Genomic DNA, 121,896 nt, shown 5'->3' on the forward strand with positions numbered 1-121,896 from the left:
TCAGACAGAAATGTGTTATTATTTTCTTGATTAAAGCATTTGAAATCTAGGGGAGGGGTGCTGGAGAGATGGCTCAGATGGCTCAGAAGTTAAGAGCGCTGACTGCTCTTTCAGAGGTCTCAAGTTCAATTCCCAGCAACCACATGGTGGCCCACAACCATCTGTAAAGGGATCTGATTCCCTTTTCTGACTTGCAGGTATATATGCAGATAAAGCACTCATGTACATAAAATTAAAAAACTAAGAAAAAAAAGCATTTGGTAGTTTGGTTTTTATTACGTTTTTTAAAATTTTGTTTGTTTTATGTGAGTCCACTGTAGCTGTCTTCAGACATACCAGAAGAGAACATCAGATCCCGTTATAGATGGTTGTAAGCCACCATGTGGTTGCTGGGAATTGAACTCAGGACCTCTGGAAGAGCAGTCAGTGCTCTTAACCGCTGTTTTGTTTTGTCTTGTTTATTTGTTTGTGTTTTGTTTTTTTCCAAGACAGGGTTTCTTTGTGTAACAGAGCCCTTACTATCCTAGACTTGCCTTGTAGACCAGGCTGGCCTCAAACTCACAGAGATCTGCCTGTATGTCATAAAGGTTTTTTTGATTATTTTGTGTGTGTGTATGTGTGTGTATGTATGTATGTACACATGTGTGGGTACTCTTGAGGGGCCAGAACCGGGCATCAAATACTTTGGAACTGTAGTTAGAGGCATTTCCTGCTGGTACCTGCTGGGATCCTAACTGAGCAGCACGCACTCTCCCTGTGGTTTTGGTTTTACTCTGTAGCTTAGGCTGACCTGAATTTCCTGGGGGTCCTTCAGCTTCTCCCTCTAGAGTGTTAGGATTACAGGCGTGAACCACCATGCCTGACAGAACAACACCCTTTTAATTTGCATCTCTCTGATGGCTAAGGATGACTTTGTTTTATTTCTCCTATTTTGGCCGGGTGTAGCTCGTTTTTGATTTATTTAGTTCATTTGCCGACTTATTGCCTGGGATTTTGTTGTTTAGTTTTTGGAGGGTTTTGTTTTGCTTTGCTTTGCTTTTTAAACAAGGTCTTTCTTGTATAGCCCTGGCTGGCTTGGTATTCACTAAATAGACCAGGCTCAAACTCAAGAGATCTACCTGCCTCTACCTCTTGTGTTTGAAGCTGTATAGATTAATCTTTCTGTTGATCTATCAGATGTGCAGTTGGCAAAGGTTTTCTCTATTTCCATAGTCTCTCTTCACTCTTTGTTCTTTCCAATTTACACAGAAACTTCAACTTCCTGAAATCCCATTTGTCCATTCTGGGAATTATTTTCTGAGCTCACCTCCTTTTCCGAAAGTTCTTGCGCCTGCCTACATCCTGAAGTGTCTTCTTCTAACAGCTTCAGAGTTTCAGGTCTAATAGTAAGGTGCTTGGTCTATCCTGAGTTAATTTCTTTTAGTAGAATTTGTTTGTTTTGAAACAGGACCTTCCTCTGTAGCTCTGGCTGTCTTGGAAGCCACAGTGTAGACAAGGCTGGCCTCAAACTCACTGAGATTTTCTTGTCTCTGCCTTCCGAGTACTGGGATTAAAGGTGTAAGCCACCATGCTCTGCACACAAAATTCATTTTTTGTTTTTTTTTGTTTTTTTTTTTTGTATTTTGGATTTGGTTTTTTCGAGACAGGGTTTCTCTGTGTAGCCCTGGCTGTCCTGGAACTCACTCTGTAGACCAAGCTGGCCTCGAACTCAGAAATCCGCCTGCCTCTGCCTCCCAGAGTGCTGGGATTACAGGCGTGCACCACCACTGCCCGGCTTCCTTCATGGTTTTTATTATGACAGGATACTTCAGATGATCATACAGTTTTCTTTTTCTTTTTTCTTTTTTTTTTTAGGTTTGTTTATTATGTATACAGCATTCTGCCTGCATGTATGCCTGCAGGCCAGAAGAAGGAAGGCACCAGATCTCATTACAGATGGTTGTGAGCCACCATTTGGTTGCTAGGAATTGAACTCGGGACCTCTGGAAGAATAGTCAGTGCTCTTAATCTCTGAGCCCTCTTTCCAGCCCTGGGTCATACAATTTTCATTGTGTTTTTCAAGAGGAGATTTATTGTGAGTTCTGAGTTGCTATGACAGCCAAAGAGGCATCTTAAGGGAGACAAGACTTATTCTGGCTCATGGTTTGGAGAGTGTTTTCCATCCAGGTAGGGAAGGCCAGGTGGAATGCTCGCTCAGTAGCAGGAGCAGGTGGCAGACTCCTTGCATCGTGGTTGGGACAGCAAGAGGAAGATGTAGTCACCAGAACCGGCCAGCGATGCTCCGCTCCTATCCGCGAAGGCCAATCTTCTCCGCTCCTATCCGCGAAGGCCAATCTTCTAAGGGCTCCACTGGTTTCAGCTGCACCACAAGCTAAGTATTCGATCTGATCCTGGGGAGGATATTTCAGATTCCAACCAGAACATGAGATAAAGGGGAATAGGGTATGGTTTGGTGCTTAAGAGAGGGAGAATTTAAAAAAAATAAACAACAGGGAACTGGAGCTGGAGAGATGCCTCAGCAGTGAAGAGCACTTGCTGCTCTCACAGAGGACAGACCCAGGTTTGATTCCCAGCACCCAAGGTGGGCAGTTCACAGCCATAAGTAACTCTAGCTCCGAGGGAACCGAGTCCCTCATCTGGCCTCTGTGGGCACCTGCATGTATGTATATATGGCACACATAAACTCATACAGGCACCTACACACACACACACACACACACACACACACACACACACACACACGCTAAATGGATCTTTTAAATGTTGAGGAAAACAAGACAACTAAACATATAAAATCCAAGGAAAATGCATAGAAGGGCCAAGCCACACCAGCGATGCGCTAAACAGACCCTTTCAACACCTGGCCTTTATAGAACTCGGATACAACAGTTCCTGTTAGTGATGAGGAAAAGGAGGTACGGGGTCACACGGCGAGCAGGCAGGCAGGAACGGACGAGACGTGGGAATTCCACACGGAAAGCACACGTTAGCAGTACGCAGTGTGAAGGAAGGCGGCCGGAAGCCATTGAGCTGGGGATGAGGCTCACTCTGCACTGCAGCCTCTGTCTTCACAGTGAGCGTTGTCTGAACCTCACAGAGTTGGTAGCGGGTAATGGGGGAGCGCTCGGGGGCCACTCATATTCCCCAGAGGTGCTCTCAGTTCACCTGCAACAATGCTCTGGTGAGAACCTGAGAGAGACCGACCGTGCTAGAGTCTTCCTCACATGGAAGCTCATCCTCAAGGGCTCTGGCGCTTCCGTGGCCCGCCTCCAAACACTCATTTCCGGGTGCCTTCCTCTAGGTGCGGGGGCACCACCCTCTTTGACCACCCAAGGTGGGGCCTTCTGGAGCTAGCACAGTGCCCACAGGAATCCAATGTTATAGAATGCAGGACAGTTTTGCATCTGTGAATCATCTGTGCTGTTCGGCATACAAAAAGAAGGCGGTCTCCAATTCCAGTGCTTTCTCTCACAGGCAGAGCAGGAGGAACTCAGAAGAAGGCACACATGCCTTCTAACTGTGTATAGCTAAGAAGTGGGGTGTCATGCCCACATCATATGCCGAAGTGTGGATGGAACCAAAATGATCCCTGCTGGTTTCTCCCCTCAGATGCATCTTCTAAAAGATTTATGTTTATTTTTACTAGTAAGTATGCCACATGTGTGCAGGTGCACAGAGGCTAGAAGAAGACACCAGATCCTCTGAGCTGGAATTACAGGTGGTTATGGGCCACTCAACATGGGTGCTAAGAACTCTCCAGCCCCCTCAGATAGATTTCAATAAAATAACGTCCCGTTCTCCAGCCCTTGGGACTGACTGGCTCCCTTATCCTTCTCCAGCTCTGTTAGAAAATCCCAAACAGCCCCTTTCACTGGTCAGAAATCCAACGAGTAAAAACCATTTTTTTTTTCTTCACCACAAAAGAGATCAATATGCCTTGTCCTGACTTTTTTCAGGTGGTAAAAGAAACATGAATGACACATGAGAAACAGTAATTCTTTCCTCTCTAAAACTGATGCACCTGTGTGTGTGTGTGTGTGTGTGTGTGTGTGTGGTAGGTGCACTCACACATACATGCACCCATGGAGGCTGTGGAGGCTGGTATCTTTAGACCGGTATCTTTCTCTATCACGCCTCACCTTATTTGTTGAGACAGGATCTCTAACGGGACCTGGAGCTAGCTAGCTGTTTGGACTACACCAGTGGTTCTCAACCTGTGAGCCTCAACTCTTTTGGGATGGGGGGTGAATGACCCTTTCATAGGGTCACCTAAGACCATCTGAAAACACAGATATACATATTACAATTCATAACAGTAGCAAAATTACAGTTATGCAGTAGCAATGAAAACTCATTGTATGGTTGGGGGTCACTACAACATGAGGAACTGTGTGAAGGGGTCACAGCATCAGGACGGTTGGGAACCACTGAACTATATAACAGGCCAGTGAAACCCCAGGATCCTCTTGTCTCTGCCTCCCAGGCCAGCACTTACATGGGTGCCAGGGATCTGAACTCAGGTCCTCAAGCTCACAAGGAGGTGTTTATCCACTGAGTCACCTCCTCAGACCCCAAACACATATAGCTTACAGGTTCTGCTACCAGAGAACAAAGTTATGACAGCCAAACATTCAAAAGGTCAGAGTCTGTCCACAGGATAACGTCCCAGTATGCCCAGCATAGCAACTAGAAAGAGCCCAGTGCTTGCATATGCCAAGGAAAGGCAGGACTCTCGAAACAAATGATACCTTTGGATTTTCTACTTGAATCTTAAAATTACTTACTTCAGTGGCTTTCAACCTTCCTAATGCTGTGACCCTTTAATACAGTTCCTCATGTTGTAGTGACTCCTGACTACAAAATGATTTAATTACTACTTCGTAATTAAGTGTGCTACTCTTCAGAATCCAAGCGTAAATATCCGATGCGGGAGGACATCTGAAGTGGGACTCCCCCAAGGGGTCACGATGCACAGGTCCAGAAGCGCGTGCTGGGTTACTGTTATGGAAGAAGAGCTAGCCACATTTGAATCAGAACTATTTAATGGATCTACATTGCAGTCCAGGTTTCTTTCTCCTCTCCCCTCTCTGCCTCAGCTCTCCCTCTCCCTCCTGCCCCCTCTCTTGTCTCCCTCCCCCCTTCTCTCTCTCATGAGTATGAGAGGGGTCACTTGTGTAGGCTTGTATGTAGAGACCAGAAGATGGTGTTAGTCTCTCGGGACACCCCCTTGTCTCTAGGACAGGGTCTCTCACTGCCCAGATCTCACTGAGGAGGCTGGTTGTTGTGTAGCCAGTGAACCTCAGGTGCCTCTCTCTTTACCTCCCCAGCACAGGGATTACAAGTTTGTGTCACCATAACTGGATTGTTTAAAAAACATGAGTTCTGGGATCTAACTTAGGTTCTTTACACACTGAGCTGTCTCCTAAGCACATGTACACACACACACACACACACACACACACACCCCTTTCCTTCCTTCCTTCCTTCCTTCCTTCCTTCCTTCCTTCCTTCCTTCCTTCCTCTCTTCTCTCTCCTCTTCTTCTGTTTCTTTAGCACGTGAGAAGAAATCAAAGCCTAGGCTTCTTTTGGGGAATTTTCACTTCGAATTCACTTTATGTCTCCTAGACAGTCTTTGGGTAGCACCAGGACACGGGCCTGCTGGTCTAACTAACATCTATTTTCTCCTGCCCTGATCCCTCTCCACAGTGTTGACCTGGCTCACAGTAACCTGAGACAACTAGAGAACCACTTTTTCTGGGCCTCTGTAGCTTAGCTGCTGCTGCCAGAGATCTAAGGTTGCAAAATTGTATCTGCCCCTTACCCACACACACACCTCCCCACCCCCCACCCCTACCCCAAGCAGCAATTAGGCAGTTGACAAGCTCGGTGGCCATTTGTACCTTCTGAACAGCCCGCAAATGGCTGAGGGTGGGTGCAATTCCACAACAGCACATGCTCATCCCCGGCCTCAGCACTTTCCAGAAGCCAGACGACCATCCAAAGACCATGCTGATGCCCTTGCGGTAAGCAAAGGGAGAGGCCGTGCATGGTGCAGCCGCCCCTGGGAGTATGAGCAGCATTATTTCTAAGATTAATCTGTTGGCAGCTGGTAACTAGGTGAGTTCCCTGCAGCCTTTGAAAGCACGGGGCGGGGGGGGGGGGGAATCATTCTTAAACGACCCCCCCCTTCCTGTCGGCTGCAAACATGAGTCCGTGGCGCCACCTTCTGGCAGAAATGACCTCAAGGCGTAGCTGAGAAAAAGAAAATTAGACATTTTATTGGAGGTGGCAGAAGATTCTGAGCTGGGAGAAATCACGGGACTGGTTTTGATCTGATCCAGTCTTCGCATTTCATAGGAAAGCGAGCGGAAGCCTGGACAGGAGTCAGGGGTAGAACTGAGATAGAAACTCAGCGGAACAACTAAGGAATACCTGTTGTCTCATTCGGCTGAGCCCAGCCAAATGCAAGTATATCCTCACGCCCTCCATGTGAAAAGTGAGGTCAGACAGGCTCAAGAGATGGCTAATTACAAGTCCCGGTGGCTTTTCATACACGCAAATGACACTTGTAACAGAAACTCAACCTAGGCTCCGCAGTGTCAGGTAAAATGCCCCGACTCTACCCACTGATGTCTCCAGAGCTCCTGAGTGGACACAGGCCCAGCAGTTCTTTGGAGAGAGGACTGTGGAGAGGGCCCAGAGAGCAAAGACACAGCACCCTAGGAAGGCAAGGGGCTCACAAGAAGTCAGTCAGTAAAGAACATTCACCAGACACTTTGTTCTTTTCGAGATTTTTTACAAATGCCAGACCAGTGTCTTATTTGGAAAAAATAATTCCTATGTTCTGGAACACAGTGGGGAGACACTTATTACATATAATAGATCGGGCCGGTGAGGCAGATCAGGGAGCAAGGACTGCATGGCTCCAAACATGGACCTGAGTTTCATCCGAATGAACCGCAGACTGCTGAAAGTTGTCCTCTGCCTGACGCACATGCCGTGCACACACAGAAATGAGAATACACGTATGTTAGATTACCACGAAAGGGAATATATGTATCATTTCCCATGCATCTCTCTCTTGCATACATGTAACATGCCTACCACTATATACATAATTCCTCTAATTCCATTTATTTATTTATTTATTTATTTATTTATTTATTTAGTTTTTTCAAGACAGGGTTTCTCTGTACAGTCCTGGCTGTCCTGGAATTCACTCTGTAGACCAGGCTGGCCTTGAACTCAGAAATCTGCCTGCCTCTGCCTCCTGAGTGCTGGGATTAAAGGGGTGTGCCACCACTGCCCAGCTCCTCTCTAATTTCTAATCTAGTTTGAATAGCTCCAGAAATCTCATTCAGAGACTGCTTATATTTTTTGGTTTTGTTTTGTCGGTTTGTTTTTGAGACAGGGTTTCTCTGTATAGCCCCTGGCTGTCCTAGAAATCACTCTGTAGACCAGGCTGCCCTCCAACTCACAGAGGGGCACCTGCTTCTGCCTCCCGAGTGCTGGGATTGAAGGCATGCTTCATCCCTTCCCAGATAGGTTATCTATCTTTAGTATGTTCCTATAATTAAAGTTATTCTTTTGGTGCCTCAGTTTATCATACAGCTGAAGCCCATGGTCCTAATGGGTCACTTCTTGGGCCTGTTTATCTTCTGGGGGGGGGGTGGCCATGTTCCTCCTGCTTTCTTCCCCTTAACTTGTCTTGATTTTCTCCATGTCTCCTTCCTGGGGGAATCTGTCACTGCCATGCAGCCCCAGCCCTGGTCACAAGTACAACCTCTTGAGAGGTCGGCTGGGAAGGATGTTCTCTCTCCTATACCACACAGGCACTGCCAGGCTCAGACCTGCCCTCTACCGAACAAGTCTTGCAAAGAGAACCTCTGTGGCGTGTACCGGACTGCCCCAGTGGGCACGTGGGCCTGGTTTGTACCTGGCTCTTCAGAGCAGACTGTAAAATCTGCAGTTAGTGGATAACTGCATTGGTCACTGCAGATCTGCCCTGTCTTCCATCTCATCCATAAAACAAGGGATGTGGGCCCATCTGCCTCAGGGGTTCTTTGAGGCTCTAATGCAGGCCCTCTCAGTTCTGAGCGCCTACACCGCCAGTGTCTCTGAGGAGAGCAGAGAGGCCTTTCCACTCACATCTGTGCCTCATTTGCATGCTAATCTTTTCCTCCTTGGAAATTTCATAACGGCTACAGATTACCATTTGGCAGATTCTTTCTGGCTGAGTTGAAGAAGCCTTTATATGGCTTTTCTTTCCCGTGCGGGCCCCCCCCCCCCCCGCAACCCTCCCTCCCCCTTTCCTCAGTCCTCTCATCAAATCCCAGGCCACCTCCTCGCCTCAGGACTTCTCTAGGCTCTGTGTGGTCGTCTGTGGTGGTAATGCTCGCCCTGCACTGTGACAGCCCTGAGAAGAAACCACGAGGATTTTTCTTTTACTGTTCATGTCTGTTCGGGTGCGGTTGTGCATAGGGAGGCAGCATGTGGAGCTCAAAAGTCAGCCTCGGCTGCTGTTCCTCAGGTGACAGCCATCTTTTGAGATAAGGCTTCTGGGACTTGCAACATAAGCTAGACTGCGTGGTCTGTGCGATCCCAGGATCTGGTCGTCTCTTCCTGCCCCAGCACCGGTTTACAAGCAAGTGTTAACATAATTGTTTTTGCTTTTGTATGTATGTGTGTATGTATGTTTTTATTTATTTTATACAGCCAAATCGTTTTTTATCGGGAGTATGGGTCTCTAGGGTGTAGACCTGGGGCCCTCACTGCACACCTTGTGCACTGCCTCCAGTGCCAGTGAATCCTGTGGCTTCATCACATCTGGAAGCTCTGGAGGGCTGCAGAAGGGCTCAATGCGCAGAGATACAAAGGCATCAACTGCTGTGGCCACGCCCACTGTGGCTGGGGCCTGCGCCCTGCTGTCTGACCAGTGAAGCCACACTTGCCCAGAGTTGTTCCATCATCAAGGAGCAGGTCGCCCTTGTACTGCCGCTGCTCCTCTGGCAGCCGCTTGAGGATGCCCTCGACGGTGCGTTCGAACACGGTGCGTTCGAACACGGTGCGTTCGAACACGGTGCGTTCGAACACGGTGCGGTCGAACACGGTGCGGTCGAACACGGTGCGGTCGAACACGGGTTTCTCTGTGTAGCCCTGGCTGTCCTGGAACTCACTGTAGACCAGGCTGGCCTCGAACTCAGAAATCCGCCTGCCTCTGCCTCCCGGAGTGCTGAGATTACAGGTGTGCGCCACCAACGCCCGGCGATTGTTTTTTTAATGTGGGTTCTGGGGGTTGAACTTGGGTCCTAGCACTTGCTGTCGTCTCAGACCCCAGTCAAGGGGGAGTTTTGAACACTTCGGAGGATGCTGTACCCATCTAGATCAACTAGATCAATGTGGAGTCAAGGACAGCCCTTCTTTCCATATACTGATCGTTTTTATGGTCAATCCAACATATTATTCACTAAGATCTAGATGTGAGACATTGTTTTTCCTCTAATCATTTTCATGAGGCTAACATATACACTTATTTATGCAAACATTATTTTTTTTAAAAGAGTCATTTACTTATTATATGTAAGTACACTGTTGCTGTCTTCAGACACCAGAAGATGGCCGGCAGATCTCATTACGGATGGTTGTGAGCCACCATGTGGGTGCCAGGATTTGAACTCAGGACCTTCGGAAGAACGTTAGGTGCTCTTACCCACTGAGCCATCTCTCCAGTTCCTGCAAACATTTAATTTATCACAAGAGGGAATGCATAAACATTTTGAGCATATCTATTTTTTTCACAAGAAGCCATTTGTCTTCCTGAATGGAAGATACTCACTCCTCAGTGAAACAACAGTTGCCTACCAAGTAACTAACAGTTGCCTACCTGTGTGTTCAAACCAAACAGTTCCTGACTTTTCTTCTCGGCCTGTGAAGAGCAAGAGACAAGTTGTGGCTCAAACTCTGAGTCTAGGCTAGTGTGCTCCGGTGCTGTGTCCCCAGAGGCCTAGGCGCCCGGTGTCTGGTAGGTAGGCCAAACAGCGAAGCAAGCAAGCGCTTTGCTGGAGCCGCCACAGGGGAATAATCATGAGAGAGAAAAGACAAACATGTTTTAATTGCCTTGTAACTCTCCTTAGCTGTGAAACTGAAGTGGCCTTTACAGCTGCACCCCAGAGAGACTAAACACCAGGTCAGGCCTATTCTGAATGGAGTCCTATAAAGTGCCATCGGTTAACAAGAGGAAAATCTGTAGTCAGGGCTATTTATAGCACTGGCCCCACGGGCACAAGGCCCAGAGCTCCTAACTGCCCGGCTGTCAGCAGCAGGCTTTGCCTGCAGTTGAGGGCCCAGCATCCAGCAGAAGCCGGGTTGGAGGAAGCCTAGGTCTGTGGGGCTATGGTCAAACACACAGGTGTGTTTAGGGGGTAGGAGTTGGGGAGTGGGCAGAGCCAGAGGCCAGAGCCTTCCCAAGCTAGGCTATGAAGAAGGTTGCTGACTGACAGTGGATCCACCATTACTTTTATCTCTCTTACCCACAAGTGCTTGGAAGCTAGGATCTATACCACTGGAAAAATTTAAACATTAAAATTTTTTGTAGCTTTCTTCTGCCCAAATTAAGCATCTGTAGAACTAGTACCACCCGGGATGGCTGTGGCTGGCAGATCTCCACCTCGCTCTCCTCCATACCTCCCTGTTTTTCTACCCAAATCCCTTCCTTCTCTCCTGCTGTCTGGAGACACGTAGCCCTGGCTGGTCTGTCACTGTGTAGATCCTCCTGGCTCTGAATGCTGGGGCCTTGCCTGGCTCTTCCTATAAGGGCAGACTGAACTCAAGCAGCACCCACAGGCCAGCTAGAAGGAATGAACGAGCGAGGGAGCGAGTGAAACAGAGAAACTCATTCCAGGAGGAAGCAAAACAAAATCAGGGGACAGAAGACTTAGCACCAGAGTCTGCTAATAGTGTCTTCAGAGGGCATCGTGTCCATAAGACAAGACATGATGCTATAACATAGAGTTGGCAAGATGGCTCGGTGGGTAGAGGGAGTTTGTTTGAAGAAAACTTCAATCAAAGAGAAAGGAAATCTTCCAAATGGTTAAAAAACAAAAAAACAAACAAACAAACAAAACACAAAAAACCCACAAAAATCAATGAAGATTAAATTCAATAAAAAAAGAAAAACAAACAAACAAACAAAAACAAAAATCACATAAGCATGGCTTGGTGGCCAATGCCTTTAACATGCCCAACATTCAAAGGACGAGGCAGAGGCAGGCAGATCTTCTTAAGTTTGAGGTCAGCCTACTCTATAACAAGTTCCTGGATAGCCAGGACTAGAGACCCTGTCTAAAAAACTAAAGTTAAATAAAGAAATAAATACCACACAAAAATGGAGAGATATAGAAAACTAATTGAGAAGGTCAGAATATTCAGGCAGTGGTGGTGCATGCCTTTAATCCCAGATCTTGGCAGGAAAAGGCAAGCCAAGGCTACACAAGACAGAGAAACCTTGTCTTGAAAAAACAAAACAAAACACAAACAGGCAAGAGAAAAAACTATGAAAGGAAAAAAATTTTTTTTCTTTTTTGGTTTTTTGGATTTGGTTTTTCTGAGACAGGGTTTCTCTGTATAGCCCTGGCTGTCCTGGAACTCACTCTGTAGACCAGGCTGGCCTCGAACTTAGAAATCCACCTGCCTCTGCCTCCCAAGTGCTGGGATCACAGGCGTGTGCCACCACTGCCCAGAGAAAGGAAAAAATTCTAATGTTGAACAGCATATGTCAATGAGCAACTTCACAGGTTACAAAATCTACTTGGCCTAGCTCATGAGAAGCTCCCGGTTCAGTCCCTAGAAATTCACACTTAAACACAGACTGCCTTGAACAATACATCTAGAAAACGGACCAGGTATAGTGGCACATGCCTTTAATTCCAGAGCTTGGGAGGCAGAGGCAGGCTGATCTCCATCTGGTCTACAGAGCGAGTTCTAGGACAGCCAGAGCTACACAGTGATACCCTGCGTCTAAATAGTAGATGCATAGATACATAGATCAGGACCCCTCACAATATTGAAAATGGAGGTCCCAAGTGAGTGAAGGAGAATAGACTGCACATCTGCATATCTGAACAGATGTGCTTCAGAATGACGGGGCAGCCATTACCAATAGAGCACAGCCCAAGACAAATGCCACAGACTTCTAAGGGTTAATGGTTGTCATAGAAATCTGTACCCATCACAGCTGTCACCTAAACATGAGGACAAAACCCAGTTAAACTATAAGCAGTTTGGGTTGTAGGAGTTTACGCTAAGATGTATTCCAGAAAAACAAGGAAGTGGGCTAAAGAGATGGCTCAGTGGTTAAGAGTGGGAAGTTGATCTTCCTGAGGTCTTGAGTGCAGTTCCCAGCAACCACATGGTGGCTCACAACCATCTGTAATGGGATCTGATGCCCTCTTCTGGTGTGTCTGAAGACAACTATAGTATACTCATATGCATAAGTAAATAAATAAATAAATAAATAAAAATAAGTAAATCTAAAAAAAAAAAAAAAGAAAACCCAATAGCTAACTAACTTTTTTTTTTTTTGGATTTGGTTTTTCTGAGACAGGGTTTCTCTGTGTAGCCCTGGCTGTCCTGGAACTCACTCTGTAGACCAGGCTGGCCTTGAACTCAGAAATCCGCCTGCCTCTGCCTCCCAAGTGCTGGGATTACAGGCGTGCGCCACCACCGCCCGGTGCTAACTAACTTTTAACACTTGTGTGCCTAGGTACACAAATGAGCGCAGGTTCTCACAGAGGCCTTTGGGGTGCACCTGGTTGTGCTGGAGCTGCAGCTCTGGTGAGTCTACAACAGGGACTCGTGCCCTGCAAGAAGAGGGTTGCCTTTTATTTATTCAGGAGTGCTACTGAGTTTTTCAGGAGTGTCAAGTTACACTTTAAAATATACTTGTTTTTAACTAATTTCAAGGCTGTGTTGAGTTTTTAGGATGTGATATCTAATGACAACATGGAGACAATATATGTCACACTCTCTGTGGGGAAAAAAAAAACCCCGATCTGCATCTTAAATGGGACTCTGCCTCATGCACTAAGTGATGTTTTCAAAGCCCACAGAGAACAGGGCGGATTCCTTTGATGAGCTTTTTATCAGTGTCAGCTGCAGAAGGCGGCTGTGGACAGCCAGGAAATGCCAGGGACCTAGGGTCGCTTGCTTTTTTGGATTTGCCTTTCAGTGCTCTGCGGGAAGCCAGATCTTACCACCTAACCGAGAACATTTCTTGAGAAATGTAAACAGCTTTTCAGTTCTTGAGAAGAGAAGGCTGATGTAACCCATGGTCAATAATCTGAGACAGACTCAGTGAGAACAGCATTCAGGAGCAAGAGCACACGTGTAGGCAGGCCGGTACTTGTAATAATGAGACAGAACATGTGCTGCAGAGAGCGGTGTACATATGTCTACACACAGATATGAACACACAGAGCATGTGCACACATGTGAAAACACACATGTAAATGGACAAATGCATGCACACAGTGCACACACCTAGACACATGCATATACAAACATACACATATGTTTGTATGCAAGTGCATGGATATATGTACTCACTCATTTGAGTACACATGCATACACACACACACACACACACACACACACACTAGAAATGGCAGAAAAAATTGCGTGCACAGATAATGAAGAACCAAGAGACTCAGAGCAAAGTTGTCCTTCCCTCCCCCTCAGCAACCTGAATAAGAGAACCATCACCAAACTAAGTTACATCTGGAAATCCAAAGCCACACAGCAACCTGACACACTAGATTTCTGAGGAGTTGTATTTGAGTTTAACTCTGTTATAATTTTATGATTCATTAAGGCTATATAAAAAATGCAAATCCCATGAGGTCTAGCTGTCCTGAGTTTATTTGTTCTCTTGCCATGAGGAGGAGAGAAGGGGACCTGGCTAAAACTTCAGATAGAAGGGTGGTCTCCAGCCTCACCTACAGGTCAGGCATGGGGGATTACGATGCACGAATCAGGCCTCTCCGGAGCTGGGAAGCTGTAGAAAGCCTGAGTCTGGAGACCACCCAAAGAGACTGACCTCACTCCCGGAGCTGCTTCTCATTTACTCCGTGGGTGAGCACTGGCGAGCCCTCCTTGATGGCTCCTGGCTTACCTTTTTAACTCTCAGATGGGAATGAGGATGTGCGCTTACCAGCTTCCCTGGCATTCAACAAATTGAGACAGTAAAAGGAAAAACATGTTAAGCAGAATTAGAAGCTCGTCCAAATGTCAGAGTGATTGTCAAGCCTGTGTCCTAGCACTCTCGGCAGCACACACCGCCAGGAAGAACAGCCTACAGTCAGACGGCTCACAGATGAGCGCCATGGGTTTGAAACTCAGCTAGGGGGCTGAGTCACCCTCCCGTACTTGGGAGAATGCAGGAGGTCTCTGTGTGCATGTTCTCGGCCAACCTAAAGGGCTAGGGGACCGGATTCCACCAGCCAAAAACATTACCAAGCAGTCCCCACATAACTGGCAGGGGCGCTGAGCCTGAGTCAAGGGAAAATAGTTATTGTTACCCTGGCAGAGAGTCTATAGCCTCTGAGCAGTGACATTCCTCACCAGCATCATTCCAAACCTCACAGTTATAGCTGCCCCTTATGGTGTCAACCCCTTTGCTCTCCGCACCCCTGCCCACCAAGACTAAGCATCTTTTGAGTAATTCAATACTCAGGAGCATTTTGTGGTGTCGAATTGTGAAATACTTCTCCTCCTCAGAAGCCCCAAGGGAGGAGATCTCAAGCAGATGACGCAGTCTAGTGGCTTGTGTTGTGTGGAGAACACTCTGGAGACCTCAACCTCTGTCCTGGCTGTCTCTCTCCTGGCCCAAGACTGGCTTCTAGAGCCAAGATAGAGTGGGCAGGCTACAATATGGCTCCCACAGGCCGTGGGGCCTCTTTTCCAACTCATAGCAGAAGTCACTTTTCTAAGTAATCCTCTCTGGAACAGTAGTTGACTATGGGTACATTTGGGGCCAGGAATCTTTTTTTTTCCCCCTTTGGCTTGTAATTTCTTTTCTTTCCCTTTTGGTCATCTCATATAGTCCAAGCTGATATGAATTCAACATGTACCTGAAGGTGACCGTGCACTCCTGATCTTCCTTTCCCTACCACCAGAGTGCTAGAATTACAGATTTCTATCACCACACCCAGGTGAGGTGGAAGCCAGGGTCTGGTGCGTGCAAGGTGAGCTCTCTACCAACTGAGTTTCATCGTCATTCCTGGGGCATGATTTCAGCATGAAAATAAAAGGCCTTCTTTTCTATTTAGGTCAGCCATCAGCCATCAGCAAACAGGTGGTAGTATATATACTGTAACGCTCATATCTTCCCCATCTTACGTTTGTACAGTTACCCTGATTCATGCCTGGGTTCTACTTCCTCAAGGTTCTCAGAGCACCTCACTGTGCTCCCTGCCTGGGCCTCTTGGCTTGGTTGATTTCTCTAGCTACCTAGTCGCCTCATGAAAGTCCTAGGGCCGTGTCTGAGTTCCCCTCCCCAGGGTCTCAGGCAGGGCTTCTTATAGCAGCAGCCTTCTAGCCCTACATGTTAACAACTTGAGGAAGGAAAAGATTGCCTTTACCTGGGAGGCTCAGGCCCAGGGGATGGGGGTGCCAAGGTGAGGTTCAGGCCTCTGCCAGGAGGCTCAGGCCTTGAGTAGGAAGCTCAAACGCCCTAAGAGGGAGTGCTGGAGCACAGGTGAGTCTGTGAGCCCCAGCTGTCAGTAGACCCAAGTGTATGCATGTGTGCACAGAGGAGGTCTTCTGTTACAGATCCTAGGACACCTAACAAAGGGATCTGGTCAAGTGCTTTAATTCTGGTCAGGTGTGAATTTAATTCTCCCTGTCCCTTCCAACTTCTGAGGCAAGGTCTTATTATTGTAGCTCTAGCTGATCTAGAACTCACAGAGTTCTACCAGTCTCTGCCTTTCTAAGTGCTGGGATTAAAGGCTTACACCACTATACCTGGCCCATTGACCTTATTTTTTTTTCTTTTTCTTTTTTTTTTTTTTAAAACAGGGTTTCCTTGTGTAGCCCTGGCTGTCCTGGAACTCACTTTGTAGACCAGGCTGGCCTCGATCACAGAGATCTGCCTGCCTCTGCCTCTCGAGTGCTGGGATTAAAACACGCCGCTGCCGCTGGCTTGTTTTTTCCTAAAGAAATGGTCACATGTATCTGTTGAGTTAGAGGCCAGTCTTACAGAGCAAGTTCCAGGAGAGAAGAGAAAACATGTCTTTAAAAAAAAGAAAAAAAGAAAGAAAAGAAAAAATAAGAAAAGAGAGATGGTTTCATTCAGTCCAGGCTTGCCTCAAATTTATTGTATACCACAGGATAGCTCAACCTGTGATTATCCTGTATCTAAATCTCAAGTACTGAGAGTTTGGGTGTGAGTCACTATGCCTGGTTTATGGGGTCCTGGGATTAAACTCGGGGTCTCATGAATGCTACAGTTTAGAGAATTATTTTTTTTTAAATACAAAACCAGCTCCATTTAGAATCTTCCCCAATCAACACTTACATTATCCTACTGAATATAAGATATCTGCAGAAGTTGCCCCAATCAGAAATTCAGGGATCAGGACTGGAGACATCCCAGCAACCACATGGTGGCTCACAACCATCTGTGATGGGGTCCGATGCCCTCTTCTGGTGTGTCTGAAGATAGTTACAGTGTACTCACATATAATAAATAAATAAATCTTAAAAGCAAGCAAGCAAGCAAGCAAGCGGGGCAGTGGCAGCACACACCTTTAATCACAGCATGCAGGAGGCAGAGGCCTCTGTGAGTTTGAGGCCAGCCTGGTCTACTGAGTGAGTTCCAGGACAGCCAGGACTACACAGAGAAACCCTTTCTCGAAAAAGGAAACAAAACAGAATATAAAATTATTTAGAGCAAAGGAAAAAAAATGGCAAGAAGAGAATGGGGAGAAGGAATGCAGACAAGCCAAGGCTCAGCTTGGCCCCTGTCTCCTGGTAGTTGCTTCTGTCTGATGTGAGATCTCTGCCCATCTCACTTGTCTAACAGGAAGTTCTGACTTCATACCTGCTGCCCTTATGTACTGAGAGTCTCCTAAGGTGACTGGCGGCTCAGGCGCCAGCTCTCGCCTCGGCTGTGGGGGCGCAAATGATGTTGTTTCCACAGTTGTCTGCTTCTATTTTTCTACACTAAGATAATCCCTGCTCCTCCCCCCGCCAGGAGTAACTCATAATTATCTGTGAGGAGCCCCATGTTTTACTTCACAGGCCACACGCACAGCTGAAAATGAGCGAGTGGGTTCCAGTTCAAAGCCTCCAGCTGGACCCACTTCCCAGGCAGTGCCCATCTGCAGTCCATTAGCCATCCTGGTCTGGTCGCATCTTGTTATTATCCTCATAGCCAAAAAAACAAATAGATGTCTCTGCCACAGCCTGTGTCTTCCCCTGTATGTCAGAAGTTTGTTCCCAGTGACCCCTGCTACCCCAGTTCCCAGGAGCTCCTGCCTCAAACAGTGGCTTTCTCCAGTCTTTCTATTTTGTCTCTGCCCTCTAGTTCTTGCTCTTTCAGATACACAATCGAATTCCCGTTCACCCCCCAATGGTGTGGAGTATGCCATCAGCACGGCTACTGGGGACAGCCTCAGAATCTGCATGCTTCCCCTGGTAGACTTACTACAGAGCCAAGGAAAAAAGCTTCAACTTTTGAAGCTCCCGCCCCTGCCTCTGTATCACCATACCCAGCTGATGTGGTACTGATGTGGAACCCAGGATTCCCTCCATGACAAGCTAGCACCTCACCAACGGAGGCACATCCTCAGCCCTAGAGCGGTAACTCAAGCACGCACTCTGGCAGATGCTGGCGTGAGTTGAGCGTTCAAACTCCTCACTACTGTGGTGTTTTCCATATGAATGGCCCCTATAGCCAGGCAGCGGTGCTCGCCTGCAATCCCAGCACTCTGGGAGATAGAGGCAGGTGGATTTCTGAGTTCGAGGCCAGCCTGGTCTACAGAGTGAGTTCCAGGACAGCCAGGGCTATACAGAAAAACCCTGTCTCGAAAAAGCCAAATCCAAAAAACAAAACATCAAACAAAACAAACAAAAAAAGAATGGCCCCTATAGACTTATATAATTGAATGCCTTGTTATCAGGGAGTGTAACCATTTGAAAAGATTAAAAAGATTAGGAGGAGGTATGGCCTTGCTAGAGGAAGTATGTCATGGGGTGGACTTTGAGGTCTCAAAAGCCCATGTCAGGTCTAGTCTCTGCCTGCCTGCCCGTCTGTCTGTCTGTCTGTCTCTCTCTCTGCTTGCAGATCAGGCTGTAGTTCTTAACAACTTCTCCAGCATGTCTCCTGCCTGCTGTCTTGTTCTCGGACATGATGATAATAAGCTAAGCCCCTGAAACTGTAAGCAGCCCTTAATTAACTGCTTCATTTTAAAGAGGAGCTGTGGTCATGGTGTCTCTTCACAGCAATAGAACAGTGACCAAGACACCTTCATAAGCCGCATCAGCCTGTCACCCAAGTTGTTGATAGTAAAAATAGTATCCGTGAAGTGAAACTGCTTCTAGGGAAACACAACTTCCTCTTTAACCAGATAGTCGTTCTGAACCTTCTCAGTGTAAACCTGGAGAACATGGCAGTCGATACAATGTAACTTAGCTCTCAGCATCTGGCTTTCCTGGAGTTCTAGGGCGAAAGTGGATCCAGTGTATCAGAGCCCCTGGCTGCCTCTTCTGTATACTGCTCCAGCCTGGCTGAGCAATGCCACGGCTGTTGAATACACAGGTGCCAACTACACATGGCTATTTGGGATGTGGCCAGTCTGAACTGAGACATGGTAGTTAGTGTATAAAGACAATACTGGATTTTGATGACTTAATATTCCCAGGTGAAAAGTCTGCACTGTTAATTGTATAAGGATTACAAATGGAAATGGTATATTGCATATACTATACTAGGTTCTATAAACATTACAAGTGACTTCACACATTCTATTTTTCACTTGCCTGGACATAGCTATTAGGAAGACATCACATACATGTCTGTTGGTTAGGGCTGCGGGTTGGTGTTAAACCCTCACACAGGTCTTGGTACTGCTTCCAAGCCTGAATATTCTCCATTCTCCCTAAGGCCACTGTGATGGTTTGTATAAGCTAGACCCAGGGAGTGGCCCTATTAGGAGGTGTCGCCTTGGAGGAGTAGGTGTGTCACTGTGGCAGTAGGCTTAAGACCCTGGTCCTAGCTGCCTAGAAATCAGTCTTCTACTAGCAGCCTTCAGATGAAGCTAGAATTCTCAGCTCTGCCTGCAAGACACCTGCCTGGACTCTGCCATGCTCCCACCTTGATGATACTGAACTGAACCTCTGACCTGTAAGCCAGCCCCAATTAAATGTTGTTCTTTATAAGATTTGCCTTGGTTATGGTGTCTGTTCACAGCAGTAAAACCCTAAGACAGCCACCTACCTCGGCAATGCCTAAACAAGTATTAGGAGTCTTTTCCTATTGGTTTTGAGACAGGGTCTTATGTAGCTCAGGCTGCCCTAGAACTCCCTCTGTAGTTGAAGGAAAGCTTGAGCTCCTGATCTTCCAGCATCTGCCTCCCCAGTGCTGGGGTTAGAGATGTGCACAGTCACATACCAGCTTTCTGATGAGAGGTCTTTTGTTTGTTTGTTTTTTGGATTTTTTTTTTTTTGAGACAGGGTTTCTCTGTGTAGCCCTGACTGTCCTGGAACTCACTCTGTAGAGCAGGCTGGCCTCGAACTCAGAAATCCGCCTGCCTCTGCCTCCCAGAGTGCTGGGATTACAGGCTTGTGCTACCACCGCCCGGCTCTGACGAGCGGTCTTAACACTAAATCCCCAAGTTCCTTTCCACACTGTCCCCGGCTTGCAATGGAACAAGCAAACAAACCAAGCTCCTGGATAAACACAGATTATTCCAGAGTCTTGGAAGTGACCGTCTCCCTAGAGCTTTCTTTTTTCTCTTCTCACAATTCTTTTGAAGAGGTAGATGACCTCTTCAAATATCACCGAATCCTCCTGGCCGGAAAAACCAAATAGTGCCAACACAGACTCACAACCATGTCCTCATTACAAGCAGCAGCCGTACCAAGAAAGCAAATGCAGATGTCGGCCAGCCACTCACCGAGGGTGCCATCAGAGGCTGAATATAAGATAGCTCGCTGTCATTGGCCCAGAAGACTAATTGTGCTGCTCTTGGACCAGTGCCCAGGGACAGAATATTAACAAAGTCGTTTGTCTGGACTGTGCTTTCAAGTCTAGCATCAGTGAAAACCCTGTTTAAATGAAGACTAGCTGTAGTTTGGGGTGCTCGTTGCCTCTTAATAGCCTGAGTGACTATTCTTGACTTTCTCCTGCATGTAATGTTCTTGTTTGGTGACTGGAGAGATGGCTTAGCAGTTAGGAGTGTTTATTGCTTTTGTAGAGGACCCAAGTTTGGCTCCCAGAACCCACATAAAACAACTCATAGCCACCTGTAATTTCAATCCCAGGAGATCTGATGCCCCCTCCTGACCTCTGTGTGCACTGCACATAGGTGGTGCGCATAAATAGACTCATACACATATATTTTAAAAATATTTTTGTTAAAGGGAAACTGTTTTCGGGAACATCTATCATTTGCCCAGATAATTATTTTTCGACAGAAGTTAAATTATGGTCCAAACGAGGGGCCGAGGAGGGCTGCTGTGCCTACTACGGTCCATTTAGTCTCTGGTTAACTGGACTAGGAAGAGAATGTCTACCCCAGAGCCACTTGATTGTAGAGAACGGTCCAGCCATGCTGGATACAGGAGTGAACAAGTGCGAGGTAAATGGCCAGCACTTCCTGGGCTGGGTGTGACTCTCCTCCATTCTTTTTTATTTTAATTTTTAATTTTTTGTTTTTTTGAGACAGGATTTCTCTGTAAAGCCCTGGCTGTCCTGGAACTCACTCTGTAGACCAGGCTGGCCCCGAACTCAGAAATCCGCCTGCCTCTGCCTCCCAAGTGGTGGGATTAAAGGCGTACGGGCCCCGCCCCCCCCCACCGGCCCCCCACCCCCGGCTTCTCCATTCTTGACTGATTCAGACCCACTCTCATTCTGCAAAGAAAGCCAACCTCCATTGAGTAAAAGTAACAACTCTGGCCTTTGGTCTCTCTGCACAACAAGGAAACTCGTAATGATTAGTGAGGTTTTGCTTCAGGCCAATTTACCCTCCATGCTATTGAGATTAAATATCAGAGGGCTTTCCTGAGAGGAGCAAGTCGTGCTGAGACCCACTGGCTGGTGTTCCTGTTCGGTTACGCAGCCTTGGGTTGACAAAGAATGGAAAACCAGACTGCACGGTCCTCCTTAAGAGTTTCTTTTGCTGTGATGAAACACCATGACCAAAAGCAACGTGGGACTGTTTATTTGGCTTACTATTCTCTCCCCTGAAGGAAGTCAGGCCAGGAACTCACACAGGGCAGGAACCCAGAGCCAGGGGCTGATGCAGAGGCCACGGAGGATAGCTACTGTACTGCTGGTTTTGTGTCAACCTCATATAAGCTGGAGTTATCACAGAGAAAGGAGCTTCAGGTGAGGAAATGCCTTCATGAGATCCAGCTGTGGGGCATTGTCTCAATTAGTGATCATGGAGGGAGGGCCTATTTTAGGTGGTGCCATCCCTGGGCTGGTAGTCTTGGGTTCTATTTATGTTCTTTTTTTTATTCTGGGTTTTTGAGACAGGGTTTCTGTGTAGCCCTGGCTGTCCTGGAACTCTGCAGACCAGGCTGGACTCGAACTCAGAAATCAACATGCCTCTGCCTTCCAAGTGCTGGGATTAAACGTGTGTGCCAGCACAGCCAGGCTATTTATTTATGTATATGAGTACACTGTAGCTGTACTGATGGTTGTGAGCTACCATGTGATTGCTAGGATTTGAACTCAGGACCTTTGGAAGAACAGTCAGTGTTCTTAACCGCTGAGCCATCTCTCCAACCAGGTCTTGGGTTCTATAAGAGAGCAGGCTGAGTAATCCAGGGGAAGCAAGCCAGTAAGAAACATTCCTCCATGGCCTCTGCATCAGCTCCTGCTTCCTGACCTGCTTGAGTTCCAGTCCTGACTTCCTTTAGTGATGAACAGCAATGTGGAAGTGTAAGCTCAACAAACCCTTTCCTCCCCAACTTGCTTCTTGGTCATGATTGTGCAGGAGTAGAAACCCTGACTAAGAGCCAGGTATTGGTGGTTCCAGTACAGTCAGCAGCCAGGGCTACACAGAGAAACCCTGTCTCAAAAAACAAAACAAACAAACAAACCGACTAAAGATAGATACTTACTGGCTTGTTCCCCATGGCTTGCCCAGCCTTTCTTATAAAACCCAGGACCACCAGGCCAGGGATGGCAGTACCCACAATGGGGTGGGCCCTTGGGTTCTCCCCCATCAATCACTAATTAAGAAAATGCCCTGCAGGCTTGCCTACACCTGATCTTATGGAGGCATGTTTTCAACTGGCTCTCCTTCCACTAGGATGATTCCAGCTAGTGCCAAGTGGAGATAAAACTAGGCAGTACCCTGCCTATCAGGGAATTAGACTCCTTGGTGTTTCCAATAGAATCTCCAGTCCTTCCCTTCACAGTCTTTAAATTGTGGGGAGGTGGATTTTCCTACGAGCAATTTAGAGAAGAGTCCCGGCCAGGCACGCCTGTGGTTGGAGATGAAGGAGCTTGTTCCTAGGACTATGCTCTGCAGACGGCTCAGCTGATCTGCAGAGAAACGGTACCCACGTGGGCCACATCTTTTCAAGTAAGCCCTGACCAAGGGGAACTTTTCCACTGGTGGCAGAGAGCAAACCAGACACTAGAAACTTGAGATGCATCCTCTGCCTGAACAGAGTTGGATCAGTGAGAAGGGATGCAGGTCATATCCTACCCCAGCCAACTCCAGCCACAAGAGAGGAATTCAGACCTGAAGCTGCGAAGGGCTGGGCTCTGGCAGCCCCCAGAGGGCTCCTGGAGAAGATGAAAAGCTAGCCTGGTTGGCACCTAAAGTTTTGACACCAGCAGAATCCACAGAGACCTCTGACCTACAGAGCCGTGAGGTTGGAAATTGGACTTGTTTTTAGATGCTGCGTTTGTAGCGACTTCTGCAACAAGAGCAGCACACCCGGGTAATATGCTCAGCTTCGCTTTTCTATTTTCCTTTCTGGTTGTTTATTCATTTATTTATTTATTGACAAGGTCTTTCTGTGCCCTGGCTGTCCTGATGTCCTGGAACCCACTTTGCAGATCAGGCTGACCTGGAACTCACAGAAATCTGCCTGCCTCTGCCTCTCCAGTGCTGGGATCAGAGTCAAGTACCATCACCTTCCAACTGGTTTTCTTTAAAGAGTATTTGTGTGAAGGTGTATCTTCATAAGTACAAGTTATTTAATTATTAATGATACGGATGGTAGAGTTATTTAATCAGTGCCAATAGCATCAGGCACATCGAAACCCTGTCTCGAAAAAAACAAATCTAAAAAAAAAAAAAAAAAAAAAGAATTAAGGAAAAATGGTTCAGTGGCTAATAGCACTGGCTGGTTTACCAGAGGGCCTCGGTTTCATTTGTCCAGTGGCTCACAAGCAACATTAATTCCAGCTCCAGGTGACCCCCCACCCTCCTCTAGCCTCCAAAGACACACACACACACACACACAAACTTTTTTCTTTTTTGAGACAGGTTTCTCTGTATAGCCCTGGCTGTCCTGGAACTCACTCTGTAGACCAGGCTAGCCTCGAACTCAGAAATCCGCCTGCCTCTGCCTCCCACATGCTAGGAGTAAAGGCGTGTGCCACCACTGCCTGGCAACACTTCTTTTAAAAATCTTTTTTAAAAAGGTTTTTTAAAAAAGGTTTTATTTATTTCATGTATGTGAGTACACTGTTGCTGTCTTCAGACACACCAGAAGAGGGCATCAGATATTACAGATGGCTGTGAGCCACCATGTGGTTGCTGGGAATTGAACTCAGGACCTCTGGAAGAGAGCAGGCAGTGCTCTTAACCGCTGAGCCATCTCTCTAGCCCTTAAAAATCTTTCAAGAAATTATTAAATGCAACATAGTACATCTTTTTGAAGATGGGAGGTTATTTATTGGAGCATGGTCAGCATATAAGAGGTTACACCACTTAAGAAAACAACACCTCCTCCCCAGCAGTGAACAACTACCAATAGCCTCTCAGAGTCAGTTTTCTCGGCAATTAGGAATACTCTTTTGCAGATAACCCACATTCAGATCTCAGCACCCACATCTACTGTCTATAATGATGGCTCTGGGGAATTTAATACAAAGTTACTGGTCATAGTGGATACCGATGCTGAGGTCACTGCACCCAAAGGGATGGAAAAAGTGGGAGTGTTCCCATTTTGATTTTAACAATGTTTTATTGATATGTTGTGAATTTCACATCATGTTCCCCATTCTTACTCATCTTCTTTCTTATCCACCCCTGCAAGCCCTGCCCCACCTCATCGTGGAAGGTGCAGTGGGTCATGTCCCACAGTAGATCTCTGCTTTCACTTGTAAATACCAATTGCAATGAATCATTGGTCTGGTTTAAGGCCTCTGGCTTCTCTACCAATACTGGAGCCTCACCAGGACTTCGGATGGATATCCTGTTGTTGCCTTGTGTCCTGGAGATCCTATAGCTTTGGATTTTCAGGACAGGCTCCTTCATGGACCACAGCAGTTTGCAGATGGGGTAGGCCAACACAAAGCCTTTGATTTGGGACTGGGCAGTGGCTGAGGTGTTCAGCTTGTCAGCGCACTTGCATCAGGACCACCAGTGTGAGTGCTCCAGCACTTGTCCAGCTGGGCTGGATCAAGCTCTCCAGCCCGAGGGGCTGTGGCTTTTTAAAGGTTTTTTTCCCCTTTCTTAATGAGCGAAAGAACACCAACAGGAGGCTACAAGAGTGAGAACATTCAAGAACCCAGGCTACAGGTCTTCTTATCAGGTCTAAGGAAGGGGGCGCTGTAGCTTGGGTGACCCCCTATTTTGATTGACAGATTTCCCATCTCATAATGCAGTGGTTCTCAATCTTCCTAATGCTGTGACCCTCATGTGGTAATTCCCAACCACAACATTTTCATTACTTCTTCATAACTGTAATTGCTGCTCTGAACCATAATGAAGTATCTGATATGACTCCTGTGAAAGGACTGGGGGTTGGGACTGTCATAATGCATCTGACTTTAGTCATATACACACTCAATTATGCATAGGCATAGAAGGTAAATAGGGGATTCTCCCCAGAGTTCACTCGAAGACAGCTCTGCCTTACTGCATATGCACCCTAAAGTCAGTTCAAATCAGATCTGCCCTTCTATTCACACTGTAGTATATGCTTGAGTCCTGTCTAAATCTGACTGCTACCAGGAGTGGGGAAGCTCACACTTTTGTGTAGCCCAGTGCATGGGAGGATTCCAGGGGTCTGAAGTTCCCAGTGCACTGTCTGGAGAGGGTGTGCACATAGCACATACAGGAATGAGGTTACTGAATTCATTATTACAGGAAGAACTGTGTAACCCAAAACCAAATAGGGAGTCCTAAACTAAAGTGCCTTCTATGCTTGCTAGCATAAAGGCCAGAGGACAGCTGTCTGTCAGATATAATTATCATGGAGGGCATTCACACATGTCAAGTCTGTCTTGAGAATCTGAAAACATTTATAGGTAAACGGAGTCACAGCTTTGTTTTTAAAATTAGAATAGAACTTTATTTGTGGAATTGAGATTTTGAAAATGATTATAGTTTATGCAATAAATTTCGATACATTAATCTGGATATACATTTACCATATAAGAAAAAATTTAAAAACAATGTCAAATAGCTTATCATTAAAACCAATTGTGTTTAACTTGATACTCATAAGGAAGAACTTGAGCGGTATAAATAAAATCGAAAACAAATACCATTTGGGTTTGCTTTTGTAATGAAATTTTGTGTTTCATTTGTTGGGGTTGGGGATTAGAGAAAAAGAAGGCTAACACACTTTTCTAGAGAAGTACAGAGCCTTTGTGTTTCATTGAGAGTGATTCTACAAAGCCCCAGTGGGAGAATGCCAAAGAGTTGTTCTCATGCACTGGCATGGGGGCTGTGGTGTTCCACCCAGGGTCCCTCCAGACTGATACTACACACCTGGGGGTAGGGGTGGGGACACACCTGGTCTCCTTAACACCAGGGTGTAGTGAAGTCACAGAATTATCAAAGGGAAATAAATGGGTGTGGAGGAGAGGAGGCTCGTGTTTGCTAAGCTCTGCTGTGGATGAGTTCTCAGAGGCGACAGCGAACAACCATGTACAATTCTGTTCTCACCCTTAGTTCAATACATGGAGACAATCCAGGTAACGCACCAGCCCATATTAGTGTTCCTTTGCCACTATGGAGAAAGTGAACTTTGACGCTGAGATCCATACATGAACGCACACATAAGCCAGCACATGTTAGGGATTATCCTCGCCTACTCTAAATCTCTTTTAGGTGAACATGCTTACTGGGAGGGCAGACAGCCGACTCACTCTGGTGGCTCGTAGGAAAGTACCTCTTTAAGAACTTACCATAGCCTTGAGAGAGAATGGGTGGGCACAGCTATTCACATCTTCCAGATGGGGAAACTGGAGGCCCGTGCTGCAGGCTCAGCTGGCCAATGTTAAAATCAAGAATGGATGGTGGCCATGCCAGGCTGACTGATCAAGACAGTCTGGAAGCATGCACTGACCTTGGGTGTCTTTCCCTGACCAACCTGATGGTGTGGTCTGTGGAAGGCGTTTTTTCTACTGCCACTGAAATCTCTACCATGCATGGGCTGACGGGCTTAAGTCAATGGCCCCAAGTATTTCTTAAAGCGCCCATAGACTACTTAGAAGCATTCCAGAAAGTTTACATCAGAAGCTTACACTAATTCAGTACATGCAACACTGCTTTTCTCATATCTAATAACGTTTTCTGTATAATCATTAGAGTCAGGTGAATAGAAGGAGCCTTGGCAGATGACTTCACAGTTGGACCAGGACCTCGCTTTCCTGTCCTTCTGCCTCATTCTGCCTACGCCTACTTTCCATTGTTAGTAAAGTCACCTACACATTTCTAAGCTTGAGGATGAAGACAGAGCTGGATTTCACTGCTGACAATTGTATCGAGGACCTGGCCAGCCGGCCAGCTCTCTTATGTGTGCAGATTCACGCATGGGATCCCTTCCTATCCTTCAATGTGGTTACAGCGGCACTTCCACCTGTAGCAGTTTGCCCCAAGGGTTTTTGACTTTTAATAAAACATAATTTTCATAGGAAACAGTATTTTTTAGAAAGCATAAGAAACCTGGTAACAAATTCATACAAATTATGCACTGAACTACTCTTTGGTTATTTTAAACAAATTTTATACTAATGTGATACTAAAAATATAAAAATGCAACTACAGAAATTCGCTTAATCTGTAAACATAATGAACTCCGTAAACACGTATGTACTACGTGACTGCAAGCGTGAAGAGTGGCTGGTAAGGGCAAGTCATACATGTAACTCGGTTCTTCACGGCATGCTTAGCAACACTGCGTTGTGGAGCTTGTTTCGTGTTTGAAGGAATTCTAACGCACTAACACATAATGACTCTAGCCTGGAGGATGCACAGGCAAAAAGGAGGCTTAATACTAACTACACATTGCAAAGAAAAGCTTGCCCCACCTGTCTCCAGGATCGCCTGTGGGCGCAAGCTGCATGCTAACAAACGTGAAATACTTCAAGTGAAGAGTAACTTTTTTTTTTTTTAAACAAGTGACTTAAGTGACTAAAAACACGTGTGATACATCTTCCAAAGCGGCTTCAAGGTTCTAGGCAATAAGGTACACTAGCAGGTCTACAGAATAAGTAGCGACATGGGGTACTAAGTATGTCGCAGTACACTAATCATTAAAGACGTTCTTTGTCCAAATTTCATCTTAAAAAAGCATCAAATTTTTCCCACCAGCTACTTATGACAGATATTTCACAGTTGGAATCTCAGTAGTTTCAGAAGGATGTGCCTAGCAAGATGTGAAACGGTCAGAACTCAGGTATACAGGACTCACATCCTAGTGTACACGTGAACCCCAACAACTGGACAAAGTGAACGGGTTAGCATGGTGGTGGCTAAAATGGATAAACATGTTCTGGTCTCGGTGGGAAGAGCCAGTGACCATCTTTTAGAAATTATCTGGAAAATGTTAAAATGTGATTTTGTTTTTGCTTTTGCTTAGAAACTATGGTGTACAGGACACCACAGCTTGTTTCTTATAATCTAATCAACCCCATCAAAGCCCTGTGTGTTCTCAATCGCTATCTGAAGTTTTTCCCAGAGTTCTTCAAAGGATTCATAGGGTGGCAGGTCCAGGCGATTGAAGCTGAAAAGATTTAGAGGATCTGGTTAGAGTTGACAGAGATGGGGGAAATGTCACCACAGTAACCATAGTCCCACTGCTACCCAGTCAAGAGTGTGTTTCATCATGCTATCAGGTCACAACAGCGAGGAAGGTCTCCTGACTCTTGTGCAGTCTCACACCCCTCTCCAGATAACTGGGTTCCTTGACTATGTTAACCTTGGAGATAGAATGCTCTGGCACTTTGGGGAAAATAAAGATTTATTTATTTTATGTATATGAGTACACTGTTGCTGGTTTTTTTGGATTTGTTTTTTTTGAGACAGGGTTTCTCTGTGTAGCCCTGGCTGTCCTGGAACTCACTCTGTAGACCAGGCTGGCCTTGAACTCAGAAATCCGCCTGCCTCTGCCTCCCAGAGTGCTGGGATTACAGGCGTGCGCCACCAACGCCCGGCCACTGTTGCTGTTTTTAGACACACCAGAAGATCCCAACACAAACGTAGGAACAGTCAGTACTCTTTGTTCCCGTCCCTTCCCGTCTTCTAAGGCTGCCTATTACAATAGGGCACAGCTGGGGCTGCTCCTAGGCCAGCAGGGAGGGACTATGCCGCGTCTAGAGTAAAACAGCTACTCACCAGGTGTGAGCTCTTGGCAGCTTATCAGGGGTGCCCCACTGTTCCACTGTGAAGGACTGTGGTCCATTCGAGCCTGTGGGGAAGATGAGTTTCTGTGGTTTACTTTACCCACAAGTCCCTAGTTGTTTTGAAACACACGTTTCCACGTATAGAACGTGCACACACAGAAATGAACCTCCCCATGCTTCACTGTACAGTCATCACAGTCTGTCACTTCACCTGGGGGCTGTGCCCTTCTGCCTCACTGCGGCACACCTGGTGACACTTTTTGCTAGATCTGACCCAGCTGCATCTTGAATTAGGAGTTTCTTCACTGGTACAGGGAGGAAGGACGGACTTCCTTTCTGCTTTAGATTCCCATTAGACCAGTTTTAATTTTCCCCTGATTATGTAATTTCACTGTAAAACCTGACAATAGCAGGATAAAACACAGCTGGAGGATGTACAAGCCACGACAGTCTCCAGCTCGGAGTGGCCGTGGGAGGCCGTGTGGTTTCTGTGTGGTGTTCTTTGGTCTGTTTTTCAACGCTGAATTTAGGGCCTCCCACATGCCATGAAAGCACTGACTGCTGAACTGAAGTCTTAGCTTTTAAAAATTAAATTGTAATTATTCATTATTATTTCCTCTGTATCTTAGTGTACATGTGTGAGGTACAACCTATGGGAGTTCGCTCCACCTGTGGGTTCTGGGGACTTACTATGGTCGTAAAGCTTGACGGTCGTAAAGCTTGGTGGCAAGGGTTAGTTTGGTGTTCAAGACTGGGTTTTACTCTTAGTCCAGGCTGTGCTGGAACTCACAATATAGCTGAGGCTGGCCTCAAACTTCTGAATATCTTTGTACTTTAGACACCCAAGCATTGGGATCCCTGAGTCTTTCTGGGCGGTTTTCGCCCTTACTTCCCTCCTAACACCACGGTCCTTTCAGACAGCCTTCCATGCTGTGCTGACCCCCAACCATACAATTACCTCATTGATACTTCATAACTGTAATTTTGCTAGCGGTTTAGACTGTAATGCAAATATCCAATATGTGAGCCCCCAAAAGGGTCTCGATCTACAGGCTGGGAACCTCGGGCCTAGAGCATCTTATGTGCAAGAGACCCCATTTACCGTCTACAATTTTTCTCATTATGTACATTTTGGAAACTGACTTTTTCTTTCAGAGTTTCCACTTCTTTCTGTCCAATCCTCAACATCTGAAGTGCCAGATAACCAAGCTCACATCCTGATCTGAGACTTTCCACTTATCTCCTTAAGTCACATAATCACTCCCAAATGTGCATGCAGCGCCTGCAGAAGGTTTACAGAGGCATAACTTTCTGTATTTGTCTGTCCTCCAGGACTGGATCACAGCTACTTAAAGTACCAGGGCTGGAGAGCTCAGCTGGGAAGAGCCCACACTGTTCCTGTAGAAGACCAAGTTAGGCTCCCAGCAACCACACTGGGTGGCTCACAACCTTGCCTAATTGTAGCACTTGTGGATCTGACCTACCCTTCTGGTCTCCACAGGCAAGCACACGGTGTGCAGAAATATATGAAGGGAAAAGACCATTACACATGAAATAAAATGAAAAAAATAAAAGTAGAGGGGGAGCTAGAGCTATGTGTAATGTTATCTGAATAAAGCCCCTTCTAAGAGTCTCTACCCCACAGCTCACACTAAACCATAAAAAGATTCTCTGATTAAGAAAGCTTGGAAAAACTTACTTTTAATTTATGTTTATTTTTTACAAGTTCTTAAGAAATCATTGTGTTCTTCCTAATCCGTGGAGAATATATTTTAAGTTCCCCATGGATGCCTAAAAAAGTGATTAGTGTTGACCCCTGTGTTTGCACGCACCAGCTCACAAGTAGGCCTGTGACATTTATTGAAATGCCTGTAATACTTCCGGACTGAACGTCTGGCAGGGAAGGCAGCGGAGGGCGAGCCCTTGGGTGAGAGGGGCCATTTAACTTTCCTTAGAGTAGTCTGCGTATTCACTGCGCAGATGTCAGACCGCACTATTTCACTGTTGTCTCCACCTAGTACATGAAACCAGCGGTTCTCCACCTGTGGGTTGCCACCCTGTTGGGGGCTGAACTACCCCATTATAGGAGTCGCCTAAGACAACCAGAAAACATAGGCATTTATGATTCATAATAGTAGCAAAATTACAGTTATGAAGGAGCAATGGAAGCGCGAGCATGAAGCAAGGAAAGAGGAAGTAAGCCAGAGGTGCTGCGGGTTCTGGGACCACAGTGGGAGCGAACACAGCCTAAAGGTCAAGGTGGACAGCCAGTCACCCACTGCCAGTTTCTCCGTCACTGTCCAATCAGGCAGAGGCACAATCCCTTGCCTTTTGGGGGCAGAGTCTCTTACCCACCTGCTGCTTGCTAATAGAAGCCTGAAGACTTCTCAGCTATGAAAATGACAGTCAGTTCCTGTGCACTTCTGAGAGATCTACACAGGACCCTTACCATAGAGTTCAGCAAATCCATTCATAGGCACACGAGATGTGCCGGTAACAAACTGAAGTAAGCGTATTCTTTTTTCTGAATCCATCTTCAAAACAGCCTAAAAAACAGAACGACTCTTGCTAGAGGAGAGTACTAAAAATAACAGACAAATTATCCCCGAAAAGCCACTAAATAAAGCCCCTGGAGGAAATGGTGGCGGCAGGTGGATCTCTCTGAGTTCAAAGCCAGCCTGGTCTACAGAGTGAGTCCCTGTGGGTGCCAGGGCTACACAGAGAACTCTTATCTCGAAAAAATAAAGGCAAACAAACAAATAAATAAAAAGTCATTAGGATTTAGAGACTAATCACTAAAGTTTTGTTCTTGTTCTCAAACAAAACAAAACTTTCTCTCAGAAATGGAGAGATGGCTCAGTCTCCAGCATTCCCATGCTGGTTCACAACTGTCTATAACTGTAACTACAGGGGAACCTTGCTCCCTCTTTTGGCTTCTACAACTACTGCACACATGTGACACAAACTCATGCAAGTACACACACACACACACACACACACACACACACACTCTCTCTCTCTCTCTCTCAAAACAAAAAACCTTTGAAAATTACATGTACTGATATTACTGAAAGGTATCTCTCTTAAGAATCTAGAGGAGATTATTATAAGTTCTAAAAAATGCCTATTGCCTATTTCATATTGGTGAAAGCTAATGTGCCGATATCAGTTCATTCTGATTGCTTTCCCTACTTACCTCTGGATATTAGAGTGTGGACTCACACTCAAAGGCATATCACGCAAAATTAAAGGTCTGTTTGCTTTGCTGGTGGCATAGTATGACTGAATCTATACGCTTCAGATTACCTTCCAGAACCAGTGGATGACCTGGTGGTTCAAGCTGTAGCCATTTTTGTATTTTGTATGTTCCCTCCAGTCAGACACGTCCACATCTCCCAGACCACACATGAGCAGCTGCAGACAGAGATGTAGACAGGTGGTCAGAACAGTGAGCAGGGAAAACCGGGCCAAAGTCCTGTTGTCTCATTATATAGCTCTGGATGTCCTGGAACTTGTTATATACATCAGGCTGGCCTCAGATCCAGAGGCCCACCTGCCTGTCTCCCAGTGCTGAGAGAGGCATGCACTACTACACCCAGCCAAAGCTGTTCTAACACAAATGTTTCTCTATCTTGATCTACTTTATTGCATGGATATGTGTGGCAGCACATGTATGTCATGTTCTGAGTGAGAAAGTTAGGGGACAGCTTGTGGGAGTTCATTTCTACTCCAGGGGACAAACTCAGACTGTCAGGATTGGTAGTTAAGTCCTTTTCTCACCAAGCCATCTTGTTGGCCCTCCAGTTCTCTTTGTAAAAACAGGGTCCCTGTAGCCCAGGTTAGCGTCAAACAATGTAGCTGTGGTGACATGAAGTATTGGTCTTTCTGCTCCCACTCCCAGGTGCTGCATGACAGGTGTGCACCACCACACCCGTTCCACAGTGTGCCCAGGGCTTCACACACGGAGGAAGCACCCTCCCTCCTCCCTCTCTACAAATGGCCATCCTCTCCCTCCCTCCCCACTCCTCCATCCCCTCTACTCTCCACACCAGTGATGCTGAGGCCTGAAATCAGGGCCTGAAGTGCTCAACACTGAACTACAGTCCCAAGCACACACAGAGACAGTTCTTACCTCTAGCTCATTTTCATCGAATATCTTGATGAGATCCTGTGGTATCAGTTCAAAAAATCCCTAAGGGAAAGGCAGTGTGTCAGAAGCCGCTAAGCTAGAAGTCCGGAGGCATGGGGCACTCTCACGCCTCTACAGGTTCTGCTGCTACCCACTCATGAGCTCCTCACTGTAATCTCAATATGACTGCTCTGTCTTTATTTCTCAAAGTGGCTGTTAAAAGCCTACCCCCCTCGGCCACGCCCACTGCAGGAGTTTTTGCTGCCTCCTCTGTGCCTTGCCCTGTTCATTTCCTTCACTGACTGAAGGCGGCCCAAACATCACCTGCCTACAGTCATCTCTCACTTACTTGTTCCTTTCTCAGAACACACAGAGTACACAAAGCTAAATCCAGCTATTTGGACTCTGACTGCCCCTCCTCCGCACTGTCACCTGCCCTGCTACAGACAGAGCCAAAGTCAGCACTGTAGCTGTCTGGTAATCACGTTGTATTTCTGTCCTATTTGATTTTTGTCTAAAATATTACATCTGTGCCCTATGTCTGTGTAAAAACATATGAGTGTGAATGTCCCACAGCACATGTGTAGGTCAGAGGACAACTTACAGGAGTCAGCTCTATCCTTCTACCATGTGTATATGTGTCCAGAGTTCAAAATCACGTCCTCCGGTTTGGCACCACACACCTTAACCCACCGAGCCACCCAGACTGCTCTTCCCTCCCCACTTGTCACTAAGATTCTAAGAATTCTGGAAGACAGCCAGAGCAGAAAGACTTGCCCAGGAAGATATAGTGAGATGATATGTATAGCACCTGAACAGAGATATATGCGGCAGAGTAAAGATCGAAATAAATGGGTTATCTTAAGTTATGATCCTAGTCAGAGAAGAACATAGCTATATGGACAGGATACTTGTACATATATTGTGTCTGAGTCTTATTTTTGGGAGCACAGGGCTGGTAGGAAGAACAGGGACCCAACTTGTATACTCCATGGGATCCTTTACTGCTCTCCATGGGCTGCATATGCATATTATTTTAAAACCACAAAAACATAAAATCAAATTAAAAACATACTGAGAAAGGCTTTACAGTGCTTGCACATCTTACCCCTCTCAGACAGGTGAATCTTTGAAGTTTTTGCATGACGAGCAAAAGAATGCTGTGTGCTTACCTCTTTAAAAGCAGCCATTTGCTTCTGGATTCGGTTCACAAATCGCCATTGTATTACAAGGCTAAAAGGAAGGAAAAAAAGTAAAAGAAAGCATTTCTTTCTGTTTTCCCCCATACAGGTCAAGAAACAACTTCAGGATGACTTTATTCTACTTAGAAACAGACCGATTAGAGCTAGGCCCAAGGCAAAGCTGAGCAGAAATGGGGAGGACTAGGGCGTGGTTGTCCTAAGAAAATGGAGATTCTAGCACAGGGTAAGAGAGAGCAAGGAAAGGAAAAATCTTCTCGTAAGAGAGAGCAAGGAAAGGAAAAATCTTCTCGAAGAAGAAAAGAAGTAGAGGAGGAAGAAAAAGAGGAAGAGAAGAAGAAACAGAAAAAAAGCAATAGGGAATTTTTTCTACGAAATATTTAAAAATAAAGTACTCACTAGATATACTCCTTTTTGTTCTTATTGGTGACAACAACCTCTGACCCACCAGTTTTCAGTTCATGTTGATGTGTCTAAATTAAACAAGAATATTGTTTTTGTGAGGAAAAACACGCTTTTGTTGCCAGAGAATGAATGTACAAGCAGAGCCCAGAAGGATCTCAAGAGCGTACTGATGCCTACACTTGGGTGACACCCAACACTGGTTTTGCTAAAGATGTCTAGTATCTGAAAGTACACAGACCTGTCCAAAAAGCTCTTCATCTATGATAAATCTCAGGTCCAGTTCTGTTGGGTCATTTTCAAGAATCCATCGCAGAGAACTGTAATATTCACTATCCTAGAAGGAAAATTACATTCTAATTAATCAATCAATTAACTCAGCATAGAACTGTATATTCCAGGCATATGCTCTACCACTGAGCTATACCCCTAAAGAAAAGCTGCACTTAAAAAAAAATCTGTATACAGAAAGACACCTGAACGGCCATGACAACGCTGATGGACTGCGGAGATGCTCAGTCAACATAGCGTCTACCACACACAAGTATGAGGATCTGAGTTTGGATCCCCCCCATAACATGAAAAGCTGGGCACAGGGCACACACCTGTGAGATTGTATGTGGAATCTCTGAGTTCATTGATGACTGGTACTAAAGATTTCAAATTAAATATGGTGTCTTAACCAATCCACACAATAACTATGTGCTCTTACAGTTTCCAAAGATTCCTGCTGGAGCTGGGAATGTGGCTCACTCAACTGGTGCATGTGTAAAGCCCTGGCTTTGATTCCTAGAAAAGCATGAACCAGGTGTGGTGGAACACAACTGTAATCACAGCACCCAGACAGAGAGGCAGGAGGCTCAGAAGTCATGACTGGCTACATAGTGCATTTGAGGCCAGTTTGCGCTCCATAAGATAATGTCTCAAACAACAAGAAAAAGCACAACAGAGAATCAATTGGGGCCTGGAGAGATAGCTCAGTGGTAAGCTCTAGCTGCTACTGCAGAACAAGGTTTAATTTCCAGCAGCTACATCACATCTCACAAGCATCTGTTACTGCAGCTTCAGGGGACACAGCATCCCTTTCTGGCCTCTGAGAACACAAGGCATGTTTATGGTGCATATACATATGTACATGCTGGCAAAACTCTCATACACATAAAGATCATACTGTTTGTAACTGACATGGAAGCCATGTGTACCCACACAGCACAGGGCCACACAAGACATGATCCTTGGGCTACTGTTTCCTTGCATAAGCCCCCCCCCCCCAAACAATGCCCTACCTTTGGAATGGCAGCTTTAAATATTTGCCAATCATTATAGACAACTACAACTCAAAAAAAGATAGCTAACAATTGTGCGGTGTAAAGAACCCAGCAGAGGTCTGGCAAGACTCCTCAGTGGGTAAAGGTCGCGAGAATGATGGTCTGAGTGCAATCACTGCGACCCATATGACAGGAGGAGAGAGGAGAGTACGGCCAACTGTCCTGTGACCTCCACAGGGAGCCACGTACAAGCAACACTTCCCTTCCCAAATAAACAATGTAATAAAAATAGTTAAGTGTATATTTAATAAAGGAAAAGCCACTATACTTAGTGAGCAGACTCAATCCCTGGAATTCACATGATGGAAGGAGGGAATTGACTCCCTCTATGTGTGGGTGCTTACAGCCATATACAAACAAAATAGTCAATGTAAAAGGATTCAGCAGAAGATGTAATTAATAGTTGCGGTGCAATAAAGTCAGTAGGTGGACACAGGCATGAGATAGGAAAAAGGCCCACCACAGAAAAGGGGGCAGAGGATATATTAGTATTCATGGCAAAGTTTCTTCCAGTATATCGTATGATGAAAAATGTTCATTTGCATATTTTTGTGTGTAGATGACTGTGTACTCGAGTGTGTGAGTGTGTGTGTGTGTGTGTGTGTGTAGGGGGTGATGGCGCATGTACCCTCTGAGCACAAGGGCCCTGCTCAGTTACTCTCTGAGTGTCTCACTGAGACAGGCTTCTCGCTGACCCAGGAACTGAGTTCATAGGTAGCAAAGGCCAGAAATCCTGCAGGATGCCTCCAATAGTGCTGAGATTCAGATATTCACAAAGACACAACCAACGTTTTATGTGGTGCAAGAATGTAAACTTGGGGTCCATTTGGCTTTTTTTTTTTTTGGTGCCCTGCAAATACTCTTACCCACTCACCCATCTCCTTAGCCCCTATCTATATTTTAACACATTAAAACTTATTAATGTCTGTTTTTAATATAAATTATCTGTACTGTGTACGCAACTCAGTGGTAGAGCACTCACTCAGCCTGGGCAACCCGTAGCCAATTCTATAAGGAATCACCTGACCATTAAATACTCCATATTCTAATGCATTAGAGAGACCTACCACAGACTCCATGTCATGCAGTGTTATCAGTTTCTGAAGCATCATCTTGTAAAACGGGCGGATGAAAAACCCTAATAAGAAATAAAATATTTTATAGGTGATTATCAAACAACAACAACAACAACAACAACAACAACAACAACAACAACATAAAAGTTTGCCACTTGATGCTAACCATCCAACAGCTTGCCATGGTAAACTGCCATCCCAGCCACACGACCAATGAACTTGAAGTATGAGAGGTGATCTTCATTACACAAGCCCGAGTTAGGATTTATCTGTAGGGTGTAATTATCCCTGTAAAGACAAACCATGCTCATGTGATCCTCTCAATATTTCATAGAACAAAAAAAGTTATATAGACAAAGATAATGGAAATTTCCCCTTTTGTTATTTTTCTGTCCTAAAATCACTGGATCTGTATTAAATAGCAACTTCTATCAAAAGGTCAAAACAGCCCCAAAGGACACACAAACAGAAAAAAAACTATCTCATTTGCAAGTACAAAGGACAAAGAAAAAAGAACCTTGTTGCTTGGTATAACATGGTTAGACTTTGAAGACAGATTGCTGGACAATTTCCTCTGAACTAAATTCAAATACTTCCCCTTGGAAAGACAGAGAGGCTCCAAGACTCAGGAAGAGCACCTGCTCCTTTTGTACAGTACCAGCAGTTGAATTTCCAGCACCTACATGGCAACTAACAACCATCCGGAACATCAGTTCGGGTGCCCTCTTCTGGCCTATGTGGATACTGCATGCATGTGGTGCATAGGCATACATGCAGGTGAAAACCTATTCACATTAAATGAAATTAAAAACAAAGATCCAGGAAGTTATCAAAACCTCCAAGATATACATAGTCCCTGCCCTGGGTTAGGTAAAGCTACAGCAGGGGAGAAGAGACTCTGACCAACAGAGCTCCTGAAGTCACACGGGGCACCCCAGGAGGGCTTACCCATGCTAGGAGGGCTTCTTTGTTACCCTATGAGTCATGCCTGATGCCAGAAGAATGCCTCACCCACAGTGCTGAAAATACTTCAAGTAAGCCCATGAGTTTGCCATGTTGGGCCTTGGTAAGAATACAAAGTTGGTCTGTTCTTGGTATCCTATCTGGGGTGAAGAGAGGTTTGTTCATGTTTTCCAAGGAAATGTCACTTGAAATATGCTAAGTGAAATAATCCATATACTTCAGCCAAGTGCTGTATGGTCCCATGTATCTAATGTAAGTATGCAGTCAGAATCACAGAGAACAGTAGACTGGTGGCTGCCTGTATATGGAATGTAGAATTATTTCAGGAGGACGCGAAAGGTATAGAGATCAGTAATACAGAATGCATGTGAAATGCCAGCCAAGTGTGTGCGTATAGAAGGCTGGGCTGGGCAGTCTGTGGAGGAGGGCCTGTCTACCACATGCGATCCACAGCACACAGAACACACACACAGGATTAAAATGGTAATTTTTATGTTCTATACATTACATACAATTTTTATGTTCTATAACACAACTTTTTAAAAAGCCATTTCTGAAATATCTTCTTGTAGCCCCAGTCATGTAGCCCATGCTTTCTAACATGCAACCTAATTTTGGAGACTGTAAATTGAAAATATTTAAAAAGCCATTTAAAGTATTTATGAAAGGTGTGTGGATGAGGGGCTGAAGTGTTAGCTAATCAGGACTGAGGCAGCAGGACTGCTTACATCCATCCAACTAGGAAGAGGAACTTACGTAGCAGAATATTCGAACAGGCCGTAATAAGGATTAAACATCTCCTTTGAGATGAGAAAGAACCACTCTCTGGCAACTCCTCCATAATCAAGGCCCTTTTCACCATCAAACTCAATCCAGAGTCGTCCCTTGAGGAAGTCAGCTCTCTTCACACCCATAATTCTCCGGTAAGAATCCTCCAGAATGTTTGCACGGCGAAGCTTCATTTCAAATTTGTTTGGAATGTCAGTCTGCAGAGCCAGGGAGACAGACATGTTTTAAATCAGCCCAGTTTCTCAGATTTCACTAGGTGCCCCTAGCGCTTTTCCTTTTAGTAAAGCCACCAGGAAAACCCCACTTAGATGTGCTGACCTTTCTTTCCCCACCCTGCTTTAAGAAACACAATCCATTTTTGTCATTCAGGTTGGCCATTCATTTGCTATATAGGTCAGGCTAGTCTGGAACTCAAGATCTTCTACCCTCAAAGCCCCCACCACCCCACCCAGTACGGACTTACTGGGATGCATCCCCACATCCAGTTTGGAAGTGGCATCATTTCTTATTTTTGTGTCTAAAGAAGCTAAAGGTAATGAGAATAAACCCTGGAAGGCATTTAATGAGCACTGTGTTCCAAATTTAAGATACAGGTTTGGCCCTTCTGCCTTCAATGCTCCCTCTGCCTACAGCTGGCTCCTCGCTACCAGCCTGCTCCTACTATTCCTGTTCCAGGGGCTGTCCTTTGAGTTACAACATTTGACACACTACTGTCTCTGTTTTAACACAAGGAAACTAGAGACAACGGAAGCCAAGGTCTGACTTCCCAGGCTCTGCTCTTTTCATAAGACATTTGGCTCCTTCATCTGTGCTTTGGAGACAAATACAAATATCTATGGCTTAGATCATACCGCAAATACCATAATATGTATGTGAGTGCTTGGTGTACAATTGTCAAGTGGGTACTGTTACAAGTTCTCAGTCTTCTGCCAACTCAAAGAAAGAGCAGCTCTTAGAAGAACAAATCAATGTGTTAGTATATTTAGAGAAAACAGAAAGTCCCAGGGGAACTTAATATTAACAGCCCACAGAAACAATATAGGCAACATACTGGTTTTCCCCGCTGCTCGTGAAGGTTAAATACTAGTAGGAGTGGAGAGAAGTGGGCTTTAAAGAATAATTACCAGGCACCTGGGTGTGACAGAGTCTTGCTATGGGCCAGATCCTGTGTACAGGAGGGGTGGGGAATGGGAACTAAACTCTAGGTGTGGACGGACTATAGTGTCGATGTGGCTGTGTCCTCCAGGACTGTGCACTAAGTGTGGGGGTGGGAGTTAAGTTCAGTCCTGTCAAATCTGAACGAACAGGAGCCAGGGGAATGGAAGATGAAGATCTTGGCAGACCAAAGGCAGGAAGACTGCTGTGAGATGGGGGGCCATTCCAGGCTGGACTATTTCAAAACACCAGTGATTTATTTATTTATATTTAAAAACTGAGTAGCGTGTGTGCACACGCACATGTGCAGTCAATATTCATCATCTCTCCCCACCTTTGGGATATGTTTTTACTATGTAGCCCTAGGTGGCCTGGAGTTCTCAATGTAGACAAAGGTGGGTTCAAACTCAAAGCCATCTGCCTGCCTCAGCCTCCCACGTCCTGGGATAAAAGGTCTGCACCCCCAGGCCCAAGCTCCCATCTTTTAAAACACTTGTTTTGTTTTCAAGATAGAGTTTCTCTATGAAACCCTTTTGGTCCTGGAACTCTACATGAAGACCAGGCTAGCCTTGAACTTGAGAGGTCAATCTATCCATATCCCTCATCAAATGCTTTAAAATCAGAATGCCTAAAAGTTCAAATTTATACACAAAGCCATTGTTTAAGGATATAACTAAAGATAGGAAGGATTTAAAAGGCCTTTTCTACATATAAATTTCATTGGGGAATATAATATGTATGCTAAAAATAAAGTAGTATTTCATTTTGTTAAATCTGTGAATGAAAAACTCTGGTTTCGAACCCACCATTTTGAATCCCTGGAAGTCACCAGCTTGAAATCCAAACAAAGCATAACCTAGCACTGCCACCTAGAGGCCTTGCCCCTAAACTGCGGGGAAAGGAGGAGGGGACCAGTCCATGAGGGATTTCAATCTAAACAGAATGAAGACTGGTCATGTGAAAGAGCAACAAACCTATCTGCCAAGCACAAAGAAATAAATCAGTAACAATTCCATCCATCTGCACTGTTTTGTTAACTTTTACTCTTAAAGGATTTACTTATTTATTTATCTATTTATTTATTTAATTCAGAGAAGAGGGTACCAGATCTCATTACAGATGGTTGCTGGAAGGGCAGACAGTGCTCTTAACCTCTGAGCCATCTCTCCAGCCCCACTGTTAACTTTTAAATTGTGTAGAAATGTGTTTAAAGCTGAGAATGGATGGCTATTAACACTTAAGGTAGTAAAGGGTCCAGGTGTCTGGAACACAATCAAACATAAATCTCCTAAGCACCAAGTTACAAAGACCAAACACCAGGAGGGCAGAGACAAAAGCAACTGTCTCATGATCTTTTTTACAGAGACTACTGAAAAATACAGAGAAATGTAACCATGCTATTTAGTAAGTTATCAAAAATATACACATCCCAAGACTGGAGAGATGGCTCAGCAATTAAGAGCATATACTGCTCACGCGAAGGACCTGAGCTTAGCTCACAGGAATCACAGTGGGCAGCTCACAACCACCTATAGGTAAAGGGGATATGACTATGCCCTGGCAACTACAGCACTCACACACAAACAAAACTGTAATTTCGTTTTGTTTCTTGAAAGGAGATGTCACTGTGTATGCTTGGCTCATGGTGAGCTCATGGTGACGCACCTAGCTCTGCCTCCTGGGTGCTGGGACTGATGGCACACACCACCCTGTCCAGCCTTTAAAAGTAATAATCTTTTAAAAATCATGGAGCTGAAGAGATAGTTTAGTGGCTAAGAGAACTTGGTACTCTTGTAGAGGACCCAGATTCAAGCACACAGGGCTCCTTAACTGCAGTTTCAGAACCAGCACAATCTTGTGGCTTCCACAGGGACCAGTTCAGGCATGCATGAGGAAAAACAATTTAAAACACACACACATACCCACCCCCACCCACCCCCACACCACCATTTTCTATGAGTAGCTGTCATGATGTCACTCACCTGCTTCTTCAGCTTCCTTCTGAAGAACTCATACTTTCTCTTGTAATCTCTGGAGTATGGCACCGCCTTTAGTTAAAAACATTTGAAAAAATGAAGGAAGTTTAGGTTGTTTTTATTCCAAACAACATTATATGCTTCCCCTGGATATTTTAATACTCATTTTAGAATATTCACTTTAATAAATATTTATAAAAACAAAAAATTATGTGGAAATTAAAGTTTCATATGAAGAAAAGCAAACTGAAAACTTATTAAAATTTCACTTTAAGATAAAACTGCGCTGGGTGGTGGTGGCGGTGGCGCATGCCTGTAATCTCGAAAAAACCAAATCCAAAAAACCAAACCAAAAAAAAAAAAAAAAAAAAAAAGAATCGCTTTTTTACTTTTCAATAGAATGCTGCCAAAATGGCTAGCTTCGTAAGTTTTCAAACTGAGTCCAGAAGTACAGTGAGCATCTACTGAAGAAACAGCACACTGGGAGAGAAAGAGGCTACTTTTTTTTTTTTTTGAAGACAGTATTTCTATGTACATCTGGCAATCCTTGAATTTACACTGATCCCTCTGACTTCTGGGCTAACAGAATCTGCTACCATTTCCAGCTCATGCAATATTCTTACAGTGTGACATGCCAGAGGCAAAATAAGTCTTTCAGGTAGAAGAAATTTAGAAACAAATTTTTTACTTCTGAAAAGGATCTGAGAATGCCTTCTCCATTAAAGGAAAAATTAAAAAATACAATTTTTTACTTGAACTCTTAGGAGTTCCTTTTCTTATTAAAGAGTACATACTAAGATGCAAGATACTAATCTTAAAAAAAAAAAAAAAAGGCCAGGCGGTGGTGGCACTTTGGAGGCAGAGGCAGAGGCAGGTGGATTTTTGAGTTCAAGGCCAGCCTTGAACAGAGTGAGTTCCAGGATAGCCAGGGCTACACAGAGAAACCCTATCTCAAAAAAATCCAAATCAAAAAAAAAAAAAAAAAAAAAAAAAAAAAAACCAAAAAACAAACTAAACAAAACCAAACACAAAAACACAAACACAAAAACAACAAAAAATTACATACAATTTTGATTAATTTCATAAATTAAACAAAATCTGAAGAAATTAAAAAAGTAGCTATATGACAGAATTTCCTGTAAATTAACCTAACTCAAGAATAGTATAATTATGGGATATTGAAATAAGTACACAAAACATGAATAAGGCTTAAATAGTAGGCATTTGCAATGGCTTTGACTAAAAATCTAGTTCAAGGTGTGTCAGGAGACTACAGGGAGCTGTCACTCTTCCTGACACAGGCAGCTCCTCTCTGCTTTTAGACTGCCTGGGCTGTCTATCACCCCAACCCCGACTGCACCTCGCAGTCCAAGTCTGGAGAGCAGGGTAAAAAAGGCTTCACTTTGTTTTCAAAGAAGAATAGACAGTGTAAGAGGCCAGAGAAGGCTGTTCCTCTATAGTTCCACCCCTGACCCAGAGCACCAGGATGCAGGAACTCACTGGTCCAGTTATTGCCACGTTCTGCACGCGAGGATCTTCCCACTGAGTCTTTTTTATATCTAAGAGGAAAAAAAAGAAAAGCGATGTTCCTCTTCCTCGTTTCTACAACTGCGTACTACAAATAACTGCAACAGAGAAGTCATGCAGCACATACTGTGATTTATGAAGAAGACTCTTCCGTCTGTGTGGGTTCTTTCTTCCCAGCCTGGCTGTAATGAAACATTCATTGCAATATTTTAGAACCAGGTCTTAGATGTACAGGTTAATTAAAAAAAAAAAAAAAAAAGACTCTCACATATCACTTTAAGCAAAAGACATCAATAACTTAATAATAATGTTAGTTATAGTTATAGTTGGTAAATAACTCCTACACCCCTAGGTACAAAATGTCTGAAGTTAGTCAAACAAGCTCAGCAGACTTACAGGTAAGGGTCCCAGGTCATTAGATGAGTCTGCTGTCTTTCCTCTCAGATGAGCAGGAATTTTCGATCTTGGATCATCCTTTATTTGTTTTAGTCATGAATAAAACAACACACACATTTTAAAATAATGACAGTCACTGTGCTACAGTTGCTTTGTAATGCCAAGAGATTTTTAAAATATTGGTGCTGGAGAGAAAGCTCGGTAGTTAAAGCATTTGCCATGAGGGAAGACAGGAGTTTGGATCCCAAGAACCCAAGCAAATGCCAGGCAGGTACCATGGTCCACTATAATTCTAGCCTTGGATGGCAAAAAGGGGGTCCGCACAGCAAGCTGTGTAGGTGCACTAGCTGCAAAGGTTAAGTTGTGGCCTTGAGTGACAGCTGCTTCATTGAATTATTAGAAGGGCAGTGAAGGCTGACTTCTGGCATTAACCTGAGGCCTCTATATCCACTCACACACAAAGGCATATGGAGGGAGCATTCATATACACACATGTATGCAATGCACACATGAACACACAAATATACACATACACAATAAATACACATATACATGAAAATGGAAAAATAGTGAAATAAATAAAATTCTCTTTTATATTTCATTTACACAGTTTGGCCTTTTGAGACAAGAGCTCACAGACTGGCACTGGAGTCCTGCTCTTCCTAATATACAAGAGATTGTATATTATGTATAATATACAATGTATATATAATGCTAAGATTACAGGCCTGTGCCACCTCACTGTGTTTAATCTTGTGACTTCTTTCTACTTCTAGAAGGTCCTACTGATGTGAGAGAACGTCACTTCCCAGTGAGAACAGGACTGATGTCTTCCATTGAGAACCATTTCTCCCGACTGTGCAGCCACTGAGAACATTTTACCCAGTTCCTTGGAACATGAACTACATCAAATTTTTCTCTGCATATAAACTGGTGTAAGATGGTGGCATTAGACTGTACCACATCGGGGATGGTGAGATGGCTCAGGGGACTAAGGTGCCTATTGCCAGACCCGACAACCCGAGTTTGATACCTAGGATTCGCATGACAGGAAGGACAGAACAGGCTCCTACAAGTTAATTGCCCTATGACCTCTAAAAAAATGCTGTGGCACACATGCATATACACACAAATAACTTCATGGGTATAGTCAAACAAATAAATGAATAAAAAAATAGAATCACATGTTGGGGTCCTATGTGAGTATGGATTTTCTTTCTTTGAAAGACAGAGGGGTAGACTAAGATCAATTCACATTTTAAAAAAAGGGGACAAAGTTCTGTTTATGTGGATTAATTAATGTATAATTACTTTAATAATATTATATTAGGTGAAATTATTAAACTCTTTTAGATTTGTTTAAGCGATGTTGACCTTAAAAGTCTTAAGAACTGCTGGGTAGTGGTGGCACATGCCTGTAATCCCACCACTCTGGGAAGCAGAGGCAGGTGCATTTCTGAGTTCGAGGCCAGCCTGATCTACAGAGTGAGTTCTAGGACAGGCAGGGCAGAAACCCTGTTAGAAGGAAGATTTGCCTGTCTACTTGGGTCACTGGTAGGAGCTCTGGCTGAGGGCCTACAGGACTCTGGCTTGATGACAGATGACTAGTCTCCAGTGTAGTCTGGCATATCAAGACATACTTTAAAACTACAGAGAACTCACAATAAATAATATAATTTAAATAGCTAGCTTAACCTGTAAACAGAAGACACACTTGTAAGGTAGTCTTAGACATTTGAGGCTAAGTCCTAAGGCTTTATTTATTATGTGTAGGTGTGTCTGCATATGGATATAATATCAGGGCCCACGGAGAGGGTAGAAGTGTTGGATTGTCTAGAGCTGGAATTACTACAAATGATTTTGAGGTCCTGATGTGGACACTGGAACTGAACTTTAGTCCCCTGGAAGACCACCAGCAAGTGCTGCTAAATCACTTAGCCATCTTTCCAACATTTTAATCTTTTTCCCCCTGAATTTTAAATAAAATTTCCTATCAAAATTTGATCTTATAATAATTTAGCCAACTAATTTATAACAATTTTCTCAGTTAATTAACACATAGTAAGATGACTGTTGACTGCTGTGAAGCCAGAGGTACCAACCTGTATAGCCAAACTGTAAGAGGTGGGTAACCTACAGCAGAAAGATAGCCTTGCCCTTTAAGAGTCACAATGGGATAAACCACATCACAGACATGGCTGTAGGGCCAGTGCGATGCCGAGTGGGCAAAGGTGCTTGCTGCTAAGCCTAAGGAGTTTGATTCCCCAGAACCCACATGGCCAAAGGAGAGAACCAACTCCTGTAAGTTGTCCTCTGACCCCCGCAACCCTATGGTGTCTACCCCCATAAAAAATGTAAAAAGAAAAAAAATTCAATGAAAGAAATGGTGATAAAATAAAATAAACATGAAGATATCACAATTATAAACTTATTTTTTAATTATATCATATATGTGGGAATACTGTCACTGTCTTCAGACACACCAGATGGATGCCCATTACAGAAGGTTGTGAGCCCCCATATGGTTGTTAGGAATTGAACTCAGGACCTCTGGAAGAGCAGTCTTAACCGCTGAGCCATCTTCTCCAGCCCTATAAACTTCTTTTAAATTTTTATTTATATTATCTTTATGAGTATTCGGTCTGCATGTATGGTTGCACCAAATGTATGCAGTGCCCATGAGGGTTGAAAGAAGGTATCACATCCTCTAAAACTGGAGTTACGAATGAGCTAGCATGTGCATCCTGGGTCCTCTGCAAGAGCAGCAAATGCTCTAAACCACTGAGCCAACTCTTCAGTCCCATAGTTATAAACTTCTTTCACAGACCCCAATCACCAAGATTACCTTTTAACAAAATATCTGAACAAGTGCCTGGGGAGATGCCCAGTGGATGAAACACTTGCCATTAGGGTAAAGAGCAGAGTTCAGATGCACAGCACACATAAAAAAGCCAGGCAGGCATGGCGGACAGTATATAATCCCCCTGTCTGAGAGCTAGAGATCAAATCCCAGACAAAAGTCCAAATTCAGAAAAAGTCCCTGACTAAAGGATAACATGAAGAACAATTGAGGAATACACATTGGGTCAAAAGTAGGCCTCCACACGAGTATTCTTTAATGCATTTTCAAACACACATACACACACATACACATGTACATAAACACACACATACACATGTGCAAACATCTTCTCACACACAAAGGCATGCAGATCAAAACTAAACAACAAAATCAATGAAGGTACAATCATCCAAAAGAGCACATGATTGCTTTGCTCTAGTCCATATCAGATTTGCTTCAGGCAGTAACACATGGTGGGCAGTGTATACTAGAGGCCCACAGGAGACAGCAGAACAGTGAGGTCTGAGCTTACCCAGGGCTGTAAGAAGACAAGCTAAGAGTGCAGAGTACCTGCAAGGTGGGCTTGGACCATGTGGTGGTCTTAGAGTTGTGGTCTACATAGTATGATCTTCCTCTGTCATCTTGTTTTTCTTCCCAACCTGGTGGCAATCCAGATGAAGTAGGCAAAAGCTAAAATATGCACAAACAAACAAACAAACAAACAAAAACCCTCAAAGTTAACCTGGAGGAATTCCTGACAGAAGCCTCTTGCCTTTCTTCATTATTAGCATTGTGAAACAACCTTTGTTTTTATTTTAATGCAAACCACTCATCAGAAAACAGGCAGAAGATACATTTTAAATCAAAATTTAAAATATATTTAAAAAAACAGCAATTTACTTGGGAAGAAAGAAAACAGACAACGAACATGATAAACCAGTCAATACTAGGAGCCATATAATTAGGGGCAGGTGGGACACACACACACACACACACACACACACACACACACACACACACACACACACACACACGAGATAATTGTTAACATTTGCTAATGACAAGTTGAGGCTTTGAAAAGGAAACAATTCCTAAGCTGCTGCTTCTAAGAAAAGGAGCTAAGATCTAAACAGAGGCACACTCATGTCAGAAATCCCATTTATGTGCTGGGTAGTAGATGCAGGTGGAGCTCGGTGAATCTGAGGCCAGCCTGATCTACCAAGTGAGTTCCAGGACTGCCAGGGGCTATATAGAGATTTTGCTTACACATGCTGTGGTTTAAACAAGGCCAGACAAGACAGGGTGTGGACATCAAAAGGAGAGGACAGGATAATCCCTTCTTGGCTTCTATAACGACCTGCTATCATGTAGACTAGGCTGGTGGTCTTCAAAGTCAGGTGGACCCTCATCCTCAGCACAGGACTGGAAAGAACCCTTTCCTAAAACAGATTAGCCACCCTCCTGAGCTGATTCTAGAGCCTCAGCACCCATGCTAAATCCTACAGAAGCATAGATCTCATTCCTTTAAACTGACATATAGAACGCCAGTCAAAGGTGCACTGACTGGTGGGCAAGTAAGGAGGTTCTCCAAGGAGAAATGGGATGTGCACACATCAGATGAGTGAGTAGAAAATTAGGATTTGGGGGTACGCAGCTATTGGGAAGAGAGTGGACAGGGAGCAGGCAAGGGGAAGAGTAGGCTGAAGACGCAGGAGCCTCAGACTTTAATACCATTGAAAAAAAACTTGTGGGACTGGGGACAGAGCTCAGTGTGTGGAATGCTTGTCTAGCTTTCCTCAAGCCTTGGGTTTGAGCACTGTGTAAATCAAGCATGGTGGAATATGCCTGTAATTCTAGCAGGATGAAGAACAAGCATCCAAGGTTTGGGATATATGAGGTCCACTTGCAAACAGAATAAAGTGATTATATGAGGCAGTGAGACCTTGGCAAGAGAGGGAGTCAGGAAGAAGATGTGAGAAGCACTGTGGAGGTGGCAGGTCTCCACTGACTGAGAGCACTGGAAAGGGAGGCACAGGGAGATGGAAATGCCAACCTGGCTGCAGTATACTGGACCATGATGGAAGTCCCTGGCTAGACAACCCACAAAGGGCAGATATGGCTGTTGCGTGCGTGTCAGTGCACAGCTGCATGTGCCAATCACCTCCAAGCAGCAGGGGACCCAGCTGAGAAGCCATATCCAGCCAAATCGCCACATCAGCATGGGGCTTACTTTATAAGAGGCTCCACTTCCAGGGTTGTGCCCAATGTCTCCTCAATCTGTGCTGAGCAGTTGTGATACGTAAGAATTAAAAAATTAGCTGAGTTTTTTATCATTCATTTTTGGCTGAGGAGAGAGAAAACTCACCACAGGAAGCGTAGGCTGTTCCTCAAAGATACAGGTTTGCAAGTTGCCTCCTCTGCTGGAATGATTCTTGAGGGGAGGAAACAAGATATACTTTTAGGCTTGTCCTCAGAGCACAGGCCATGTAGCGAGGGTACAGGTGTTAACAGTAGGACATGGCACACTGGGGGGGTATGGTTGCTCAAACCGACAGGGGATGCCTACTCCCTGTCCTCCACCCCAGGCCTTCCACTTTCTGGTCCTCCAATGTCCATAACTGGCCTTGGATTTTCCCTGCATATACCCACTCTAACTCATTCCTTCATGCTGTCATTCCCAGAGAGTCCACATATGGTTTTTCCAGCTAGACCCAAATAAAAACTTTCACCATTTGTCACCTTAATTACTCCAGCAGTGACAAGGGCTCCAAGTCTTCTTTCTACATGTGCAGACTGCCAGCTGTAGTGGAGGGCTGCTTTTGGCACCCTTGTTCTCTGGCTACAGCCTTCAACAAAGCCTCACCTAGCCCTTGGATGTGCTGCACCAACACTGTGCTTCCTTCCCTCTGCCCAGCAGCCACCCTTCCTCATCCCCAGCCACTGCCCGACTCAGCGCTCCACTGGGCATTTCCATCCGATGACTCAGTTCCTGGAAATCTATAATCTCTTTTCCCCTTCACCTTGATATTCAAGCTCTAACCACTAAATGAAACATCTTATTTTTGTTATTAAATGACATCAAAACTTACAAACACACACATGTGTGTGTATATATGTATATATATGTATGTTTATGAATAGATGTATAATGCTTAAGACACTAAGGCATTATTAGTTGTTGAGGCAACATAATTTGGAGGTAAAAAGGAAGAAACATTTTTTATTTTGTAGACCTCAATATTGCCTCAGGTTTCAACACATTCATAAAGTGTTGAAGAATATTCTTAACGGGAAATAGTACCTCATACAAGGCCTAAGCATGACAAGTGCACACTGCTTATCTGGTTTTTATTTTACATGGGTTCTGGGAATTATACTCAGGGCTCATATTTGTATAGCAAATACTTTTCTGGATCATATCCCATACCTATTCTATAAATCTGATGAACCCTTTTCCCAGCACCCTGACAAATTAATTAAACAAATGGGAAACAACAGGCTGTGGAAGAAAGAAAGGAAAAGAATCAGGTGAAGAGGTGATCTGTGGAAAGGTGACCTGACGGATATTCACAACTGTGCAGGTGAAGCTTCTTGAGGAAGGGCTAGAAGTTAGCAAATAATTGCCCACTGAGGTCCAACACTGAATTCGAGTTCTAATCGGTCGGATGTGAAAAGTGGTCTGAACGTGGCTAAGAACAAGTAGGAATGGCTGGATTCCACTGACACCTATTTATGGCAACAAGCAGCTGCAGTGTGGCCCACAGGGCGCACGAATGACCATGCACTAGGATGAAGTCCTGAGAGATGAAGGAGTTCTGTCCACATTAGGACAGATGAACTCTCAGTGAGTGGGTTATGGACCTTGGACCTGGCCAGTCAGAGAAAGCAGTCACCAACTAAATAACAGAGTGAATGACCAGAGTCAGACAGTCCACCCTGCCTGCTACTGGTTCTGCCTCAATGATACAGATTATAAAAAGCCAGCCAGATTTCGCACAGGGGGAGTATATGTTGGGATGCTTGTTTCTGGACCCTGCAGACGATAGAGAAGCAGCCTCCACCACTAGGGAACTGACCTGGCATACAAAGGCAGGGTCATGGCAAATCCAAGTTGCCTTCTGTGTTTGAACATAGGAAAAACAACAACACCACCCAAACAAAGAAAAAAGAAAACCAAATGAAACAACCCCACTACCTACGCCAAACAACCCTACTACCTACGCTGCAGAAAACCAAACAGCCGTCACGCCCACTCTTGGCTCTTCTCTGCTACTCATTGAGTTGTGTCCTCACAAGAGATCTGAGTTACTCAAGCACAAAATGCTCTCCTCTTCCTGACAATATCCAGAGAACTCTCCTGTAGTCTCTAACCTCCTTTAAAAGGAATCCCACCCACTGTCCTCCCTGACACCCTCTCCTGACAGTGTGCTCTTCCTGCTCCGCTGAGCGAGAAGGACAGGATGGGTTCCAGTGTTCCTGGTGGGTTTGCCAGGAGGGGAGTGAGTAAGGGACCCGAGACACAGTGTCCATGAGGACTACCCACAATCTGGTCCACAGTGTTGGTAGAAGGGTAAGGGAAAGAACCACACTGTAAAGCCCCAACACTTCACCATCACGTGTCATTGAAGATGCAAGTTTACATAAAATATTGCTGTTAAATCACAAAACCATGACAAAAATCTAAAACATCTTACTGAGCTGGTGACTGGCTGGCTGGTGGCTGGATTTCCATACACAGCGAGTTTGGTATCAAAGTCCTCGGCAAGGCGAGTTGGCACATCTACGTGACCCGATGGTGGTGACTGGCCAGCCTGACCGCTATATTGGGCATTTTCATCTTCTCGTAGTAGTTCCCAATTCTAAAATAACAGAATCCACACTTATCCACTGCATATCATGTGCTGAAAATGGGAATGAGAGCGGGAAAGGCTCATACCTCGGGGGACTCCCGGCTGTCAGGGCCATCCACATCCTCTGAAATCTGCCGTCTGGTGGTAAATGCTCGCTGTGCCTGCAGCTGAATATCATCGTTCTCCTCATCTGTGGGGTCATCGCTAGGGCAGAAGAAGTAAGAAGTATAACCCCCGCCTTGTTATAGTTAGAATCATAATCAAAGATTATGGTTAATAAATACTTAGATAGAATTTATGGATTTTGTCCAAAAGCTATTTTGGTATGCTGATCATAATGTCAGTACTTTGGTCTGGGAGACAAGGGCAGAAGAAAATGTTACACTGGAAGAAGAAATCACATTCAAATGTGCTCAGAGTTGGAATAGAGGAAGACAATTCCTCAACTGAGGTTCCTCTTCCCAGCTGAGAAAACTAAACGGCAAAAGTAATGTTTGACATGAAACTCGTTTATTATTTATTGTAGCGTGTTAGCTTGAGATGGAAACCCAAGGCAGTTCTACAGTCACACGGTACCGCATGAATGGATAACTGGTGGCCTTGGTCGTCAGGGAGTCATGCTCCCCATGCAGACACACAGAAGGGGAAAGCAGGCAGCGCAAGCGCCCTACCACTGAAAGTCTAACAGATTAGAGGTCTGAGGTCAGGTAAAGGACGAACCTTAGGCATGTCTGAGTTACATTATCCCAGTTATTTTTATTCAATATAAAGAGGCAATCAAATCAGGAATTTTATTCACACATTCAGTAACGAAAATGTTAATATTAATTTGTTTGATGTCATATTAGACCAATATAGTTTAGGAAATCACACATGATTCTGTGTGGCAGGCCTGACTGTCTGTCAAAGACAACAGGGTGGCTTTACAGGATGTCCGACTTGTACGTCGTATGTGACAGTGCAGACCTTGATGCACATGTGTTGAATGGTATGACCACTGGTCTAACTCGGAGAGCTTGGTAACAAAGAGCACAAAAGGAGACAAGTGTACTCCATACACCAAACCATCTTGCTGGCCTACAAATATTTTTAAATAACATCAAATCATTTTTTAAAAATTTCAGCTAAGATAGAAGTTTTTCAGTGGTGGTTAGCCTATCGTTCAGGGATCCCTACACCACTAAAAGCCTAATCAAGACACAGCATTAGGGGCTGGAGAGATGGCTCAGCCGGTAAGAGCACTGATTGCTCCTCTGAAGGTCCTGAGTTCAAATCCCAGCAATCACATGATGGCTCACAACCATCCATAACAAGATCTGATACCCTCTTCTGGAGTGTCTGAAGACAGCTACAGTGTACTTACATATAATAAATAAATACATCTTAAAAAAAAAAGACATAGCATTAACATGCCAAGTAGCAGCAAAATCTATGCAGATTGGTACATACTCAGGGCTTGGTCTTTTCCACTGTGTTCTTCTGGATTCATGGTTTACGTAGTAGGTCCTTCCAAGGACATCCTGCCTCTCTTCCCATCCTGGAGGTAGGGGAGAAGGCTCTGGTGGATGCTGCAAATGGGTGGCAGCATCTGGTTGGTCCAAAACAACCCATCCAGGCTGAAAAACAGAATGCAAGCAGTTAACTTGATGTTTGATGTAAAAAACAAACAAAACCAAAAACTTTAAAAACTGAAAATAAAGGAAATTAAAGGGGAATTCAATTCCAGAAATTGTGCATAAACAGAATTAGTCCATGCTCAATCTTCAAGGCCAGAATGTGAATATTTGTAAACAAGGCTTTCCTACAAAATGATAAATATTTAAGAGTTGTCTGAGATTGCCAAAAAGCGTAAAATACAAAACATACAAACAAACTAAAAAAGAATAAAACAACAATAAACCCCCTGCTAAAAACAATGGACAACCAAAAACAAAACCACACCCTTTAAATGAATGAACAAGGATGGGGCACTGGAGGGCGCTGAGGAAATGAGAAACAGACTCAAGGCAGCCTGACCCTGGCCAATCTCTCAGGCAGGAGCAGCTGAAGACAGCAGCGAAGCTTTTATGGTTATCACCACTCCCACCAAGAAAGCACATCCCTTATGGTAGAAATCAACAAACACTAGAGACAAGAAAAGTTCTTAGAAAGATGTATCCAGGTGAATGGACTAGTAAGACAGAGGACAAGGATATTTCAAGCACTCAGTCTGGAAAAACAGCCACAGGAGGCCACAGGTTAAACCCTGAGGAGCCCAACAGAGACGGAAGAGTGGCTGAGAAACAGTTACCACTCCAGGGTATGTGGTGACAGACTAGAGTCTGCAGGGTGGGGGGGGGGGCTGAAGGAAGACAGGGGCAGTGATACAACAAGGTACATTACATGCACTGAGGGACATGTCAGAAGGAAAGCAGCTTTCTAGGAGTCTGAAACATAGAAAGGATGTTTACAAAGGGATCCCACTGATGAACATGAAAACAATACACTAGACTAACAGCTCAGCGGCCTCCATTTCCAGCATTCACACCGGGTGGCTTGCCAGTACCTGGCAGCCCAGTGCCAAGAGGGCTGATGCCCTTTGGCCTCTTGAACTCATAGTGTTACGTGTGTGTAAAGGTGCATGCATGCATGCCATGTTTGTGGAGGTCAGAGGACATATTTTTGGAGTTGGATCTCTCCTCCTCCCTTCCTATGCAGGGCTCCTTCTTGCTACCTCCTACACTGAGCTAGCTGGCCCCTCCTGCACTGAGCTAGCTGGCCCTAGGCATCCAGGGGATTCATCTTGCCAAGGAATACGATTAAGTGGGCTGAGGATGAAGCTCAAACTTAGGGCCTCAGGCTTTTGCCCACTAAGCCATTGTTCTGGCGCAAGAATATTTTTTTGAAAATGTATATTACTTTTTCAAAGATCTGCTTTAGGGTTGCCCATGTAAATTCAGAAAGAAAAATGAAAAAAAAAAGGTAACTTATTTTAGGGTTTAGAAAATTAAAGCACAAGTATACCCCAAATATTACCGGGAAAGACTACATTTTGAGTCTTCCCTAAGAAATATGGATTATCTATTTTCCTCAAATAATTTTCTCCAAGACAAGGAATCCTAATTACTAGTCTCAAAGCCAATATGCAAATACCTACAATTTAATGGAGTCAGGGGGTCCAGAAAGTAAGTACAAAGTGCTTAGATAAACATCTTACCATAATCTTGTGGAGTTCATACAGCTGTGAGCGGGTGACGGCAAACAACACAAACGGAATGTCACACAGAGCTGGTCAGAGACACACTACACTCAGAGATTCAAGCCGCCCAGAGCTTGCCTCCCTCCAAAATTACAGATTTTTTTCCCCCAAAAAGCAGAATTTTAAATATTTAGTCACAAACTAAATGGTCTCTGGCTGCCCAAAAGATAAATAAGCACATTCGTGTGTCTGAATTCCTCGGCCTTTAAATAAATAAACTACACGCTTACATCTCTTGAAATTATAAGGTTGCCTCTGAAGGAATTCAAACACTGCGATGGGAGGTCAAAGCAAGCAGCCAGGCCGCTTCCACCACAGAGGAACCGTGAATGAGGTGCCTGTGATCCACGTGCAGCAGAGCTGGAGCAAGGTCCACGGAACGAACTGCTCCTGAACTGCTACAGCCTCTCGGAAAGTCTTCTCTTCCTTCATTTCAATCAGAAATTCTAATGCAAGAGACCGTCTGTGTGACAATGCCATGTGCAGTACGCCCCAAATCTCTTGAAAGCTTAAAATGTGGGCCAGTGAGATGGCTACAAGTTAAAGACACTGTGAAGGGAAGACCTCACAGGGAAGGAAAGAACAACCTTCTGCACTGCTCTATGGAACAACCATGCACCAGACCCACCCCGTGAAGGAAGGAAAACTAAATGAATGTGAACAGTGGCTGGAGAGATGGCAGGTAAGACTCACTGCTCTTCTAGAGGAGCTGGGTTCAATTCTGGCACCCACGCAGCAGCTCACAACTACCTATAACTCCAGATGAAGTGGATCTAAAACAGTACCTCTGACCTCATGAGCACGCAGCATACATACCTAACATATAAATACCCACATAAAATGAACAAACAAATAAAATACAAAGAGAAAATAAATGTGTACTTGAAAAAGTAGTAATAAAGACAAACAGATCAGCAGAAAAGGTAATCAAGCAAGTGGATATATATATATGTGTTTAAGAGAGTAAGGTAACAAGCCTCCGTCACTGACAAGAGGGTCATCTATATTCTCTAACAGGAAAAAACTTTCTTTATACTCCCAGACACTCAGCTACAAAGCAAAATCTCACTAAGACATAAAATACCAAAAGCTTTACTAATTCACTTTCTGTTCAAGGAGTACAGGCACATGAGCTAGAGCCCACACTGCAGGGAGGACCCCTGGTCTCATAGCTCTCATGGAGAGCAGAGCAAACGCTCAGCCAAAGAGACACTAGCCTATGAAGAAGGCACACACAACAAAGAAGCTTCCAGAAGAATCAGGTTGGATGCACACACATGCACAGATACACACAGAGTATGTGGTAGAATAAATGGTTATTTATACCTTTTGATGAATTGTCTTTAAGGGGAGCACAAAAAGGAGGTGAGTTTTGTCTTTTTAAAGCCAGGGAAGAAACCCTAAAACCTGTACAAGGTGACCTGGTACAGTCCTGATCTCCCACAAAAGAAAAACCTAGCAGACCAGAGGTCACATGGCTGCCGGAAGCATAGCTTGCTCCAAGGACTCAGCTATCAAAATCCAAGCCACATGAATCCTCACTCTCCAGGTGCCAGATGTGTGGCTCTCTTTAGGTGCCTGGTCTTACTCTGTTAATTCTGTCACCTGGGAGCTTACACTTACTTCAAATAACCATGACAAGAAAAGTAAAATGAAATACATGCCCCGAGAGTTTCTTTTATACTAATATAATTATTATATAGTAACATATTAGAGCAATTTTAAAATAGTAAGATGTCCATAGATTTAGCTTTACAAACACTAATTTTCTTATTCAAAGTCTACTAGGACATGGTTTTTCAAAAAAAAAAAAAAACAACAAAACAAAACAAAAACAAAAACTGAAGACAATGATGTAATTATAAATAAACACCTGCATTGATAAATATTGCATTTCCTATTTCTACCCTTAAGCCTATGAATAACAACAACTATACAGAAATATTGTCAGAGGAAAGACCTGCTTAAGAAAAATTTGGTCAAATCAACATCCTGGTGACAGTCATTGCATGCATTAGTTTTCCTCAGCATTGTTTTTCGACCAAACATGTAGAAAGCAATCAGATAGCCCCGTTTCAACCTAAGCAAACATTCCTGGGACTCTCACCTCCAACTCCTCAGCCTGGTCTGCGTTCTCATCTTCTGAGCCATTTTTAGGTAAATAAGTCATTTTTAATCTCAGATAGCCTTTAACTCTTGATTTGTGACTGTGGAAAAGAAAAGAATTATTCATGAAACTTGAATGGCAAGAAGAAAGCATTTATTTGCTGAGAGTACAGAAAGCATGTTGGGTCTGAGGGGAACCACTCGGGTCTGGGTGACAAAGTCAAGTTTCTGTAAAGATGGAAATATTCAAAGAGAACAGAGGTGAGAAAGGAGACGATCTGGTAAAGAGGAGGGGAAGAGGGCAGGAGGGAGAAGGGTGGCTAGGACCTGACTGGATGCGAGAGAAGGGGCAACTGAAGGAAGAAGCAGGGGAAGCCCGCTGGCTGTTCAGCTAGGCTGGAGGCTGCTCTATGACCTACTGCACAGTAGAAGCGGGAGAGGTCTCTACGGTTTCTAGTCATTGGAGGGAAGGCAAGCAAAGAGGGAAAATATTTGCTTAGTTATTCTTGGGATGCACAAATTGCAAATCAGTCCAAAAGTAAAGGAAGAGGAGATTCAACTCCTAGACTTCTACAGGAATACAGGACTTCTCTCACAGACAGAATAAATAGCAACACAAAGCTACGATTTCTTTATGTTGTTTTAATAATTATATTACAAAGACTAGGTTAAAGCAGCCATTTTAAATGGAAAAGATTTAAGAGTCCATAATATACAATTCAATGCAATTCTTTGTTTTTTTGAAAGAATAAAGTAAATGCTATGGTTTTCCCATGTGGGTTACTGATGTGGACCTGATGGACTCTTCTGGCCTCCTCTAGTACCACATGCATACGTTCCACAGACTCAGGTAAATTACTCATGCATATCAAATGAAGTGAGTCCGTTTTAAAAATTAAATTTTTAGTTAAAAAAAGGAACCAAGTAGGTCAGTTCAGGAAAATGGAGTTGAAAGTGCACTAATTGGGTTTAAATTTTATTCATGCTTTTTTCTCTGACTCTTCTAAAATATTTCTGAAGTTAAATATTGCAAAACATATTAAATATTTTCTGAGATTGTTTTTGTACATATCAAGCTAAACATCTGTTTTACATAAAATACAGTTATTAGATAAAAATAAGGGAGATAAATCATTCCTAACTTTTGTGTCTATTTCAGAATTTTATTTGTAAAGTGAACAAAGTACACTGTTTAAAGATAAATATATGATTTTGTGTGTGTGTGTGTGTGTGTGTGCGCGCGCGCGCGTGTGTTCACGGACACCAGGAGGGCAGCAGATACTGAGGTTGCCGTTGTGAGCATACCACATGGGTATTGGGTCTACTGCAGGTGTAGCAAGCACATTTAACAACCGAGCCCTGTCTTTCAGCCTCAAGTAAAATCTAAACTAAAGCTTTTAAAAGAAAAAATAAAATATATTTATATAGCTTATTTATAGAGTATTTAAATCCTGGATCTTTAAAGAGGAGAGTGAAGGTTAAATGAAGACACAAATGTATAGTATATGTGCTGCATGTGTAGCTGGAGGATGGTTGAACGGCGTAGGAGCACTGGCTGCATGTGCAGAGGACCTACATACAATTCTTAGCAGCCACATGGCAGTACCAAGGAATCTGACACCTTCTTTTGGCCTCCTTGGAAACTGCATATTCAGGCAGACACTAATATAAATAAAAATAAAATACCAAAAAATTGAGCTTAAAACACATCTTATATATTTATTTAAAACATCTTCTATATTTACTGACCTTCTTGGATGAAGAACAAAATCCTTAAATGTATATGGTCTCTCTATTCTTGGGTTTTCAGTCTAAAATGAGAAAGGGGGTTAAGTACGTTGGAGAACATTTATTAACTATAATGAAAAGACATATTGAAGAATAAGAAAAGGATGGGGTGGGGGAACGTTGGGGGAACAGCTGAGATGTGGGAGAAGGCAGGAGCCAGTCAGCAGAGGACAGTACAGTATGGGCAGAACACTGGCACAAAGGTACATGGGATGTGTTCAATGTCAGCAGCTTGACTCTGTTAGAGTATAGGAAGACTTCTAGAACAAAAACATCAACAGCCTGGAAAGTAAGAGCAGGTCGAATCTTCACAAAAGCCTAAGATCACTCAATGCTGCGCAGAGAAAGCCCTCTCACACTGAGGAGTGCAGGGCCACCGTCTCTGTCAGCCCTCTGCTTGGTGTGATTCTCTATGGCGTGGCAATAGCTACCCTCGGTGCCTCGAAACTTATTTATTTATATGAAAGTTCTCATTATAAAGCCAGGCTGGCCTCAATGTTGCAATCTTCCTGCCTTAGCCTACCAAGTATTAGGATTATATGGACAAGCATACCCAGTAAGAAGCTATTCCCCCATCAATATTTTTGAAAGTATTTTCTCTGGTTCTTTTCTGCTCACTCTTGTCTTCTGACTTTCTTTTGACACACAGATGTTTGTTTTTTGAGATAGGGTTTCTCTGTGTCGCACTGGATGTCCTGGAACTCACTCTGTAGACCAGGCTGGCCTCAAACTCAGAAATTCACCTGCCTCTGCCTCCCAAGTGCTGGGATTAAAGGCGTGCGCCGCCACCACCACCGGCTGACCCACCCATGCTGACTTGTCCTTCATCTCATTTGGATGAGTTCTCAAGAACTCTCAATCCTCCTGTTTCTTTTCCCTATACAATTTTCTTATGTGCTGCTACTAACTGCCTACTTTCAACTTCCAAATTTCTCCAATTTCTTATCAGAATTAAATATGGCCACAATGTGCACTGCGTGTAAAAAGGACCCATCAGAAGCCAGAAGAGGGCCCTGGATCCCATTCAACTGAGTCATCTAACAGTCAGTCACCTAAAGCACTGAGCAACCTCTGCAAGCCCCCAGTGACACATTTGATCTGAAAGGCTACCTAAGCCTTTCCCACTGCTGTTTCCAACTCCACTCTTAGGAGTGTTAGCACTCCTGCAGTCTCTTAGGTCCCATACAGGATGTGAGTCCAGGCTCTTGCTCTGCGTTTAGAGATAATTCCAAACCCTGGAAATCCAGACTCCATCTTGCCTACCAATCTCTCTCTGTGGTAGTTTCTTGCTGGAGCTGACATAAGGAAATCTTAGAGAAGAGTGAAAACAAAATTGACATGTGTTTCAGGAAACAGCTGATATACTTAAGATTCACATTAGTAATTGTTAAATTAAAAAATCACAAATACAAAACCCAAAATTATAGACACCCAATACTAACCGGTAAAGGATAGAGAGGGACATCCACTTGACCCAGGAAATCATCTCGTGTCTGTAAAAGAAAGGAGAAACAGCATTACAGGCACATTCAACACCATTATAATGCTTTGATGAAAAACTCATCATTCCTACACACAAAATGCAGCAGGAACTCCAGTCCTGCAGAACATCATTACACACTCAGACAAAGTATGAACACACAAGCGCACAACAGAATAGTAGTAGAAGCAGGAAGAGTTGTCCCTGAAGAGAGAAGAGTGTTACAGAGGAGCCAGGCACATAACCACACAGCACACATGAACTGTTAGTCCTTAAGCAAGCATCTGCAAAATTCAGGCCTAAAGGGTGGGAAAGTCAAGTGTGGAGCTAACAACACAATGGGAAAGTAAGCAAGGAAATATCAGGAAGAAAAACAAAAAAAACAAAAACAAAAACAAAAAAAACCAATGGCCCCACAGGTCCCTGAAACACCCCTCTTAAAGACACAAGCTTCAGAAGCCAGAGCACAGACTCCAGGCAATGTTCATTCAAGGGGAGGTGGCTTGGGACCCAGCTACGGTACTCTACTTGACTGAGAGTCAACAGTCTTCCAAGAAAGGGAACACAATTTACGCTCTGTCCATCCAGAACCATATGCAATGAAATGTACAACATATAAAACAAGGGGGAGGAACTAGGTAGAAAATAGGCAAGGTTTTCCCAGGTTTGGGAAAATAGAAGCTTAAATTTCAATAAATTGGCACCTGATAAATCTGAATTATGAATAACACCAAAAACCACTGCACACAGCAAATAAAAATATACATGGTGGGGCTAAAGAGATGCTAGGTGGTTAAGAGTGCGTGCTGCTTCTCCAGAGGACCCAAGTTTGGTTCCCAGCTCCTATATTGGGTAGCTCACAACTGCCTATACCCTCCTTACGCTCCTTCGCCACAGTATCTGATGCCTTCTCTGGTCTCCATAGGCATCTGCACTCACATGTACAGACACCCCCCCCACACACAGACCCCCACACACCAATTTTTTAAAATCTTTGAGTCTATGAGTGTGTGTGTGTAAGTGTATGTATGTGTACACCATATGCACTCAGTGTCTAGGGGTTCTGGGAGAAGGTGTCTGATCTCCTGGAACTAGAGTTGAATACTATAAGTTGCCATGAAGGTGCAGGGAATTGAATCCGGATGCTCAGAAAAAGAAGCTAGTGCTCTTAACCATTTGAGCCACCTCTCTAGCCCCTATATACACATAATTCAAGAAAGAATACAAATAAGGACAGGTTATCCATTAAAAACACTGGAAACAAAAGACAAAAGAACGCTGTCTATACGTATCTAGAATTCTCATCTAGCTAAGAAATAGTCCTCAGAATTAAAGGAAAGCAAAGAGGCTTATGGCAGATGAAGAGAGACAAGCCTGCCAACAGTTAGCTGAGAGGACATGCTGGGGGAAGCACTGCATCCAGTAAAAGGCACCAGAGCGGAGTTCAAGTTCAAAGAGACGAGTAAAGCACATCACAATCACTAGCTGTAGGGTTGGGAGGCAGCTAGTGGGTGAAAGCATTTGTATTACTGCAAGATTGAAGACATGAGTTCAAACCTCAGAACTAACAAAAAACGCTAGAGAGATTGTTTAGCAATTAAAACAAATGGACCTGAGGGTTTGATTCCCAGTATCCGCATAGTAGCTCACATACACTGGATTTCCAGTCCATGGAATCCTATGCCCTCTCCTGGCCTCCTGCTGGTTTTGCAAAGGGCCTATATTAGGTTCCCAGCACCCAAATCTGTCCACATTAATATTTTTTACCTGTAACCCCAGTTCTAGGGAGTCTGACACTCTATCTCTATGGCTAAGCATGTATTCACCGCACCCACTCCATACCTACAGACACATAATTGAAAATAAACTAAAAATTTTTTAAAGGTTTAACATACAAGTCATACAAAGTTACCTAATGTGTAGGGTGTATACACAGGTGGGAGTGCATGCTGAGGCTGGAGACTGACATGTTCCTTCCTCTATCCCTCTCCGCCTTAATTTTTAAGAAATTTTTATTTTTATATTATGAGCCCTGATGTTCTACCGGCATGTATGTCTATGTGAGGGTATCAGATCCCCTGAACTGGAGTTACAGTTGTGAGCTTCTATGTGCATGCTGGGAACTAAATCCAGGTTCTCTCTGGAAGAGTATCCAGTGCTCTTTAATCACTGAGCCATCTTTCCAGAGCCACCTCTGCCTTACTTTTTGAAACAGGGTATATCACTGACCCTACAGCTGATTCGCCTGGGTAGGCCGGCCAAGAAACTCTTGTATCTTCCGGTATCTACATACTAAATGTTGGCTGGCTACAGGTACATGCTGACACACTCAGCTTTTTATGTGGGTTCAGGATTTCCAAACTCAGGTCCTCATTTGGTAACATAAGGCACTTAACTAACTGCGCCTTCGCCTCAGCACTATTACCTTCCTTCTTTTAAGCAAACAAACTAAATTGAGCATGTGTTTGCCCTTCCTTAAGTTTCTCAAGAGTTGTCTGCCTCCTTTTTTGATAGCCTGTCTTTCATTGGTGGGTCTAGAGCTCATGGCTAACCAGCCTCGGGAACCCACCGTTCCCGAGCCCCAAGGGCTAGAGCTGTAAGCCTCTGCAACTATACCTAGCTTTTCATGGGGGTTCTTTGGATCAAACTCAGAACTCCTTGATATCATAGCAACTGATTTAATGACAGAGTGATCTGCTCAGCCTGAAATGGTTTTAAAGATTTTAAATTATAATTTTGTGTGTGCGCTCATGCATGTGTGTATGCACACGAGTGCATGCACACCACAGCACACATGTCAGATAACAACTCTGTGAACTGGGCTACAGGGATTGAACTGGCTATGCTGCAAGCGCCTTACCCTGAGCCATCTCACTCAGCTCACAATCTTTGAGTTTCTTAACTTCTATTTCCAATATCAGAACAATGAACACTTTTAGCAAGCTAAAACTCTGTATGGTAGTCTGAGACTGAAGCAGGGGCTTCCTCTGGAGAGTCTGGGCACATGCTGCTGTAAGCGCAGGGCGACAGAAGTGCCGTTTCCATTGACAAAGGAAAAAGAACCGTCTTAAACTCATTCCCATGAGTGTACGCACATCTGTGATCTTCATTATTTTGTCCCTGGCCAACCAATTGTTCCACACTCTGTGTATCAAGTATTTCTATGTGGCAGTATTTTCTGACATTTGGGGGTAGCCAGCTTGCTTCAGAGCAAACCCACACTTGGGAAAATGTAACTTTATTTATATTTAAAAAGGCCTACAAATATAAGAATTTAGGATGCCAGGTAAATTTGAAAACCATTATTAATAATGGGCAGTTCGACCACCAAATAATACTAAGATTTTAATGATATAAATTTTAGGTTGCTAAAAATCACTTTTTACAACATAAAGGGGAAAAACCAAATTCATGTTTTAAAACAAACAAATGCATTTTTCTTTTTGTATGTTTATGTGTATAGTGTTATGTGTACATGATTTGTGAATGTGTGCCTGTGCACTTGTGTGCAGAGGCAAGGAGGATGCTGGTATCCTGATACATATATTACTCTCCACTTATCCTTTGAGACAAGTTCTCTCAGGACCTAATCTGGTGGCCAGTGAGACCCAAAGACCCTGCCTCTGTGCCCACAGCATAACTGCATGCATGACCATGCTCTATGTTCTACCCGGATTCTGGGACTTGAATTCAGATCCTCATGCTCACCCAGCAAGTGCACTGGCCTACAGAGCCAGCTTTCTGCCCCATTCATTAGGAAGACTCACAGTTGCTAACAGAAGCTGAATATTAGCTTTCAAGAGGATCCAGTGTAATTTTTAAAAATCAGAATTAAAACAGTAAGTTAAAAGTGTCACAGGTTTGAGGGAAACTTCACTTGAGGAACTCCTAGCCAAGTGTGAATGCACAGGGCTATAATCTTGTATTTGGGAGGCAGAGGCATGAAACGTAGGAGCTAGAGGACAGGCTGGGCTACAGAGCAAATTCAAAAATCAGTCTAAGATACACAGTAGACCATCTCAAAGCTGTAAACCTAGCTTAATGGTATAGCACTGGCCTAGCACACACACACATCCATAGACTTTAATTTCAAAACAGAAAAAAAAGTTTCTGGAGAGATGGCTCAATGGTTAAGAGCACCAGTTGATCTTCTATAGGACTTGTGTGTGTACACATACATATGCATACATGCATAAAAATACATGTATATGTTCCATATGTTGCACATACATGCAAAAAAATAATCATACATATAAAAATAAAAGAATCTTAAAAAATAAAATGTCTTTGGGTTTTTTATGTAGGCTGCCACATTGAAGTATTTTATAGCAAATATAATAAAAAGCACAATTTAACTGTTGGAACAAGCACAATCCTTGAAGAATGATATAGGAAAGTCAGAAGACAAAAGTAATACGTAAACAATGAAGACGGAAGATGGGTAAAATGACTGAAGTATTGACAGTGCTTGAAGGTCAAGCCTTCATTCACCACGTTATTTCTTCTACTTTTTTGTGTATGTCTGAAAATTTTCATATTAAAAGGATTTAAATATTGGTTTTCATAAGCAGTTTTCATGAGACAACGAGGAGCACGAGTGTGAAATTAATAAATGGTGTTATAAGGGATGAAGTATGCTGGCTGGATTATAAGGATAATAATGAATCAGAGGCCTGCAAGTGTGAAGTCAGAGTTCCAGACTCTAGAACCTATATAGATACCAGGCTGGTGTGGATATCCACCTAGAATTCCAACGTTGGGAAGAAGCAAGGTTTCCCCCAACAAGCTGGGAGCAAAACTAGACACATCAGCAGCTCCAGGCTGGCTGGAGAGACCCTCTCAAGAAGTAGCATGAGTGAACCATTGGAATTAGTCTCAACATGCACCTCAGGCCTCCACAAGCACATGCTCACACATACACATGTATACACACATGCATAGTACAGCTACATGAAAAGCAAAAATAATCAATGACATGAAGTATTCCACACCTTTAGCCACAAGACAAACAGATAAAAGAGAAGTCGATTATCTGGGAACGTTAGCTGATAATCTCTAGCCTTATCTGTCAATCAACAATTGCAGTAAGGATGGACTTGATCTGTGCAACAAGCTGCCCAGCTGGGACATTATTCACCAGGCTGGAGTCATCACGATGGAATTTTTCCTCCAGACACTTGTTTTTTCCTTCTGGTGTGATTTTTACCAAAATAACCTTTACTAAGCAGCTTGCCCCAGCTGGGTTTTCCTACTGCAGGGTGAAAGTGCTGTTAGCCTGTGGTAGAGCAGGGACACTATTAGACCTTAGCCGTGCTGAGCTTGAGTTCAGGGATGTGAACATGTGTATCTTCATTTCTCATTCTAGTTGGCAGGCTTTTAAACAATCTGAAATACAAGCACCAATGAAGTCTTTCTGAAACAATATGTCAAGCTCTCCTTCAAAATAAAAAGGCAGGTTGAGGCTTTTTCACATAATGATAGTAAGCATCCCAAACCAAATCCCACTAGGAGGCCATTGTGGTATCTTCTGCCACCTAGTCCTGCTCTCAAGGGAAGGTATATGTGTGCATAAATTAGTAAAAGCCACAGGACAATCTCAGATATCATTCATACCCAGGCATCACCCATCTTTTTTTGTCTTTTTTTCCTTAACAGTGTCTCCCACTAGAATTTCGGCATCATGATCTGCTTCTCATCATATGCCACCATGGCCAGTCTACCCTATGTGAGATGGGACTGAACTCAGGCAGTCCCTCAAGCCTGCTCAACAAGCACTTTACTGACTGAGCCATCTTGTTCTAGTACATTCACCTGTTTAGTTGGTTTTGATTTTGTCCAAAACAAGGATTCTTTGTGTAGCCCAGGCTATCTTGGAACTCACTCTATAGACTGAGGCTGGCCTCAAACTGAAGAGATCCTTCTATATCTACACACTGAGTGCTGGACAGGCATGGCACAGCTTTGACCAATGTTAAGTGGCAGCTTATACTTCGTATAGTGTCAAGGTCACAAGGTGTCTTAAGAAAATAACATTGTATTTAATATTATGAGATGTTTGAATTAGTCACTCGAGGACTAGTTATGTTTCTAGAATATACTCAGGTATATTAGACAATAAATGTGAAGGCCAGGCAATTTTATGTATTGCAAATTAATTCCCATAAGCACCTTGAGAACCAGGTTTTGCTGAGGAGTGGAAGCGCATGCCTATAATCCCAGCACCTGGGAGGCAGAGGCATGCATATTTCTGAGTTCAAGGCCAGACTGGTCTACAGAGTGACTTCCAGGACAGCAAGGGCTACCCAGAGAAACCCTGGGGGGGGGGGGAATGGTATGTTTTACCAAGAGTTAATGCAGTTATAGACCACAGAGAGAAAACATTTTCCTGTGTCCATCACTGTGTTGAAAATTGAATTATATGAGGTGTCTTCTCTGAAAAAAAGGAACTGACCAGAGACAGAACTGCAGAATTTACTTCCTGTAGAGAAACAGCCTAGTACAACTGGAAAAGCCCTACCCTACAGAACCCACAAACACCGCAAACTAATTCTTTCAAAAACAAGAAACAGCCTGACCTGGTGATACAGGCTTTTAATCCTGCATTCTGGACCTAAAGGCAGGCAGATTTCAGTTCTAGGCCAGCCAGGTCTACACATAGTTCCAGAATAGCCAGGGCTACCCAAAGAAACCCGATCTCAAACAGCAACAACAAACAAAAGAGACACAATCATATGGTATTAATGCTCAACAAAGAATTAATTGACAAGGAGAGTAAAGAAACAATGCAACAACACCCCAAACAAAACAGATTTTTGAAGTGAATGCTTTTCAGCAATAGCAAAGACTGCATCTTGCTTATAAAACAAGCAGTACATTAAGTATCAGAAAATGAGTACAGTGCCTCATACCTTAATCCTGGCTCTTGAGATGCAGAGGCAGGAAGATTGCTGTAAGCTTGAAACTGACCATGAGTATATAATCAAGTCTAAGCCAGCCTGAGCTACAGAGATGCTTTCTCTAAAATAAGGACTGAGGACATAACTTAGATGGCACAGTGTTTGACTAGTGCACAGTGAGCCCACGGGTGACCCCTAGCACAGCATAAACCTGGTGTGGTTAAAACCGCCATTCAGGAGGATCACAAGTTCAAGGGCATCTTAGCTGCATAGTAACTTCCTATCTTAAAACAAACAAAAGGACATACAGACATACACACACAGAGACATACACACTGAAACATTAAAAATAATTTTAAAACTTTAAAAATTAAAAATTTTAAATTAAAAGGAAACATGGGGAGTAATTTTCAGAAACCAGAATAAGGAAGAAAAAAAATGTAAGGGAAGCCAATTATATGATCAACCAAAAAACTTAATCAGTGGGACAAAGGCCCTTGGGCCTGAGGGTGTTCGATTTCCCAGTGAAGGGGACTGCCAGGGTAGAAGGATGGGGGTTGGTGGGTAAGGGACCACCCTCAGAGGCAGGGGGAGGGGGACTTCTGAGGAGCGAGGCCTGGAAAGGGAAAAACATTTGAAATGTAAATAAAATATGCAATCAAAAAAGATATAAGAGAAAGAAAAAAAAGGTACAACCTTGGTCAGTAGAAATCCTAGAAACAGAATAGAAAGAAAATCCTTAACAAAGTAACATTTCACTCTTCAATTAGACATGTTGTTCCTGTGATCAAAAATTTTGTTCATAGAATATGGGTCATCACATAACATGGACTTTGGATGGTCAGCTATTTGAATGAAACATCTGTAGACTATTCTATATTATAGCATTTTTTTTCTCTATAAATTATGTTGTCTTCCCATCTCAGTTAAAAGTTCTTCAAATCCCATAACAATTTTTGCTATTTACGTTAGGCTCATATTCTGTTTCTGGTAAACACTTAAGTTAAACTCATTTGCTTTGAAGATGACTTGAGTGTCTGTCCATTAAGCTCTATGACCCTGTAAGAGGGCTGAGCCCTGGTCATGAGGACAGGTCATCCTTAGCTAAAATAGTCACTTGAAACCAGCACCCTCTCATGGATCCCCACTGCAGGTTTGGAGGAAGTCAAGTGGAAACTGAAAACTAGCCTGGTGGCCTTTGTTGAAAGGTCCTTTAAAGTATTCCTCCATTACATTTTCCTTGCAGAAAACTTGATCTGGGGCTCTTAACTCAGACACTGAATTCTAGGGTACCAGGAAGTGGAATGTGCAGTCTATGAATCAGAGTCTACTGTGGAAACTAAGCCTTGACTCAGGATCACAATATTCCATTGGCACTCACCCCAGGGACGCAATATTCGTTTAGGAGAACCATTAAGTCATCACTTAAATAGCCTAGATTGGTTTTCTGTGCCTGCCGAGCTGTCAGCTCACCCTTAGCCAGCAAGATGCTCTTTACCTCATCCCAAAGGGGCCATGACTTTTTCATTAATCAACACTTTCAATGTGAACTACTGGCTACCTGATGTAGGTGCTGGGAACCCAACTCCAAGCCCTGGGTAAAGTCAGGTAAGCTTCTGTAAAGAAAGAGCAATTGATAAGATTTTTTTAAAATGTCGATTTGTAGTTGAAAAGTAATAGGATTTTTTTTTAAAAAGATTTATTTATTTATTATATGTAAGTACACTGTAGCTGTCTTCAGACACCCCAGAAGAGGGCATCCGATCTCATTACGGATGGTTGTGAGCCACCATGTGGTTGCTGGGATTTGAACTCAGGACCTCTGGAAGAGCAGTCGGGGCTCTTAACCGCTGAGCCATATCTCCAGCCCCCAAGTAATAGGATTTTTATTAACATTATAAAGTACAAAAATGATTTCCCAACTTTTTCCTTTTAAGCAGCAAAAGGAAAAGCCACGACTATGCACAAAAAGTATACAATGTCTCAATGATTACACAGTACAGTTTAAGAGTTAAACAGTCTCAGTACTATCTTGACTGGCATGCCTGAAGAAAGTATGCTTAGAAGTATGCTTTCAAACACTGCATAAATAAGCCAGAAGAGTTAAGGAAAACAGAACATGCCAACAGTCCTCATGTTGAAAAGGAAAAATTTAATGTAAGAACCATCTGTGGGTCCCCTCCCCCAAGATATGGTTTCTCCATATAGCCCTGGTTATCTGTAGACCAGGCTGGCCTTGAACTCAGAAATCTGCCTGCCTCTGCCTTCTGAGTGCTGGGATTAAAGGTGAGCACCACCACTATCCGGCATAAGAACCATTTTTAAAGGGGCAGGAGAGAGGGTTCAGTAGACATCGGGCATGTCCATGGTGCACTTACATATATTTGAGCAAATCACTCATACATATAAAATACAAACAAATAAATTAAAAAATAAAATAGCACAAGTGTTTCAGAATGGCAGATTTTTGTTAGTGCCCAACTATTTCCATGAGCAAAAGATGTGTATATAGTACGCTTCAACATCAAATGAAATATCACCATATGGTAAGAACCTACCTCAAGTAAGGCTTTAAAGTCTGGATAGCATTATTTTCATTAAGATTGACAGCATACCAAACACAAATGTGGCCTCTCTGCTGTGTGTCCACTTTTAATGGCTAAACTCAGAATTCAAACACCTGAATATAAGCTGAATGTTGATTATTTTACACACAGTATCAGGAAACTAAATCACCACTGGTGTCTTATTCCACAACAACAAGAAAAAGATAATAATTGAATCCAACCAGTAACAAAAGTTCCGTATCTTTTCAAATTACACCCTGAGTCACCATTGACTTATCTGTAGCACATCTGAATAGCTAAGCTAATACACCCATTCTTTAAATCTCCTATTTTCTCTCTTATGTAAAATTGCTTTGTATTCAATAATGAATCCCAGCTGTCCATTTTCTAAACTTTTGAGCGTAGATATAGAGAGTACTAAGTGTTGGCAGAAAAGCAGCTTCACTGTCCTGGGCATGGTAAAGTTAAGCACTGGAGAACACTGTTTGGTTTTGTGGTTTTTGAGTCAGGGTCTCTCTACACAGCCCTGGATTTCTGGACTCAACAGTTATTTCCATACTCAAAGGCAGGCAATCCTTTCTGGGTCCACTTTTGCCCCCTTCTCTTCCTCTCCCCACTGTTTTCATGAACCAGTTCGTTCTGGCCCCTCTAGACGCCTCTGGCTATGCTCTCCCTCAGACCTACAACAAGACCCTATTCTCAGCCACACCTGGGTATGGCCATGTCCTCATTTTCATTCACCATTAATGTTTTTAAGGCAAATTCGTTGTTTGGCAACATTATCTTTTCTAGAAAGCGCCATGGCTCATGGCTCTGCAGTATCTCTAAGTTCCAAGAAGGCCTGATCCTTTCTTCCTCCTATAGGCATCCAAGATCCTATCTAGAAATTTGTGGGTTGACTGCTGAGGGTTTTCTACGTGGATTGAGTTCTGAGTATTGACAAGGTGCTTCCTTGTGTGTAGCTGGTGAGCTGAGCTACAGGATTCAATGCCATGCCAGATGCTTCTCTCTCCACACGCAGACCTGCTGCTAGGTGGGATTTTTATCCCAGCAGCCTTTAAAATCTTAACAAAGCTGAGGCTGCTTTCAGCAACCACCTCCATGTTGCCAGTCCCCCAGATCAGTTCACAGGCTAGACAGCCCCTCTGCTGTCTTCCACATTTCTTTTTGATCTTGAAGCACCTGCTATCATCTGGCTCCAGCCTCCCACAAGGGCCAGCACTGGAGTGCAAGGAGGCACCAACAAGGCTTTGGCTGCTCGGGGGATATGCTGACAGATAACTGATTCATCTTTGCCAGCCTTCCCTTCTGCTAATCTTCTCAAGCTCAGCACGTGGCCTGGAGACACTCAGCCACGCAGCCAAGCCTTCTGCTTGGCAGTGCTCCCAGGCCCAGGTCTAATCTTGTCTTGTCAGCCATCACAGTCCAGAAAAGTTTACAACAGCTAGTACTGGCAGGCTCCATATCTTATAAGAAACTGACACAGCTGCCTATTACCCAGTTTCTAGGATGTAGCTTTAAAGACCTTGGATTGCATCTACATAGAGGCTTTACATGGTTTTAATTTCTCTAAATGTCTTATTATAGTTATCCATTTGCATATGGGCACACAGGAGTGTGCCAGAGTGCGTATGTGGAGGTCAGAGCACACTTGTGGGAGTAGATTGGGTGCCAGACATAAAACTCAAGTCAGCAGCAAGTGCCTTTACCTGCTGAGCCATCTTGTCAGCTCTATTTTATTTTTGGTGTCAGATGAGAGGCTGAGAAAAGCTAAGCAATGTTGTTCACATACTCCAGTGGATGGCCCACACCCATGGGATCGATGGGCTATAAACAATAATGGGAGGGGGAAACAAAGTTGGTAGGGGGAGAGAGGGTAAAAGTGGATCTAGAAGGAGTTATAGAGAGTAGTAAGGGATGATTATGATCAAAACATTTCTTATCTAAGGTACTAAGATGAAGAGCAGAGAGTCTTGCCCTCCCATTCCTGGGGAAGACAGCACTTTCTTTGTAGAGATGGAGTTTATCTTATAGCATCTTAAATCATAAAGTGCTGAGTCTTCCCTGTAATGGTCATAAGGCCATACCTGACTACACTATACGCACTCACTGTACGAGGGCATCGATGCTTGCTGTTATTACCTATTCTATTATTTCAACTTGGGTTCTAGACCTAGGGTTTTCCTAGTTGACTTTAGTTGGAGTCATCCACAAGCTCAATGGAGACTTGAGTTCTCTGTAGAGGCGCATGCTTTCTGCTGGCCCTTCCCTGCCTGCACGGCACCAAGCTCCCCTGGCCAGCCTACCAGAGCACTGGGGTCTCCTTTTTATCTTCTTGTACCCTGTTCTCATAATTAGCGGTCCCCACTGTGTTTCATGTGATGCATGGCCCACATCCTTACCTGAGGCTTTGAGCACACTCCTCCCTATTGGTCGAGATTCCCAGCTGCTCTCTGGGCTCAGCTCCAGTTCCTCCAGCAGCACTACTCTGTACCTGCAGCACTCATGCTCAGGCTGGTCCCACCTCCTCTACTCCCTATCTTACTTCATGACATTAGTGTTTATCCAATCACACGAGGTAAGAAAAGTTAGAGTGGCTTAATATCCATGGTGCCACAATTATCTTAAAAGCACAAAGGTGATAGGGCTGGAAAGGTGGCTCAGTAGTGAAGCGTATATACCGCTCCTGTAGAAGGTCTGAGTTGGGTTCCCAAAACCCAGAAAGCTTGCAACAGCCTGTAAGTCCAGATCCTGGGGATTCAAGATGTCTTGTCTCAGGACACCTAAACTCACACACATACCTACCACAGACACGAAGGCTGGCAGGCATGCACGCACAATTATTTAAATGACATAAAGATGTCTAGTTACTTAGTGTTGTATGTTAAGAAGGCATAAAGGACTTTCTTTGCCAGGCCTATTGCAACTCCAACCCAAGCATCATGTCCCCCCACGCCTTCTGTGCCTCTCACGTGAGTCACACTGAGAGACTGACTACATAAGGCTCTTGCACATCTCTGGCCTTCACACATCAAGACTTCTGCCTGAAGTAGCAATTTGTACCAGGAGGCAACTTGCCCAAGAGGACATGGGCAATGCCGGGAGCCATTTTTGACTGGCACTCTGGAGGGGTATGCAACTGGCATCTAATGTGAGATGGTCAGGCTCCCTGATTGACACCCTAGAGTGCGAAAGACAGCACCATCCCACAAAAATTTAACTGGCCCCAAATATAAACAGTGTGGAGAAGAATTCCTGCCCTGAAATAACCATCTAGACTTTTCTGGGAAACTTTAATTCAGTTATCAAGATTCAAGTTCAGTGTGGCCTGCCCCCTCTTGTGAAGGCTTCTAAAGGGTCCCTCGGTGCCATGCTTCGTTTTCACACAACTGTCCACCTCGGCCTAACACACACTCATTGTTGACATGTTTTTTCTTACTGTCTCTGATACTAGAATGACACTGTCCCTTTAAAGAAAGATTATATGTTATCCATCTTTTAGTCTCAGTGCCCAATATTGAAATGTATGCTAAATGAACTATAAATGACATATTGACAGAGAATACATAGTGTTTCCAAACAAATAAGCCAGGCCCTAAATACTCCTGAAGTCATTATAATTATTCAGTTCTTAAAAAAAAAAAAATACACACACTGGGTTGGGTGCAAATTTCTAAAACTGGTCATGTACATTGCTGGATAACAGTTCCAATGTTGACATTTATATATGCATTTTTAAATAGGAAATATTAAGTGTCATTCAAGATAAACTTAATATCTTAGATAATGTACATAAAATATAATTATGTAATATAATTAAATTACATAAAATATAAAATACTGGAAAATAATGAATGCTAAAATATGCAAATATTTAAAACATTGACCTTAGAAAAAATTATTTAAAAAATTACTGAATTGTATCATTTTGAGGTTAATGGTGATTGTAATTAAGACATAAAAATATTTTAGGATCTACTTCTTTAGGCAAAAGCAATATGCTTATCTAGGGTTAAGTACTAGACGAGGAGTAGGAAACCCTTTCATAACAAAAAGCAGAACAGAACTGGATGATGGAGGGATGGCACATCGAAGACAGGGTGGCGCTGAAAGGATATTAAACAAGGCACCCCAACAACTGAACAAACAAGATTCAGAACATACCACACAGGGAAACGTGAACTAATAATAAACAAGACAACTACAGACGTTAGAACATTCAGTATTAATTTTCAGAACTGTGTTTGTCCCCTTGGCTCCTTAAACTGACAAACTACCATACTCATCAACAAAACACCAAAATTCTCCCGGCAGATCAAAGGCTACCATTTACCTTTACCTACAAAGTATTGTATTGGAAACGCACATAAAACAACACCCACCCACAAAACCAAAACCAAAAAATTAATTAATTAATTAATTAATTAATTAATTAAATAAAATTTAAAAAACCCAAAGGTTGTTTTTTGCTACACCTGAAATAGACACCAAGAGGCAGATTTTAGGAGTCCATTTGCAGTCTCAGCTGTAAGCACAGAGGACAGCCTGTGTCTTAGATACAGGTGAAAAGTCTTCACCAGACATCAAACATTAGTCATTTACAAGCTGGGATTATAAGAGAACTGTAAACTCGACACTAGGCTGCTGTGACCTCGTAGCCAAACACAGGAAAAGACACTTGAGACCTTTCGGCCTCACCAGGGTCTCTGACCAAAGCTCTTATCTGATTTCACTGCTACTCAGTACAGAGAGCTGACATTACCAAATGCGACTCCAGTATCAACTTCTTAAATGTGGATGCAGAATCAGCATATCTAAACCCAGACTAACTGGAGACATGTGAAATATTTTGGGAGCTGTTTATTTATAAGCACGTTACAATAAACCACTATACTTAGATTAATATATTATTGATAAACATGGCATTACTTCTGAAATGTCATTACTTTAGCCACTCAGTGTTTAGAAAAGAAATTAGCAGAAGCACATAATTTGTCATTTATAAGTGAATTTAGACACAGTAAAAGTAAATATAAAAAAAAAGTAAATATAATTTATATCATTTATATTACTTTTATAAGGCAATTGTTTAATACATGTTGAAGAACAATTTAAAGTTCTCAGACAAATCGAATCTTCAGTATTCTTTCACAACCAAGAGAGTTTAGGCACAAAACTAGGATTAGGTCATTACAAAGCAGCATTTGTTAGTTTGCTAGAAAGTTTAAAGGCCTGTGAAAACATGTATTCTTAGCAACGCAAACAGTATTTAGTTTATATTTTCACTGGATCTACTTAAAGTGCCTCTTTGGAAACCATCAGTGATAAATGATAATGCTACCACAGTAACAACGGTCTCAGGGCTACAACTGTTTTCAGGTTAATAACTTCTTAGCTTTCTTTGAATGTAGACTCTGAGCAACACCAACTGAATTGACAGGCTACTAAGGTTGCTTCAAGGCCCAGCACTCTCCACTTTTTGGTATTGTGGTTTTGGGGAAGGGAATTAAGCTGATAATAATGTTCTAAAAAACTGCTTTAGAATAATTTTGCATGTGGAGATTTTGCAAGTCAAATTTTGATCTCTAAAACACAGATCAAAATTTGAAATCTGATCTCTCCTCATCCCCAGTGAAGTAGCTGCATGGATTAACCTCGGGCACAAAGATTATATTTTTCTAGGTTTCAAAAAGGAAGAGAAAAGCCCACTTACCTAATTTTCTAACTCCATCTGTCCAGACATTATCTGGGTTTCCCCCCCAACATTTAATACAGATATTGTCATGAAAGGAAGTAAGGTCCCTCCACCAGACAGAGAGAGAGAGACAGAGACAGAGAGAGATGAAGCAAGCCAGCTTATGTGTTGTCAATCTAGAGCTAATACATTTTAAAGGCTACATTAGTTTTAAAGATTTTAAATGTCTTGAAAAAGCTAAATTACATAAAATGCCAATCTGGCTAAGATCTGTTAGAGTTAAGCTGCTAATAAAATAAAGTAACACTGTCAACAACAAACTAGTGTAGTAAATAGAAAATTATAGGAACTACCTAGTAAGTATAAGCCAATTCAAACATATAACACTTAGAAATCAATATTCTTGAGAAAGTGAGTTACATTTTGGGCGGCGGCATTCACTGGTAACTCAAGAAAAATAGGGTGGGAACAGCATTCCTGTGGCTAGGGAGTATGTAAATGCAAACCCCATTTCTTTCCTCTCCTTAAAACATTCAATAGTCTTTTTGATCAGCAATCTTACAAATCCATGTGTTTTAAGAAGAAGAAAATCCCATTTCTGAAGGGACGAAGAACGGATGGAGCTGTTTGAGAAAACAAATATCCCAAGACTGAGTGTTATAATGCCCAGACAATTCTAGAAGAATTTTAGGATTTAAATCACCAAGAAAAGGTTTTTGTTTCTTTTTTTGTTTGTTTTTAAAAGTAGTTTATCCACTGGTAAAATAACAAAGATTTTTACAAATATAAAGTTGATGCTTTCTAAATAATTCCTCGCTAATGTTCCACAGAAAAGAGCAGATAGTGTTCTAATCAAGTATAATCAGTATAACTAAGAGTTCCAGGAAGTCTTTTTCAAGACCAGAGGAATCTTACCTTACAGACACCAGACAGTTCATTTGTAAAGTCTCTCGCTCTCCAGAAACTATCAACTTTACCGTCATTCCCAGATGCAAACTTTATGAGCAACTGAGATGGTCCCCCTTTGGAACAATTGTGCTTCAGGCTGGATAAACAGGAAATATTCGGGTATGTCCCACCCAGCGAAACACTTCTTTGCAAAGCAGCATGGCCTTTGCTTATCTGTGAATTTGGTCTTTCCAACTCTCCACGGATGTTTAAATGGCAATCCATGTCTGGTACGGTTGGTAAGCAAGGGGATGCCCTCTCTTTGAGCATGCCATGGTCCGAATCAGACTGGAGCTGAAGTTCTAACCTATCCAAAATGCAGCTACTACCGGTGTTTGTACAATCTGACGACGTTGGTTTTTGTTGGGTCAAGTGCACTGAAACACAGGAAAATCCTTCTGGCAGCTTCTCACACACGGTTTGTTTGGGACTATTATTTGAAATGACAATTTTCTTTTGAAATGAGCCCTTGGCATGGAGCGGCCGTACATCTCTGACTTCTCCAGGAGTACAAACCATTTTAGATAATCGAAGCCCATTGATAGCTGTTGACAGAAAGCCCTTGGTGCCAGTTCCATCTTCCTGATGTGCAGTTTCAGTAGGAGATACAAACAACTGGTGTGAGGTGTGGTAGGCACCTCTGCTTGTCGGGGATGCTGGAGGAGTGTTTGAAGGACTCCTGGGGAAAATGACCAAAGATGTACAGCGCTTCAGTGGAGCCTTTGAATTCCTGCTCACCTGGAGTTTCACAATCTCTACTCGATGATCCAGGTCCTCCTGGGCAAAGGGAAGCCTACTGGGACCTGTACACATAACTTCACGGGGAGTAGTGCTGACTGGCACACTTCTGTTGGAGGCGTTGTCAGAAGGTAAATTTCCACTGAAAATGGTCTCATAACCACTACTGTCGCTGACAACACTGCCTCTGTAAGAGCCTCCACTTGCGAGGCTTGCACAAGACCCACAGTCACTGCCACTGCTGCTGTAAGACCCATTGTCACTGCCTGAGAAGTTACTGAGGCTGCTACTGTACAGCTCACTGTCAACTGCACTGCTGCAAACACCGTCCTTTAAAGCACAGTTAAACGAGGTATCGGCCCTATCAGCTTTGACACTGCTGGATGGAAGACATGCTCCGTACCTGGGCTGCAGCGAGATCTGCAGGCAGCTGCTCTTTTTGTCAGTGCTTTCAGAAGATCTATGCTCTATCCACGGAGCCAGTGGCGTCTGTCTGGGGGTCAGCCTCATCTGAATCACACTGGCCACTGAGATCTGGGGTGGCCTCTTGCCGTGTGTGTGAATGTGGCTATCCAAGTCATCTCCAGAGGGTTCCGACAGAGGGTAAGTCTTGCTTCTTCTGGCTGCGAAGTGCAATCGTAAACTCTGTGCCATTTGTTCTCATTTCCAAGCATGTTCAGGGCTGAGAGTCAAAACAAAGAGCTCTGTCTGGTAGACAGGCTTGCAGCAGCTGTGCTGCATCCAGAGAAAAAAACATTGGTGGTGTTAAAAAGGCTGGTCAGGAGGCGTCTTTAACCTAAGGACGGCGTGAGATACCAGACTTCATAGAAAAGGACGATCCATGCCTGAGATCGACATTTCCCAAGTGTCTAGAATCGCTGGTAGTCAGAAAGCCTTCACTGACAAAGCACTTGATTTCCAGCGACCTTTAAGCTGAGCTCAGCTGCAGCCCTGACTCAAACACAGCCAACCTTGTTTCAATTATACCTTCGCCAATTTGCATGAATGAGTAACGCAAGAACAACAAGCTTCTTGCGTTTCAACGGGAAACCCAGTTTTTCGCCCCAGCCCTACAAAATGAACATTTAACTCCCGAAATCTCCGTGCCCACAACGTTCCCCAGTGATCCTCACCACTAATATTTTCACTAAATGCTATAGGATTACAGGAAATGGGTACAAATAAAACCCGTGTGATTGAGTTTCAAACTGAAGATTAAATTTCAAAATAGTGGCCATACGGAGGGATTTAGTCAGGTTAGTTAATGTAGGGAACATGGACTGAGATATATTTTAAGAAATAAAAAATTTAAGGGTAAATGCAAAACAGCTTGGAAATACAAAAACAAAAACAACTTGGAAATACGAAAACATGGGGTGAGGGGCATAAAACCTTATCGTCAAATTAAACAGATACGTACTTTAGTAAAAAAATTTTTAGCACAATTTTGAAAGTGAAAGTTGACAGACTGATCTACAAAATGAGCCCAGTAACACTGTTGTAAACACCAAATAAGCTCCTCAAGGGGAAATTTAAAAAAAAAAAAAGGTTGAGGAGAAGCTGTTACCAACCATTTTGTCCTGTAATTTTAAGGCTTTTTGCAGCCAAGTAGTACAGTCTCTAAATGATGCCATTTATATTTTGACTATTAAAATCCTGCCAAGAAATAGCCTGAGCAAACATTCCATTAAAAACATATGCAGATTAGACAGAAAAGCTACACCCCAATATAGTTTGAACACATTGGATATTTTATTCCACTGTGTGCAATTCATTCACTTAAAGTGTTGTGGTAAAACTAAAGAAGCCTGAAAAGGATTTAACACATCAAATAAATACATCTCAATGGCAACTCTGTTCTCAGAGAGTCCTCTGCTGGCCCCTACTGGTACTTTAAAACAACCATGCAGCTACCTATAAAGACAGACAAACCACGCCACATATTCATAACATAAACAAAGCAGGCCCTTGTTTACATTTCTACCCACTAGCACGGCTGTGAGGTAGAATTATGAGTCCTGATAAAACTCTTGCAGCAAAAAACAGTGGACGGCCTGTCCTTCAGAAGTGGTGATTCTCTGGAGATATATATATATTTCTGATTTGTGTTTATATAACCTTTACTGCATTTTCAGCTTACTGGGCAATAAAAGCTTAATATTTTAATTTCTCTCCCAAATGTCAAGGTTGGTATTCTATTTGAAAGAAACAAATTTATTTTTAAATAATACTCTAGGGTATATTTAAACCCCTTACCTGAATTTCATAGGAAGAACTCCAGCAATAAGTATATAGTGGCTCATTCATAGCAAAATAGTTGAGTTATTTACACTACAGGGCACTACACCCAAACTGTATTTTTTCTAAGTTAAGGTTTTCTTTTCCTAAGTAAAAGCAAATATATAAAACATATACTCATACTTTGTTTAAAAAAGAAAGCTACTTAAGTCAGATCTGTTTTGAATTCCAATTTTCTAACAGTATTTTTAACCAGTTAATCCACAACAAACTAGAATCTGTTAAATTGTGTTTGACTGAAATTAGACATTACACGTTAGAAGATGCATAGCCCATTATGCCTTTTCAGACTTCAGTAAATACTCCTGTATTATTACTCTTTCTCTGCAAAGTCCTAACCTTGTTTCTTCCTTCTAACTTTCGATTTGGATTAAGTTAGGAGTTTGCCATATTAAATAGGTCAGTACTGTCTAAGTACGCAGACCTTGGGATAAACTTACAGTAAGTGAGGAAATATTTGATCATTAATATGAACAATGCTGACTGTCTGATGTGTTTTCTCCTCAACAAATAGCTTTGCAGTAAGGCTTTAAGCTTCCAGAGTAGAGGTCCATAATCAGGCCTTCTTTCTTTTCACCTCTCTTCTGATCCTACTGAGCATAGAACAAGGACCAAACTACTCCAACTGGGGGAGAGGGGGAGATGGGTAGATACTGTCACTGCTGTCACCTTGAGTCCTTGTTTTTTCTTTTAGTACACTGGGATTTTTTGTTTGCTTCACATTTTAAAGTTGATCCACGACTGAAAATGTAGCTCAGTTGGTAAAGCGCTTACCTAACATTCACAAAGCCCTGGGTCAGACTCCCAGCACCCTGGAACCTGCTATGGTGGTGACACACGCCAATAATCCCAGCATTTGGGAGGTGGAAACAGGAGGATCAGAAATTCAATATATGGTAAGTTTGAGGACAGCTTGGGTTACATGAGATATTGTCTCAATACAATCAAAATGATAATCCAGTTGCTACTTCTGAAGGAATTATTTGTTAAGTTCTACCTATAGATGAGAAGCAATGGTAACTGAGGAATTGGAGGAATCAGGATAGCCAATCCAGTGTTAAAATCCCAAAAAGCTGAACAGCCCAAATTGTAGGATCAGACCTCAAGCAATGCAGAGCCATACACCACAGTGACCAGGGCCAATGTCAACTCCGACCTTAAACCAGAGGAATGAGATGTGCTGGTAGCCCTCAACTAGGAGGACTCTGCTGTCCTATTGCAATTCAGTCTGAAGAGAAACGGACAGGGCCCCAGGATGAAGAAGCGTGGATCCCACATTGGATAAAGTGACCCATCTATGCTATGTGGGCAAGCTCTGGGTGCTACCGATTGCAGACAAACCTTGAATGCCGATCTACTGTGTTAAGTAACTGTACTTATCCACTTTGACTCCTACATTAAGGCACAAGGCTGTTTGAACAAATTCCAATCTATACATTACTGAAGATATTTCTAAAGATGTGAAGAAGATGAAAACCAGTGGCCTTTCAGTAAAAGCAGAGGGCCTTCCACAGTCTGAGCAGCCCTCATGCAGTCAGCTGAAGGTCTCAAGAGACAAGGTGTGTTTCTCAAAGAGGCAATTTTAACTTATTTTGAATAATTATAATTATGAAGCTGTGTTTGTACATATGCAAATAGGTGCCCTGTCCTGACATACCAGAGCATAAGAGCCCTCTGGACTAGAGTGACAGGCAGTTGGGGTCTACGTGACATGGGTGCTGAGGGCCAAGCTCAAATCCTCTACCCACTCTTAACCACAGAGCCATTGCGCCCACTGCCTCCAGGAGAGAAATCCTGCCTGAACTCAGGAACTTTCCTTATGGATTCCAGACCCTCTTTCAGACCACCGAGCGCTAAGAACACTACCTCCATCACCTCAAGCCTTAAAACCAGCTTAGAAAAGAAAAGCAGGAAGGATACATGATTGGGGAAACATTTTCCAGACATCTGGAAATTATTTCTACTTAAATTACACTTGTGTTCGTCACCCTTTTCTTCCCAAGAGGTCTGCCAGGACAGGTTCAAGGACAGATGTTGATGGTACTGGGTGGATGCCCAGGGCTGGCCAGCCCAGTGGCTACGGCTCCCAGCACATCTGAAGGATTTCTAAACTTGTTATGTGCTGAGATGTGGGTGCTGCTCCGCACACTGCTCTAGTGTTTCCTGGCCCCTGCTAGCTGCTCACATCCACTTCCTGAGAAAGCTCTACTCCAGGACACACGAAGACTGTCACAACAGATACACCCAACATAAAAAAAGCACCATGTTAAATGTTGAAACAGTTTCAATCTGTATCCTCATGAAGAAATTACTGAGGATGGGGATGAGGCTCAGTTGGCAGACTGATGTCTAATATGCAGAAAGCCACTAGGTATGGAGGCATACACGTGTAACCCCAGCACTGTAGAGACAGAGGCAGGAAGATCGATATTTAAGTTCATCTTCAGCTATCCTAGGGAGTTTGAACTCAGGCTGGGACAGATACATGAAACTCTGCCTCAATAAATAAACTAAACTAAATAGAAACAGCCAGGTATAGTATTACACACCTTTAATCCCAACACTTGTTTGGGAGGCAAAGACAGGAAGATATTTGTGAGTTCAAGGCCAGCATGGTCTACATAATGAGTTCCAGAACAGACAAATCTACATAGTGAGATCTTGTCTACGGGAAGGAAAATATTTTACTGAGTGCTTTCCCAGCGTTTGTCTCCTATGACTGAGGTTCATTTTTATTTTAAATAATTAATTTTGGTTTTGAAGGTAGGATCTCCTATAAGCGAAAGCTGACACCATGGTTTCTTGTATAGCTGAGAATGACCTTAAAATGGATTTTCCTGCCTCTGTTTCCCAAGCTCTGGATGACAGGCACACACTTCCATGTCCTGTTTTCTGATTTGTCTGGGTTTACCACTAATGTGCCAAATCAAAGCCAAGACCCTAATTAAACTCCAGAGTCCTTGGTATGGAATCTATTAGTTCTGGACTAATACACAGCTTTGGATTTACCTTAAATTTTTAAGTTTTGGCAGTGGAGAGAAGGAGCAGGAGCTAGGAATGCACAAGCTCTTGCAGAGAACCAGAGCTCAGTTCCCAGCTCACAATTGCCCCAAGAAAATATAATGCCTTCTACCCTCTGTGGGCACTACATACAGCTAGGTACACACTCAAGTGCTGCTACACACACACACACACACACACACACACACACACACACACACACGGACACACGGACACACACACACACAGAGTAAGTTAAAAAGAAAACACATTTTCAATGAGCTTTAAAGTTCAATGTGCCACATTTATCATCTAGCAGTGTTCAACCCAAATCGTTGAACAACCCAAATGGTTGAGCCCAAATAGCAAAGGGACTCCCCATCCAGCTCATGACAAACACCAAAGTTGGCAGAGAAGAACAATCACATCCCAAGGCAATACTGGAAGGAAGGACTACACAATCAGGCTTGGTGGAAAAAAGAAAGAGCTGTCCTACCTTCTGGATTAGATTTAAATAACCTGAATAACATTGTCCACACCCAAGGGTCAAAAAGAAAGTCACTTCAGCACAAACATCAGCAGGGAGTGATGCACAGGGAGTGAAGTCAAAGTAACCAGAAACAAAGCTCCCTAATCCCGAGACAGAGATGCTCTCATACACAGTGCAGCAAGACAGACCAAAGATGGCTAAATCGAGAAAAGCAATCTGAAATAAGTAGACTATCCACTATGGAAGGTTAATGCATGAATGACAGTATTATGACCTACAAATGATGGAGAATTCTGCCTCGAGGAAAATGTGTCCTCCTGGGTCAATCACACAAATACAGCACTTAGGAAAACGCCTGTCAGAAACACTCAGAGGTGCTGCCATGCACAAGCTTCAACACAAGACATAGGGAATTAAAAAGATGGCTCAGCCACTAAGAGCTGTTGCTGTTCTTGCAGAGGACCAGAGTTCAGTTCCCAGCACCCATGACTGGCAGCTCAAACACTTACAACTCTAGTTCCAGGGGATCTGATGCCATTTTCTGGCTGCCATGGGCACTGTACCCTTTTGCACATAGAAACACAAATATACATAATTTTTAAAATGTAAATGCAAATTATTTTAACTTGCATATAAAAATATGCAAAAGAGAACAAAATATTCTTAGGGATATATATGTACTTTTATATATATGCATACATACACAGTAAAAATATTTTACAAAGCAAAGAAATGTTAAATAGAAAACTTATAATAGTTGCACTACAAATGGGAAAGGAAAGGGACACTATTGGAAAGGATACTGAGGCTGCAGATATTCTGATGCCTCAGCTGAGGCATTTATATACGGACATTTGTGTTGCTACTAATTGTAGAGATTTTATATGAATGCACATTTCATGATACAAAAGTAAATCACCAGGGGTGGAGAGATGGCTCAGTGGTCAGGAGTGCTTGTTTGAACATTATGAAAAAGCAGAGCTCAGAGCAACACACACACCATCAGTCAAGTGTCTAACAAAGGCCCGAGACTCTTAGGTACAAAAGGTCTGTTACCTTCTTCTAATCTCTATACTCTAGGGCATGAACACAAACATACACACACACACAAATAAATAATAAGTCTTAACATATGTGTGGTCTTAAAAGATGACACTGCCTGTTGGTATCAAAGGCTGCTTTGATTATTAGGATTTTTCAATGGAGTCTCTTCAGTCAGTAGTAATTTTTCATTTCATGTTTTGAATCTATTTTTGAGGTAGGGTCTCCTAATATCAGAACAGGCTTGCCTGGAACTCTCTAGACCAGGCTGGTGTAGAAATAATTCATGTTCTCTCTCCCCTCCCCCCCCCATTGTTCTTGCTTTTGTTTGTTTTGAGATGGGTTTTGCTATACAGCTTTGGCTGTCGTGGAACTCATTCTGTAGACCAGGGTGGCCTTGAACTGCTCCCGAGTGCTGGGATTACAGGAGAGCAATGACTGCCAAGCTTGCTTAGAAGTCTCAATACAGAGTTCTAGGATTACAAGCATGTGCCTCCGTGCCAGACTCAATTATCATTTCTTGAAAGAAAAAAAAAAGCATTGTAACAATATCTTTTTTTATAAGTTTTCTATTAAAATTCTGTGAGCTTACGTGTATGTGTGGTGCAGATATACACACAGAGGCTGTGATGCTTCTTCCTGTATCATTCTCCACTTACTTCTTTTAGGCAGGGTCTCTCCCCTAGTCTGGGTCACATGTTTTCTCTGGTGGGCTAAATAGTAGCAAACAGCAGCAATCCTCCTGTATCCATTCCCCTCTGAGCAGGAGTTACTGGAATTTGCATGGCATTCCTAGGACACCTGGTTTTCTATCCTGGTACTGAAATCCAAACTCTGGTTTCACAGTTGCACACTGGGCACTTTTAACCACTAAGCCATTTCTCCAACCCCAAATCCAGTTTTTCTTTTAGTCAAAAAAAGTGATTCAGCCAGCATGGGGGAGGCAGAAGCAGGCGAATCTCTGTGAGTGCAAGGTCAGTCTAGTCTACAAAGCAAGTTCCAGGATGACCTGGAGTACAAAGAAACCTACTCTCAATACCCCCCCAACCCAAAAATGTGATTCACATTACTTAATTCCTGTTTTGGTGTTTGTAGTTCATAACAACACTGATTGACTACTTATCACTATTTTTGTATGTGTTAGGGTTTGGATTTCAATTGTGCTACAAGATCATGTGCTATGAAGACTGAGCTTCAACCTCAGTATTCAAAGGTGGGATGTGGCTGGACCAGAGTGCTTATCTCATCAACTGGACTGACCTCATCAATGGGTTCATTTATACATTCACAGGTTAATGGATTTGGAGATAAGGATTCCCTTACAAACCTGACCCACCTCCTGCCCCTGCTTCCTTGCCTCAACAAAGGTGACCAATTTTGTTCTAACAGACACTTCTCAGTGATTTTCTGCCTCATCACAGGTCCCCAAGTAAACATAAGTGCCCATAGACTAAAAGTCTTAAAAGCATAAGCCTTTCCTCCTTTGGGTCTCAGATATTATGTCAGTGGGATGGAAAGCTAAGTAATACAATCCAAATGTTCAGCTATTACAGGTATGCATTATAAATGGAAGCGGCTCAGGGGAAGGTTTAAAAAGGCATACTAAAGAAGGAAAATTATAGTTTCCACATGTTTTTCAGGAAACCGAGAGGCAGAATGATCATCTTATAAAAATGAAAACCAGCCTGAGCATAGAGGTTCAGGCCTGTAATCTCAGCATTAGGAGAATCACTGCAAGTTCATGGCAAACCTGATCTGCAGTTCCAAGGTCAGAACAAGTCTACAGAGTGAGTTCCAAGAAAGTCAAGGATATATAGGGAGACCCTGTCTCAAAACTAAAACCAAAACCAAGCCAACAAAAGCATTCAGGATTGGCTTTGTCCTGGTCTTTGTGAATGATGTTCATTCCTTCAATGTGGACAGGCTTGTAGAAAGAGTCTGGACAAGAGAGTAGATGGACAGTAAAACTGGGCATGGAAACCTGAAGACAAGCTACCATGGGAGCTGCCTCCCAAGCATGAGGGCCGGAGTTCTGATCCCCAGTACACACATATAAAGACAGGCACAGTGATACATACTGTATTCCCAGCAGGAGATACGAAGTAAAAATATACAGGTTCCAGAATACTCAGAGGTAGCTAGCTAGTTTTGTCTACATGGCAAGGCTCCAAGCCAATGTGACCCTGTCTCAAAACAAAAGTTATGATGTGCTCAAGGACTAAACCAGGCAGACACAGCCACAGCCACACACACACAGGTGGGGCACGGTAGTACACACACAATACACACAACTGCAGATACTCTATGATTCAGAGTACATGGCATAGAAAACAAGGGAAAAAGGGGGTCCCCTGAGCCACTTTCTGTCACACAAGCTTTAAGAGACTTTACAATCTTGACAAGCAGGACAGGTCCTTTGGAACAGAATGAAATGGGAGGGCTAACTTCAGGAAAGGAGAAAGAAAAATAACACAGTCCCGTTAGTAGCTCAGAAGTCGCTCAGATCACAGGCTCCTGACCCATGCCCCAGCACTCTCCTGAAGTTCACCATCAATGCCAACCTTCACATTCATGCAGTTTAATGGAACTTACCAACCGATTTTCATCAAACACTTCGAAAAGAATTCGGTGCTGCTGTGGAACCACCTAAGTAAAAGAGACAACCTTTCTTTAAACACACGAATATCCATATGCAGATGCCAAGAAACATCTTCAAAATGAGCAACTTACTGACCCAGTTATGCAGATCAATTAAACAAAGAACAGGCTAGACTCCCATCACCCACAGTCACCCTTATTCAAACACTTTTTATTGTTACAACAATATGTAGTATTTTTCAAAGCTAATGGCTCTAATTTTTGCAGAAATATTTCAATAGTTAAAATCTACTTAATACCAAACATAAAGGAAGCTAATTTTTTAATATACCATAGGTTGAAGATATTACATAAAACAAACAAATAATATATTTAGGATGAGGTTTAGTGGCTACAGTACTTGTTATGCAACCAAGAAGACCTAAGCATTATACTTACACAATCTAGGATCTCCTTCACAGGAGATAATGCCACCGACAGAGGGCTGAATCTTCCTACATCAATTAATAACCAAAACAATCCCCCATGCATGCCAACAAGGCAGCACAATTCAGAAAACCCCTCAGAGACTCTCTTCCCAAGTGACTTTAGACTGTCAAATCAGTAATTAAAGATAACCATCAAGGCAGCTGAAGTACACAATATTGAAATGAAGGGGCCCTTTCTAAAAAAGAGCGTTTCATATACCATCCTAGCCTCTGAAAAGTCACACATCTGCATACAGACATACATACAGACACGCACACCCTGACACACACAGAGACACAATTATATGGGATTTTTCTCTTTGTACCTTATTTCAGGAAGGTATTGACCTCAGAATGCAGTTTCAGTAAAAAAAATATCAACAGCAATTTAAAGCTATAAAATGTAATCTCTGAATATTTATATATTTTATATACAGAACCAATGCAAAGCTTTTTTTTTCATTTTATAACTTAAATATGACTAGATCATCAGAAATCTTAGCTAAAGAGTGGTTCAGTGGCTGAGAACACTTGACGCTCTAACAGAGGACCCAGTTTCCCAGCACACACTTGACAACTTACAGGTGACTTTAACTCCAATTCCATGGATGCAACACACTCTTCTGGGCTTTGCATAGTCCATACAAACTCACACAAGTTTACACACATTTATATAAGTAAAAAAATAAAAGTGAAAATAAACCATAGATGTTTCCCCAAAGAAAATAAAGTAGCTAAGGAAACAATAGCAACAAGTTATCAACCCTCTGATGCTTAGAACACTCACAGGCACAAAACAAACAGTATACTAAAGACTTGAGAGCTACTGGAGAGTAAAGGCTGTTGGATTCAAACAGAATCAGATTAAGGTGAATTTGTGGTAGGATCTCAAGATATAGAATAAAATACAAAGCTGAAGAAATAATATAAAAAATAAAGGGCAATATATGATTAGCAGGTCAAACTGAGTTCAGCACTTATTTTTTCTTATGAACCCATAAAAATTATTACATTTTGTAAGCATATGTGCCTGTGGTGTACACATGTGTGCATGTGTATGCAAGAGTACTCACCTGTGGCACATGTGTTGAAGGCAAAAGTGCATGTTGGGTATCTTATTCAACCAATTATTTTTTGAGAAAGGATCACTTGCAGAACTAGGAACTTCCCATTTTGACTAGGCTGACTGACTATTGTATTAAGCTATTTCTGCCCCTAGCACTAGGGTTACATGTATGTAGTCTTGATAGGTTCATTGTACCTATCAAGAATTAACATTTTTTAAAAATGGTTTTACTGTGTCTACCTATATGTTTGAGCTGGGATTCTGCTATGTTAGATCTGATAATCCTAGATTCAAGTGATCCTTCTGCCTCTGCTCCTAGAAAGTTGTGATTACAGGTATACCATAGCAGTCCATTCTTATAGAAAGGATGAGTAGCCCAGGCTGGTCTCAAAGTCACTATATAGTAGAGGGTGGCCTTGATCCTCCTGCATCTACTTTATAGGTTTGTACCATTACAGCAGGCTTACATTCAGAGTCTACAAGCATATACACATAATCACACTAAAGCCTTGACTTTCTGTCCTGTCTCTAAGCACCTACATTTTCATGATCAAAGTTGTTCTTTGGTCTACAAACACAGGACATGTACACATGTTCTCATATACACAGAAATGGTGGAGTAAGCAAAATCCATTGCCCCAACATAAGATATTGGACCTATTAAGTACTCTCCTACCTATTGAGAAGGTACTGGTATCCATAAGAGGTAGGAAAAATCACATTGAGTGGTATTTGTTCTATTCTCATGGTCTACATCTGGTTTGGGTAAGACAGTACTACTGGTTTTACAAACAAATCGCAACATGTTCTGTCTTCATCAATCTTTTTTCATACAATACTGTATAGAATGTGTGACAGAATTCAACAGTGAAAATACTGGGATACAATTCTTCTTGGCTGAATGTTTTAAATTTAAATGTTCAGTTTCATTAAGAGACATAGGACTCATATTTCTGCTTAAGTGAGTTTTGATAGTTTGTATCTTTAAAGTTACTGGTCCACTTCACATACATATGGACAAATTTCTGGGTGAAGACCTGCCAACTGAATCCCACGTGACATTGTCTATTTCAACAGATAAAAAATCCATGCTGAGCAGTGGTGGTGCACTTGGGAGGAAAAGGCAGGCGGATTTCTGAGTTCCAGGCCAGCCTGGTTTACATAGTGAGTTCCAGGAAAGCCAGGGCTACACAGAGAAACCATGTATCGAAAAACCAAAAAGAGGAAAACAATCCAACCATGTGGGTGAAATAGAAACATGGAAAAAAATATATCAATGAAATTCAGATTTGGAGAAAAAGAAATGTTGGAAATTAAAAACTCAATAGATCAGGGCAGGGAGAGACGGTGCACCGGTTAAGAGCACTGATACTCTTCTGGAGTATCTGGGTGCAATTCCTAGCCAACCACATGGCAGCTCAGAACTGTTTATAACTCTGAGATTTGATACTCTCTCACAGAAATACTTGCAGACAAAAACAGCAATGCACGTTAAAAAAAAAAATCAATAAATCAGGGGCTGGAGAGAGCCTCAGCACTGAAGACTGCTCTCCAGGACTAGGGTTAAATTCCCAGAACAACATGGCAGCTTACAACCATCTTACTCCAACTCCAAGAGGATCTAAAGCATCTTCAGAAACACACTCAGACACACATACTCACATACAGATATGAATTCATACACATAAATAAAAATAAAATAAATCCTAGTATCTCCATAAAATGTTGGATATGGTAGCACACAACTGAACTCCCAGCAGTGGTGAGAAGATGACAGATGACTGTCTACCTAGGACACGCAAATCAAGGAGACCCAGTGCCACAAGTGAGCCTCACATACACACATACACAAAGCACTAATGAGAACAGCTGTGAGAGAGCAAAGGCAGAAACGTGAGAATAACACCAGGCCCCCCAGCAAGCCTCAGAACAATGAAAGAATGGAATGATCCATTTTAAGGCCTGAACAAACGTGTTGTACCCGTAAAGCTGTCTTTTTACACTGATTGATTGGTGGAGAAATAATGACAATTCCACGCAAGAAATTCATGATCTCATCAAGCCAGCATTACATCCCACACAGAAATCTCTTTCTCTTCTCATTCCCAAGAGCACAGGAAATGATGACATGAGAGGACATGAACAGAGCGCTAGGAGGGAGTGCACAACTAACAGGCAAACCTGATACTGACAGGAAGTAAAGAAAGAGTAATCCAACCAGGCACAAAAACAATCATAAAACTACAGGTACTCGTATATTCAGTAACCTTCTGTGTAAATGGCTTTAACTCATCAATAAAGAGGCACAGACTGGCTGACTGGTTTTAAAAACAAAATCTAATTACCTATTTCTAAAACAAAACAAACAACAAAGGATGAACCAGTCTACACAGGGACCTGAAAACAGGAGTAAGCGGGTACAGTTCTGTTCCCTTAGAAGGTAGGCATCACATCAAAACTAGTCAGAAGATCTGTTTTCTTTGTTTGTAATTTTTTGAATGACTTCTTGTTAATAAAAGGAACAAACCATGAAGATGTAATACTTATATTTACAGCAAACATTGAGGCTCTCAATTTCATAGAACAAACATGAAAGTGTATAATATGTCAGACAAGACTCCTAGTGAGGGTGGGAGGCGTGGTCAGTACCCCACTCATGCCTAGATAAGTCATCCAAACTAAAAGTCAACATAGAGAGCTCAAGAGTGATCTACACGGCTGATCAAACTGACTTAGCTAATAGCTATAGAACATGCCATCTAAAAGACATATGGAACATTCTTGTCAGCAACCCATACAGATTACATTCTAGGCTATGAATCAAGCCTTACCAACACAAAAGAATCCACATAATTTCTTATATCTTATCAGATTATAGTAGAAATTGAAGTAGAAATCAACAAAAAGAACAGCCAAAGAAATTAAATAAACTGAGAAGACAAGTTCTTGAATAACCTCTATATCATTAAAAGAAATCAGGCCTGACGGTGGTGGTGCACACCTATAATCCCAGCACTCAGGGAGGCAGAGGCAGGCAGATTTCTGAGTTCAAGGCCAGCCTAGTCTACAGAGTGAGTTCCAGGACAGCCAGGGATACACAGAGAAACCCTGTCTCAAAAAAAACAAATCCAAAACAAAACAAAAAACCAAACAAAAAAAAAAGAAGAGAAATCAGGGAGGAAATTAAAAGGTTCTTGAGATAAATGAAAATGGGAGCACACCTATCAGAACCTTTGGGGTACATTTAGGGCGGTTCTACGAGGAAAGTTTACAGGCATGGGTGTTTTTACTAAAAGGGGGAGGAGCAGACCTCAGATGGCTCAGCGCTAAAGCGCTTGCTACTCAGGAGGCTTTCAACTGGTTTTAACACCCACTCCAGGGGATCCTACTCTCTGGCCTCTGTGGACACTCACTTAATTCCACATACATAAACCCATAATTAAAAATAAATCTTTTTTTGAAACTCAGAAAAGGGTTAATGAGATATACATGTTGGCGGGTAGAAAGGGCAGGACTCATGATCTAAGTTGTCTGGAATAAACATGGTGGCCAGAGAACTGACTCCCTCGAGCTGTCCTCTGACCACCAGAGGGCGCCCTGAGTGTACACACATGCTAAAATCAATATTTTTTAAATCAGAAATATCTGAAATAAACTTATAATCCAACAAAAATTTGATATGAAATGGATAAATTTCTTGATATATCTGACCTAATAAAATTAAATCAAGACATAGTAACTTAAGCTCCACGATCATCAAGACTGGAGAGATGGGTCAGTGGTTAAGAGCACTGATTGCTCTTCCTGAGGTCCTGAGTTTGAATCCCAGCAACCACATGGTGGCTCACGACCATCCTTAAAGAGATCTGAAGCCCTCTTCTAGGGTGTCTGAAGACAGCTACAGTGTACTTACATATAATAATAATAATAACAACAACAACAACAATAATAAAAAGAGCACTGACTGCTCTTCTGAAGGTCCTGAGTTCAAATCCAAGCAACCACATGGTGACTCACAACCTTCCATAAGAATATCTGACTTCTTCTGGAGTGTCTGAAGACAGCTTCATTGTACTCACATATAATAATAAATATTTTTAAAAAAAGATGCAAGAAATTTCTGGTGCTAATAAAGATCCTAAAAATATATAAAAATCAACAAATAGAATTATAAAGAATTTAAAAGCTTCTGTACAGAAGAAAAAAAAAAGCAAGAATGAGAACCTGCTGAGTGGGTAAAATGTCAGCCACATGTCAGATGGACACTAATACCGCACACATATAAAGAGCCTCAAAAATTAAACTCTAAAAGAATCAACTGACAACAAAAGCTGGAGAGGATGAGAGAAAAAAGAATGTTATTTACTGTGGGTGGGAGTGTAAGCTTACGCAGCCACAAACAGGAAGCAGCATGGAGATCCGTCATGAAATGGAAAACAGGGACTAGAGAGATGGCTCAGTGGCTGAGAGCACTTTGTTGCTTTTCAGAGGTTTGACAGCACCAAGTGGTTTACAGCCATCTAACTCCATCCCAAGGAACCCATTACCCTCTTCTGGCCTCCATGACACCAGGCACATGTGGTGCACAGGCATACAAGCAAGCAAAACACTCAGACAAATATAATAAATGAATCTAAAAGCATTTTTAAAACCCTGAAAACAGAAAAAAAGAATTAACTGAAAATAGACCTATCATTTTATCCATCTGTAACACTCTTGGGAAAATGAAAAAAGAAATAAAAAGGAAAGGAAAAGACATGATGGTGCTGGGTATGGGGGAGGAGAAAATGTATTATATATAAAAGGGAGGCATAGGTGAGGCAGACACATCTGGGAGAGCCCAGAGTGGTCAAAACCCTGAACCATGTGGGGAGAAAAAGGGAGGAAAAGGGAGAGAACAGACCCAAAGGTACCAGAGACGGAGGGGCGAAAACCAAAATGTCTTGGTTACATAAGGCAAGCAAAGCCCAAGCCCCTGCAAGAGATGCGGAAGCTGAAGGCCAGGTCCACTGTGGTGTGTTACACAGGCACCTCGGCTGCTGGTCACACTAAGTTGGTCGCCAGTGAGTTACGAGGCATAAGATGCGTGCACACTCACTGCTCACTCACAGTGGCATCAGCAGATGAGCGGAAGAAAACGTGGCCCATATACACACTGCAATCTTCTGCAATCATTAGACATTGAAAACATGGTGTTTGCAAGAAAATGGATGCAACTACAAGTATGATAAGTGAAAATAAGGCACTGAGAAAGACAAATACTGTATGTTATCTGCTATGCAAGGCTTCTGTGTATTTATTTACATATTTAGGTCACATAATTAGACATGGGATCACGACAGGAAGGGAAGAGATCCTAAGTGGGGTAGGGAATGGAGAGGGAAATAGAACCACTGCAATAAGAAAGTAGAACAGAAGCCAGGCGTGGTGGCACACACCAGTAATCCCAGCACTTGGGAGACAGAGGCAGGCAGATTTCTGAGTTCAAGGCCAACCTGGTCTACAGAGTGAGTTCCAGGACAGCCAGGGCCACACAGAGAAACCTTGTTTCAAAAAAGTCAAAAATAAATAAAAATAAATAAATAAATAAATAGCCAGGTGGTGGTACTGCACGCCTTATATCACAGCACTTGGGGGTAGAGAATCACAGGTCTCTGAGTTTAAGGCCAGCCTGAGTTAAGTTTCAGAATAGCCAAGGCTACACAGAGTCCTCAAAGAAAATAAAATGAAAAAAGGGCAAATGTGCAAAACAATAAAAAAAAGTTAGTTTGCTGAAAAAATGTACATATTTCTGACCAAAATACAGTAAGTTAAGTAATAAGCATTTTAAGTAAGCAGCTGAGCTCCTTGGGAAGGATTTGAAAATTCTCCTAAAAACACACATGCAAGGAAACTGCCCAAAGCCAACACAGCAGCCTCAGATTACTAAAAGAGAAAAACCAAAAGATAGTTTCACTTTTCTTGAAATGACTGTAAGCAGCTCTGAGCCATTTCTTCAAGTTTCCAAAATCTCAGACTGGTTTCAAAGGCTAGTTCAGACATCCTGAGTGGAGGGAGAGGCCTTCCTCTGAACTTGAACAGTAGAAGCACCTTGGTGCTGCACTGGACCTCAGAGACGTGTCGTATCTCAGCAACTTCTTCCCTTCTGGGTTCTCTATGTCAAAACTAAATGGACAAATCAGACAAGTAGCTTCTTTTCTGTGACTAAAAACCAAGGAATAAGGCCGGGCGGTGGTGGCGCACGCCTGTAATCCCAGCACTCTGGGAGGCAGAGGCAGGCAGATTTCTGAGCTCGAGGCCAGCCTGGTCTACAGAGTGAGTTCCAGGACTGCCAGGGTTACACATAGAAACCCTGACTCGGAAAAAAAAAGGGGGGGGGGAACCACTGGCCATGTGTGAGCCCACAAAGTGGAAACTGAGCCACAAACAAATCAAAATAACTTCTTTAAGAAAAATACAAGCAGAAATGCTCCAGCAAAGAGACAGTGGAAATGTACTTCCACCCTACAAGGAACAGAAAGGGCTGGAGAAGCATGCTCCTGACTTTCCTGGGAGCTGGACTCTGAGGTAGAGTGAGTTCAGAAGGGTGTGTAACACACATCTAATCATCTCCAGGAGTCTTCCCACTACAGTGGGCTAAGAGCACACCAAGTGTCCAGCATCTCCACGGCCTTTAACCAACCTTATTATTTATCTTTCATAATAAGAGTAATGGTTCATATCAACATAGGGTTCCTAATTCTAACTCTCTTTTAAAAGATTTATTTAGTTTTTCTGTATGTATGCAAGTGCATGTGCGCCTGGTACACTCAGAGGTGAGAATGGGGCACTGGGTCCGGAACTAGAGTTGCAGATGGTTGTAAGCTACCATGTGGGTGCAAGGAATTAAACCCTGGTCCTCTATAAGAGCAACAAGTGACTTTAAACTCTGAGCTATCTCTCCAATCCCTAATTTTAGATCTTAAAATTTTTCTCTGGGTGCCTAGGCATGGTGGTACAAACCTTTAATACCAGCATGCATAAAGCAGAGACAGGAAATCTCTTGAGTTCAAGGTCATCTACAGAACTAGTCCCAGACCAACCATAGTTCACAGTGAGACTGTCTCAAAAAAATTTTTTTAAATTTTCTTTTAAAAACTTTGGATCTGGGCTGGAGAGATGGCTAAGTGGTTAAGAGTACTGACTGCACTCCCAAAGGTCCTGAGTTCAAATCCCAGCAACCACATGGTGGCTCACAACCATCTGTAATGAAATCTGATGCACCCTTCTGGGGTCTCTGAAGACAGTTACAGTGTACTTACCTAGAATAAATAAATAAATAAATTAATCTTCAGTTGGGAGCAAGCGGGGCCAGAGCAAGAAGAAGCAATGTCTGAAGACAACTATAGTGTACTTACATATTATAAATAAATAAATCGTTAATATATAAAAAAAAATTCGAAATGACATTTCATTCAGTGGAATGTCTCAGCTAACTAAGGAGTCTGCTATGTAAGCCTGGAGCCTGAGTTTGATTCCCAAGACCTCAGGTTTGGAAAGAGAGAGCAAAGTCCTCAGAGCTGGTCTCTGACTACCACCACACACAATATCATGTACATATTCTCACTCACAGACACATTACACACACACACACACACAATAAATAAAATTCAAAACCCTAGGCAAAGCCGGGTGGTGGTAGTGCACACCTATAATACCAGCACTCTGGGAGGCAGAGGCAGGTGGATTTCTGAGTTCGAGGCCAGTCTGGTCTACAGAGTGAGTTCCAGGACAGCCAGGGCTATACAGAGAAACCCTGTCTCAACAAACCCAAATCCCCCCCCCCAAAAAAACAAAAACAAAACAAAACAAAAAAAAAAAACTCTAGGCAAGTTCCAAAGTATTATTTTAAAATATTTTAAATGAGTACTTAATGGTACCTACATAGAAAAAAAATTTTTTAATAAAATAAAATAGTACTTACTCTGAACAGTATTTCTTCATTCCATTTTGGATTCAAAGACTAAAAGACAATAAACATAGTATAATTTGTTTTTTAAAATAACTTGCCATAGAATAAACAAAGTTTATTAGACATCTTTCAAAGCTGGCTGAAGCTAACCTTTTTGATGGTTTTTGTCTGCACGCTGGTAAGGACTCCGCTCATAGGGTCATACAATGTCACTCTTACATAAGGATCACTGTTGAAAGTTAAAAACAAAGAAGTTTTAGTACTGAGTCCAACTGCTCAAATTATTAGATTTTCAGTTCTACTATTTCTATTATCTTGTACCCTAAAAAAACAGGGATCTGTTCAGAGGCTAAGCAGTTATAGAAACTTACACTTTGTTAGAAACATTAATTACCACATCCGTAAAATGACCAAGGATTTAGAGTGCAGCACTTGGGGGAGAGGGTGCTGCCTTGACAGCAGCACAGTGGAGCTGGCTCTGGAGGCCAGGGTGCAGGGGAGCTGGCCCTGAGGGCATGAGAGCTAGCTGACCCTGCCTCCTGCTGATGGCAGCATTGGGTGGGCAAGCCAGAGCAGAGCTGGAGATCTCGTCCTAATGGTGCTGGTAAGGGAAGCTGGTGGGTCGGCAAACTCTGCTACCACTCAGGCCCAGATCCAGGGTTCTGAATTGGGCCATCCCAAAATCCATCTGAGAATGGCTGAGACATGTGAAACGGCCAGTCCTGCAGGGTATCCATAACACAGAGCAACAGGGTATCTGGGAGGAGTCCTGATGAAGATCTAATATTGATGTATCACAGATCTTGAACCAGACCACTGATTCATTGCAATGAACATTTTCTAGTGAAGATGTGTGAACAGAGGGATAGACTGTGGGACACAGTGTGACTCACCACAGCTCCCACGATGAGATGTTTTCCATGCTTTTTGTTTGCTTGCATGGTTTTTTATTTGGGGGTGGGGAAGGTTGCAAGGGCAAAGGATGGATATAAAGGAATGGAGATGAGCAGGACTGGGGTGCAAGATATGAAACTCACAAAGAACCAATAAAAAGAAGAAAAATGATAGTAAATAGTGGAAATAAAAGATTTAGAGAGCAGACCTCTTAATCATTCTTATAAACTTTTTAGATATTTTGAAAAACTGCAATTAAAAATTACATCTTCAGCCGGGCGGTGGTGATGCGTGCCTGTAATCCCAGCACTCTGGGAGGCAGAGGATTTCTGAGTTCGAGGCCAGCCTGGTCTACAGAGTGAGTTCCAGCACAGCCAGAGCTATACCGAGATACCCTGTCTTGAAAAAACAAACAAACAAAAGCAAACAAACAAAAAAAATTTTTAAAAAAATTACATCTTCCCAGGCACAGAGGGGCACACATTTTAATCTGAGGCCTGCCAGGGCAACATGGTTAAATCCCTGTCAGAAAAACAAATATACACCCAAACAAAAAACATGTTATAGAAGCCCTTTCATTTTTTTTTAAGACTTAGTTTATTTTTTTAATTCATGATTGAGTGTGTGTGTGTGTGTGTGTGTGTGAGACGCCCATGTAAGTCAGTCAGATGGTATCAGGTTCCCTAGAGCTAGAATTACAGAGCCATCTAACTAGCATAGGAAATAGGAACAGAACTCAGGTTCTCTCCAAGAGGAGCAAGATGGCTCTTAACTGACCCATTTCAGAAACCAGCCCCAGAAACCCTAGAGAGGTTTAGCTGTACGTTTTGAAACTCCTCTATTCCTGACTCCTATTAATCCCTTCCTCTAGCAAAACAGAGCATGTCTTTTTCTTCCATTTTCAGTAAAGTTACAAGAGAACAATTGGTAATAACTTACATAGCAATTACTCCACATCAAACCCTGTTCAAACCGGCTTTTGTGAATCAGAGTCAGCTACTAATCTTTTCTCCAAGTTGTACAGACTACACAGTAGTGAGAGGGTGGGGCTGAGGCTACAGCACTGCTCCACAGAAAACAGCACTCAACACAAAGACCCGCTTCCACAATCCAGACCCACAAGCGCTTCAAAACCAATAAACAAACAAAAAGCATGTTACAGAGGCCCTTCCATTTTTTAAGACTTAGGTTTTTTTATTCATGTTTATGTGTGTGTGCGTCTGTGCGTGCAAGGGCACAGACGCCATGGAGGTCAGTCTACTTTCAAATACTCACGTCTGGATTCTTACACCATTCTCAATGTGTCTTCTTTCTCTTCCTCTATCCCTAACAGGTCATCATGCAGCCCAGGCTGGCCCTACGCTCTCTATGTAGCTGAGGACCTTGATTTTCTGATGTTTCTGCCTCGACCCCATGAGCTTATATTACAGACTTGCATCACAACCAGTTCTTGTGTTCACAGCCAGGACCTACATCCTAGGAAGCCAGGCCCACCCTCACTCTTTCTTAAGCCTTTACTGTTGTAAATTTCAAGCTGATTTGCCTCATCACTTGGCCTCCTGGTCATCTATATTTCCCTTTCTAATCTCATCCATAGTTTTTACAATTATATAATATCAAATAAAAACTGTAAAAATTGCTGTGTACAGTGGCACATGCCTTCAACCCCAGCACTTAGGAGGCAGAGGCAGAAATCTCTGAGTTCCAGACCATTATCACTACATGAGACCCTATCTCTCAAAAAAGGAAAAAAATCTAACTCCAACTAACCCAGATAGCTTGCCATGTAGACATTTCTGTTTTGTCCCATTCAGTGGTTCTGCACATTTTTAATTCAAGTTTTTATTATATTGCTAGAGTTATAAGATATATAGAGGAGAGTTCAAACTATATATCTTACCTTACCAGGTGTATGATTGCTTCTTTATTATGGTATAAATATTCTCTTAGGTCTTTAAGAGTGCATTATGGTCATAGTCTTCGGTCATGACTGAGCAGACCACCTACCTACACACACACACACACACACACACACACACACACACACCACGGGAATGGGGGAGGGGATGTTACAGTTTTCTATTTCTTTTCCTCAGTATGGCTAATTCATTCATTTCCCTCCTGGGATCATAAATCACAGTAGATGCTGCCTGACCTCCCTGTAGAGCCACACTCACTATGCACTATGCAGATATATGTATCAGTGACTACTTCTCAGGCATAGTGTGATGCCACTTACTCTAAACTCATCAGTTAAAAATACAAATTCACGGGGCTAGAGCGATGATGGTTCAGCAGTTAAGAGCACCAACTGCTCATCCAAGAGGTCTGGAGTTTAATTCCCAGCAACCACAAGGTGGCTCACAACCATCTATAATGAGATCTGATGCCCTCTTCTGGTAAGTCTGAAGAGAGCAATGGTGTATTCATATACATAAAACAAAGCTTTAAAAGTCAAATAGAAATTCACATGGGCAATACCCAAATGTTCTCACCCACATTAGCCACCACACGCACTCCCAGGGCTCCCCAGCTGCCACAGCCTGGTGAGGCTCATTTCCTTCTTCTGAGGTCTATTCAGTTACGGACCATTTCTGTGATTTTGAGTTGCCTCTCTCTGTTCACCTGAATGACATCCTGAACCCAACTTCTCTCCTGGAAATGGGCTCCCTTCCTGGGAATAAAGAGCCTAGATCCAGATCAGACCAGTCCCAGGGCATTGGCCAAGATATTCAAATCCTCTGAGGCCCATCTGCTGACTTGAGGTTCTATCACAGGATGAAGAACCACAAAAGCAGTCTGAAAACACAATGAAACCTCTGGAGCATCGTAAGGACAGATCTAGAGTTTACAGACATCCCCTGAGACCTCATGTCCAAATTAGAAACAAATACACAAGAGTTATTACTTCATGAGATGTGTAACAGTGGATCAAGGTGAAGACTCAAGGGCCTTCTAAATCATACAGACTGTGAATAAACACACTCATTTAAGACACTAAGCTGTTATTAATATTATCAGGCAGCAAAAGATAGATAATCCTCACACAGCCCGTGACCGTCAAGGTACAATATATATTTGAATGTCTATTTTGCAGTAAAGAATGTTTGCTCTGCACCCATTAGGGTGTGTTCTTAAGTCAAAGACATTGGTAATACTATACAAATTTGTTTTTATTGTTTATTTTAAAGATGTATTTTTCTGTTTAATTTTGGGTGTCTGGGGGGAGGAGGGCTAAGCCTACACACGCTGCTGCCTGCAGAGGAGCTCCGGTCAGCTGAGGGCTGCCCGACATGGGGCTCTGCAAAGGCAGCGAGCACTCACAATGGCTGGGCTCTGTCTCTCCAGCCACATGTGATTTTCTTTTAAAAGTATGTTTTAACAATTTTGAAAAAGGTTTAACTGTCTTTTATCCATTATTATAAAATTTTCTAGTTTTCCTTTAATTCTGTTAAATTTTGAGCCATACACCTTCCAGTTCTGGTAACAGGCATATACCCATTTCTGATTATTATATATTCCTGATGATTTTATCATTGTGAAATACTTGGAAATACCTTCATGTTGAGCCGTTATTAAAATCAGATTTTAATTTTGTTTGTTTATTGGTTTTTCTTTTTCTTTTTTTTTTTTTATTTTTTGGGTTTTTGGATTTGGTTTTTTTGAGACAGGGTTTCTCTGTGTAGCCCTGGCTGGCCTCAAACTTAGAAATCTGCCGACCTCTGCCTCCCAAAGTGCTGGGATTACAGGCAGGCACCATCACCGCCTGGCGGTTTTGCTTTTTCAAGACAGGGTTTCTTACTATTGTATAATCCTAGCCATCCTAGAATGCTCTCTGTAGACCAGGCTGATGCAGAGATCACCTGCCTCTGCCTGCTGATCGCTGGAAATCAAGACGTGTGCCTCCACTGCCCGACTTGTGTTCACTTTTACCCTTATCACACCATGTTTGCATCCATTTCCCCGACTTAGCTGTATCATTGTATTTAAGTATATGTTTTTTAAAGATTTGCTTCATTATTTATACATTATTTATTTAAAGAATGTATGCCTCAGTGTTTTGTGTACATGTAGTACCTGCCAAAGTCAAAAAAAAAGGGTTAGATCTCTGGGAGCTGGATTTACAGACATCTGTAAGCCATCTGATATAGGAGCTCAGAACCAAAATCCAGTCCTCTAAAATCCAACAAGGACTCTTCACCCTGAGAGAACACCACCTACAACACAGCTGTCTCTTCATCTCTGCCAATGCTGCCAACACACCCTCTACATAATGACTACCCAATCTTTCTGTCCCTGCTCCATGATCCACATCTGTCATCGCCAGGGATTCAGCACTGACCACTCCAGCCCTAGATTCTTGAAGCTATCACTATGTAGCTAAGCCTGGCCTAGAATTCAAAGTCCTCCCGAGTGCTAGAATTACAGGCACGGGTCAGTTTTATTTTCTAATTTCTGCCTCTTTACTTCTCTCCATTAATATTCCATGTTGTAATTATTACATGATTGAATACAAGTATATTAGCTCATGTTTTCCTTCCCTTGTCCTATCCCCTTTTTAAAAAATTGTTTTAAACTGGCTTTTTTATTGCGTCATGAATTTCAGCTGGACAGAGGAGGTGCTCGCCTCTAATCTCAGCACTTGGCAGGCAGAGGCAGGTGGATTTCTAAGTTCAAGGTCAGCCTGAGCTACAGAGTGAGTTCCAGGACAGCCAGGGCTACACAGAGAAACCCTGTCTTGAAAAACCAGAAAAAAAAAAAAACTTTTTTCATTTTAAAATTTCTGCTTTTACAGCTATGGTGTACAAGTATGCTTGCATAGCTATTGTGGTGGTGGCAAATGCCCTTAAATGCAGCACTTGAGAGACAGATGCAGGCAGACTTGAGTACAGATCAGCCTAGTCTACTGAAGTTTCAGGACAGCCAGGGCTATAGAGCAACTCTGTAAAAAGAACAAACAAACCAACAACAAAAACCCTCCAAATTTCTGCTCTTACAAAACCTAAAATTCTTCACATTAGCGTTGATGGGTGGGATATCTACGTTTTCTATTGTATGCCTTAATGATTCACTTGCCTATGCTTTCTTTCTATTATACCTGCATTCCCCCATACAGGTTTACAGCAGACACACACCCCTGTGCTTGATGCGGTGATTCCGTGGGCATTCCGATCTCTTTTACTGATAATATGAATCCATAAGACAAAGTTGTGAGTCGTGACTCCAGTGGGCCCTGTACACGGTTGAGCACTTACTGCTCTTGCAAGGGACCCAAGTCTGATTCCCAGCACAAGCATGGCAGATCTCAGCCATCTGTAACCACAGTTCCAGGAGATTCAATACCCTCTCTGATCTCTGTGGACATCAGGTATACATACACATACACGAAGACAAAACACCCACACACAGAAATAAAACTTTTAATAAAAAAATGTATCTGTAGATTCCAGGTATTTATCACTTCTGATGCTCTTTTCCTTTCTCTTCACCAGGAGCTTTAACCTGCTTTAACATTTCTTCTTTAAAAATACTTAAGTTGTGTGTGTACATGTGAGTGCAGTGCCTGTGGAGGCCACGTGAGGGCGCCAGATCCCCTAGAGTTGGTCACAGGCATTTCCCTGGGAATTCTCAGTGAGAGCAACACAGGATTGCCAGGAAAACTCTCCAACCCATTTGTGCATTTCATTGACTGTTTTACAGATTTAGACACTTATTCTTTAAAGATATTTTATTTCATTACTTAGCTCTCTGCTCTTTCTGAAACGTAGTTAAAACAAACCTTTCTTCTTTGTCATCTTAAAATTGGTAAATGATTCCCATTAATCTATTGTCAGTTCATCTTTGGCAACCAAAGTGCTTTAATTTCAAATATTATATATAGTTAGTTGTAGAATTTCCACCTTATTTTAGTATTTATTTATCTATTGATTTATTTAGGTCTCTACTTCATTCCTGAGACTTCCAATGTTTTGACTGACCATGAACATATATTGTTTGTTTGTTTGTTTGTTTCTTTTCCACCCAGTTTTTGTTTCGTGGAGACAGTGTCTCACTATGTAGCCCTAGCCACCCTGCAACTCACTGCATAGACCAGACTAGCCCTGAATTCAGAGATCATCCTGCCTCTGCCTCCCGTCCCATCCTACTCGCATGTTCTTTACTGATTAGCACTGTATTACACTTCCCTGGCTCTTTATAGGCAGTGACTACATGCTGTACCATGGACACTATAAGCTGAGTTACAGAGACTCTGAGGTTCCATTATCTTCCTGTGTTTATCTATCTCATTTGGACAAGGGTCACAAACTCTGTTGGGCAATAACTCTCTGCTCAGATCTTCTGACACCAGCTGAGAGTCCACCTCATTTTCTCCCAGAATCCTCACCACTGCCATGCTTCCTTCCAGTCTGTTGTCTCATTTCTCCAACTCCTGCTCCAGGTTTTCGGCTGTGGAGACTACCAACTCCCACTCCAGGTTATAATTCTGCTTGGCTTCAGCCTAATTCCTCTAAGGGAACCCTCCACACCATGGCTTCTCTCCAGTGTGACTCCAGCCCATTACTCCCCTAGTTTGCTCATTTGATACTCAGAGCTATTTTTTCTATTCCAACAAGAGATTATGATGATTATTATCTGCTAAAGGATTTAGAGAATTAAAATTTTATGAATTTCTGGGGCAATATACAATCATAAAACTATAACTATAATTGTCTTTAATATTACAAATCCAGTGATTCAGATACCAAGAAAATAATCAAACACCTAGTCTCTAAGGATCTCACTGAGTACCAAAATTTGCTATTATCACTCAGATTTTCATTTAATCAAAGCTCATGAAAGAAACTAAGCAATGCTATCTCTGTGAAGCCCAAGCCCATGCATTATGTTTACCTGGCTCCCAAGATGTCTTTCTTGGCTAGGCCTATGCCAGCGATTACCTTCACTCTCACAACTCGAGTGTCGTCCTAAAATACAAAAAGTTTTATTTTCATGTAATTACAAGTTATCTAATACAATAGTAACTAGAACACTAAATTCAAAGAAATATTTAAAAGTAAGTAATCTGATTGAAAGCTACATAAAAGAAAATAAAGACAAAATTTACCATTTTTAGATACATTTGATCACACAGACAAAAAAAAGCAAAGAACTGGGGCTGGAGAGAATTTCAGTGGCTAAGAACACTGATTGCTCTTCCAAAGGCCCTGAGTTCATATCCCAGCAACCACATAGTGGCACGCAACCATCCGAAATGAGATCTGACGCCCTCTTCTGGGGTGTCTGAAGACAACTCCTTAGATATAATAATAAATCTTAAAAAAAAAAAAGCAAAGCAAAGAACTAAAGTCAAGCTAATACACACAGTAATTTAGCCTTTTTATAAGAAAATCTTTTTATAAGAAAATCTTTTTATAAGAAAATCTTAATGGCAAATTATGACTAAGGAAGTTATAATTGTTTCTGTATTCATAACATGAAATCAAAAGCTCATAATCATTTGTAATTACTAAGAAAAGGTAATTTTTAAAGTCCCTTTAAAATTTACAAATAACAGTGAACACACTATGATTATTACAAATACCAATGACCTTGCATGTGGAATGAAGTCTTATGGGAGAACTTCCTTGTCTTAAAAGAAATGTATCATCTGAGAGGAGCTAGGGCGAAGAGTTAATGGGGTGAAAATGATCAAATTACATTGTATATGGCTAGGGGTGGTAATAAACCACTTTAATCCCTTGGAGCCACCCCTAGAAGAATTCAAGACCAGCTTGATTTACATCGTAAGTTCCAAGCCAGTCAGGGCTATATAATGAGATCCTGCCCAAAATTAATTAACTAGCTAATTAATTAATTAATTGTGAGGCTGAGAAATGGCTCAGCAGTTAAAAGCATTAGCTGTTCTTCCAGAGGACCTGGATTCAATTCCTGGCACCTACATGGTGGCTCACAACCATCTATAAGTCCAATTCCAAGGTCTGAAGAAGCCCTCATCTGGTCTCTTTGTAACACTAGGAACACACAACATACACAGATACACAAACAAACAAAACGCTCACACATATAAGTAAAACATACATTGTGGAGCTCCAGATATGGGTCAGCAGTGAAGAGCACGTGCTCCTCTTCCAGGGAATTCGGATTCAGCTCCCAGCATCCACACGGCGGATCGCAAGTGTCTGTGACATCACTTCCAGGGGATCCGCCACCCTCTTCTGTCTTATCCACGCAAAACTCCCATACCCATAAAAATAAAAAAGAAATACATTGTTATGAAATTCCCAACGAGTTAATAAAAATATTATAGTTCCTAAAGCAATACGTAACAAGATATTCAGGGGGAAATGGCACAAATTCTGTAACTTATTCTCAAGTGGCTCAACAAATAAAAAGTTGGATGTGAGTCTGTGCATGTGCAAACAAAAGGAAATGAAGGTAATGTTTCCAAGCAGTGGACTATACTGTTATATCCTCTCAACTATCCTACAGATTATAAATAGTTTAAATCAAAAAAGGGTAGGTATTCTAGATTCATTTCAGATACTGGGAAGAAGTATCCCAACAAAAAACAACTTAAGGGCTGGAGAGATGGCTCAGCAGTTAAGAGCACTAACTGCTCTTCCAGAGGCCCTGAGTTCAAATCCCAGCAACCACATGGTGGCTCACAACCATCTGTAATGAGATCTGATGCCCTCTTCTGGAGTGTCTGAAGACAGCTACATATACATAAACAAAAATCTTTTTTAAAAAAAAGCAACTTAAGGGATTTATTTGGTTTACAATTTCTTCAGTCTTTCATCAAGGGGAAGAAACCAAGGCCAGGACTCCAGCAGCTCTCCCATCTACCACAGGCAGAGCAGAGGCTTGCTGGCCATTGCCCGGCTTTCTCTTACACTATTTGGGACCACTGCCTCAGAGTCTAGGGCCGTCCAGTACAATGCAAACTTCCACACACTCAGTGCAGAGCCTGTGTTCATTCTCTTATTTACAGACTCATGCTAACTGTGCTGGCTAATTTTATGTTAACTTGACACAGCTACTGCCATGAGAGAGGGAACCTCACTATGGAAAATGTCCTAAGACTAGACTGTAAGCAGGTACTTTTTAATTAGTGAGTGATTTGAGAGTGCCCAGTCCACTGTGGGCCAGGCAACCCTGTGCTGGTGGACTCAGGTGCTTTGAGTCCCTGCTCTAATTCCTTCAATGATGAACTACAATGTGGCCAGTGTAAGCTAAGTAAAGCCTTTTCCTCCCCACCTTGCTGTTGGTCCTAGTGTCTCTTCAGACAATAAATAAGACACGAAGACAGGTGAGAATAAGTCACTAGAGCTGTGTGCCGCTCACAATAGATTGGGTCTTCTTACATGAAGTAACCATCAAGACAACCCCCACAGGTCTGTTCACAGACCAACCTGATTCAGATAACTCTTCATTGAGATCCTTCTGCCTCATATTTGTACATGGCTTTAATGCTGGCACTCAAGAGGTAGAGGCAGGCTGATAGATCCCTGGTCTATATAATGAGTTCCAGTGCTACACAGTAAAACCCAGCCTTGATATACATATTTTTTCATATACATATGTTCAAAATTATAGAAGATACAGAAACAAAATTAATAAAAATGCACAAACTTTAATTGGTAATGTTAAAAACACTGTTGATGGACATGAGAAAAATAATAAATGGAGATATTCTCTGTGCTTGTGGATAAAAATATTTAATAAGTTGTCTATTTTCTCCAAAGTAATATATAAATCCCATATAATTCCAATCTCCAATTCCTTGAATTTTTGTGGTCTTAATGACTTGAGAGCCCATATTGAAATATAAAAACAAGATACTAAAAATGGCACCCAATTACTATCTTATACAACATGCATAAGAAACGAAATTCACTGGGCAGTAGTAGCTCATGACTTTAATCCCAGCACTCAGGGAGGCAGAGGCAGGCAGGTCTCTGAGTTCACAGAGTGAATTCCAGGATAGCCAGAGTTACAAAGAGAAACTCTGTCTTGAAAAAAACAAAAACAAAAACAAAAATAAAGAAAGTTCACAAGAGTGTCAGCAGAATGGCTCCATGCAACCTGGCACTCGCAGCCAAGTCTGGTGACTCAAGTTCAATTCCTGAGACCTCCATGGTATAGAGCTGATTCCCACAGTTGTCTTCTAACTTCCATTCATGCACCATGGCACACGAATACACACACACACACACACACACACACACACACGCACGCATAAATGTAATTTTTAAATCTCAGAAGAACTCACAAGAATTACTTCACCTTTCTATGAATTTGAGCAGGAGAGATTCTGGGCTGGGGGCACAGCTAAGTCATATGCCCACATTGCTGGATGCTCTACATACATACATGTAGCCAGGAGCATATAAACCTTAATCCCCCTGCCTCCATTTCTAGATCTGTGATTACAGGCATGCACCACCACACCCATAAACTCAGTGCTCTTGCTAGACAAGCACTTGACCACTAAGCTACAGTCCAGCCTCTGACACTAGCATTCTTTTTGGTTATGGTTTGCCTTGATTATTTCTAATTAGATGTTTGTGTTTGTGTGTGGGTCCCTGTGGAGGCCAGCAGTGAGAGGATCCTGTAGAGTTCAAACAACAGGCTTGTATGTGTGCTGCCTAATGAGTGCTAGGAACTGAGCTCAGGTCTTCTACACAAGCAGTAAGTGCTCCTAACTACAGAGCATTCTCTCCAGCCCTCAATACTGTAATTCTTTTGTAGAAAAATTCAATCTGCCTAAACTTAACAATTGTCAGCAGAAAAGCCAAAATCACACCCTTCTTTTTAAGCATCCCCACCCAATCTTCAGTAAGTGCATCTAGTTAGGAAACCTACCTCTCACAAACACTAAGTGGGAAACAATTCCCAGCCTCTAAAAGCTGGCAGTCCCCTGGGAGGACATCAGACCCACTTCCTTTCTCTCCCAAAGACTGGGGAGAAATGCCCAGCACCTCTAATCCCACCTCTAATGTGATAGGAAGCCGACAGGCAGCTCTCTGAGTTCCAGGCCAGCCTGATCTACAGAGTTCTCCAGATTATATAGTGAGACCCTGTTTCAAAAAAGAAAAGCGGTAATGAGTTATTTTCCATAGTTAATCCTAAATGGCCATCAGAGCAAAACCATGTAAATTATATTATACTTCTTTATTTATCTAATGCTTTCTCAGTAAAATTTCTGCAAACAGAACCTCTTTCCAGACTACACATAAAAGAACTAAAACTCACCGAAAAGTGAGGGAGATATCAGATCCAACTTCAGCTTGCTTTAATACCCTCCCCGTCATCCAGTGAGTCCGTGCCTAATCACTCTAAGATTAAGCCAGAAATCTCTATACTCCATGCCATTTTTATTCATCTTTCTCCTTGTTTCTGTTTCAAATTTGTTTGACTCCATTTCCTTCTTTTGGAGACAGGAGCTCCCAGCACAGCTCTGGCTGGTCTTAGTCAAGCGATCGTCTGGCCCTGTCTCCACCCGACATGACAGGTGTGTGCTGATGCACTGCTCCTTGACCTTAGACTTTTTTTTTTTCCCTGAGAAAAGGTCTCATTATGTAGCCCAGGCTGTTCAGGACCTTGCAATATAGCCCACACTGGCCTGGAACTCATAGAACTCCTCTTGCCTGTCTCCCAGGTGCTGGTATTAAAAGCATGGGCTAACACATCTGGTGTATGCAGTGTGGGATATTGAATCCATGGCTTCAGACACAGTAAGCAAGCAGTCCACCAACTAAACCACACCCCAGCCCAACCACTTTTAATCAACAGCAGCAGGCTGCCTACTCTGACTAGTCTGAGCTCGAGATGACACAGCTGCCAGGTTTCCATCTTTAAATAAAGAATAAAATGTGTAGGGAGGGGGATGTTGTGGTATGTGTGTGTGTGTGGTGTGTGTGTGGCATGTGGTATTGTGTGTGTGTGTGTGTGTGTGTGTGAGCGTGCACTCGCTCCAAGCTCCCATTTGGTTTTGTGATAACCAATCCAAATGTTATTTTTTGTGATCAGAAAATAAATGCCAAATGACAGCAATGAGCTTCCAACTACAACCAGAAATCAAGCCATTTCTGTCTCTTTCACCAGACAGTGAATTCCTTAGGGACTGGCAGTCTTTTATCCTCTGTATCCCTGGTGCTTGGCACACCACGCACAGAGCGTTAATGAACGTCTGCTGAGTAAATATTAATAACCCAATTAGCATCGCAGTGGAAGATGCTTACAACCATGTCTGTCTTCTTACCTAACTCCCTTAGTGAACACATAGTAGACACAGAAATAGGGGAGAAAATTTGAGTCCCAGAACCCACATCTAGACCTTTATCATGGGGATATAAAAGGCCCTGGGTCATAAACTCTTCAGCAGTCCAGCGAGTCCTTACTACAAGGTGGAGCTCCTAGCCCCCACCCCCACTGTTGCTGAGCACCCCCACCAGCTGCCACCCAGCTCTGTATTTCAGCTGAGCAGATGGAAAAGACAATCTGGAATACACAGTGGGCCGAGGGAGAGAAAAAAAGACAAAGATAATTTTAGCAATATTTAGTCTGTGACCAGCTAGCTCTGCTAGGAGGAGGTAAGAAGAGAAATCTGGGGGGCTTGAGATCCTCCACATTGGGTGGGTATGCAGCAGGCAGGGTGAGAGGAAAGGCATTGAAGCCACAACACAGCAGTTTCTCCTAACTCCTATGCAATAATGGGGACTGCTCAGACTGCCGCCCCTGGCCACAGGAGGTGGAGGGTTGCTCTGAGCAGCTAGAATCTATCTGCCTGTTACCACATTCTAACCATTACTCGAGAACTGGACCTGTTTCTAAAGGTTTATTTATTTAGCGTGAGTGATTTGCCTGCATGTGCTTATGAGCACGTCTATGGCTGACTTCCACAGAGGTCAGAGAGGGCATCATTTCTGATCACCATGTGAGTGCTGGGAACCAAACCTAGGTGCTCTGTAAGAGCAGCAAGTGCTCTTAACTAAGTCCTCTCTACAACCCACCGAGCTGGTAATAGCCCAACAGAACTTACTGCTCCCGTGACTCAGTACCCACTCACTGGCCTTTCTTTGGTCTCTCTTCCCCAACTGCTCTACCCAGCTCCAGTGATAACCAATCTACCCTTAACTTTTAAAATAAAGATACAATCTTATTTGTGTGTGTGTGTGTGTGTGTGCTAGTACCACAGAGGCTGGAGGACATCAGATCTACAGCTGGAATTACTGGTTATGAGCTGCTCCACCAAGGTACTGTACTCTGGTCTTTTACAAGGGCTCTCAACCACTGAGCCACCTCTCCAGCCCCTTTACCATCAACTTTTATAACAGCAACTTTCTAGATTTCCCATGAGTAAAGTAGCCTCTCTCTAGGCCTGGCTTACTTCATTTGATATGTTCTCCATTCCACCCATGTTTTAAAAAAAAAAAAAATATATATATATATACACAAAAGAGGACTGCCTAAAAAATTAAATTCTAACCACAATACATACATGCGTGCACACGCACGCACGCGCGTGCACAGAAACGTTTTCAAAATATGTTGCAATAGTTATTTTAGGTTAAAAAGTGCCCGCTGTGTATTAACAAAAAGCTCTTAGGGAAATGGGAAAAACTGGAGGGCGCCATTACAGTAGTGTTTGGAGGTACCGGAGAAAGGAATAGAAATTGGGGGCTGGGAATTTTCAGCTAATTGAGTCCAATCTTGATAAACGGCACATGTGACCGCTAGATTAAGTAACAGAAACCCGCAGATTGGATTCACAACACACACACACACACACACACACACAATCTGAAAGGATCACTGTTAAAGACTTCGAAGTCTCGAATGCCCCACCCATTAGAGACAACCGCCAGCTCCATCGAAGCCCTCCTCAAGAGGGCCCCACTTTTAGAGAGCGCGAGGCAAAGTCGCGATCAAGTTGTTGTTCTTTAACAGACGGTTTTGCCTGCCGCAAATCCTTGGGCTGCAGTTTTCAAAGCCAACAGATGTGGGGGAGGGGGTTCTTTTAAAGTATTTATACTTCTCTTGCCTTCATTTTTAAAAAATACTAACAAAGGCCTTGAAACAAAGTGTGAACTTCCCACATCTGAGGCTAGCCTCGGAGTAGAAGGAATCCCACCCCACCCCCCTTCGTTCCCACTCTGGCCTTCGGGAAGCCATAGTGGGGAAGTCGCTAAGTTCTGTCTGCTCCCGCTGCGGCAGGAGCTGGATGCCGAGTCTCGGGAGGCCGCCCCACCCAAACCGTCGCCCTCCCGAGAGGGTGAGCGCGCCCAGGCCGCAGCCAGGGCCCCCCGAGGCCGCCTGGGAAGCCCAAGGCCCTGAGCAGCCAGCGTGGCGAGCGGGCGGGGATCTGCTCCCGCAGCGGCCTCGTGCGCGCCTCTCTCCACCTCTCCCTCACCGCCTGCCCCGCTCCGGAGCTCGCGGCCAAGCCCGGCCCCGATCGCCGCTACCCACGCCACGATGAGCCCCCGCGCGGCCCGCAGCCGTCCCGCACCTCGTCCTCCGAAAGCACTGGGGCCTCGGTATCGTCGGCTGCCATGTCCGAGCTCATGCTGGACGAACGGCCACTGCTAGGCTGCAACGACTGGAGAGGAAGAGGAGGAGGCGTCGCTGCGGCGCAGGAGGCCCACTTCGGGAGCGCGCGGGGGTGCAGGGGCGCGCGGCGGGGAAGGGGCGGGACACGCTCTGCGGCTGCGCGCGAGGCTGGGGGGCTGGGTTGGAGCAAGCGTGGCGGGACTCCAGAAACAAGGAGCTCCACAGGGGCGCGCGTCGCGAGGCCCGCGGCGGGGGCGCGCGCGGGGGCGCGCGCGGGGGGAGGGCTGGGGAGGTTGGCGGCTGAGGCCCGCAGCCCCCGGAGTAGGCGGGGGTGGGGTGGAGTGGAGGGTGGGGGAAGGGCCGAGAAACGTGGCTCTTCTGCAGAGAAACTACCTTGCGGTTTTGCTCAACAACAGGTCTCCCCGGGAGCCCGCCACCCGAGTCTGTCGCCTGCAGATTAGGCGTTTTAGCCCCAACCTAAAGCCACGTTTGAAAGCGTGCTCTTGCGGCTCGGGAGCCGTCTCAAGACCGGGAAGGAATGTGCAGGCCTAAGTCTGGCGGGGTGTCGGCCTCAAGGCCAGCCATCAGGCGTAGTCAGCCATCCAAACCTGCATAGCTGAGCCTCCATCGGCGGCGTGGCGGAAAGGCCCCGAAGAAAGGGTGGGGGTGGGGTGGGGTGGGGAGGGAGCCGCTACTCCTCTGTGTTTGGAGAAGCAGCTTGTTGTGGCTCCCAGGCTGGCCTCCAACTCTGCATCCTTCTGACTCACCGCCCTGAGCCTGCAGTACAGGCCAAAATGATAGCATGTTTTTCTATAGTGGCAAAATATTGCGGAAATTAGACTCTCAAAATCTGATCGCAGGGACCGCGAGATAGCTAAGGATTAAAGGCCCTCCAAGCCGGCACCAATGGCGACCGGGACTCCCATATCCAAAACCCCCATGGAGGAAAGAGAACTGACTCCAGCAAATTGTTCTCTGAACGCCACACGTACCTACAAAATAAATAAATAAATATTTTACAGATCTTATTTTAATTTTCCCCAAGAGAATTAAACTAATTCCGAATTCTAAACTAGTCACCGTCTAAAATGCTGATAGGTGTGAGCAATTGGTTGTTTACATAATATCTCATTGAACTTTGGCAGAATCCGCTTCATTCATATTAGCTGTCAGAATTCTGTTAATATGTAATCCACATTTTATCATTTGTGTTAGGACAGATGTAACAGGCAATTACGGGTAGAGTATTCCTGAATAGTCGGGATTATTAGCTTACTTAAATCTAAACACTATCGTGGCTAGCAGTGTAAATTAGTAGTAGAGTGATTTCTAGCACATACAGGCCTAAGTTGAAGACCTAGTCTCACAAATGAGTAACCAGGCAGCTGTAGAATTAACTCTCTTGCTTTGTAAACTCATACATCTGTGTTCTTACAGATTAAGAATAAAATAAGCCAATCATGGTGGCCCACATTTTAGTGACAGCACTCAAAAGGCAGAGAGACTGGGGAAGATCTCTGAGTTAAAGGCCATCTTGATCTACATAGTTGCAGAACAGCAAGAGCTACATAGTGAGACCTGTCTCAAAAACTGGAGAAAAAGAAGAAAAAATCTGAATATATTCATGTGTCTCTTATTTTTGAGAATAATACTTTCTCTTAATACCTCATTGCATTTTTTTTAAATAAAAACAGGGTCTCACTGTGTAGCATTAATTGGCCTGGAATTTACTATGTAGAACTAAGAATGGCCTCAAACTCACAGAGCAGAGCCACTGCTCCCCAAGAGCCAGGATTAAAACTGCACTACCACACCTGGTGCTGGGTATATTTTTTACATTTAATCTTAAGTAGGACATTCATGTTATTTAAACAAGATCAGAAGTCAATTCCATTACCAGTTTTAATATTTAATGATGGAAGAAATTGAAATTGGCAATAGGATCACTGAGAAATCCCCAGGAGATGATTGTGAGCTGAAGCATTTCATAATGATAATCCCAAATCCCAGTATTTGAATCACAGTTCTTTTCTTTCCAGCAGATGAGGCTCATAAGGAAGAATTAACCAGGCAGGTGACTGCATATGCTGAACAGGAAGGCATGCCACCACTCTCCTTCAAGAGAACCTGGAGCGCCTTGTGAAGCTGGCTTCCGAAATTGAAAGGAACTCGAAAGAGAGAAGTGGTTAACTGGTGGTCTGATAACTAACCTCAAGTTGAGGAAGCTATTTAAAATGGAAAACCCCTTTTCTCTATGTATTTATTCCTCAGCTCTATAGGATTTTTATGGAAGATTTTTATGGGATTTTATGGATTGTGTGTGTGTGTGTGTGTGTCTGTGTGTCTGTGTGTCTGTGTGTTCATACTTAGGTGCCACGGTGAGCATGTGGTCAGACTCAACTTTGTGGAGTTGGTTCCTCCTGCCATCTTTACGTGAGTTTAGGCATTGAACATAGTACCTCATTATACTCCCGTTCACAGATCCACGTTTTCTGTCGACTCTGTTCTTCTGAAGAACACTAATACATGTGATAATTGGTTATGGTAATTTTTAAGTATAGTGATGTAGGTATTCCAGACCCAGAGTTGGTTCAGATTTTTAACTCAAATCATTCTTTTTTTATTCTCTTATAAGTATGTAGAAATAAGTCCTGGAAAAGCCAGGGGAAGGCTCCAGCCACCTTACCTTCTTAGGAAGCAAACTGAAGCCCACAGGAAACTGGGGGGATCAAACCTCAGCTTACCCAATCAGAAACTCAAGGGATCGCCACAGAGGTACTTTTCACATAATTCCAGTCAGTAGAGGCAGGGAGGGTGATGAGGTTTCACACTGCCACCTGCATCAGCCTGAGGTCTGCAGAGACCTGTCCTGGGGCAAAACTAGATCCTTAGCCGAAGATAAGAATTTCAGGACTAACCTGTATGAAGCAGAGTTGGAGTTTATTAAATAAAACTAGAAAGAAGAAGCCAGGCAGTGGTGGCTCACACCCATTTGATCCCAGCACTTGAGAGGCAGAGACAGGCAGATCTCTTGTGAGTTCAAAGCCAGCCTGGTCTACAAATCAAGTGCCAGGACAGCCAGGGCTGCACAGAGAAACTCTGTCTTGGGAGAGAAAAAATAAATAAAAAGAAGGGAGAATAAAGCATATAGGAGAACATGGGTATGTGCGTCTCAAAGAAAAGTACTGCTTAAGTGTGTAAGCTGTACACATCATTCGGGTGGCTCAGGTTACATCTCAAAGGGTTGCTAAGAAACCCTTTGTCCTCTCTTCTTGTTAAGTGACATTCTAGAGTGGCTCCAGAGGTTCCCTGAATGGTACTACAGCATTACAGTCAGGTAAGATAAAATCAGGAGCCACTAGGCTTGCACAAGGAGTCGGGACACATTCTTCTACTGTAACTGAGGTTTCTGTTGGGAATCATTATAAGCTGAGGCTTATAGCTGGGCAGTAGGGAAAGTCCTTGCACAAAGCCTAATTGTGTTAGATTTCTTTTGTGCATGTGAGGTGTGTGTGTGTGTGTGCAATGTGTATCATCCAACTACTTCTTCTTCTGTTCCCCACCCTACTATCTTATTTGTATTCTCTCTGACCTGGAAGTCCTTGGGTAGATAAGGCTGATATGCCAGCAACCCCCAGAATTCATCTGTCTTCTCCCTGGTGCCCAGGAGTAACAGCATATGCTGCCAAAGCCAACTTTTTTTACATGGATTATGGGAATAGAACTAAGGTCCTCACATTTGCAAGGCAGACACTTTACCCACTGAGCCCATTCTCTTGTCCTGGAATTCTCCATTCTCATCTGGTAAGTGGCTTCAGCATTCCCGTGTCCATCGTCTTCCCTGTGTGTCTGTCCTGTCTTAGTTCCTATAATGCAGACACCTAACTGAAGCCAACCAAATCATTTCTTTTGGTGTGGATTGGTTGACTGAGAGGATGCGTGAGTGTGCACAGGCATGTGGTGGTCAGAAGACAACTTGCAGGAGTCAGTTCTCTCCTTCCACAGTGCGGGTCCAGGGATAAAACTCAGAACATGAGGCTCAGGTGCAGGAGCTGCCTGCTAAGCCACCTGCTGGCACTCAAGTAGTTTCTTTTCTTCTCTCGGTCTCTGTCTGTCTCACTCTCTTTCTCCTCCTCCTCCTCCTCCTTCTTCATTTTCAGGATAAGGTTTCTCTGTGTAGCCCTGGCTGTCCTGGAACTCATTGTGTAGACCTGGCTATCTTTAAAGTAATTTCTTTACTTTCCTATTCAGTTTTTAAAAGTTGTCAGCTGGGCATGGTAGCCCATGCCTTTAATCCCAGCACTTAGGAGGCAGAAGCAGGCAGATCTCTGTGAGTTTGAGGCCAAGCTGGTCTTGAAATCAAAAACCAAGCCAAACTAAATTAGAACAAACAAACAGGTCGTGTTACCTAAACCTTTGCAGATACTATCACCCAATTTATAAACCAACCTTTACTAAAATGAACCCAGAAATGTTAATGTGCCTGTTTATTTTTCAATGGTTCTGATCTGAGCACAGGAAACCTATGTATTGTCGGGGGCGGGTGATGTTTTTGTGCACTGTGTATTTATATGCTGATCTCAGTATCCACAGATCCGGTTGCAGTCCAAACTTTGGCAATGTCAAGTGTCTCCTGTCTCAATGTTGTGTAAAATGCATTTTCCATCACTCTGGCTAATAAAAAGCTCATCAGCCAATAGCTGGACAGGAGAGGAGAAGACCAGACTCCCAGTCTAGGGAAGAGGGTTCTGGTGGGAACTAGAGAGAGAGAGAGAGAGAGAGAGAGAGAGAGAGAGAGAGAGAGAGATTGGCCTTGAGCAGGTCACCAGGAGAATCACCATTAGGACACTGATGGAGCAGGAGCAGCCAGACTAAGTTGACAAATCATGGGGCATGTGACTGGGTAGCAGTCAGTCACAGACAGGTTAGAATAGGATTAAAATAGATAAGGATCTGCCCAGCCATAGTGCAAAAAGCTTTTTAGTAAATATAAAGTCTCTGTGTCTTTGTGAGGGACCTAGATTAGGCACAGAAAAGCCCAACTCACCTTTACCCAGCATGGGAGGCCATGGCCATGGGGATGAGGGCCTGGTGTCTTACTCTGCTCTCTCTACTGCATTTGCATACCTGTTGTTGGCTTTTCTCCATCACCCTCTAGTTGGCAGCCCCTCTCTAAGGGCTCCTGCTTCACTGGCTGTCAGCCTTTCCCCTCTCTGGGGATGGTAGAAACTCCTCCTGACTTCCCTAGAGACAGAATTATGAACGCTACGCAGTCACTTTGTGGGCAGCTACCATGCTGGAGTCTGCCAGCCAAAGAGCTGTGTAAAGCTCGTACAGGAAGGGGTGGAATCTCCTTTTCTTTAGGCCTCCAAAAGTTATCAGGGAACACAGCCATTGTCCCACACTGACACTCAACAGTGAGGACATGGGTCGGGAAGGGGGCCCTCCTCGGCGACACCCATCTATCTGGCTTCTTATGGGTGTGGGGAAGCTACCTCTTGTATCCGTGCCCTCCCAAACTGGTCTCCTACTGGAGACTCTTAGTTCTCAAAATCAAGGCTATGAACGCCTTCTCCTGAACTTACTTTTCTCACACCAGGATGGTCAGTGGTCTGTATTGAAACTGACCACAGAGGGGGACTGCCCTGTGGGCCTTAATACGGGAAACCCTGCCACTGCCCGGCCTGGCGGGAGGGGAAAGATGGCAGTATCCTCCCAGAACACTAAATCATTATTGAGAAACTTGAGCAGGACTGAGGAGATAGCTTGTTGCTCAAGCATGAGGACCTGGGTTCAGACACATTCCCTCAACACAAACAGGTTAGGGATTGTAACCCTGTGGTGGGGAGGTAGAGATGGGTGGATTCCTGGGGCTGGCTGGCCAGCCACCTCAGCCCACTCAGTGGGCAAATGAGAGACCAGGCTCAGAAACAAGGCAAATGGCTGATGAGGTCACCTGGGGTGATCTCCTGGCCTCTGTTTGTGCCCATGCACACACACATGAATACACACAAATATGTTTTCACAGTAATATGAAAAAGCACAGCCTCTCTGTTTTTTTATGATTTCCTAAGCTTCAGGCCTGTGTTTCACACTAGCTAGCTCTATTGGGATATCATGACAAACATTCAAATCCAGTGCATTGGAATATGCCATCATCCTTACCCCAGTCTCTGGAGATGACATCATTTCCTATTCAGTTCCCAAGGAAACAGTGAGTATCCTTCAATTCATACTTCCTGTCTCTCTCTCTTCGGTCCTCCACCAGTTTACTATATAATAGAAATTGTACTCAATTATTCTCTCCTCTCTCTTCTCTCTTCCTCCTCCTCCTCTTCCTCCTCCTCCCCTCCTATCCTTATCTTACTGATTTCCATAGCATGTCATGTTGTTTCTGATTCTGTTTTGTTTTTATATATTTTTAAAATATGTGTGCAGTTGGGGGAGGGAAGGGGCAAACTCCAAGAGGCCTGCCTGCTGCCACACTGCACAAACAGGCCAAAGACACACAAAGGCCCTTCTGTAATCACGCCACATGGCGAGGGCTGACAGAGGCCCACCTGTTGACACATAACACTCGGGAGGAGGAAGACACCCAGAGACTGGCTTACCGCCTTGCCATGCAGTGCGGGAGAGGGATATCCATAGATCCGCCCACCACTGTGCCACATGGGCAGGCATTAGACACCTACAGGCCTGCTTGCTGCCACACCACATGGCGCAGGCAGAGGAGGTCACCCAGATGCTGCCAGCTACGTGGCCTGCCTTCAGTGGGAGCCACTAGAATGTGCAAGTGTGTGGTGACAGATGGGAGAGAAGAAAGCAGAACAGTTTGGGCATTATGAAAAGAGATGTAACTGGAGACACTAGGGGACAGAGGACTAACCTGTTGTGAGTGGCCAGCCCCTTAGGCCTAAGGTGAAGTCCCAGACTGTGCTATGGCTGAGGGCCGTGTCCGGGTGCATGATTATGCAGCGGCAGGGGTCAGTGTCCTTGTCCCTGGTTCGTATTACCACTAAAGACCATGCAAACTTGCTTGGTCTAGGGCCATGTCCATGTCCATGGGCTGGGCAGAGCTGCCCCGCCCCTTCCCCCTACAGCAGTAGGAAGTTCATGAGAGTTGGGAGAGCTGTTGCTCACCAGCTGTAGCACTCTCCTGGGCAGCACAGTGGAAATGCCCCTGATGGAGACAGCATGGGTGAGCCAGCCCCAAAGTCATGAGAGCCGGAGAGCTGGCCCAGCTCTCTGCCACAGCACTTGGGACAGTGGGCCTGGCACCATGATGGGAAGCACAGTGGAGCTGGCTCTGGGGTCATGAGTCATGTGAGCTGCCCCTGCCCCCTGCTGGCAGCAGTGGCACTGGGTGACTTAGCTGGGGCAGTGCTGGAGAACTGGCAGGCTGACCAACACCACTACCACCGAGGCCCAGACCTAGGGCTTTGAGTTGGCCCACCCTAGCATCTACCCCAGTATCTATGAACTGTGGATCAATCGTGTGAAAGGGCCAGTTGTGCTGATCCAAAGGTACAGAATCTCCATGACACAGGGTAACATCAGGATAACTGAGAGGAGCCCCAGTGAGGCTCCAATATTGATGATGTAGCAGAAGCCAAGAGGCCTTGAGCCAGACCAGTGACTCATTGCAGTGAGCATTTGCAAGTGAAGATGTGTGGACAGAAGGGTGTACTGTGGGACACAGTGACACACCACAGTTTCCACCATGAGATGTTTTAATGCTTTGTTTTGTTTAGTTTTTTTTATATTTTATTTTTTTATTTTCACAGGGGAGGTTACAAGGGCAGAGGCTGGATATGAAGGAATGGGGTGATGAGTGGAACTGGGGTACGTGCTGTGAAACTCAAAAAGAATAAGAACATTTTTTTAAATTGCCTGTGCTGTGCGCATGCACACCTACATGTATACTGGTGCCTGCAGAAGTTACTAGAGGGGGGTCCGATCCCCTACAGCCTGAGTTACAGGCTGCTGTGAGCCAACCAACATGGTTGGTAGAAAACATCCAAGAAACCTTGGGGCTTCTCCAAGAGTGGCAGGGACTCTTAGCCACCGAACCATCACCTAGCTTCCTAATGCCCTTTTGCCTTCTTTCTTTCTCTCTGTCTCTTTTCTTTCTTTGTTTCTTTCTGTTTCTTTCTTTCTCTCTCTTTTCTTTCTTTGTTTCTTTCTTTCTTTCTTATCCAGCTTCCTGATACTATCTATCTATCTATCTATCTATCTATCTATCTATCTATCTATTTAATTATGAGCCTGGCTGGCAAGCCAAGGTCTCAGTTTTCCCTGCGGCACTGGTGAAGACACTGGATCTGCTTACGCTGCCGTCCAAAGGCCAGCTGTGCACATTTGCTCTCTAAATGCAAACGTGGGGAAAGCCTGTAATCAGAACTCCATGCAGCATGTGTGTCTTCAGTAGCCAGCAAACCCTACGAACCATGGCAATGTCCCTGCCGACTACCAGTAACTAAACAATTATCACCATGTGTTTGGTACGAGAAAGTAGGGGATTGGGAAGAGTAAAGCCAGGCAGAAAGTGATGTTAGTGCAAAGGCTCTGGGACCTGGAGCTTGGCTTGTTTTCTTGAGTGGAGTCTGGACTCTTTGAAGAGCCATCTAGAGCACATCTCAGAAGTGTCCTTTCCAGGAGGAATGTTTGCCAGCTCGTTTCTATCCACCCTAGACTAGGGTGTAAGCTCTCTGCCATTTCCAACTTTGCTTGTGTGCGGAATGGCTGAGTGGGCAGCTGCAGGCATCTTGAATAGCAGAGGCACTGAGGCCCAAGGGCAAAGAGAAAGCGAAGCAAATGGCTTCCAGACTAATCCTCCACATAGCTGATGGCTACAACAAGGACCTCGGGGAGTTTCCTGAAAGAATGCAGCAGAGTGGAAGAGAAATCTGATACACCCAGTTCTGCCCCCTACTTAGTCTAGTCAATCAAAGCCTGTGAGGTAATGGCCAGCTTTTAACTGTTTCATAACCAATAGGCGAGGGGTCAGAGGATGAGCTGTTGTGTTCCCCCACAGAAACTGGTCTCAGGGCAGCTTTGATATGCTTTGACTCCAGTGTATCCCACCCATTCCAAGTGTCCCCACCCTCAGCCAACATTCAGCAGATCTGGGTTGTTGCCTGTTGGTGACTCAGGTTTTCATCCCCAGGGGTATGAATCATTAACTGTGCCTGCTTGCTGGGAGCGTTCATTTAAAGTTAGCACTGGACATGCAGGTATTGAGATATGCTCCCAGGATAACCTCCCCCCCCCCGCCCCACCCCCACTTCCACCCCTGCCAAGTTCAGCGCCAAGGCTGCTGGCCCTTTGTTGGTGGCCCAACCATCACCCCTTATGGCAGCCAGTATCAGCTCTTCATCTATGCAGCAAATGTCTGAATAGCTGTGAAGAGAAAAGCTGTGCTTTGATTCACAGCAGTGGTGTTGACTGGATGGCTCCATTGTTTGGGCCTAGGTCAAAAGAGCACATGTGTTGGAAAAGGATGGTAGAACTAATCCACCCAACTCATGGTTAGGAAAAAGAGAAAAGGCAGGGGTGTCCTACAGGCTCCATCAGGAGCTCATCCAAGAGATCTGAAGACCAGAGCTTCGACACATCCTGGGAGTGCTGTGCTTCTGACCAAGCCTTTACAGTGACACAGCACTGGGGACTGAGCCTTTACAGTGGAGTTCATAGAGATCCAGTTTTCCCACATGGACCTATGGGAGACATTTAAGACCCAAGTCACAGTATAGCAGGGGCAACATGGTCACTTTTTGGTTTTTTCCCCTTGAGATAAGGTGTCATGTTCCTCAGGATGCCTTATAACTCACTGTGTGGTGGAAGATAACTTTAAACTTCTAATCCCCCTGTCTCCATCACTGAGTGCTAAGATTATAAGCACGTACCACTATACCCAGTTTATGCCATTTGAGGAACTGAACCTAGGGCTTCATGAATGCTGGGCAAACATCTTACCAGTTGAGCTACATACATCCTTCAGTCCAGGAACTCTTTGTGTGCTAGTGCACAGCATGAGAAGCTCAAGTGATTATTGGGTGGATAGTCATAGACTCCATAATAGAACCCCCTCACTATATCTCTTGGAAGACACACTCTCTGTACTCCACACCAGGAGCTAGAATTCCTAAGTCAGCAGTCCCTGACAGTGTGAGGACAGGAAGCACAGTCCGTGAGTGATTCACTGGTTTATCATGGTGAGTCCAGCCCACTGTCACCCTTTGGGTGATGGACCCCCTATCAGGAACATCAGCCTTTGTTCAGCCGACTTATTGTCTGGTATGTTTTCCCTAAGATCTCTGCTCCTCCACAATCCATCATATCCATCATTTCTTAATTTTTTAGGGGTTAGGGATGTTCAAGATAGAGTTTCTCTGTGTATCCCTGGCTGT

General features: G+C 43.4%; 1 protein-coding gene and 1 long non-coding RNA gene across 2 annotated transcripts in view; one reads left to right on the top strand and one right to left on the bottom strand.

Moving 5' to 3' along the window:
- LOC127689876 (uncharacterized) overlaps positions 1-212 on the top strand; it is an 8,163-nt gene extending 7,951 nt beyond the window's left edge. Inside the window, exon 3 of the long non-coding RNA XR_007978953.1 lies at positions 1-212. This exon is cut by the window's left edge and continues 835 nt beyond it. This is a non-coding gene — a long non-coding RNA (uncharacterized LOC127689876).
- Positions 213-25,734: 25,522 nt separating this feature from the next.
- Nedd4 (NEDD4 E3 ubiquitin protein ligase) lies at positions 25,735-111,614 on the bottom strand. The gene is made up of 29 exons (XM_052187823.1): positions 111,445-111,614; positions 105,014-105,176; positions 103,826-103,899; positions 96,191-96,269; positions 96,053-96,091; positions 86,551-86,604; positions 60,248-60,298; positions 58,767-58,828; positions 57,019-57,118; positions 53,123-53,289; positions 51,760-51,877; positions 51,518-51,682; positions 49,189-49,254; positions 47,394-47,513; positions 43,982-44,059; positions 43,713-43,767; positions 43,559-43,617; positions 42,065-42,130; positions 38,895-39,124; positions 37,342-37,463; positions 37,167-37,237; positions 35,013-35,108; positions 34,769-34,842; positions 34,343-34,403; positions 33,174-33,233; positions 32,348-32,455; positions 31,491-31,587; positions 29,034-29,106; positions 25,735-28,422 (listed from the first exon to the last, which is right to left on the bottom strand). Exons 1-29 carry the CDS (start codon positions 111,501-111,503, stop codon positions 28,320-28,322), a joined length of 2,670 nt encoding a protein of 889 aa, XP_052043783.1. The 5' UTR covers positions 111,504-111,614; the 3' UTR covers positions 25,735-28,319.
- Between the last annotated feature and the right edge of the window lie 10,282 nt (positions 111,615-121,896).

The sequence above is a fragment of the Apodemus sylvaticus genome, chromosome 7, assembly GCF_947179515.1.
Source record: "Apodemus sylvaticus chromosome 7, mApoSyl1.1, whole genome shotgun sequence".
NCBI lineage: Eukaryota > Metazoa > Chordata > Mammalia > Rodentia > Muridae > Apodemus > Apodemus sylvaticus.

Excerpts from the sequence above, each read along its gene's own strand:
- Nedd4 (XM_052187823.1), bottom strand. The coding sequence starts at position 111,503 with ATGAGCTCGGACATGGCAGCCGACGATACCGAGGCCCCAGTGCTTTCG. Across the intron at positions 53,290-57,018 it reads ACCAGGCTGAGGAGTTGGAG|CCTGGATGGGTTGTTTTGGA; the intron begins GTGAGAGTCCCA and ends TCTGTTTTTCAG. Across the intron at positions 37,238-37,341 it reads CCATGGCAAGCTGTTGGATG|GGTTTTTCATCCGCCCGTTT; the intron begins GTTAGCATCAAG and ends ATTTCTTATTAG.